This window comes from Phascolarctos cinereus, unplaced genomic scaffold (genome assembly GCF_003287225.1).
Source record: "Phascolarctos cinereus isolate Bilbo 61053 unplaced genomic scaffold, phaCin_HiC Scaffold_4;HRSCAF=312, whole genome shotgun sequence".
NCBI lineage: Eukaryota > Metazoa > Chordata > Mammalia > Diprotodontia > Phascolarctidae > Phascolarctos > Phascolarctos cinereus.
Window position 1 is genome coordinate 182,212 of NW_027555847.1, and position 144,179 is coordinate 326,390.

Sequence of the window (144,179 nt, forward strand, 5' to 3'; positions counted from 1 at the left end):
CATCCTGTTTTTACATTAAGTTCTGTGGAAACAGAAAATTTCACAAACATCTTCTTTTCACATGTGTCACTGAGATTTATGGTCTCCATATGTGTTTAACCATAGCATGAGAAAGAAATTTTCTTAATTGAATAGGCTTTAAATACAATAAGATAGGGGAATGTCAAAATGTCAATTGAAATTATAGCTCCAGGATATCTGTTTCTTTTACCGTTAACATGACATAGCATAGTATATGTCCTTCATTATCTCTACCACGAATTCCATGGTGCCATTGTTGAACCAGGAAGAAGCTTTATTAATGACCTGGGAAGGCTGGGCGTCCCCTATGTGTGAGAGCATGCACGTGAGAGCACATGTGTGGACAGATGGACACCTTTTTATTCCCTATTCCCAGTTCAAATTTCCTTCCCGTTTTCCCATTGGCTGGGTACTATAAATCCAAAGCACCTAATTTTCCCATGTGAGTCCCCACCCCTAATTACATCTCCTACTCCCCACAATTCAGCAACTAGGCTCTTATTTGGGAACACCCCTTTTATGTTAACTTCAGAACTGGTTTTCAGCAGGTTAGGCTATTCACCACCAATAGTGTTTTCTTATTCTAATATAGCTTCCTTTGTTCAACTTCCACCTAGCCTTTTAGATTACATTCCTTAAGTTCCATGTGACTTTTGTGTAAATATAAAAAAATTAGCTATTTCTCACATTCTCTCCCACTTTAAACTGACCTCAATGCTGTCACCTAGGCCTCTAATTCCTGATTGAGTGACATGCAGAAGCAACATTCCCCAACCACATTTGCCACATCCATAAAATACCAAGATCTTAGAAAAGTCCCATTACTCAAGGGAGTGTCCGGATCTAAGGCGCCTTAGTGGTCATAAACAGAAGAACGCTGGTCAGATTCATCTGGTCCTGTAGTTGCTGACACAGGAAGTGGCATTTTGAGTTCATTCAGAGAACAAAGAAAAAATATGTCTATTATGTTGGGGTGCTTCTTCTGGTTGATTAGTTCAGGCTTTGGCCCTTATTGGGGCTCAAATGATCATCAACTGAAATTCTGATGATGTCATATTGCATCACGTAACCATTTATAGCATCTTATTGTAAACAAGTCATTCCATGCACATAATCCTGCAGATGCATGCTGGACTTCTTGACAACGTGCAAAATGCCCACCAACACTTGCCTGTTAAGACCCTTGTGGGTAGACTTGACCAGTCTCTAACCTGAGAATGCTTGGAGCCAGAACAAAGCAGGCCTAGAGAGCCAGTAATCAAGTAGTTTAATTAATCAGTTTCAGAGTGAGGAATGTTCCCTTAGCTGAAGAAAAAGCACAGGTTATATACTTCAATCACAATGGGGGGGAAGGCAGATTATAGTAGTTTAGTGGCTTCCCATGAGAAACCCACAAGCTCCACAATACAATTCTGCAGTCACGTCTTTGGGGGTCGTGACCCCCTCCCCTAGAATGAAGAATCAGAGTTCTGTGATGAACAGGTTCAACAATCTTTGATTCAATTTACTTAAGGTCCAGTGATTGTGAGCTTTGTCAGAGTTTTGATTAATCAGTTTAAACTGCATTGTGAGCTCTGACTCCCAAGCCAGACAGCCAGATCTTGAGAAAATTAAGTTATTAGTATATTCATTGTGCATATCATATCAATTAATATGAAAATTCTAATTCCTTCTCACTGGAAATAGTGAATCCCATAATATGAAATGCTTAGAATAAAATGTAAACTATAATAAATCATGTAAAATACAATACTAATTGAAATTAGAAATTGATGTTCTACATGATATTATTTGGAAAATAGATCCAGGTGCAATAAAATTCTGGTCCTATTTTAAATGTAGGCAAACAGTGTTAAGTCACTTGCCCAGGGTCACACTGCTAGTAAGTGTCTTGAGGCCAGGAAAAAGCTCAGCACTCTATCCACTGTACCACCTAACTGTACCTGTCTTCCATTTACTTAAACACAATAAAACTTTGTGGATGCATTCTTGCAGCAAATATTGGCATTTAATAGGCCCTGTCATTGTAAGGAGGAGAGACAGAAAGGATGTGAGAATGATAAAGGTAATATGCAGTATAGCATGCTGGACCAATCATAGATTGGTCTTCTCCAAGCTAAACATTAGCATTCAACAAAAGTAGTGGCCTAATGAAAGACAAACTACCAGAATACTTAATGTCAACAGATGAGAGCTATTCTCTGAATGGGAACAGTTTTTTGCTAACTTGGAGGGAAAGCCAAGCCAGTACACGGTTGACAACAGTAGAGCAGAAAAGGAGCAGGCAGCTTTCAGGGACTTGTTGGATAGCAATAAATTTGCTCATCTGGGCCTGCATTCTTGAAAACATCAAGATTGGTTTGTCAAAAATGATGGGGAACCAAAGAGATCACACAAATGGGAAAAGGACCCACATGTACAAAAATATTCATGGCAGCTCTTTTTGTGGTGGCAAAGAATTGGAACTTGAGAGGATACCCATCAATGGGGAAATGGCTGAGCAAGCTGTGGTATATGAATTCAATGGAATACTATTGTGCTATAAGAAATGATGAACAGGCTGACTTCAGAAAAACCTGGAAAGATTTGTATGGTCTGATGCTGAGTGAAGTGAGCAGAACCAAGAGGACTTTGTACACAATAACAGCCATGTTATGCAATGACCACGAGTGTTAAACTGAACCCTTCTCAGCATTATGAGGATCTAAGACAGCTCCAGAGGCCTCGGGATGGAAAATGCTGTCCACATCCAAAGAAAGAACTATGGAAGTCAAATCGCTATCACTTATTTTTACCTTCTGTTGAGTTTTGTTTCATCTTTCTGATGGTTCCTCCTATTGGTTTTAATTTTTACTTACAACTTCACTAATGTGAAAATATGTTTCATGGGAATGTAAATGTAAAGCCTTTATCAGATTGTGCGCCGTCTTGGGGAGGGTTGGGGGGAGAAAGGGGGAGAAAAATTTTCAACTCAAAAGCATGTGGAAGTGATTGTTGATAAATCAAAATAAATTAATAAAATTGAAAAAAAAAAAAGAAAAGTGATGGGCAACTTCAGAAGCTGCTAAATGAGAACGCCACAGGGTTTACCAGCAGGATAGCTCATCTGTCTCTAAGAAGGCAATGTTCAACTCCATCAAAAGTAAAGTGCAAGCAAAGCTTAGAGAGATGCAGGATTCTTTTTTTTTTCTTTAACATTTTTATTTAAAGTTTTGAGTTCCAAATTCTATCCCTCCCTCCTTTCCCTCCCCCCTCCCTGAGACAATAAACAATCAGATACAGGTTATACATGTGCAATTCCATAAAACATTTCTATATTAGTCATTTTGTACAAGACTCGAATAAAAGAAAAAAATAAGAGAAAGTGAAAAATAACATGCTTTAGTCTGTATTCAATCAATATCAGTTCTTTCTCTGGAGGTAGATAGTATGCTTCATCATTAGTCCTTTGGAATTGGCTTAGATCACTGTATTGCTGAGACTAGCTAAGTAATTCACGATTCTTCATCAAACAATATTGCTGTTACTGTGTAGAATGTTCTCCTGGTTCTGTTCACTTCATTATGTATCAGTTCATGTAAGTATTTCTAGAATTTTCTGAAATCATCCTGCTTGTCATTTCTTATAGCACAACTATAGCACAACTAGAGAAGGCAGATGAAATTCTGGAACAATCCAAAGCTCTTTTATGATACCTGAAGGCTATTTATGGGCCAAAGACCTATGGTGCATCTCAACTATTCTGTGCTGATGGAATCATATTGAATAGTGACAAGGACATGATCCTGGAGGGATGGGCTGAACACTTCCACAGTGTTCTGAAGAGATCTTCATCAACTGTTCCTGCAAAACATCTTACTTCTGAGTGCCACCTGTTCCTAGGAAAGACTGTCCATTCCTCACCCTGACTCCTCCCCATATCTCCCTTTGTGGTTTTCAAACATAAATTGTCCCTGCCACTCCTAAGCTGTGAGCACCTTTGCACTTTGCACTGAGGTGCTTCAGCACTAGTGTCTGATTTTCCTCCTAATAAAGCTTTTCATCTTTTAACTCAGCTTGGGTTCCTCTGCCTTTTGAGTGAAGGAGGCCTTCACCTGGTTGACAAAGTCAATCCCTCTCTAGCTGAACTTCCAACTGAAGAAGAGATTTTGAATGCCATTATTCTCCTCTCATGTGGCAAAGCACTTGGTGCTGATTCTATTCCAGCTGAGATTTACAAGGAAGGGGGCCCCCTACTCATACAAAAGTTGATGGGCATTTCCCAAGTTATATGGCAAGAGGTTATCCCTCAGGAGTTCAAGGACACCTCTACTATCCATTTCTTTAAAGGTAAAGGTAAATAGATTGTCCTGTGACAATCACCGTGGTGGTGGTAGGGTGAACTTCTCTCTCAGTCATTGCTGGCAAGATTCTTGCCAGAGAGTTCCTTAGTGGGTTGATCCTTCACCTGGAAGATGGTCATCTGCCAAACAGCCAGTGTGGCTTCAGAAAGCATTGAGGAATGGTCAATATGTTTGCTGCCCAACAACCCCAAGAGAAATGCCAGGAGCAGAACAGAGGTCTGTACACATTTGTCAATCTGACCAAGGACTTTGATACTGTCAGTTATGAGAGCTTGTGGATAATTATGCCAAAATCTGGTTGCCTGGTGAAGTTCATCAGCATTGTACTTCAAATGCATGACAGCATGCTTGCCTGGGTTCTGGATAATGGACGATGCTCTCACACCTTCTCAGGCACCAATGGAGTGAAACAAGGCTGTGTGCTTGCTCCCATGCTTTTCTGCATGATGTTTACAAGCACGTTGTCGTTCACCTTCAATGAGGACAAACAGGGCATCCAGGTCAGCTACTGCACTGATGGTAAATTCTTCAACTTGAAAAGGCTACAAGCCAAGGCCAGAGAGGAAGGAGTGTTGGTGCATGATTTTGTTTGCAGATGACTGCACCCTTAATGCAGCCTCTGAAGCCGAGATGCAACAAAGTATGGATGGATTCTCTGCTGCTTGTGCTAATTTTGTCCTAACAATTAACACCAAGGAAACACAGGTGCTCCATCAGCCAGCACCATACTACTCATACATGAAACCACTGGTTACAGCAAATGGACAAGTTTTGAACGTGTGGATAAGTTAGCTTACCTCGGCAGTATACTTTCTAAGATGTACACATTGATACTGAGGTTGACACACACATTGCCAGAGCTAGCTCAGTGTTTGGGAGGCTATGAATGAAAGTGTGGGAGAGAAGAGGTATTAGACTGACTATTAAACTGAGGGCCTGACGAGCTTATTGTTATATACTTGTGGAAGCTGGACAGTGTACTAGCACCATGCCAGGAAACGGAATCACTTCCATTTGAATTCTTAGGAAGATTCTGAAGATCTCCTAGCAGGATAAGATACCAGACACTAAGAATGTTTCTCAAACTAAATGGTTTTCTGTAATTCACTTTCCCCCCCCCTCCCCTCCCACTTGTGATTTATGTATATAATCTGTCTTCATTTTAGCAAGATGGGATTCTAACCAGGAGAATTCTTGATTTGCAAATCTTTTCCTTACATTGAAACTAATTAAATGGCTACCTGATTACTGGAACATTGATTGCTGTCAGAAGTTTTTAAGGGGTGGACACAGAAGTGAAGCTGAACTCTCCAGTACTGGGGGAGAAGGGACAGGCACCACTGGATTTTTTGCAGGGTCCCATCTTGTCTTGACTGGCAGGTTTGACACTCCCACTCTCGCTCCACTAAGGGCTCAGCTTTTGATCAAGATTAGCCCTCATTGTGAAAAATGTTCTTGGGGGGGTGCGGAGCAAAGATGGCAGTGTGAAAGCAGTGGCTTGCTTGAGCTCTCCCCCAAACCCCTCCAAATACCCATAAAAAAATGGCTCTAAACAAGTTCTAAAGCAGAAGAACCCACAAAAAGACAGAGTAAAACAAATTTCCAGCCCAAGACAGCCTGGATGGTTGATTGGAAAGGCATGTCGCACGTGGGGGGTGGGGGGAGCGCAGGTCAAAGTGGGCACGCAGGCCACAGCAAACCTGGCGCAGGCCTCAGAGGATTGAATCATTGGCAGCCGTGGCGGCTTCCAGACTCCTCAATCCACGAACGCCAAAGACAACTTACAAGGTCAGTGAGAAAAGTCTGTTTTTTCAGGGAGAGAAGAGCTAGGTCAGAGCTAGTTCCAGAGCACAGAGTGTGGGCTCCAGGGGTGGTGGCTGTGTCCTGAGCTTCCAGCACACAGACTGAGGGGGAATCAAGTGGCTGATCTGAGGGGGACTGCAGGGATCTCTTTGCCAGTGCTGAGGCAGGAATCTCTTGCTTTGTCCGTGCTTGGATCTGGGTCACAGTCCTGGGTGGCGGTCCTGGGGTGAGGAGCAGTGCTGGAGTGGCTGAGCTTGTAGTGGCAGTGGAGAAGAAACCCTCCTCACAATTCCAAGAGAGAAAAAACTGCTTGTGGCCAGTCACTCAGAGACCACAGCACAGGCCAGGAAAAGAGTAAACACCTCGCCCCTTATCATACCACCTTGGAAGAACTGAAAATGTACAGGTCTCTAGGAGTATCTCCGAAAACAGCTATACAAACCCCTAAAGTTTGGGACAGTACATTCTCCACATTGGAAGCAGACTCTTCCTACCTTAATAAAGAGTTTAAAACTCAAGTAGTTGGCTGGGATCATGAGAAACCTCACAAAAAGAGTCAGACTATATTATCTTACTTCGGTGACAAAGAAGATCAAAACATACAACCAGAAGAAGACAACAAAGTCAAAGCTCCCACATCCAAAGCCTCCAAGAAAAATATGAATCCATCCCAGGCCTTGGAAGAGCTCAAAAGGGATTTTGAGAAGCAAGTAAGAGAAGTAGAGGAAAAACTGGGAAGAGAAATGAAAGTGATGCAAGAAATCATGAAAAACAAGTCAACAGCTTGCTAAAGGAGACCCAAAAAATACTGAAGAAAATAACACCTTAAAAAATAGCCTAACCCAAATGGCAAAAGAGGTCCAAAAAGCCAATGAGGAGAAGAATGGCCTAAAAAGCAAAACTGGCCAAATGGAAAAGGAAGTCCAAAAGCTTACTGAAGAAAATACTTCCTTAAAAATTAGAATAGAGCAATTGGAAGATAGTGACTTTATAAGAAATCATGACACAGTAGAACAAATCCAAAAGAATGAAAAATTAGAAAACAATGTGAAATATCTCATTGGAAAAACAACTGACCTGGAAAATAGATCCAGGAGAGAGAATTTAAAAATTATTGGACTATCTGAAAGCCATGATCAAAAAAAGAGCCTAGACATCATCTTTCAAGAAATTATCAAGGAAAACTGCCCTGATATTTTAGAACCAGAGGGCAAAATAGAAATTGAAAGAATCCACCGATCTCCCCCTGAAAGAGATCCCCAAAGGAAAACTCCTAGGAATATTGTAGCCAAATTCCAGAGTTCCCAGGTCAAGGAGAAAATATTGCAAGCAGCCAGAAAGAAACAATTCAAGTACGGTGGAAACACAATCAAGATAACACAAGATTTAGCAGCTTCTACATTAAGGGACCACAGGGCATGGAATATAATATTCCAGAGGGCAAAGGAGATAGGATTACAACCAAGAATCACCTACCCAGCAAAACTGAGTATAATCCTTCGGGGAAAAAAATGGTCATTCAGTGAAATAGAGGACTTTCAAGCATTCTTGATGAAAAGACCAGAGCTGAATAGAAAATTTGACTTTCAAATACAAGACTCAAGTGGAACATGAAGAGGTAAACAGGAAAGAGATATCATAAGAGACTTATTAAGGATGAACTGTTTACATTCCTGCATGGAAAGATGATATTTATAATTCATGAGACTTTTGTCAGTATTAGGGTAGTGGGAGGGGGAAAATCCTGAGGGGACTGGCTTGATCAGGACCTATGGCTTCAAGCCCTGGAAGCATGGAGAAGTCCAGGCTATTGCCAAGGAGTGTCCCAGTCCCAGGGAGGATCCCAGAGGCTTTGCTGAGCAGTGTTGATTCACCCTGTGTTCATACAGACCCAGGTATCTGGATCTGTATCAACTCATGGTCATCTCAGCCAGGAAAGGGGAGACTAGGAGTAGGTGCCAGAAAGCAACCCTCCCCACAATACCAATCACTCTGGGACTGGCAGGAGGGGGATATACAGGCCATGTCCATTATGCCCATGACTCCTATGGGAGATGCTTCCTTGCTCATACAGGGAGGGGCAAGAGGTGTCTGCTTCAGTTGACACTGGTGCCACCCTCCTGTGCCTGCCCCACTCACCTCCCCCAGAGTCAAGTTGTAGCCCATCTCAGAACCACTCCCCTTTTTATTAGAGGGATCAGTGCTTTTCAACCTTTTGTCCTGGTCCCCGAGGCCCCCGCCACCTACTAGGCCAGGCCACCATTTCATTTGACCCAGGAGGGCTCACTTCCTTGTGTCTTTTATCCCCAACACCCTCCCCTTCTGACCATCTGGCTCTTACCCAAGTTTCCTCCCTCTTGTGGGCTTAAGATGTTACTGATGTTGGGTCAGTTATCAGTGCCCCACCTGCTGTGGTTCAGTTAGCTCTTCCATTTAATTTCTTTGCCTCTGAGAAAGGAGGGAATGTAGTTGGTGTAAGCACATTCAATCCTGCCACCCATCCACCCGAGATGGAGATTGGGGATGAGACTTTCGGCTGCTACGGAAACACTGGGGCTTCCTCACCTCCTCAGAACAGCTCATTAAAAATCAGAAACAGCTTTCCCATCTATTAGACTGTTTACTGGTTCCCCAAGCCGGTGCAGTAATGAAAATTCCAGGGCACAACGAAGAAAACAGCACTCAGGCCTGTGGGTGGTTGACCAAGCAGCGAAAACTCCTTAAGTCCTCAGACTCCTGAGGGAATGGATCCTCTAGTTCACATCCCTGTGGAACTTTCACTTTGCCCCATAAGCATGTCCTTAGTAGATCATCTCACTCTGAAGGCCTGCCTAAGACCCCCAGCCCTACAAGAGAAGAGAGAGCCATGGCCTAGAAAAGAATGCTTATCAAAAAGCAGGGATGAGAACTTGCTAGGACTATGGGTCCTGAGTTTTAACAGGCCACGGCCACTGCTTATGACACTGTGTCCTACCTGCCCTAGGCACAATGCATCCAGCCTCTGAAGGCTGCTCGTGGGCACTTTCCTCTCCCAGATGCACCCTTTGAAATCTGGCACACTGACTTCAATCAATTGCTAACTGCCCTTGGATACAAATGTTTGGGTTACGGTCTGCATGTTCTCCTGGTGGGTGGAAGTGTTCCCCTGTTGCACTGCCATGGCCTCTGGGGTAACAGAAATCCTCAAGAAAAATCATGCCATTTATGGGGGGTTCCCAAGAAAATCCATGGTGCTTAGCCCCCCCCCCCAGTCATCAGGAATGGATGAGAGTTAATGGGATACTTAAAACCTGCCTTGCTAAATTCCCCCAGCCCAAAGCCCTTCCTTTAGCCCTGCTAAGCCTTAGGGTCTAGACCTAGGATGGGGAACCTGTGGCCTTCTAGGTCCTTGGGTGTGGCCTTTTGATGGAATCCAAGTTCTACGCAACAAATCCTTTTATTAAGGGGATTTGTTGTATGAAATTTGGAACCAGTTAAAGGGCCACACTTGAGAACCTAGAGGGCCACAGGTTCCCCATCCTGGTCCAGACCATTTGGTTCCCCATAAGCTCAGCCCCTATAAGATAGTTAACAGGATGCCCAATGCCACTGTATCTGCAGGTGGAAGCACAGCAGCCAGAAGCTCCCTCCTGCAATACCGTATTGGGTGGGGCCAGAAAACATCAGAGATGTACCAACTTGTCTCGGTCCCATTCTTTAGAAATTCCAACTGAGACTCAGCCCCCAATCCAACCCAGTGACTGGGTCTACCGGAAATGTCCTCTCCAAAAACACTCCTTGGAGCCACTGTGGAAAGGTCCCTGTGAAGGCCTGCTCACCACCCCAACTGCAGCCAAATTCTGGGTAGTGGATCCACCCGTTACATCCAAAAGAGCAGCCCTGCCCATCTGGATTGGGGTGATTTGCACCTGAGAATTGAGTGGGGTCAGAAGCATCCGCCTTCTGAGATGGACAGCTCTTCCCAAGTCCCCAGGATGAGAAGATGACATCTGATATAGACTAATGACCCAACAAACCAGACTTGGCCTGCAGTTACTCCCTCTATGAACTAAACCTTTTTGATTGTGCTATTACAGCAGCCTCTGGCCTCTCATTTTCCAAGATGTCTGTCCTATTCCTGATCCCTTCACTTTGGTCAACAGGCTCATATGCCTCACCCCTGCTGAACCACCCACTCAGGAGCCCAACACAATGCTTCTTGACTGTTGGGCATGTCATTCAAGGTCCCATGCCTCGGAAACTCTAGCCCTAGCTGCCTCATGGCTCATGACCCCAGTGATGAGACATGCTCTGGCAAAAAACCAAAAACACATTAACAGAGAATTAATGTATTTAATGGAAGATTTTAGGGCCCTTAGCATACCATACCCTTACCTACAGGGGTCTCTCTGGAGACGTAGGCTCCACTCTGCATCCAGGGCATAAGCGGTAACATGGGCCCTCACCTTTTGATCATTTAAATCCCATGCAATGTAATCTCACCTTCATTCTGAACTCCACATGTGCCGCTTTGCTTTCCTAAACATGTCACTTGATTCCTCTAGCCAGCTCCTGTGACCACAGATTTCCCTGAACAGGAATGGGGCATCTTATAACACTGCAAAAGCCCCCTGTAGCAAGCAGCGTTTCGGGACCCACCTACCAAATCAGGCATCAGACCTCTGACCCTTACCTTCAACAACAAAGGCAGTTCCATAACCATGATCTCTGCCAGGAGGCACCCTCTGATACACATATCTTTGCCACTGAACTGACACCCTCCCTTCTGGGAAGGCCTCTGTGATTTGGTCTACACTATGCCCAGTCTGTCCCAATTCTCAGGGAACCACTCTGCTGAAGCACTCTCCAGTGAAAGCTGTCTCTCCATCAGCAGTGCGGGCTTGCTTTCCTGCCACTGCGGCTGCTGGCATCGGCTGGATCCCTGAGGAACCACAGCCACCTTTGGCACACTGTGCCCATAAGTCAGGCACCTCTTGGCAGAATCAGCCATGGGCCTGGAGCATCACCAGCCTCCAGATACATGCTGACTCCCTTGCCGATGCCCTAACACTCAAGGGGAGGGGCCCTCCCTTCCTTGGGGAAAAATGTTGACCAGCCTTTTAGGCAGAGAAAGACCTTAGCACCCCAAACAAGCGAGCACATTTACAGAACAGGAGCATGAAGAATGTCTCCCCCTCACCTTCCTTTGATCAGCTCCCCTGGTGGCCTGAAAACCTATGCAGCATCCCCGTTCTGCCCTCCCTGGTCTAATTTTATTTTCTTCATTTGCCTTGCTGTCCACCTTGGCATTAGACTTGTAACTCACTTATTCTTACATAAAATTAAAATCGTGATTCAAATGAACGTTCCTTATTGGCCTTCAAGGGTCATTCAGACCTTTACGGCTGGAAGGAGGAAACGTGGAGGGAATTATAATTTTCACATTAATTGATGATATGTGTAACGAATATAGTAACAGATTAGATCTTTCACAACTGCCTCTTTTGCCTTGTGAGTCAGAAGCTTACAAGGCAGCTTGAAATGATGAGTCAAATTTTGACAAGGCTCACAATCACTGCCTGTGTACCTAAGTGAAGCAAATCAAGGACTGTCAAACCTGCTCCTATCCCAGAGCTCTGGTTCTGTGCCGTAGGGGAGGTGGTTCCGATCTTGACTCCAGCATTGTTGTATTGTGGAATTTGTGGGTTTCTCATGGGAAACCACTGAATGACTGTTTGTAATCCACCTTCCCCCCTCCCTTCCCATTGTGATTTATGTGTAAAACCTCTGTCTTTACTTCCCCAAGGTGGAATTCTGACGAGAATTCCTGATTTGCAAATCTGTTCCTCATAATGAAACTACCTGGCACTTTGTCTCTGGCCTGTTGTTTTGTCATTCTCAGGTTAGAGACTGGCTCAGTACAACCTCACTAATACATTTCCCTAAATTGCCCCAGTTTTCATAACTCTTGACCCAACACCTCCGATTTCTCCCCTTCACCAAACGCTGCTCCCCAGGTGAAACAGTACTGACACAAGTGTTTTCCCTTATTCTATTTTGAGAACAATCAGAGGCTCCTTTCACACAATCCTGTGGTTCAGGAACAGTTCTAGTGACTCCTTGTGCTGTTCTGCATGCAGGCTGATGAATTGCCATGAATTACTTGCACTTATTTCACCATTCTGTTACATGCAGAAACAACATGTAACCCTTCCCCGGTGACCTCTACCTTCCAGAGAAAGGCATGGCTCCACTGAACAGCTTCATGAGGCTTCTTTCCAGGATAAATCCTATGATATAAAGTAAAAGATGATCTCTGGCTGAAGGTCTTCCAACATACAGTTTGTACCCAGAAAGAATTTTCTGCTAAGCTCTGTACTCCATTTGAATGCCTTTCCTCATTCATGTTAGTAGTGAGATTTTTACCTAGTATGAATTCTCTGATGGGAAAGGAGGACTGACTTTTGCCTGAAGGCTTTCCCACATTGATTACACTCATAAGGTTTCTCTCCAGTGTGGATTCTCTGATGTCGAACAAGATGGGAGCTCTGTGTAAAAGCCTTTCCACATTGACTACATTCATGAGGTTTCTCTCCGGTATGGATTTTCTGATGTTCATCAAGTTTGTTTTCCTTTAGGAAAGTTTTTCCACACTGAATACATCTATAGGGTTTCTCTACAGTGTGGATTCGTTTATGTATAGTAAGACTGGTCTTCTGGTGGAAAATTTTCCCACATTGATTACATTCATAAGGTTTCTCTCCAGTGTGAATCCTCTGATGCAGAGCAATACTCCTCCTACATCTGAAAGTTTTTCCACATTGACTACATTCATAAGGTTTCTCTACAGTGTGTATTTTCTCATGTCGAATAAGATGGGAGCTCTGTGTGAATGTCCTTCCACACTGAAAACATTCATAGAGTTTCTCTCCAGTATGGATTCTCTGATGTTGAGCAAGATTGGAGTTGAATATGAAAAGCTTTCCACATTGATTACATTCATAAGGTTTCTCTCCAGTGTGGATTCTCTGATGTTCAGCAATACTCTTCCTACATCTGAAAGTCTTTCCACACTGATTACATGCGTAAGGTTTTTCTCCAGTGTGGATTCTCTGATGTTGAGCAAGACTGGAGCTATACCTGAAATCTTTTCCACATTGATTACATTTATAAGATTTCTCTCCAGTATGGATTCTCTGATGTCCAGTAAGCATGGAACTCTCTGTGAATCTCTTTCCACACTGACTACATTTATAAGGTTTCTCTCCAGTGTGGATTCGCTGATGTCTAACAAGATGGTAGCGCTTTGTGAATGTCTTTCTACACTGACTACACTCATAAGGTTTCTCTCCAGTGTGGATTCTCCGATGTTCAGCAAGTCTGTTTTTCTTTAGGAAAGTTTTTCCACATTGAACACATTCATAAGGTTTCTCTACAGTGTGGATTCGCTTATGTACAGTAAGGTTGATCTTCTGTGTAAAAAACTTTCCACACTGACTACATTCATAAGGTTTCTCTCCAGTGTGGATTCTCTGATGTACAGCAATACTCCTCCTACATCTGAAAGTTTTTCCACACTGATTACATTCATAAGGTTTCTCTCCAGTGTGGATTCGCTGATGTTCAGTAAGTTTGTTTTTCTTTAAGAAAGTTTTTAAACACTGATTACATTCATAAGGTTTCTCTCCAGTGTGAATTGTCTGGTGATCAGCAAGACTGGAGCGCAGTGTGAATGCTTTTCCACACTGCTTACACTCATATGGTTTCTCTCCAGTGTGGATCCTCTGATGTACAGTAACACTCTTCCTACATATGAAAGTTTTTCCACACTGATTACATTCATAAAGTTTCTCTCCAGTGTGGATTTTCTGATGTTCAGCAATGCTCTTCCTCCATCTGAAAGTCTTCCCACATTGATTACATTCATAAGGTTTCCCTTCAGTGTGGATTCGCTGATGTTCAGCAAGTTTGTTTCTCTTTAGGAAAGTTTTCCCACATTGATTACATTCATAAGGTTTCTCTCCAGTGTGGATTCTCTGATGTTGAGCAAGACTAGAGCTAGACCTGAAAGCTTTCCCACATTGACTACATTCATAAGGTTTCTCTCCAGTGTGGATCCTCTGATGCAGAGCAAGATTGGAGCTAGACCTGAAAGCCTTTTCACATTGATTACATTGATAAGGTTTCTCTCCAGTGTGGATTCTCTCATGTAAAGCAAGATTGGAACTCTGTGTGAATGTCTTTCCACACTGGTTACATTCATAAGGTTTCTCTCCAGTGTGGATTCTCTGATGTCGAACTAGATGGGAGCTCTTTGTGAATGTCTTTCCACAATGATTACATTCATAAGGTTTCTCTCCGGTGTGAATTCTCTGGTGTTCAGCAAATTTGTTTTTCTTTAGGAAAGTTTTGCCGCATTGATTACATCCATAAGGTTTCTCTCCAGTGTGGATTCTCTGATGTCGAACAAGATGGGAGCTCTTTGTAAATGTTCTTCTGCACTGATTACATTCATAAGACTTCTCCCCAGTGTGGATGCTCTGATGTACAGCTTCTATCCTAGTGAAGTCACAAGGACCATGACTCATGAATCTTTGCTTATGAGTTTCTTCCACAGAAAGGCTTAGTTCTTCAGTAGTCTCTTTCATTTCAAGTCTGATCTCTCCTTCTGAAAGAAGCCAACAATAAAACATGCATATACAGACACATATACACACATACCTAATTATATCCCCTTCCCTCCATGGGTAAATATAAACATTCTATTTCCCCAGGTAAAGAGAAAAGTTCTCAAACATAAATGGGCAGAATCAATCATCTGAAAATGCCATTAGCTCACAATCCAAAGGATAATTTAATTTACAAAGAGCTTCACACACAAGCAGGACCAGCATTCTCATAACATTCACAACTCAGGCCACGGGTTCAGAATGCCTGATGATTTAACCCAAATCCCAGCAGCTAAGACCAGAACTCAAACCCTCGATTGGCCACATTCTGTCCACAGTACTAGACAAATTGTCTCCACTTTTAATCTTTCCTTCTCACTTTTGCTTTCCTTGTCTGTACTTTCAATCCTTTCTTCATATTTATTATGCCATTTGGTGCACATGCACTAAATATTCATATTATTTCATGACCTATCATATCTGTAAGCATAAGGTAATTTCCTAGTTGATCGCTTTCAATCTTATTTTTCCTGTTGCAGTATCTGAGATCATCTGATAAATGCCAGCACTGTTTTTTCCTACTTACCCAAGGCATAAGAGATTTCATTTTGGCCTATTACTTTTCTGGGACAGTCATTACTTATTTCTTTTCAACAATTTATCTTTAAATGGCCCTGCTCTCACCAAAAAAATAAATAAAATCCTTTTGTGGCATTTCCTAGCTCTTTGTAAACAAAGATGTTTTCCATCCAGGACAAGCTTGTGCGTGTTTCACCCATGCAAAGTTTTTTCTGCAGTGATTCTAAATCATCATGATCAAGCATGTAATGCTTTTGGGGATCATGCTGTGATTTCATCAAATTCTGACTGCTTCTGGCTGAGTGCAACATATTCTTTCAGTTTCTCTATTTGACATCAAATTGTTTCCAAACTTCCAGGAAGGTTGGACATTCATGTGCAAATGGTCAGAGCCATGCACAGAGCCTCACTGGCTGGCTGTCACTGTACCACACTAGTCCTCTCATTCCTGGGTTACCTTGTACCTGCATCTCAGCAAAGCTGTAACTGCCAGACCAAGATGTTACATAGGTCTGCAGTTTGGCAGCAGAGGCCAAACCATCAAGGTCCCCCATGACCGTTCTATAAAAACAGATATCAAATTGCTACTCATTGCAGTGCTAAGGCTGTTTTCTGGTTTGAACTTCTCTTTCACTTATGTTACTATTCTCCTAGCTTGTAGCTTTCTGAAGGAATTGGTTGGCAACACAGATTAGTCATTCAGTAGACTTTCAGTGACAGTGTACCCATTTTGCCAATGATTAAGAAAAAGAAAGTTATGTCAAAGAAATTCTATTCTTACAAAGGTGGTTTTATATATAAACATTGTTTAAAAAAATAAACAAAGCAATACATGCAATTGACTGTCAAGTCCATTTATCATTTAATAATTACACTACGTGTCACGAGCTAATAGAAAAATAAATTTTTTTATGTAGTAACTAAAAATTCATTTTATTGACTAGTTAGGGAACTAAAAACAAAAAACAAATTTCCATCCCTCAGCAAGACAGCTTGTCTAATTCTCCTCCCATTTTCCACCTCATATGTATGTGAACATTTTCATGGTATTCTGTTTAAAAATCAGAATACAGCTGTGGTGCAGTAGAGAGAATAATGGTTCTCTAGTCAGAAAGAGCTGTGTTCAAATCCCACCTCAGAAATGTACTGGTTCTATGACCCTGGGCAAGTCACAGGACCTCAGTTAGCCTCACAGGCATAATAACAGCATCTAACTTCTAGGGTTCTTATGAGGATCAAATGAGATCATATTAATCAAGTGTGTGGCACATCTATTATTTCTATCATTATCATTATGATTTCGACTATTTCCTCCCCACTTTTGTTCTCCTTCTTAAACCATTATTATCCTCATTCTTTGCATTCCCTTATTTGCCTGTTCAACTAAATGTACTGCCATTCCAAAACACTCTCTTCCTGGATCTGCTATGGGTGAGGGTCATCCTCTATTCTTCCCATTTTTATATACTAGACTGTGAGGTCCTTGACAGCCAGGACTGTCTTTTGCCATTCTTTGTACCCTCAAGGCTTAGCACAGGGACTAAAACGGTGCTTCATCAGCGTCTGCTGACTGGCTGAGTCCAAGGCTGACACCAGCCCTAGCCTCTACCTCAGTCCCTGCATTCTGGTCTCTCTCCTAGTTGCCAAATACATCTTTGGGCCTCAGTCATGTTTCTGTCTCTTTCTTGCAGCCAATCACCTCTAAAGAGTTACCTTTGTCAGGTTCTAACCCTAATGGAATCTGACCAGAACCAATCCTGCTGCCTCATTTCCCCCAGTCCAGTCAGTCCTTCACCCCATTACCAAGTTCATATTGCTCAAGGTCTTAACCTGACCATGTCACCACCTACTCATCAACCTTCTTTGGCTCCCCAGCAAAAGGATGCAAGAGGAAATCCTCCTTCGGGCTGCTAGCACATTTCATCACCTCCCCCTCTTCTACTCTTCCAGTCTTCTTTCACCCCATCTCCCCCCATATAATCCAGTGCTATGGGCCTCCTTTCTTTTCCGGGAACAGGACACTTCACCTAACAACTCCATGGGTTTTCCTCGCTGTACCTGTTGCCTAGAATGCTCACCCGGGCTTCCCTGAGCCCCAGCTGGAGCCCACCTTCCACAATAAGCCTTTCCCAGGCTTCTTTCACTTTAGGGCCTTCCCTCTCTTGACCAGCTCCAATTTATCCTGCCTACAGTGGTCTCTAGAGAGCTGTTGGAGTGATGTCTGCCCACCAGACTGTGAGCTCCAGGAGAGCCAGGGACATCCTCTGTGTCTCTTTATGACGCCAGTGCTCAGCACACGGCCTGGCATGTGGCAGGTGCTTAAATGTTTGTTGACTTGAAGGTCTAAGGAAGAGGTCAGAGGGTGTAGCCCAACCCCCTCTTGCACTTTCAGGAGAGTTCCATGCCCCCAAATTCCAAACAATGACCTCTTAGAGGAGCATGAATTGATCACTGGAAGGGAGCTAAAAGTCCATGGGGTCCAACTCCCTCATTTTACAGATGGGGAAACTGAGGCTCCACAGTTCAGTGAGTGGCCCAGGAAGCCACTGCTAAAAAACATGTGAAAAAGAATTCCAAGTCAGGTCTTCCTGCCCCCAGATCTAGCATGTGCTTCACCACAACACTCTCATACCCCTGCTTTCACCTCACTCACCCAGACAGCGGCTCCTCAGGCCTTCTTGCTCCAGCATCCATGGTGCTTCCCTTTGCTCAAAATAGGAGATCACGTCTTCTCTGGGAACTGGAAGCCCTGGGCATGGGGAATCAGTTGGGGATGATTGTGGAGAGAAACTTGGAGAGGAGTGTGGACACAGAGCTGCTCCACTTTGAAAATCACTCCAGTGTGGTCACACATTAGTGTTTGTAACGCAAGTGACCCAAAACAGGATGTGCTACACTATCCTACTGTACAACCTATTCTGAGAAACAGCCAGACCCTCCACCCCCTGCTCTCCAATTCTGCCATGTTCCATTCTGGCAGGAACTCCTAACCCCCAAACTGGGTAAAAGGGGTAATGGTGCCAGAGATACAGGGAAATTGATGAATCATCCTTTGCCCTGCCCCCTGCCTGGCTCCTCGCTCCCTGAAACCTACAGAAAGTATTTGCCTCTTCAGGGGAGAGTCTCCTGCTGGTAAACTCAAGAAACCCTAGTTGGTCCAAACTGATTCTCTGCCAGTCTGCTATTCCTGCCAGTGACAGGGGCATGTAAGCAAGAAGACAGGGTGGTTAGCTGGGGAGAAGATCATGGAGCCAGGGTGGAATCAGAATCTGGTCTTGGTGCAGCTTCCTCATTGAAGGATGAACCCACTGCATAGGTTCCATTACCTGGAAAGCAGAGGCAAGCTAATGGTACAGTGGAGAGAGACTTGGGCCTGGAGTCAGGAATGCCTGATGTTAAATCCAGCTTCAGACAGTTACCAGCTATGTGCCCCTGGACAACTCATTTAACCTTTGTCTGCGTCAGTTTCCTCAACTCTCAAATGGGGATAATAATATCTATCATCTAACTTGGAAGGTTATGGTGAAAATAAAGTGCCATAATATTCTACATTTCTTTACCCGGCACATGGCTCAGCCCCTGGCAAACAGCAGGAGAATATAAATGCTTTTTCCCTTCGCTTCCTTTCCCAACATCCATGCTAGAATTTTAGGGCAATATGAAGGAAGACAAGAAGGACAAATCTGCTACACTGGCCACAACCAGGAGCTTTAACCTACAAACTGATGCTTGCGAGAAAGAAGAACACTCTAAATACTAGATCCATCCCTGGGAGAAGGGGGTCGCACGGACAAGCTGCCTTAGCAGTTCTCAGAGATTTGGCAGCAAAATCCACACCCATCTGAGATTAGTGCCACATCTGAGATGCTTCCACACTGACTGGATCTCTGACCTGAAGCTACCTAGAACTGGTAAGAGACAGCTTCGGGAGCAACAAAGGAAACCCTCAGGTTCGTATCACACGATGCAAAGACTTTCTGTAGGACAATCAGGCAGCAGGAGGACCCTGTCTCTTGGACACAGGAGACCAACACTCTTCTCTCTCCAATAACTGATAAGTGCTCCAAACCCCACACACTAAGGAATGAAGATGTTCTCTTTAATTGCAGACTCAGAGTTACCAGAGGAAGTGTCCTTACCCAGGGAGAGCAGGTTCCGGGCATTTTCCAGCATGACCTCCTTGTACAACTCCTTTTGGTTGTGGTCCAAGAGGCCCCACTCCTCCTGTGTGAAGTCCACAGCCACATCCTTGAATGTCACCAACCCCTAAAATCATCAAAAGTCATAGGATGTGGAGCTGAAAGACATGTCAGAATTAAATAGTCTGTCCCTCATCAATTTACAGGAAGAAAATGAAGCGCAAATCAAAACAACTCTGAGGTACCACATCACACCTACCAAATTGGCCAACATGACAAAACAGGAAAATGATAAATGTTAGAGAAGATGTGGGAAAATTGGAACACTAATGCACTGTTGGTGGAGCTGTGAAATGATCCAACCATTTTGGAGAGCAATTTGGAACTACGCTCAAAGGGTTATAAAAATGTGCATACCCTTTGACCCAGCAATAGCACTTCTAGGGCTATTTCCCAGAGAGATCATACAAACGGGAAAAGGACCCACATGTACAAAAATATGTATAGCAGCTCTTTCTGTGGTGGCAAAGAATTGGAAACTGAGGGGATGCCCATCAATTGGGGAATGGCTGAACAAGTTGTGGTATATGAATGTAATGGAATACTATTGTGCTATAAGAAATGATGAGCAGGCAGACTCCAGAAAAACCTGGAAAGACTTGTATGGTCTGATGCTGAGTGAAGCGAGCAGAACAAGGAGAATGTTGTACACAATAATTGCCACCTTGTGCAATGACTAACATTGATAAATTTAGCCCTTTACAGCAACGCAAGGATCTAAGACATCTCCAGAGGCCTCATGATGGAAAATGCTATTCACATCCAGAGAAAGAACTATGGAGTTTAAATGCAGATCAAAGTATACTATTTGCTATTTTTTTCTTCTTCTGTTTTGTTTCCTCTTTCTGATGGTTCCTCCTATTGGTTCTAATTCTTCCTTACAACATCACTAATGTGAAAATATTTAATAGGAATGTATATGTACAGCCTATATCAGATTGTGAGCCGTCTTGGGGGGGGAGGGAGAGGGAGAAAAATTTAAAACTCAAAAGCCTATTTAAGTGATTGCTGATAAATCAAAATAAATTAATAAAAAAAGAGAGAATGAAGGACAAAAAAAAAAAGCAGGAAAGAAAGAAAATGAAGCCCAGAAAAGGGATTTGCCCAAAGGTCAGACCCTTTGAGTGTCAGTCAGCTCTTGAAACCAGTCATTAAGAGTCCAACTGAATTTTGAGAAATGTATTTCATATAATCAGTTGGAATAAAGTTGAGAAACAACTTATTATGGAAGGTGTCTTCCTATGGAATCAGGGAGAAAGTGTGTGCTCTGTCTCCGAGGCAGGTGGATCTGTAGAGAAGAAAGAGTGATATGAAATTTCTTCTTTATCAGAACTGATATAAGTGATATGTTCCAAAGAAAATTCTATGACGAGTTTGTGAGCATTCAGGGTGCAGGGGCAGGGGGAAAGAGTTTTATGATTTTGTGATTTTATGGTTTTATGATCCCTTAAAAGAGAACAAAGTTAAAGAACTAGTTTGCTTCCTGAGAGGCTGAAATAAAGTCTTACCTAGATGAAAACATGAAGAGGGTTCTAAAGAGACATTCATAAGTATCTGAACTGCACTGAGTGCTACGAGATGGTTTTTAGCCAAGTGAAGAAGAGTTATCTGTTGTTACATTGGGGGCTTGAGGTCACTCTGGGAATGATGAGCCGTAAACAAAACAGAGAAAAAGAGGTCAGGTGGACAGGAAGGAGGAAAACCAGGAGAGAGTGGTGTCCTAAAAAGCTAGCGAGTGTCACAGAAAAGAGAGTGATCAACAGTGTCCAAGGCTGGAGATAAGTCAAGGACAATGAGGATGGAGAAGGTGATCTCTATGGTCTCAGAAAGAGAAAGGTATATAGATAGGGGAACAGGTGAGGAGGAAGGGGGGAGATACTGAAAAGGTGGAGAAAGGAAAGAAGAAAACTGTGAAAAACCACTCACACAGGTTAAAATTGCAGCGATTACATTATTTTCCAAATAAACATAAAAATGCAAGTTATATCTGATCAATGGTCAAGTCTCCTGGCAGGTCTTAGCAAGCAAGTGTTGGCAGGTGAGCCTGTAGCACCCTGTCAGGAAGTCCAGCATGCACTGGAAGGAATATGTGCATGTAATGACTTGTTTACAATACGGTACTAGACAGTTATGTGACTCGTCATCAAAATTTCAATGGAGGAAAAAATTCCCAAATTTACAATAAACTATTAAATTTAAGATGTGTCTCTCTCTCTATATATATAAAATATATTTTCTGAAATGATACAAATTAAAAAAAAAGTTAAAGGGTTAAAGAAAGCAGATTTATAAGTATGGGAACCTCTACAAACCCTACAAGGCAGTGGCAAAATGCACCTGGGGGCAGAGCTTTGAATGGATACTTTGGAGGCTTTGACTGTGTGAAGTATATAGAGAAAAGACAGACTAGATGACTTCAAGGGCTACAAATCAGAGAATGAGGGTCTAGGTAAAACAGAAAGAGAAGACAGACAATGAAGAGAGTGAGAGAAATCCTTGCTGGAAAAGGGCAGACAAATGAATGACATTCAAAAACTAATGAACAGGACTGGCTGGAAGAAGGAGAATATATGAGAGTAACTGAGAGGAAAAGGCTCCCCCAGGGAAGGAATGTGGAATGAGATGAAAGCAGAAGAGAGGAGCAAATTTCTAGAGAAACTAGAGTTAAAAAGACTCATGACATCTTCTAAATGGGATGACAAAGGAAAATGCATATTTCTTTGCACCACATGGAACTTCTACAAAAATTAACCACTAGGGCATAGAAATACTGCAAACAAATGTAAAAAGGCAGAAATAATCAATATATCCTTTCATTCCATAAGGAAATATGGTTCAGGGAACACAAACAAAAGACACAAATCTAAATGGAGATTAACAATGACATATTAAATAATGACTGAGTCAAAGAACAAATCACAGAAACGGTAACCCTGGAAAAGAAAATTAAGGATGAGACAACATACCAACATACCAAAATCTCTGGGATTCAGCTAAAGCAGTCCTCAGGGGAAAATATACCCTTACAATCATACATTAAGAAAACAGAAAAAGAGAAGAACTGAATACGCACTTAAAAGAAGCACAAAAGAGCAGATATTAAAAATTAGAAGGGAATAGATAAACTGGCAACAAAAAAATCACAGACACAACAGATAAAACTAAAAGCTGGTTCTTTGAAAGGACTAATAAAATTGATAAAACCCTTAGCTAATCTGAATAAAAGAGAGCAGAAAATTAATAAAATAGTAAATGAGAAAGGCAAAATCACAGCAAAACCACAAGAAATAAAAAAGATAATCAGAACATATTATGCAGCTTTATGCAATGAAACTAAAAACATAAAAGAACTAAAGGAATTCCTCCAAAAACATGAAATACTCAAACTATCAGAAGAGAGGAAAATTCTAAAACTTTGTAAAAAATAGTTAGCAGCCATACTTCACAAATAATACCCCAAAATAAGAAACTATCTTACCAGAATCCTTTGATGAGGTAATGAGATAAATATAGATAGAATACCAAAACCAGGGCAAGTCAAAACACAGAAAGTAAACTATAAGCCGGTATCATTAATGAGACTGCCTCAAAAATTTTAAATGAAATCCTATCAAAACGACTACAATGAATTATCCAAGAAATCATTTAGTATGATCAAGTGGGATTCATACCAGGAATGCTGGCTGGTTAGATGGATGGTTGTTATCCTTCATTTTCAAAGAGGACCCAAATGCCATCACTCTGCGAGAGTCAAGGCACAGTGCGTCTGACTGCGGCTAATCAGACCAATACGAGCTCAGAAGGCTCTACCACAGGTCAGGCACAAGTAGTCCATGCAAACATTTGGGGTGGATTCTCTAAATCTGCCTGTCTTGCATTTCTTTTCAACTATTCCAATTCTGCTTTGCTCACAGAGCACAGCACGTTCTCTGATGAGGGCACGCCATGCTCGTGGTTCTGTGCCAGTGTCTCACAATCAATTCCAGAGTTCTTCAGAGAGACCTTGAGAATGTCCTCGTGTCGCTTCTTCTGACCTTCATGTGAGTGCTTGCCTTGTGTGAGTTCTCCCTAAAATAGTCCTTCAGGAAAGCATACCTTTGGCATTTGAACAACATGGCCAGCCCATCAAGGTCATGCTCTCTGCAGTAGAGTTTGAATGCTTGGCAGTTTAGTTTGAGAAAGGACCTCAGAGTCTGGTACCTTAATCTGCCAGGTGATCTTCAGAGTCTTTCTAAGACAATTCAGATGGAAGCGATTAAGTTTCCTGGCATGGCACTAGTAGACTGCCCAGGGTTCACAGGCATACAACAAGGAGGTCAGCACATGGCTCTGCAGACCTTCAGTCTGGTAGTCAGTCCAATACCTCTTTCCCCCCATACTTCCCTTTGGAGCCTCCCAAACACTGAGCTAGCTCTGGCAATGCATGTGTCAACCTCATTATCAATGTGTTAATTCCTAGAAAATATACTGCCAAGGTAAGTGAACTTATCTACAACATTCAATAATTCTTCATTTGCTGTAACTGATGGTTATGTATGGATGGTGTGGTGCTGGCTGATGGAGCACCTGTGTTTTCTTGGTGTTAAATATTAGGCCAAAATTAGCACAAGCACCAGAGAATTTATCCATATTTTGTTGCATCTCAGCTTCAGAGGCTGCATCGAGTGCACAACCATCTGCAAACAGAAAATCATGCACCAACACTGCCTTCACTTTGGCCTTGGCTTGTAGCCTTTTCAAGTTGAAGAATTTAGCATCATTATAGTAGCTAACCTTGATACTGTGCTCATCTTCATTGAAGGCATCTGACGACATGGCTGAAAACATCACGCTAAAAAGCATGGGAGGAGGACTCTGGCAAGAATCTTGCCAACAATGACTAAGAGAGAGATCTCCCCTGTGATGGTCACGGGACAATCTTTACCTTTACAGAGATGGGCAGTGGAGGCATCTTTGCACTCCTGGGGGATAAACTCCTCTTGCCATATAACTTGGAAAGTGTCCATCAGCTTTTGTATGAGCAGGGGACCCCCTGCCTTGTAAATCTCAGCTGGAATAGAATCAGCATCAGGTGCTTTGCTACACAAAAGGAGCCTAATGGCATTCAAAACCTCATTTTCAGTTGGTACTTCAGCTGTGGAGGGACTGACTTGAACCACAGGTAAACTGTCAATGGCCTCGGCATTGACTGATGATGGTCTATTGAGAACGCCATGGAAGTGTTCAGCCCATCTCTCACTAATCAATGAGTGAGATGCACCATAGGTCTTTGGCCCATAAATAGCCTTCAGGGTATCATAAAAGTGCTTCACATTGTTACTATCAATGTAAAACTGAATTTCAACTGCCTTCTTACTGGGCCAAGAATCCTGCATCTCTCTAAGCTTCACTTGGTACTTTACTGTTGATGGAATTAAACGCTGCCTTCTTAGAGACGGATGAACTCTCCTGCTGGTAAACCCTGTGGAGTTTAGCAGCTTCTGAATTTCCCCCTCATTTTGGTAAAACGGGTCTCAATGTTTGTGAGTGTTCTGACCCAGATGAGCCAATGCAGTGCTGTACCCTAAATCTCTGAAAGCTGCCCTTTCTGCTCCATTGTTGCCAACTGCGTGTTGGCTCAACCTCCCCTCCAAGCTAGCGGCAAACTGTTTCTGCTCAGAGAAGCACTCTAATCTGTTGACATTAATTCTGGCAGTCATTTTCACTGGGGCCACCACTTTTGCTGAATGTTAATATTTAGCTTGGAGAGGATAAGTCTATGGTCAGTCTACGGATGCAAGGATAGCTCAAAATTAGGAAAACAATGAACATAATATTCTAAACCAAATCATCCAAAACCACATAGTCATCTAGACAGATGTAGAACAAGCTTCTGACAAAGTACAGCATTCTATTATGCTAATAATGCAACAACAAGGAGAGGCATAGTGGGGACTTTTTCACTATCATAAAAAACATCCATCTAAACTAAACTAAAAAGTATCACATGAAGTGGGGACACATTAGAACCTTCTCCAAGAAATGAGGCAGGAAAGCAAGAATGGTTACTCTCCCCACTCTTCTGGAAATGCATGCATTAGCCATCTGACAAAAGAAAGGAATTAAAGATAGAAAGCCAGGTAAAGAAGAGCTCAAACTCTCCCCATCTGCTGATGATATCATGCCTTACTTGGAAAATCCCAGAAAATCAGTAAAGATATCAAATGAGACAATTAACGAGTTCTCCAAAGCCAACAGGATTTCTATATAATGGTGGCGATTAAAATGAGACATAGTTCTGGGTAGGAAATTTAATCATTTTATTAATAAGGCCAATATGCTTATTAATAAAAGGATGGTCATTTGGCTGGCTCTCTTAGACCAAAGACAATCCAGGCTTACATGTTCTTCTTGGAGAGGAGTAGCAATCAATTCTGATTGGCTGACAAATAATGAGAGAAAGAAAGAGGGGCTACCTATATCTACCCCCATACTATCCCCAGCTTTGGGCAATCTATTCAAAGATTGTATGCCCCATCCAAGCCAGAGCAGAACAAGACCTGGGCAGGATCCTGAACCAGAAAGTGACTCCAATCTTATTATCAATAAAGTCCTTCAAGAAACTAAACTTTTTAAAATTAGGACTTTAGAGAAAAAAAAGGGGGGGGTGTCTCTGGATCTCCCCAAATCATCAGTTATTCATAATTATTTCTCTCACAATAATAAAATACAAGAAGGAATAATCAAAAGGGAAATCCCATTCCAAACAAGTAAATTATGCATAGAATATTTAGGGATCCACCTCCCAAAGCACCTGAGAAGAGCTGCACAGATTCAATTACAAAGCAATCCTTTTTTTTTTTTAATTTTTAATTTTATTTTTTTCAAAGCAATCCTTAAAGAAATGAAGGACAATCCAAATAGCTGGAAGAATATTCCACGCTCCTGGCTAGGTTGTGTCAATATAGTAACAATACTACCCAAAATAATTTACACTTTTAATGCTATACTAATATCACAAGTAAAATTTTACAAAAGGATAAACTGAGGCAGTTTTTCCAGTAAGATAACATTTATTAACAGGGGCAGGCAGCCTGATAATAAAGGATGGCTCAAATGGCCCTGCCCCTGGCCAAAAGACCCCTAACTGAAGATGCATTTTTACTGAAATGAAGATGAAAAAAATAAAAACAAAGATACCATTTTTTCAAGCATAGAACAAAGAACAGAAACCCTCCCATGTGTGACAGTTAGCATCACAGGGATGAGGGATCATCACTGGTTACATCTAAGAAAGAACAGCTTCCACACCCCATGAGGACCACCCCCTCTGTCACTAAGGAATGCTTTGGTAAATTGATGGGTCCTAGATGCACCCTGAGGTAGCTGATGAGGACCCACGTGTGGAAGACTTTACTGGCTGGGGGAAGAGGGAGGGGTTAAGACAAGACCATCTTAATTGTTAAAGACGGGATAAGGTCATTTCAAGAATCCAGATCCAGCAGGAAATGCTGAGATAATGTGTTATAAGAGTATTGAGTTTTCTTTAACTAACGAGGTTTTTTTTTGCGGGGGGGGGGGAGAGGGGTGAAAGCTTTTCTCCACATGAGCACTGTCTCTCAGAGACAAAGAAGAGGCTTTTTGGTTTATCACACAGAATACAGAACATAGTTCATGAATAAAATCACTGAGTAAAATCTGACATAAAATACTGGAGCAAGAAATAATTCTCTAATCAAATTATGAAGAGGATATTTCACAGGGCTGAATAAAATCATCACAAAATTCATTTGGAAAAACCAAAGAGCTACAACATCAAGGGAAATGATGGAAAGAAGTGAGGCCATAGGGGGAATAGCACCTGCAGACCTTAGTCATCAAAACTAAATGGGATCGGTAAAATGACAGAGAGATAAATCAAAGGGAAGGGAAATAGATAAACTGGAAACAAAAAAATCAGAGAAATGACAAATAAAACTAAAAAGTGGTTCTTTGAAAAGACTAATAAAAATCACAGAAACCTTAGCTAATCTGATTAAAAAGAGAGCAGAAAAACAGCAAACGAGAAATCCAAAATCACAGTAAAACCAGAAGAAATAAAAACACTAATCAGAGCCCATTCTGCAGTTTTATGCCAACAAAACCAAGAACACAAAGGAAAGGAATGGAGGGATTCCTCCAAAACCACCAAATACTCCAACTACCAGAAGACCAGAAAGAGATCTTGAGTGACCTGATCTCTGAAAAGAAAACAGACTTTTTAGATGGAAAAGCACCAAAGGAAAAACCCCTCCTGGTTCTGACAGATTCACAGGAGAATCCTAGCAGATTTGGGAAGAATGGGTAGTGCCCACATTTCACAAACAATTCCCCAGATAAGAAAGTATCCTACCGAGACCAACAGAGACCTAAACCCTAAACCAGGGAAAGGCAGAACACAGAAAGCCAGTACCCTAAGTGAACATGACCTTGCAACTTTTAAACCAAACGCTGTATGAGACATCTGTGGAACCATCCCCTCCTCACGTAGGGGACACACAAAAGGAGCAGTACACTGCCCTGGCTGCATCCTGTGCTGCCTTACTTAGACAGTCACTAGCAAGGACCCTGACAATTCTTGCAACAGCATCAAATGCCTAAGGTGGCACACAGTAGGTGCACATAACCAGCCCCCAAACCTTTTCCAGTCTTGTTACAGGTTACTCTCCTCCTCCTCCTCTTCCTCTCTGGCCCAGGGACACTGGCCTCCTGGCTGATCCTTGACCAGTACCCCCCATCACCTGACTCTGTGCCTTTCCAATGCCCGTCTGCCATGTTTGGAAGGCTCTCCCCCCTCATCTCAGCCTCCAGGCTTCCTTCAAGGCTCCGCTGAAGTTGCACCTTCTGAAAACATTATTTCCCTGGTCCCCAAAACGTTTTGAGCTTCCCTCTCGGAGGATCTCCCTTCTATACCATAGAGAGCTTGGATCCAGTTGCCAATATGTTATGTCCCCCCCATTAGACTTGGGAGGTCCTTGAGGGCAGGCCCTGGTTTTTCCTTCCTCTGTATCCAAGGGAAGCTCTGAACAGTGTCCAACACAGAGTAGGGCCTTTCTAAATGCTTACTGGCTAGACCTAAGAACTGGTAAAGGAGAGGGGTTCAGAGAGGCCAGGGAAGGCTTGTGGGAGCAGCACAGGGGGACAACTTCTGCTCTGATGACTGCACTACAAAGGACAAGAGCTGGGGGGCCTTCAGGGTTCCACTCCAGGCCTGTCCAGACAAGACTCAGGGTGAAGGGTTTTCCTGGACCTTCAGTTGGTACAAGAAGAGCTTGGCCACAAGAAACAGAGAGGAGGGGGTGCTAGGCAGGCTCAAAGACAGAAGAGACGTGATCCCTAGGGAACAGAGCCTATGGAGGGAAGTGGACATCCTGGTCAGTCAGGTTAAGGAGGGGACCTTAAAAACAAACAGGGGAGGGCAGAGATTGGTGGGACGGTGCCAATGAATCAGTCTGAAACACAGAAGCAGAGAGGAGGGCAGGGTGGTTACTTCTGTCTTCATTTCATGCCTATTTTTGTAAAGAAATGATCCACAAGGGAGGCATTGCCAGCTTCACCAACAATCACAAGGAAATGGCCTTGATGGCTGAGGTTGGTCAAGTATGTGGACGGAGAGCACTCACCCGAGGTGGGGGTCTGCAGCTCCCTGGGGCCATTCCCTCCAGCTCAGGCCAGGCCTTGATCCTCTGCAAACTTAGCAGGGGAGGGAGATGTCTTTCCCTTCTCTTCCTAGACAGGAGGCTGGCCTACAGGAATTTCAGAGGGTAAGGCCCTGGCCCTGCCCTCAGGTCAGACTTCACCCTACCGAGGGAGGGAGGCAGCAGGAAAGGTAAGGCTTGGAAACGACGATGGTCTGAATAGGAAGACTACTTCCCTCCCTCTCTAGTGCTCCCTCCCCTCCCCATCTTCTCACAGAGCCCCAAGAGGCAGAAGGGGCCTGGGAGCCTCAATGGCTCCTGGGTCAGAGCTCTCCCTCCACCTCCACCTCTGCCCTCCCTGCAACCCCTCTCTCCGCCTCCCAGACACATGACTTGGACAACAGACTGACTGCTTGATCTAGGAGGGAGGGAAGCCTGAGGGTGCAGAAGAGCCTCCAGGGAACGACCAGGGGAAGCCAGAGACAAAATCCAGCCTGGGATTCCGCCCTGAGGGCTGTGAAAGAAATGGGGGCAGAGGGAGGGTCTGGAAGGCTTGTGGCAGGGAGATCAAGGACCCTGAAGCGACAAAAAAGGCTTCAGGTGGAGGCTGAGCTAGAAAAAGCCAGGACTGTGTCCTGGAGTCTAACTAGGAGCGGGGAGCCCCGCTAGAGCTTGGGCTTGGAATCCCTAAAGGGAAACGACACAGGGAGTCAATGCCTGGGTCCTGATGGGGAAGCAGCCCAAGAGTCGGGGCCCGAATAAGGGGGAACTTTGGCTCCTGCATCCCGGGTGGGGTCCCTGGGGTGGGTTCATGGGAGGGGGAGGGAGAACGGGTCTGCAGGCAAGAGGGGGAGGGGCAGGGAGACAGGACACGCATCCCGGGTGGGGTCCCTAGGGTGGGTCCGGGGGGGGCAGAGACACGTGACACGTGGTCTTGCTGCCAGGCAGAAAGCGGGACTTCTGGGTCCCCGAGGGCAAAGCCAGAAGTTGGGGAGGCGTGGTGCAAAAGTAAACCTGGGGAGGAGGACCCCGGACGTTTGGGAAGTCACTAGAGGGTCCGCAGATGAGCTGGGGCGGGGGAGGGGGGGGAAGCGTGCTCCTGGAGAATCTGCCGGACACTCACCAGGAGGTCAGACGAGGAGGACGAGAGCCAGAGACCCGAGCAGCCAGCAGGGGCTCAGCCGGGGGTGGGGAGGGGAGCTGCCTCCCACCTCCCGGGACCCGCACCCGCGGAGCTGGCTTCTGGGAGGCAGTGACGTCAGCTCCCAGACTTCCTGGGCGGGGCCTCCTAGTTCCAAGACACGCCCCCTTCCCCAGGATGGGCCCTTTCCTCCAATCAGGACCCGGCTGCCCCTCCTCAGGCCCCGCCCTCCATCACGTGGAAAACCTTGGCCACTGGCATGACTCCCTCCTCCGCCCTAGACCCCACCCAGGCCTCCAAGCCCCACCTCCCCGATCTCGGCGGGCTGCCCCTCCCCCACGCCTCCCTCGGAGCAGGCGGCCAGACTGACTGAAAGGGGCGGGAAGATGGCCCATCAATCACTGTCACTGCAGACTGATGGAGGGAGACTCCAGTCTAAATGATAATGTGTTCTCCCATTGGATCACCGAGATCTTTGACCCTTAGGTCAGACCTTCGTGCAAAATAGACCCAAAATTCGGCATGAAGGTGATAGGTTTGGGTGTAAGAATCAGAATGTAACGGAACTGGATCCGAATGGCTCGGTTCTACTCTGGATGCAATCAGTGTCAATGGGCAGGTGGATGAAGTGATTTTTCTGAGACAACTCCAAAATGCATTCAGCTGAAGTGATGGCATTGGACTGGCATGTTTTCATGTTTTAAATCTGTAACACTGTTTCTGTTATGTTTGTGCCGGCAGTACTCAGATGAAGGAATTAAAGCTATCTATAGTTATATGAATGCTCTAAATCACTACTGATTAGAGAAATGCAAGTTAAAATAACTCTGAGGTACCACATCAAACCTCTCAGATTGGCTAACAGGACAAAACAGGAAAACGATAAATGTTGGAGATGTGGGCAAATTGGAACACTAATTGTTGGTGGAGTTGTGAACCGATCCAAACAGGGAAAAGGACTCACAAGTACCAAAATATTTATAGCAGTTCTTTTTGTAGTGGCCAAGAACTGGAAATTGTGCCTTAGAAAATTAGCTTCTCTTTTGATCTGGGTGCTGTAAAATTATGAACTGAGCTGTAAAAGTATGGTTACAATGCTTAAAAACTGTTACATATTTAATTAGGTATATTTTACTTTGAAATGAAAAATAGTAACTTACTCCTTGAGAACAGTGCAAAGGACCCTGTAAATTCTCCTTTTCTATGAAGTTCTTGAAGGACTTGGCAAGTATGAGCCTTGGGACAAGGTCATTAAATATTATGAGCCAAGGGAAGAAGGGGGCTAGTTCTAAAGTGATGAAGGGGTTCAGTAACTGAGACCTCTCACAACTGAAGTGGAGAGTGAGGGCAGAAGCCCCTGGAGCCATGGAGGGGGAAGGGGGCGCCTGGCTCAGCACCAATTTAGGGTTAGGGTTGGACTACAGGGCCACACCCCACCCCAAAGTAGAGCAGAGAGATTCAGCCTACCAGAGGTCTCTTCTCTCCCCGGCAGCCCCCACCCTCCCAAGAGGCTTACCTGAGTGAGAGTCCGGAAGTGGGAAGTTCCTCTAATCCAACTCTGACCAACACTAGTGCTCCCATAACGCCTAGTGCCTGCAAAAGGCTCCCTGCAATCTCCTTGTAACTGGCCTGGTGGCTGGTCTGCACTGGACTCATTCCCACCAGGCACACACCTTTCCTGTTAACCCTCTAAATTGTCTTAGGCTGGACAATTTTTTCACCCCAACCCTGTTGGTTCAGACTACAGAATTTGTTTTAAGGTATTAAACTTGTTTGTATTTGGGAATTTGGGAGAACTCGGGCGAGTCCCTGCCTTTACTCTGCCATCTTGGCTCTGCACCTCAAGAAGTGTATTTCAATCAAAGTGATGAACAGAGACAACTTAACTGGAATCTATGGTGGGCATTTTATTTGAAAATGGAATTCACCATAAAACTTTCCTTGATGCTATGATAAATAGGAAGCATAGAACCATCCTGTTAAGCTCTAATCAGATGCATTAACTCCATCCTGCTAGGTACAAATTTCCACTTCCTTTGCTTTGGCATAGAACAGATTAACTAATTGAAACTTCAGTTGAACATGAAATTAAATATTGGCTTTGCCCACAGCATTCAGCTGACTAGACACCAAAAAAATAACTGGAAGCTGCTTTCTGTTTCTTCATTGCAGTATTTTCTTTTTTAGGCAATTAGGGTTAAGTGACTTGCCCAGGGTCACACAGCTACTAAGTGTCAAGTGTCTGGTCTGAGGCCAAATTTGAACTCAGGTCCTCCTGACTTTAGGGCTGATGCTCTATCTACTGCACCACTCAGCTGCCCCTGCAGTATTTTTAAAGTTCTACATTTCCCTCCTCAAAATCCTACTTAAGTCTGGAATGAATAAACTTCAAATATACACAAGGCCAAAAGAGTAGTTTTCAGACCAATTCTGAGTGAGAAACATCCTAAATTTTACAATTCCAGCTTCACATACCTTGTAACATCTAGATGTCAAAGCAGTTCATAGGTAAGACCATGAGTCTTCTTCCCAGAGTCAAAGTTTCAGATACTAAACTTGGTTACGACCAGCATGTTTCACGCACACTGGGCGTAAGCATGGAGGGAAGAGCTAGTAGCCCTCCTGGTATCTTTGGCAACAAAGAAAAACTAAACTGCTGGTCAGTTTTGGGGATACCCCATCTCATCTGGCCATCAGGCACATAGGGGCTCCTTCATGGGGCCCAGCAGGAAGAATGTTGGGTATGAGCACATGGATTCGAAGCTGGCCTTCTGCTAGATGACTGAGCAAAGTAAAACCTCTCTGAACAGCCGTTTTCTCAACTGTAAAAGAGTGATGATGACAGCACTAACCTCAAGTGACATCATGGATGGAAGAGGGCTGATCCAGAACCTTAAAGCACAATATAAATGCAGTTAGAAAAGCACTGAACTAGGGGCAGCTAGGTGGCGCAGTGGATAGAGCACTGGCCCTGGAGTCAGGATGAGCTGAGCTCAAATCCGGCCGCAGACACATACATGATATTTCCTAGCTGTGTGACTATGGGCAAGTCACTTAGCCCCAATTGCCTCACCAAGAAAAGAAAAAAGAAAAGCATTGAACTGCAAAGCCACTCTCCAAAATTGTTTGAAAAAGCAACTCCTCCCCCAAAGCAAAGAAAAACCCCTCAAAAGCCCCATGCTTTTCTGGATCTCCTCACTTCTGACAAGCCACTAGAGCCCAGACACATGAGTACTGAGGAGAATTACTTTATTGACAAACGATTTCTTTAAAAGGAGTATTTTAGAAGATCCTTAGGTGTCAAAGCATGCTTTAATTTCCATCCAGGGAGCCCCAGGCTACTTATCCTAACACTCAGATGGTCTTCACTGGATTATACTGGGTTATTCACATACTTGTTTAAGTTCTGAGCAAATCAAATGAATCGATTCAGTGTAGTCTAAATGATAAACTCCCTCCTTAGCTCGGCAGCTTTTTCACTAATTCTAGCTTTGCCCTCCTCTGCTGCCTTTTCCATGGCTTCATGGTATTTCTCCACAGCACTTTTCAAGGTGAAGAAGATTTCCTGGAAGGAAAAATGAAAGGCCATGAGTTTTATTTTGAATAAACTACAATTTACCTCATTATTTCATACAATCAATGGTCTCGGTATGTATAGGCTCTGTTGACCCAGATCACAACCTTGTCTCTTGGTGAATTGCTCTGGTCTGGTCTCTGCGGAGCAAGACCCCTCCTCACCTCCATTTATTACTCCCTGGGGTTTAGAAAGGAAAAACCAAATCAGCAATCTTCTATCACTCCAAGGCAAAGAGCCCAAGCTCTAGAGGCACAGCCTTGGGTTCCAATCTGCCACAAGACACTTACAGCCTGGATAACCCTGGGAGGGCACTTCCCATTATTGGGTATCACTCTCCTCATCTGTCAAACAAGGGGCTTGGGCTAGGTGTTTGGTGAGGCCACTTTTACTCTACACGCACGACTTTACAGTCTCTAGTATTGGATTTCAGAGTTGCTAGTGGTGACCTTATCCCACTCCAGTTCACCCAGGCCTTTCTTTTTCCGTCATGTTGCTGTTAAGCTCTTCCCCAATCTCAATCTCTTCTTTTCACAGTCCATGTCCTTGCTTCATGGAAACTTGGATCTCTCTGGAAGTCTGGCCATCACTGGCTGCTCCTCCTCTGAGGCCAGGAGGAAAAGGTCCTTGCATAGACTGTGACATTGCTTCTATGAGAAACAGGACAACCTACTGTCCGCTGGTTGCACCTCAAATCCCTGTGTTTCCCTAACCACCACAGGGGATCTCTCAATCATCTCTACTTCTCTCATCTTCCATCCCTTCTCCCATCCAGATCCAATCAGTTCCCCTGCCCTGCTAAGTCCACTTCCAGAACATCTTTGTTTCCACTCCCACAACCATCTGCCCAGTTCAGATGTTCATCCCTCTCATCTGGACAACTTTAACAGCCTCATGTCTCTGATTTCAGGCTCTACTCTTTCCAATCCATCTTCTACACAGAAAAGGTATTCCTAAAGGAAAGCTCTGCCCATGTCACTCTCCTGCTGAAAAACCTTTAAGCCAATCTCTTTGGCTACAGAATGAAATTCAGACTTCTCAGCCTAGTGTGAAAGGCCTTCCACAATCAAGTTTCTGCCAACCCTATATTCCCCTGAATGAACTTCTATGTTAACCAAGATGATTTCAAACTTGATGACCCCCTCCCTTTCCTTTCCCTAGCAAGCACGGCCCACTTCATCTCTGCTTCTCATCTCTCAAGGCTAAGTTCTCGTGCCTTCCCTTCCAGGAAGCTTTCCCAGATCCTCGCTCTTAAGTACCCACATAGTCGTTAGTGTTCACCGCCTTCTCAATCTACCCCATATCATACTTACTTGTTTAGATGCGTATAACTCAGTAGAGTATAAGCTCAAGGAGGGCAAGGACAATGGCGTATCTCCAGCACACAGCTGAAGCCTCTCCCTGATACAACGTATTTAATGTTCATTTCATTCGCTTGAGAAATCAGGGAATGATAAGAAATTCTTGTAAACTTGTAAAAGAAATACTGACATGCTTTTGTGACCGACTAGGTGTGAAGGCTGAAGGACAGGAATGAATCAAAGATGATTTCCAAGTCTTTTGCATTTGCAAGACAAGGAAAACCCTATCACTGACAGGGCCAGGATAACAAGGTCAATCTTGTAAATGTTGAGCTTCCCATGTTGGCAAGATACCAAAGCTGAAATGTTTGGCAGGGGCTTTGGCAAAAGGATAGAATTAGAGAGGAAAAGTTGGGAAAGATTTTTCGAGAGGTTCCAACTTTAACAAAGGATGCTTCATCAATCAATCCAGCATGATGATGGAGCAGGCTACCCACCTCCTGAGAGGGCAGAAGGAGACACTGACTGGGGGACATGGTCAATGCTCAAACTTATTCAGCTTGACTATGGTGGTTGTCTTCATGCCTGAAGAGGACCAAAATGACACCACTGTGCTAGAGTCACAGTACACTGTATGCGACTGTGGCTGGTCAGACCAAGGCGAGCTCAGAGGCTCTCCCCTGGGTCTGGCACAAACAGTCCACATGAGCATTTGGAGTGGAGATGGCTCTACGTGTGCATATCTCATGTTCCTTTGAACTCACAGAGCACAGAAGCTTTCTTTGATGCGGGCACACCAGGCTGGGTGATCCTGTGCCAGTGTCTCCCATATCTCACAATCGATTCCAAAGTTCTTCAGAGAGAACCAGTTGTATAACCCTGGCAAATCATGGACTTCTGTCTTACCTTACCTGTAGAAGCAGGAATAACACTAAGTGCCTGCTTCAAAGGATTGCTATAAGGATCGACCGAGGTAATTGTTTTAAAGGACTCTGTAAAATTGAGAGTGCTTTATAAATGCACACTATTATGAATAACTTAGGTTAAAAGACATAGGAAGCAAACTTACTAGATTTTCATATGACAGTCAGAAAGGAAAACTGATAGAACTAAGACTAGAAAAACCGACAGGTGGGAATGTTGTGCTAAAAAACAAAGATGAGTGAGAAAAATGTAGAGTTTTGCATTTAGATACAAAACATCAGTTGCCTAAGATTAGAGAGACATGGCCTGATAGGAGTTCACAAGAAAGGTATTCAGGGATTTGGGTCAACCACTAACAGTGGTTGTAGCTGCTAATGAAATTCACAGTGTTAATGTGAGCATGTTTAGGTTATGATCATCCATCCCACAGTATTCTGTATTCATCAGACCACATACTCTGATCAATCTGATTTAACCCCACATGAGCACCTTCCACTCCTGGAGATGGCAACCTATCCACACTAATCCTAACACTTAACCTGTGTCCTCACTTCTTCACCCCCCTGCTCCAGTTTATAAGCTCTGATAAGTCCTCCCTCCACAGAAGAGCTAAAGAAGGCTATCCCCAAAGTTTTGGAGCATTTGAGGGATACCACTACAGAAACTAGCTATCTTTGAAACTTTCCTCAAGGATACTGCTTCTTCCTTCTATGTCACTGACCTCTATACCTAACACAGTATGATTTAGACCTAGAAAAGACATGCAAAGTCACCTCACTCAAACTTTTCATTTTCAAAAGAGGGAATCTAACAGGTAAGGTAAGACTTGGCCCTTGGGCACATGGGAAGCAGGGTCAGAATTTTGCCAGTGGTCTTCTACTCTGAGTCCAGGACTCAACTCCCTCATGTTGATATCCCACCACTGCTAAGAGCCCTTTCTTTGCCTGGTGAGCCAGTGCACCACTTTTCAGAGATCATGATGATATCCCATGATTCATAAGACAACATCCTGGAGTGACGGAAATGAAATTGCAGAGGAAGTGTGGACTGCACTGTTAGAGTTTCCTCATTAGACCAATGACATCACAGGTCTGGCAAAAAGAAAAAACTACAAAACAATTTCTTGGCATCATCAAGCTTTCAGGGGTTTACTTTCTAGATTAAAGAAATGTTACCATGAAAACGTGCTACTTATTAAAATGAAGAATTCCTGTATGCTATACCAAGACAATTTAGAAGGCTTGGTAATCTCATCAATCTAACAAATTCAAACTTTTGCTCCAGCCTAGCTTTCCATCTTTATCACATGTCACCTCTCTTCTTGTCCCCTAAGGTGAACGAATCAATGAAAAGCATTTATTAAACACTTAACAATGCCAAACTTGGTGCTAAGGGTTGAAAATACAAGTATAAAAACAAGTTAGCTCTTGGCCCAAAGGAGTTTACGTTCTGCTGGTGGGGAAGTGATAGCCAGGAAAATGAGTTATGGTCTGGGAAGTCACAAAGACGGCAAGTGGAAGAAGAGGCCCTAGGTGGTGCTCACGGCAGGAAGGTTTGAGTTGAAACTCAGTCTCAGACAAAGTAAGTAAGTTCTGTCTGCCTCAGGCTCTCCCACAGCACAAGAGTGATTACAATAGTACCTACCCCATAGGGTTGTTGTGAGGATCAAATGAGAAAAAAGAGCTTAGCAGGGTGCCTGGCACACAGCAGGGGTTCAATAAGCACTCATGTCCTTTTCACTGCCCACCATTAACACAGCTTTTCCAGGCACATTCATGGTGCTGGTGGATTTCATTATAGCTCCAAGGGCAGGTATTTACATCCACACTGCCTTCTCCAGAGGACTGCCTCGGCTGCCCCAGCATTCCCCCTTTACCTCAAGTCCCAGGATGCCTACGTGCTCCTGCTGCCTTAGCTTCTGTCCATTCCAGATATCTGTGTCTGTGAGCTTGTATGTCATTTCCCTGGAAGAATGTAATCTCCCTGAGGGCAGGCAAGCATTCAAGTCTTGTGGTTTTTGTCATCCTCCCTGGCACCTGGCCCAATTCCTAGCATGCTGCAGACACTTAACCAATGCTTGTGGACTGACTGCCCATCACTACCACACATGGAACACTGACATCATCTAGCACTTCTCAGAACACACACTTACTCAGAGTACTTTTTAAAAGACAGTACCTCAATCAAGCCTTAATTTCTAAGAAACGAATATGGTTTCAATAACAGTTAAAAGCAACTGTGAGAACCAAGCGTTTTGAAGAGAGCCTGTCTGCTGGTCGCGCTTATGATTCAATGAATGGACACTTGCAGAGAACACCGCCAAGAACACACCAAGGTTCCCTGAGCTGTCCTTCCCTTTACTTGGCAATTACAGGGCATCTAAATGTCAGAGCTTTCCTCACCTGGAATTTTAGCTTCTCACTTTCGGTGACATCTTTGAGCTGCTGTATTTCACGTCTGACTTTCTGGGCATCACAATTAATAGCTGTCACTTGTTCACATACAGCTCCTCTCTTCTCTTGAAGTTTATTACATTCCCTACAGGAGAAACCAAGACAGTGGAAATTTGATGGCTATTCTTTGAGCAAATGTCCAAACAGAAAAAGATAAACTTTAAATAGAAATGTAAGATACTCTAAAGTGAGCATTTCTCCTTATCCCTATCAAGTAAAAAACTTTGCTTGACAAAACTTACAGCTGTACTCAAGATATAAAAACAAACGGTTAAAAAGTTCAAAGCAGAGTGTTGGAATCATTTCATATTGAGTTTCAACACTTAAAAAGCAAGTACTTAAAATAGAACTTCCAAGTTACTAAATTTCGAATTCTGTCAGATAAGGCCAAGATTCCTTGGAAAACTCAGGACATACCTCATACAGTCAAACTCCAGTACTATTCAAATCACTATATCCCAAAATATTTCTCAATCTGGTCAATGGACCTTTACAACAGGGCTTTTTTTTTAACCAAAAAAAAAAAAGAGATAAACTAGATAATTCAAGACAGTAAATAGCCTTTTGTTGGCAAAATACTAAGATTTTTAAAATTTCTAAAGCAACTATGTTTGCATAAGTTCAGGTGGAATCTTTTATGTCTTCATTTGTATGTTAGCACGTGAAGGGTGACTTTAGGACATCTTAAAGTTATCTTTTCTTGATACTTACGCTAAAAGTATTTCTTCAAAATATTAGTGGTTCTCAACTATTACAAATCACCTGCTCCTACTTGCCAGTGCCAAATACACATCATTGGAATTAATAGGAAGAGATTTCGTTTGATGAAATGCCAGTTTTAAAATGAAAATAGCAAGTAAATGATCAATTCTTAGCAGAACAAAAGTGTAGCATTTTTCATATTGTAAATACAAATACTATAATATGGCGGAGGAGGCAGAAGCACATACTTTGAGAACCACTAATACAACTGATAGCACAGGGTATTCATTACTATGGCCAAGACAGATAGTCAAGGCACTTCCCCCTATAACATGTCAACACTGACTTAACCTTCTAGAAATTTGAGAATATTAATGTTGCTGCTTAGGAAAAGGTTTCAAAAATAGGATCTAGCTTGTCCAATATAAGAAACAATTTGGACAGCTCATAAAGTTAATTATAATGGGATTGAAATAAACCATAAAAAGAAAGCTGTCTTTTAAAAAATTACATAAAACGAATGGAATTGTCTTTTTTTTTTAAATGGTGGGGGGGTATTATGAACTTTACAGTTACTTCAATTTACGTTTTTGACTAATTATGACAGCAACGATTTTTTTCCCCCAAAAGATCCCAACTTTTAGAACACTGATCAGTTTGCAGATTGCCCCATGCAGTGAAACTAGTTCAAATTCATACTCCAGTACTAAGCGTTTATATTGCTTGACATCCTCATGCTTCTTATTTATCTTCAGCTGGGTTGTGGCAAGCTTCTCTTTCTCGACGATGACTAGTCTTTTCAGTGAAGTTTCCTCGGTCTTCAGTTTCTTTAATTCTGTCTGAGCACTTTCAATCTGGTCCTCCAGGGATTGGTTCTGTATAAGAGAAAGTATTTGGGATCAACCACACCAACGAGAGTTTAGGAAAATGAAGCTTCTTGTTTCTTTGTCTTTCTTGCACCCTGGACCAATTAAATACAACTTAACACAAGATTAAATTAGCTTGAGAGGTGGGAAAAGGGAATCTGGATTTGATAGTTAACAGGGCATCACGACAGTTTTTTCAAAAGGTAAGGAACATGATGAAAGCAACATTCATCCAGGAGAAATGTGGAGTAGACCTGAGCAGGGAGTATGATTGAGCAGGTAAGAGAACCAGCAAGGAGGCTGACTTCATAATAAATGAAATTAACTGGGTTAGGGTTGGAGATTTAAATGGTACCATCAGCCATCACACATCCAGATTTTATTTGATTTGGTCTGAAATCTGTCCTGAAGGAAATCAGAAAGTATCTGAGTGTGTTCTCCTCTACAGGATAATTATGGTGAATCAGAACCTACTATAAAAGACACTTGCTATTTGGCATTAAGAAATGTATGAGCTACCTCATGTCTATTTACCAGTTTACTACTCTGTAAGGGGATAAAGTAGCCCCCACCTCCCAGGTGGTTGTGAGTGCGTAACCCAGAGCCTGGCAGATGGCAAACGCTGTATTGTGAACTCTTTCTGTTCTTCCTTTAATGAGATGTGATTGCTTCACGCTTGATCACTCTATATGGGCTTTTAGACACGATCAGTAGACACGGCCAATGGTGACAAGATGAATGGTTTTCTGTATGAGGTAACATGAAAATGTGTTCAACTGAACTAAGACCACCTGACCGGTAATGAATTTTGTTTCAACTTTCAAATACATAACGTTGCTTATAGTATTGCTATGTTTCTAAATTTTTATAAATTGTGAAATCTGGTAAACTATTGTATTGGATGCTGTTAGAAAGCAATTTCTCCTGTAATATGGATGCTAGATCATGAATTACACTGTTAAAAGAAGAAAAAAAATAAAAATGGGTTTGAAAACTGTTAGGTCATTTTTGTCAGCCTTGCTGACCACATGGTGTCATATTCTGAAGGAAGTACTGTAATTTAAGAAATCATAAACTTTCAGGTTTGCCTATATTTAAAAGAAAGTTTCATCTAAAATTATTTGGCCATCACTTATGAAAATTGTAAGATTATTGGTTAAATTATTAGGAGTTACTGTTATAAAGCTAAAGTAAATGGGTATATTTTTGGTATTGCTTCACTTAGAAAACTGAATCTCTTGCCCACTGCAAATACTTTTTGGTGACGATGGGTAAGGGGTGGGGGTGGCACTTAGAACTTTATTCGTGGTGATTAGGAATTAATTTTATTTATAACAATTTAGGATTTATTTATGATACTTGAAGGCATTTTCCACCAACTTAGTTTTGATAAATTCTAATTTTAAAGATTTACTTTTCTTTAAGGGTTAAATAAGAGATAATTATCAGTTTGGAGGTTTCCAACTAATTTACTTCATGAAAGTCTAGTGATTATCTTTTTACATCAGGATAAATTTTAAACTGTTTCTGAGAAAGAGAAATAATTTTAGAAAGGAATGTTTAAGTAAAAAATTTTGTGCGATTTTTAGAAGGCCTTCTAAATTTTATTTGTCAGCCAATTTATTACAATAATCTGATGGTATTTATAACAATTGTGTTCAGTCCTACTGTGATTAGTGAGACTTCACCATTTGAAGGAAAACGTTTTTGGATCCTAAATATTCTTTTTGAGTTCTGTGTTAATAAAAAAGAATAGCAGAATAACTAATTATCTGAAATAAAAAATGGCTTGTGGTCTACCTTGTAAATGTCTTAAAGAGAAATCCACTTTCACTAGGGATTATTCATTTGAAAATGGCTAGAAATGGAAAATGTTTTATTATAAATAACTTATTTACAATTGTAGTTAACACGGAAACTTTTTGCCCAGGGTCACAAAGCTAGTAAGTGTCAAGTGACTGATCTGAGGCCGGAGTTGAACTCAGGTCCTCCTGACTCCATCCTCCTAATGGGGAAATGAACAATGTCAAGTATAAAAATTGGGTTCTAATTTTTGGATTGTATCTGAGTTTCTTAGATATACCAACAATACATATATGTATAACAATGGGCTAACCTAAAAATGTAAATTCTCTGGTCTATAAGGTTCCCAATTTGATTTTCTAACAGTAAGGTTTGAACTAACACTCACTAATCAACTGGTTATTGGAAAAGCAAATTTAAAACTGTGTTAAGACCAATTTTGTAAAAGATTTTTTTGGCAGAGAAGAGAATCTCTACAAGTGACGTGAACTGGAAAAGCCAGTCATCTGGAAACTGTTCTAACACCACACCCCAGACCAGAGGGCTATATCAGATGGTGTCCAGCCAGTTGTATGAGATGAGACTCCTGAGCTTAAATGGACACTTTTATTTTATTTTTTTACCATTTGCTTTTTCCCTACGTGCATTTTATCTGTAAGGTCTGACCAGAGGAGACTGCCCCCTTTGATTATATCAATGTAATCATCTCTTTCCCTTTTCCCACTCACATTGTTTCCCCTCATAAGCTCCATTGTGAGAAATAATTCGTTTGGACTCTATTCCAGTCAGTTTGACACACTATATAAATTACGTAAGGATAGATAAGTTATTATAGCAGGCCTCAAACTTTAAGGTAATGCTCACTACTCGTTTACCAAGTTATGAAGCTCACTTACACAACCACTAGAATGCTGACAAAGACATCTCCGTCATGTTTTACTCAAATTCCACGTCAAACCCAGCATGGGTGGGAGAATATGCCTTGATGCTTTGGAAAGTCCACCAATTTACTAATGTATCTCTGGACCTCTCTTGCCCAACATGAGCAAGTGACCATCTTAGGACCACTTAGTCAGTGGAGATACTCCATGCTTCACCCAATCTGACCCCCACCCTGCTGATGTCATTTTTAATTCTCAAGAGGAAGGTTTATTAACCAGTAAGGTTCTGTATTTTGCCATGCCTCTTTTGCATATCTGGATAACATACCCTGTAAAAACAAGGTACTGGAAGAAGGGAGCATCTCATATCATAAGGAAGGTGCGGGGTTCACTTCTTTAGAGTTGCCCATGGACCCTTTAATAAGTGCCACTGACTCAGAGCTATGCCTCGGTGTCTCTTCTTATAAGTTGGACAATTTTGATCCCCACACCATAGTTAGAAACCCCTGATGAAGTGTTTGTCATTTCATGAGAGACTGTGTACCTCAATAGAATCAAAAGGGGAAATGAGAGAAATGATTATTTCTCTTGTAACCATTTACTATTAGAGAGATTCAGGATTTTTTCCTTTCCTATTTCCTCATTCTCTACCAGGTCAAAATGGCCCCAGAAGAGTAGGACTGATAAAGACATTGGATTTAATGTTCTCCTCAATCTTGTTCAGACACCACCCAAGTGGCAAAGCCCACTCTGTTCTACTCAGGCTTGAGGGAGAGGGGCATTGGTCTTCGATCTAGATTGCTTTGGGCTAGGCGTGGTCTGGGAGTAAAAGTGACATAAAGAAGTTGCATCCCCCTCATTAGATTCACCCCATTATAATATTTACTCTTCTCATTAATTGTTAACCAATCAGAGTTGATTCCTACCTGTAGCTAACACCCACTCTTCCAAGGGCATATCAGCGTCAATAGGCTGCCATGATCTGTCTTTGGTCCACAAGAGATGACCAGACGATCAATCCTTTTATTATTTGCTAGCTATAATTAATAAAATGATTAATTACCTAGAAATCATGTCTCTCGAACCTTTTATGTCACAAGGAGCCATTTTTAACTAGCTTCCTGGAAATGACTGGGTATCAATGCACCCTATGGCTCTATATCTCTATTTTTTAAAAATGTGAGGCAAGTGGGGTTAAGTGACTTGCCCAGAGTCACACAGCTAGTGAGTGTTATGTGTCTGAGGCTCAATATGGACTCAGGTCCTCCTGACTCCATGGCTGGCGCTCTATCCACTGCGCCACCCAGTTGCCCCTCTATATCTCTCTCTTACAATCTCATGACATGGTTGGCCCAATATCTTTTCCAGTCATTTAATTTGGTGATATTTCACGATTTGTTCAAATACTTACTCTTTACAAATATGCTTGAGGATATTTCTCATACACTACATATCTCTTCATCACTCTTTGCTGTTGTTGTTACAAGAGAATTGAGAAGATAATATCAAATAGTATTATGGATTGAAAATACAAAATAAAATTTTGTTGTTCAATCACTTTAGCCAAGTCCAACTCTCCATGACCCCATTTGGGGCTTTCTTGACAAAGATACTGGAGTGGTTTTGCCATTTCCTTCTCCAGTTCATTTTACAGATGAAGAAACTGAGGCAAACAGGGTAAAGAGCTTTACCCAAGGTCAGTGGTTGTCTGAGTCCAGATCTGAACTCAAGTCTTCCTGACTCCAGGCCCGGCACTCTATTGATTGTGCCACCTAGCATAGGGACCCTAAATGTTGCTTTTTCTAGAACATGTGGTATTCCATATCATAGAGCATAATTTCTCAAGAATTGTTAAAATGATGGAATTTTGTTTCACAGAGATGATGGTGATGGGAGGCTGGGGGGGGGTGGTATTTCACTGATATCACTGTATAGATGCAATCCAGTCTATTTTCTTCTTCCTTTTCAATTTTGATCCTCACAGTAACTCACTAGTACTCGTATAAGAAAGATGCCCTGCAGCACAAACTCTGTGGGTTGTCCTTCCAACTGAATATCATAGTTTAAATAGTAGGTATGCCTTTTTTTCTCCCTCTTGAAAAAAAAGTTCTGAACTTGAAACATAAGAAAGAGGCATTTTCATTTATATAGCAAAATACAAAGAAAAAAAGCTCTTTTAGGAAATCATGGCTCTCCATTTTATACCATTCATTTGCTGCCCCATTTGGACCCTACCACCCCAGGCTCTAATATTTTACAGGAGGTGAAGTATGCACAAAGGAGGCCCATTTTGGAAGTAACACAATTTTGAGAATTTCAAGGGATGACATCTCAGGATATTCAGCATCTGGGGTAGATGCTGCACATATAGGAAAAAACCATGGGCATTCATTCCTATTGCCACCAAGATTATTAAGAAAATCTTAATAACCATAAATCTATATGCCCATCATCTCATCTTTATCCATATGTTTTGAGGGCAGCCTGAGTGAAAAAAGGAGGTGATTTGGAGGACCCTACTTAAAAGCCTGGCAGAAAATGCTAGAGCTTGGATTCAGCTGGCAGAAGTCTTTGAGCGCTGGGGTCTCCCTCCACAACAGGAAGCAGTGAAGGCTTGCTGAAGTGCAGGTGTTGGCATTAGACAGTACAAACCTCTTTCAAGATCCTTGTTACTTTGTCCATGCTCTCTGCAAGTTCTTGCATTTTCTTCTGATATAACTGTAGCTCCATTTGGAATGAAGGCATACCCTCAATTGCATCTCTATAGGCTTCATATTTCTCAGTCACTTCAAGCTAAAAAGAAAAAATACTTGATAGAAATCACAGTTCAATCATCTTCTTTATATAAACTGTAGCAATGTCAGTTTGTTTGCTCTTCAATAATTTCTGTACTTAACAAGAACACAGAACTGTATGTGGAGCAATTCCGTTTCTAGTAAGAGAGGACTATCATAAGCTGCAATGCACACTGTTATCTTTAACTGCAAAAATGTCCTTGGCCCTCTTTAATACAAATGCACTCATGATACTTCCAAATACATTATCCAATACTGGTGATGACACATGTTTTGTTTCTGGCATTAATGCTAAAACTATTCTTGATTAATTGTACAGCAACTGTATTACCCATGTTAAATCTTTCAATTGATTTCCACAACACAGCTCTGTTTCTGGCAATATATTTAATCTTTATCCCAAGAAAATTTAACTAGAAAAGTTAAAATGTAGAACAATCAACCCCTGGTTTCCTTTGCTTCTTCCAATAGAGGCAAACTGGAGAGAAACAGAAATGATTACATGGTGGGCCTAGGTCATGTGTGAATTGGAAAATCACCCCTGAATAAGCCAGGGGATTAGACTAGATGGCTTCCATGATTCTTTCCAGTATTAAATCTATGATTCAGTGAAAGATGCTCATAAACTATTATTGAGACCAACACAGGGGAAAATATTCAAAAAGAAGTAACTCAGACAGACTTCTGGGAGCCAAGATGGAGGAGTAAGCAGCAAATTGCCATAACTCTCCCATTTTCACCTCCAAACAAACATAAAATAGTGCCCTAGAAGAAATCCTAGAATAGCAAAACAAGCAAAAAGACAGGATGAAACAATCTTTGAGCCCAAGAAACTTAGAAGATTGGCAGGAAAGGTCTTTCTCATTCAGGTAAAAGGGGAGCGCAGGATGGGAAGTGTCCTATCAAGCCACCAGCAAGCCTTACCTCAGCAAACCAGCAGCAGATCCTGAGCCCCAGTGTGGTAGAGCAGGCAAATGCCAACACCAGGACCCCCCACATGTGTGCTTCAGGGTAGCCCCAGGAAAACAGGTAGACTCCAGTCCTATCAGTGCTTACGTAAGTAGGCAGCTACCAGTGCCAGGCCCCTGCCATACGCTTCAGCATAGCCTTGGGCAAACAGGCAGCCGCCAGCGGCCAGAGCACCACGTATTTCAGTATTCCTGGGGAAATGCAGAAACACCCCACTGTCCTCAGCATATGCCAGACACCAGCACTAGGACCCTGGCTCAGCATCAGGCAAGCTGCCAGACCCCTATGGCCTCCAGCAGTGCCGTCCACTGCCCTGCCCCACCACCTTAGCACAGCACCAGACACAAGGGTCCGCCATGGGACTCAGGGCAACATCAGTGCAGCACCAGGTAAACAGCTGGGGCCTGTAGCCCCTGGCACAAGAAGCCTGAGACAGTGCCCCTTCCACCCTGGGAGCAGAGCTCAAATTTAAAAGAAAGGAAAAAAGCCAAAAAAGATGAACAAAAAAACAACAAAAAAGAATCTGACCACAGAAAGTTATCATGGTGACAGGGAAGACACAAACTTAGAAGAGGACAACAACGTGAAAATACCCACGGGCAAAACCCTAAAGAAAAACAGGAAGTGGTCTCAAGCCCAGGAAGAACTCACAGAAAAACTCAAAAAGAGGCTTAAAAACCATATAAGAGAGGTACAAAAATCAGAGTGAAATAAGAGAATTGCGAAAAAAGTCAACAGCTTGGAAAAATAAAACAACTGCTTTAAAAGTAGAATTGGCCAAATGGAAAAGCAGATACAAAATTCCCCCAAAGAAAACTCCTTAAAAAGTACAACTGGCCAAATGGAAAAGTACAAAAATTAATTGAGGAAAACTCCTTAAAAGTTAGAACCGGGCAAGTGGAAGCTAATGACTCTATGAGAAATCAAGAACCAGTCAAATAAATTCAAAAGAATGAAAAAAAAAAATCTCATACCATATACCAAAATAAAGTCAAAATGGGTTCCTGATTTAGATACAAAGGCTGATACTGTGAGCACACTGGGAGAGCAAGGAGTAGTTTACCTGTCAGATCTATGGAGAACAGAAGACTTCATGACGAAACAGGAGATAGAGAGCATTACAAAATGCAAAATGGATAATTTTGATTACATTAAATTGAAAAGTTTTTGCACAAAGCCAATGCAACCAAGATTAGAAGGAAAATAGAAAACTGAGAAAGAAGTTTTACAACCAGTGTCTCTGATAAGGGCCTCATTTCTAAAATACATAGAGAATTAAGTCAAATTTATAAGAATACAAGTCATTTCCCAACATCTGATAAATGGTCAAAGGATATGAACAGACAATTCTCAGATGAGGAAATTAAAGCCATCTATAGTCATATGAAAAAATGCTCTAACTCACTACTGATTAGAGAAATGCAAATCAAAACAATTCTGAGGTACCACATCACACCTATCAGATTGGCCAACATGACAAAACAGGAAAATGAGAAATGTTGGAGAAGATGTGGGAAAATTGGAACACTAATGCATTGTTGGTGGAGTTGTGAAATGATACAACCATTTTAGAGAGCAATTTGGAACTATGCCCAAAGGGCTATAAAAATGTGCATACCCTTTGATCCAGCAATAGCACTTCTAGGGCTGTATCCCAAAGAGATCATCAAAATAGAAAAAGGACCCACACGTACAAAAATATTTATAGCAGCTCTTTTTATGGTGGCAAAGAATTGGAAATTGAGGGGAAACCCACCAACTGGGGAGTGGCTAAACAAGTTGTGGCATATGAATGTAATGGAATACTATTGCGCTATAAGAAATGATGAATGAGTGGACTTCAGAAAAACCTGGAAAGATTTGCATGGACTGATGCTGAGTGAAGTGAGCAGAATGAGGAGAATGTCGTACACAGTAACAGCCACATTATACAATGACTAACGTTGATAGACTTAGCCTTTCTCAGCAATGCAAAGATCTAAGACATCTCCAAAGGTCTCATGATGGAAAAAAGCTATCCACATCCAGATAAACAATTATGGAGTTTAAATGCAGATCGAAGCATACTATTTGCTATTTTTTTCTTCTTCTGTTTTGTTGTTTTCTCTTTCTTGTGGTTCCTCCTATTAGTTCTAATTCTTTCTTACAACATCACTAATGTGAAAATATGTTTAATAGGAATGTATATGTATAGCCTATATCAGCTTGTGAGCTGTCTTGGGGAGGGAGGTGGGGAAGGAGAGGGAAAAAATGTAAAACTCAAAAGCTTACAGAAGTGATTGATTGTTGATAAATTAACATAAATTAATAAAAGGAAAAAAAAGGTAGATTGGAGTCGTGCTGAAAAGGGTTTTAAAATAGTGGTGTGACAGTAAAAGCTTAACAATCGGCTCACTGAGGGGGAAAATGTACACATGATCTACTTTTAATTTGCTTTGTTAACATTTGCCTTACTTTTTTGAAAACTGCCTGTTTATATTCTTTGACCACTTTCCTATTTGGGAATAGCCCAAACTTTAAAAAAAACTAGGTTATGTGTCCACTTGGGCTTTCTTGAGGTATAAGGTGTGAGATGCTGTATAACTTTAATTTCTGCCCTACTGCTTTTCATCATTTCCAGCAGATTTTATAAGTATTTTTTCATATGCTTGCCCCAGTAACTAGAATTATCAGATTTTTCAGGTGTTTTTGCTTTTGGATTTTTTATACCTAACCTGTTTCATTGATCATTTATTTTTAAATCTTTTTTTAAACCAGTGCTAAATGGTTTTGATGACTATTGCACATTTAAATAATTTAAGACCTGGTACTGCTGGGCCACTTCTTCCTCACTTTTCTCTTTTCATTTCTACTTGACATTCCTGATCTTTTGTTACCACAAATGAAGTGGGGGTGGTTAGGCTGTTTTTGTTTTTGTTCTACAAAGCAACCTACTGCATCTGGAAATGCCATGTATATTGGCACAGACCACCCCTAAGCAATTAATCTTTCAAATATCTCTTTTGTGTTTTGTTGTTTCGAATAAGGTATGTCTGTGCAATATTGTACTATGATCAGCTGTGAATGGCTTAGCTATTCTCAACAATACAGTGACTGAAGACAATTTCAAAGGACTCATGATGAAAAATACCATCCACCTCCAGAGAAAGAACTGATGGAGTCTGAATGTAGAGCAAAGCATACTGTTTGTGATTTTTTTGTGGGGAGGAGAGGGGGTTGTCTGTGTTTTCTTTCACAGCGTGACTAATGTGAAAATATGTTTCCCATGACTGGATATATACAGCCTATATCAAATTGCTTACGATCTTATGGCCAGGGCAAGGAAGGGAGGGAATTTGGAACTCAAAATTTAAAAACAAATATCAAAAACTGTTTTTATGCATAATTGGGAAAAAAATATTAAAAAAATTTTTTCAAGGAAAACTGCCCTGATATACTGGAACCAGAGGGCAAAGTAGGCATTGAAAGAATCCACCAATCACCTCAGGAAAGCAATCCCAAAATAAAAACTCCAAGGGACATTATAGCCAAAATTCAGAACTATCAGGTCAAAGAAAAAAATACTGCAAGTAGCCAGAAAGAAACAATTCAAATACCAAGGAGTCACAATCAGAATTACACAGTAGCTGCAACATTAACAGATCAGAGGCTGTGGAACATGATATTCCTGAAGGCAAAGGAGCTAGGACTACAAGCAAGAATCACTTACCCAATGAAATTATGCATGATATATCAAGAGAAAAAATGGTCATTCAATGAAATAGAAGGGCTTCAAGCTTTCTTAAGGAGAAGACCAGAATTAAACCAAAAATTTGATCTCCAATATCAAGTCTTAAGAGAAGCATAAACAGATAAAAAAGGAAAAGAAAGTATAAGGGATTCAATACTTGTAATTCTTAAAAATTGTATCACTAATAGTATAGCTAGAAGGAATACACATAGAGGGTACAGGTACAAGGTGAATTTGAGGGAATGACATAAAAAACAATTAAGAGATGAAAAAAGGAGTAACAATGGATGCAGAAGGAAGGTAGAACAGGGTAAATTATTTCACATGAAGAGGCGCAAAAAACCAATTACAGTGGAAGGGAAGATGGAAGTCTGGGTGATGGGCATGGCTTGAACCTTACTCTCACCAGTACTGGCTCAAAAATGGAATAATATACACAATCAGTTGAATATAGAAACTTGTCTTACAAAACAGGAAAGTAGGAGGGGAGGAGATTAAGTAAAGGCAGGGGAACTGACAGAAGGGAAGGCAGATCTGGGGAGGTGGTAGACAGAAGCAAAACATGGGGGAGGGATGAAAGGAGAGTGAGAACAAAAAGGAGGAAAAATAGAATGGAGAAAAATATATAGTTAATAATCATAACTGTGAATTTGAATGGGATGAACTCACCCATAAAATGAATGCAGAACCAGAATCCTACAATATGCTGTTTACAAATTACACACTTGAAGCACAGGGACACACACACACAGAGTAAAGGTAAGGGGTTGGTGCAGAATTTATTATGCTTCAGCTAAAGTAAAAAAAACAGGGGTAGCAATCATGATCTCAGACAAAGTAAAAGCAAAAATAGACCTAATTAAAAGAGTTAAGGAAGGAAACTACATCTTGCTAAAAGGTACCATAGACAATAAAGTAACACCAATATTAAACATATATGCACCAAGAGGTATAAGTAACCAAATTCTGACAGAAGTTAAATGAGTTACAGGAAGAAATAGACAGCAAAACCATACTAGTATGGGACCTCAACTATCCCCTCTCAGAACTGGATAAATCCAACAACAAAAAGAAACAAGAAGCTAAGGAGATAAATGAAGAGGTAAATATGACAGACTTTTGGAGAAAACTGAATGGGAACAAAAAGGAATATACCTTTTTCTCAGCAGCAGCATATGGCACCTACACAAAAACTGACCACGTTTTTGGGAATAATAACCTCAAAATCAAATGCAGAAAGGCAGAAATATTAAAACTATTCTTTTTGGATCATAATGCAATAAAAATTACATTCAACAAAAGGCAGTAGAAAGATAGATTAAAAATTAATTGGAAACTAAATAATCTAATCCTATTGAATATGTGGGTCAAAGAACAAATCACAGAAACAATCAATAATTTCATTAAAAAGAATTACAACAATGAGACAACATACCAGAATTTATGGGATGCAGCCAAAGCAGTACATAGAGGAAAATTTATTTCTCTAAATGCTTACATCAATAAAACAGAGAAAGAGCAGATCAATGAATTAGTCATGCAACTAAAAAAAATAGAAAAAGAACAAATTAAAAAGCTCCAATTGAGCACCAAATTTGAAATTCTGAAAATCAAAGGTGAGATTAATAAGATTGAAAGTAAAAATAACTATTTAGCTAATAAATAAATCTAGAAGCTGTTTTATGGTGGGGAAATAAGGTAGACAAGCCATTGGTTAATTTTGTTTTTTAAAAAAAGAAAACAAATATCCACTATCAAAAATGAAAAGGGTGAAATCACAACCAATGAAGAATTTAACACAATCATTAAGGAATATTTTGCCTAATTATATGCTAATAAATTTGACAATCTGAGCGAAATCAATGAATATTTACAAAAATATAAATTATCCAGATTAACATATCAGGAAATAGAATAGCCTAAATAACCACATGTTAGAAAAAGAAATTGGAACAAGTCATTAATGTACTCCCTAAGAAAAAATCCCCAGGGCCAGATGGGTTCACAAGTGAATTAATTCTACCAAACATTCAAAGAACAGTTAATTCCAATACCATATTAACTATCTGGAAAAATAGGGGGAAAAGAAGTCCTTCCAAACCCCTGTTATGAAAGAAATATGGTGTTAATACCTAAATCAGGAAGAGATAAAACAAAGAAAGAAAATTATAGATCAATTTTCCTAATGAGTATCGATGCAAAAATTTAGAACAAAATACTAGCAAGGTGATTACAGCAGTGTATCACAAGGATTATATACTATGACCAGGAGGAATTTATACCAGGAATGCAGGTTTGGTTCAATTTTAGGAAAACCACCAACGTAATTGACCCTATCAATAACAAGAGCAATAGAAATCATAAGATTATCTCGACAGATGCTGAAAAAAATTTTAACAAAATGTAGCAACTATTCCTATTAAAAACACTAGAGAGCATAGAAATAAAGGGAGCATTCCTTAAAATGATAAGCAGTATCTATCTCAAACTATCAGCAAGCATTATCTGTAATGGGGATCAGCTAAAAACCTTTCTAATAAGATCAAGGTGAAGCAAGGATGCCCATTATCACCATTATTATTCAATATAGTACAAGAAATATTAGCTATAACAAGAAAAGAAAAAGAAATTGAAGGAATTATAATAGGCAATGAGGAAACAAAATTATCACTCTTTGCAAATGATATGATGACATAGAGAACCCTAGAACAGGCCTGCACAACATAAGGCCCACTCACTGCTTGAGGTCTGCCAAAGGATTCTGAGCAGCCCACAAAAAATGTAGAGGATCTAAAACAGACCTGCGCAACATACTGTCCGCAGGCCATATGTTCTGCAGGCCTACTCTAGACAATCAACTAAAAAACTACTTGAAATAATTAATAACTTTAGCAAAGTTGCAGGACATAAGATGACCAACAAAGCATAGCAGCAAGAGGTAGAAAAGAGAAATTCCATTTAAATTAACTGTATAAAATATAAAATATTAAGGAATCTACCTGCCAAGACAAACCCAAGAACTATATGAACACAATTACAAAACACTTTTCAGACAAATACAGTCAGATCTAAACAACTGGAAAAGTATCAATTGCTCATGGGTAGGCCTAGCCAATATAATAAAAATGACAATTCTGCCTAAACTAATTCACTTATTCAGTGCCATCCCAATCAAACTACCAAAAAAAATTATTTGATAACAGCAAGAAAAAATAACAAAATTCATCTGGAAGAATAAAAGGTCAAGAATATCAAGGTATCTTATTTTGTATTTAAGTTTATAATGTCTCTTTTCCTTTTCTTATTGTATATTTAAATATTAAAGTTTAAAATAAATTAATTTTTAAAAAAGAAAATAACAATTTGAAAAAAGTATTGACAAAAAAAGACACTGTAAATAGTATAAAAATTAATGCTAAAAATTATCTTGACATGTAATTGGGAAAAAAATAGTATAAAAAAATAATAAAGTTACTTTCTCTAAACCATTAAAAAAAAGTTCAGAATTACTCACCTTTGAATTTCTGAGTTTCTGCACTGTCTCTTTCATTTTCTCTTTATCATTCTTTAACTTCTCTGGAGAGTCCACAATTTTTGCTTTCAAACTCTCCTGCTCTTCTTTCAAAGTAACTAGTGACAATTTTAATTCATTCTGTTGAGAAAGAATATTGAAGCTTTAGATTAGATGATCTCTTTGGGAGAACAGGGTTCTTTCCCCACAATAATGAAGTTTAAGATGGATAAATCAAATCAATGGATGGTCAATGTGGTAACACAAAACCCAAACTGCTTTTAGCCATGAAGCATAAAGACCACTGGACTGGGTCTGAGGCTGCAAATCTGAATCTGGCCACAATCTGCCACTCACTCAATGTGTGACCTTGGGCACTTCCCTTAAAATAAGTCATATTGTATAAAGCGGTATTTATCAAAACAATCTGTACTGGCTAAGAAACAGAGTGATGGATCAATGACTAGATTAGGTACACATTACATTAAATGACCATAGTAATCTGGCATATGATAAACCCAAAGATCCAAGCTTTTGGAACAGAAGCTCATTATTTCACAAAAACTACTGTACAGACAACAGTATGGCAGAAACTCGGTATAGACCAATATCTCACACTGTATACTGTAATAAGGTCAAAACGGATACATGATTTACACATAAAGGGTGATGCCATAAGCAAATCGGGAGACCACAGAATATTTTACCTGTCAGATTTACTGATAAGGAAAAAATTTAGGACCAAAGGAAATACAGAGAACATTACAAAATGTAAAGTAAGATAATTTTTATTATACAAAATTAAGAAGTTTTTGCACAAAACCAAAGCAACCAAAATTAAAAGGAAAGCAGAAAACTGGGAGGGGGGGGAATTTACAGTATCTTTGAAAAAGGCCCAACTTCTCAAATATATAGAGAATTGAGACTAATTTATAAAAATAAAAATGATTCCCCAATTGATAAATGGTCAAAGGATACAAACAGGTAGTTTTTAGACAAAAAAAAAATCAACACGATGTATAGTCATATAAAAATGTTCTAAATCATTATTGATTAGAGAACTGTGAATTAAAACTACGGAGGTGCCACCTCACACCTATCAGATTGATTAATATGCCAAAAAAGGAAAATGATAAATGTTGGAGGAGATATGAGACAACTGGGACACTAATGCCCTGTTGGTGGAGTTGTGAACTGACCAACCACTGGAGAGCAATTTGCAACTATGCCCAAAGGGCCATAAAGCTGTGCATGCCCTTTGATGCAGTAATACCACTGCCAGGTCTGTATCCCAAAGAAATTTTTAAGGCGGGGGGGGAGGAAGAAGAAAGGGCTTATTTGTAGAAAAATACTTACAGCAGTTCTTTTTGTGGTGGCTAAGAAATGGAAATTGAGGAGATGCCCATCAATTAAAGAATGGCTGAACAAGTTATGGTATATGATTGTGATGGAATACTACTGAGCTGAAAGAAAGGATGAGCTGGATGACTTTAGAAAAACATGGAAAGACTTATGTGAAATAATGAAAAGAGAAGTGAGCAGAACCAAGAGAATGTTGTATATGGTAACAGCAACATTGTATGGTGAAGAACTGTGAAGAACTTGGCTATTCTCAGCAATACAATGATCCAAGACAATCCCAAAGGACTCCTGATAAAGCGTGCTATCTGCCTCTGGAGAAAGAACTGTATGATCTGAATACAGACTGAAGCAGGCTATTTTTCACTTTCTTCATTCTTTTTTTAAATTCGAGTCTTCTAAAAATGACTAATATGGAAGTGTTACACAATTGCACACGCATAATCTGTGTCAGACTGTTTACCGTCTCAGGGACAGGGGAGGGGAGAGATGAAGAGACTGAATTTGGAACTTGAAACTTTTTTTAAAAAAATGTTTAAAAATTGTTTTAATATGTAAACTACGAGAAGAAATGAAATATTAAATTTTTTAAAAATAGGTGGGGAAGGGGTGGGAGGAAAAGAATTTGGAACTCAAATTTTTTTTTAAATGAATGTTAAAAATAAATTTTAAACAACACGCATAACGACCACAACAATGTAAATAGAAAGAGTAACTACCACAAAACAAAAGGAGAATGTTGCAGAATTACAATAAACAAGTATGGCCCCAAAGAGAAAATATGACAAGATGATGTCTTCCTAATTCCTTTGGAGAGGTAGGAGGTCCACTGTATATATTTTCAGAGTTTTTTGATGTAGTGATTGGTTTTCCTGATTTTGTTTTCTTTTTCTTCCTCTTTTTATTTTTTTTTTCTTGAAAAATTATGTTATGTGGAATGGCACTCTGGGAAACAGAAGGGAGTGGAATACTAAGAGAATTTTAGGTGATATAAAAGCAAAAAGTTATCAATAAAAATTTAGTTTATATTTTTTCCCTCCTTATCCTAGGTGCACCAATTTCATTTGTGCAAAAGCTTTTCGATTTTATGTAACTGAAATTTTCTTTTGTGATCTCCTCTATCCCTCATTTGCCAACTCCCTCCATTTCCCACCAGGCTATACCTGTCTGGACTTCACTGTCATGCCCCAGAGCCTCCTCCTCTGATCACAGGACTCAGCTCAGAACTTTCATTTCAGGAAGGCATCCAGGTCAGGTGGCTCTTTCCATTACGTCTTAGTCATTCCCTCTCCCCTCCTCAGAACATCCTTTCCTGTATTGTAACCTCAAGGACAGGGACTATTCATCTTTTTGTTTATATTTGTGTTCCCAGTGCTTAGCACAGTGCCTAGCACACAGTAAGAGCTTAATAAATGCTTGCAGAGTGACTTTCATCTTATAGATGAATAGGCTGAGGCCCAGAGACAAATGACTTCCCCAAGGTCACAGAGCAACATGAAGACTAGAACTCAGAGCTCCTTAGCTATAGTCCAACATTCTTTTCACAAGACCATGACTGCTGTCCCTTTATGGACAAGAGATTTTGTTTTAATGTTTCCACTAGGACAAGAAAACCTTGTGGACATGACTGTGTTCCTCAGATAAGGAAATGTTTGCTGTCCAATGAAAGCTTCATTGCACTGTCTAAGTGACTGTCTAAGCCATCCACACAGCTCCAACATTCCTCATCTGACTTCCCAAGCTCACAGTTGCAAGTCTAGTTAAATGGAAATTAATGAAGATGTTTACCAAACGTTTAGTGGTCTTAGAAAGGTCTAACTTCTTCTGGGAAATTCCTTCTTGTATTGTTACCTAGGTCAGGAAACAGTAATTAAGAATTATTTAATAACCCTGAAAATACTTTTAAACAAAATCTACCATTGGTTTAAACAGAACTTAAGTGTTTTTTTTCCTTACACCCCCACTTATAACCAGCACAAATATCCAATCTTATAAAGACAGGACACAGCTTTAACAACACTCAAACAGCACCAGCACATGAATAGTAGGAGCATTATAAACACAGTGATTGCATCCACCAGCTGACCCAAGAATGATAAGGCTGTGGGATACAGGTTCACATTAACTAAATTCCTATGTCGTACCAATATATCAGAACCCTAATTCCTGAATTTAGGGTGGGAGGTAGACCTGGCATTAGAACCTTTATTGGTCATGTGAACAGGGCATTCATTATCTCCTACCAGGTTAAGTCATTTCAGGAAATTCGATGATACAAAAACTGAACAGTTGCTTGGTGAGCACAGTATCAGAACAAAGAAAGGTACATACCTGTAAAATCTTCCACAAAGTCACAACAGAATATCATAATAAAAATATATTTTTGTAATTTGTTTTTATATGCAAAAATAAAACATTAGATATAATAAAATGCCCTCTTCTACTTCATGGAGATTTTTGTCTAAAGAATCACTAGCAGCTTCTAGAACCAGAACACCCTCACCCTTGAGAGGTCTGAAGAAATACTAGCAAATTCTTCCTCTCTGGCTCCTGGTCTAAACTCCATCTGTGAAGGTTACTACTGCTGTTAGGACAGCAGGACAGCCATAGAATGTTGAACCTGAAAGAGACCTTACAGATTATCCCAGGGTTCTTAACCTGGAATCCAGGAACTTGTTTTTCAAAAATATTTTGCCTTAATTCAATTTAATTGGTTCCCTCTATAATTCTATAGATTTTATTTTAGACATTAAAATTCTTCTGACAAGTTTTTAGGCTTCCACAGAATGCCAAAGGAGTCCACAACACAAAAAAAGATTAAGAATTTTAACCCATTCACTGCACAGGAATTACATTTTATGCCCATTTTACATCATGAGGAAAAACTGAGGTCCAGAATGGGGAAGTCACGTGTCCCAAATCACTAATCCAAGCCAAGACACCATTCTATAACATCATGCTTGATAATATCATCTGCCTAAACTCCTGATGATTTGGGAGGTGCCCTGACCTCTTGGATTGGATTCTGGACACACTCTTCCTCTTCCAGATCTCCAGGGAAGATCACTTCTACATCTGGCTAATCTCCTCTTATGAAATGATCTATATTAGCTTTAGGTTCAGGAGGGAACACTTGAGACCTAGAGGTGGAGCCCCAAATCGCATGTTCCAGGGCCATGATGTCTAAACTTTATTTGAGCAGGGGAAAACAAACCCAACACATCCCATGAGCTCTATCAGCCCAAAGTCAGAAACTCCCAAAGAGTCTGAAGAAAAACAGGGTCATACTGTCTTCTGACGAAACCCGTTCAGTGTCTGCTGCAGCTCATGGATGTCCTCTAAGAGTTGCTTGAACTCGGCTTGCTCTTCAACTGGGACAGAGCTAGGAACAAGGAAAGAGAAATCAGACCATGAGAGCACCCACTTTTGCCTGTCAGTGTCTAAGGAATGACCATCCTTCCACATAATGATCATTTTAAGTCTATAGAATGAAAAGAAAATTAGAAGAAAAGTTACTTTGCTTGAACTAGATTTGTGACTTCACCAGGGAGGCGGAGCAGGCTGTATGAGGAGCTTCCTCTAGCAAGGCAGATCAGCCCTCTGCAAACAATGGTTTGGAGATACATGCGATCTGGGCACCGGACCAGGGTCCCCCAAGCATCAGAGAGGAGACCCAGGAAGCTAGGGCTCATCAACAGATGAAGCCATGGGGCATGTCACTGTTTCTTATGGGGCATGTCACTGTTTCTTATGGAATAATCATATTTCCTGATATCCAATGTCAACAATTTCTTTAGCCAATCCTTTATCAATAGGTATCTTACATTGCTTCTTTGTCTTCACTAAAGGTTTGCTTTAAATATTTTCATTCCTATGGGACTCTACTCTGTGTCTTCGACCTCTCTGGGATATGAGTTTGCAGTGGGATTTCTAGGCCAGAGTAAGGACTCCCTATGTCAACCTCCAGAATCAAATACAAAATCCTCTATTTGGCATCCGGAGCCCTTTATTATCTGGTATGCTCCTCGCTTTCCAGGCCTCTCACCCCTTCTTGACCACCTTACATCCTCTGTGACCCAGGGACACAGGCCTCCTGGTTGTCATCTCCCAACTGCGTATTTCCCTAGCTCTCCCCCAGGTCTGGAATCCTCTCCTGCCTCCTCTCTGAGGAGTCTTTCCTTATCCTCCTTAACAGTCAGGACTCCTCTCTGTTAACTACCTCCATTTTATCCTTTACCTGTCTTATTTGCACATGGTTCTTTCCATGTTGTCTCCTGCATTAGACTGTAAGCTCCTTAAAAGCAGGAACCATTTTATTTTTTATTTTTTGGCCTTTCTCTGTATTCCTAATGCTTAGCAATGCTTAACACATATCAAGGACTTAATAAATGCTTACTGACTCACAGCAGTCCTGCAACTTTTAAAATTTCATTTGTTAAAATCTGAATTTAAGTTAAATGACTTTTGAGGCATTGTTCCAAATGGCTTCCCAGAACAGCACAACCAATGCATAGTCCCATCAACAATTAATGTTCCTATTTCCCAATAGGTTTCCCAACATTTGTCATTTCCCTCTTTCTGCTGTTCTTGTAGCCCTTGCCAATCTGATGGTTGTGAGATAAAGCCCTCACAATTTACTTCATTTTCATTTCCCTATCTAATTATTAGTGATTTGGAGCATTCTCCCCCTATGTGGTGGTTGATAGCTTGGATTCTTCCTTTGAAAACTGCCTGTTCATGTCCCTTGACTATTTATCAAAAGGAGAAGTGATATTATTCTTATAAATTTGATTAAGTTCCTTAGGGATCTTGGAAATGAGTCTTTTATCAGTGAAACTTGCTGCAAAGATTTTGTTTCTCATTTAAGCATTTTTAATAGCACTTGCTTACACAGATCTTTTCACATTTTTTTAATCAAAGTTGCTCATTTTAGCTTCTCTGAACCTTTTCCTATCAATTACCATATTTGTTTTCATGTTCCAAACATCTGAAACCTTTTTTTTACCTGTAACATATTTCCTAAACACCAATTCATTTGGAGCTTTACCTTTCCCAGTTCTCTTATAATTTATTATAAGTTTGTGTCACTGTTAATATTTAGAACAAGAAAGTCAACAGCTTCATAAAAAAGGCACAAAAATCCACTGAAGAAAAGAATGCTTTAAAAAGTAAAACTGGCCAAATGGAAAAGGAGATACAAAAGCTCCAAGAAAAACATTCCTTAAAAATTAGAATTGGGCAAGTGGAAGCTAATGACTCTACGAGACATCAAGAATCAATCAAACAAAATGAAAAGAATGGAAAAATAGAAGAAAATGTTAGAGAATTTATTGGAAAAACAACTGACCAGGAAAACAGATCAAGGAGAGACAATTTAAGAATTATTGGACTACCTGAAACTACGATCAAAAAAAGAGGTCAGACAGCATATTACAAGAAATTATTAAGGAAAACTACCCTGATATATGAGAACCAGAGGGTAAACTGGTAATTGAAAGAATCACCTCCAGAAGGAAATCCTAAAATGAAAACTCTCAAGAATATTATAGCCAAGTTCCAGAGCTACCAGGTCAAAGAGAACATACTGCAAGCAGCCAGAAAGAAACAATTCAAATATCAAGACATAGAGTCAGGACTACACAGGACTTAGTAGCTTCTACATTAACTGGACTGGAGGCCTTGGAATATGATATTCTATAAGGCAAAGGAACTTGGATTACAACCAAGAATAAACTACCCAGCAAAACTGAGCATAATCCTTCAGCAGCATAAATGGACATTTAGTGAAACAGAAGTCTTTCCATATCACTGTTAGGGCAGTGAGAAGGAATATTAACACAGACAGAGGGTGCAGGTATAAGTTGACCTTGATAGGATGGTATAAAAAAAAAGAAGGGGTGAGAAAGAGGATCACAGTGGGAGAAGAAGGAAGGAAGAGGGAGAATAAGGTAAATTATCTCATATGAAGAGGCACAAACAACCTATTACAATGAAAGGACAGAGGGGAGGGGGCTGAGCATTGCTTGAACCTTACTTTCATCAGATTTAGCTCAAAGAGGGAATAATATACACTCTCAGTTGGGTACAGAAATCTATCTTAGCTTATATTATATCTTAGCTCATATTTACAGTAGGAGGGAAGGCAGACAAAAAAGGGGAGGGGGACTGACAGAAGGGAGGGCAGGTTGAGGGAGGCAGTGGTTAAAAACAAAACACTGATGAGGCAGGACAGAGTGAAAGAAGAGAGAAAGAGAGGGAGAAGTACAAAAGGGAAAAAATAAGGTAGAGGGAAATACACAGTTAATAATCATAACTGTGAATGTGAATGGGATGAACTCACCCATAAAACAGATAGTAGAGTGGATTAAAAATGAGAATCCTACAATATGTTGTTTACAAGAAACACATATGAAGCAGAGAGACATATGTAGAGTGAAGGTAAAAAGCTGGAGAGCAGGATCTATTATGCTTCAACTGAAGTAAAAACAAACAAACACAAAAACAGAAGCAGCAAACATGATCTCAGATAAAGCAAAAGCAAAAATAGGTCTAATTAAAAGAGATAAGAAGGAAACTATATCTTGCTAAAAGGTACCACAGAAAATGAAGTCATGACAATACTAAATATATAAGCACAAATGGTATCGCACGTGAACTTTTAAAGAAGTTAAATGAGTTACAAAAGGAAATAGACAATAAAACTGTACTAGTGGGGGGACCTCAACTTTCCCCTCTCAAAATTAAATAAATCTAACCAAAAAATAAACTTGAAAGAAGTTAAGGAGGTGAGTAGAATTCTAGAGACGTTAGATATGATAGATCTCTGAAGAAAATTGAAAGGGAATAGAAAGGAATATACCTTTCTCTCAGTGACACGTGGCACCTACACAAAAAGTGACCAAGTATTAGGGCATAAAAACCTCACAACCAAACGCAGAAAAGCAGAAATATTAAATGCATTCTTTTTAGATCATAATACAATAAAATTTACATTCACTAAAGGGTAGTAGAAAAATAAATTGAAAATTAATTTGAAACTAAATAAACTATCCCTAAAAAATAATTGAGTCAAAAAACAAATCATATAAAAATCAATAATTTCATTAAAGAAAATGACAACAAACCAAAATTTATGGGATGTAGTCAATAAGCAAACCGAGAAGGGTAAAAAAAAAAAATCAAAGCAGCTACATGCAAAGCCTCAAAGAAAAATGTGAATTGGTCACAGGCCCAAAAAATTTCTAGAAGAGCTCAAAAAGTATTTTTAAAATAAAATAAGAAAAAAGATGAAAAATTCTGAGGGGGGCAATGAGTGATACAAGAAAAAATACAGGAAAAAAAAAGTCAACAGCTTAATAAAAGAAGCACACAAAAATCCTGAAGAAAATAACTCCTTCAAAAACAGAATTGGTCAAATTATAAGAGGCACAAAAATTCACTGAAGAGAAGAACTCCTTAAAAAGCAAAATTGCCCAAATGTAAAATAAAGTACAAAAAAAAACACTGAAGAAAACAATAACTTAAAAATTAGAATTGGGCAAGGGGAAGCTAATTACTCTACGAGACCATCAAGAATCAATCAAACAAAATCAAAAGAATGAAAAAATAGAAGAAAATACGAAATATCTCATTTGAAAAACAACTGACCTAGAAAATAGATCAATGAGAAAATTTAAGAATTCTTGGACTACCTGAAAGCCATGATTACAATGAAAAAGAAAAAAAAAGCCTACACAGCATATTACAAGAAATTCTCAAATACAACTGTCCTCATATGCTAGAACCAGAGGATAAAATGTAAATGGAAAGAATACACTGATCACCTCCTTAAAGAGATCCCCAAATGAAAACTCCCAGGAATTTAGCCAAATTCCAGAGCTCCTAGGTCCAAAAGAAAATGTTGCAAACAATCATAAACAGTTCAAGTATCATGGAGCCAGAGTCAGGATAATACAACATTTAGAACTTCCAGATTAAGGGATCAAAGAACTTGGAATGTGTACTTCTGGAGGGCAAAGGAACTAGGATTACATCCAAGAATAACCTACCCAGAAAAACTGAGGATAATCCTTCAGTGGAAAAAAATGAATTTAGTGTAAGAGAGATTTTCAAGCATTCCTGATGAAAGACCAGAGTGAAACAGAAAACCTAACTTTCAAATACAAGACTCAAGAGAAGCATAAAAAGGTTAACATGAAAGAGAAATTACAAGGGATTCCAAAAGGTTAAATGGTTGGGTAGTTGGAAGTCTTAAAAACGTTATCATTTTTAGGGCAGTTAGAAGGTACGTACAAAGAGGTCCTGAATGCAAGTTGACTGTGATGGGATGATTTAAAAACAATAAAATAAAATTAAGAGTGAGAAAGAGGGGTGCCCTGGAACAAGAAAGAAGGGAAAGGTGGAATGCAGTATAAAACAGGCGTGAAAGGAAGAGCTTTTATTGTTCGAGGAGAAGCTGGGAGGTGGGTGGCAGGCAATGCTTTAACCTTACTCTCTTCGGAATTGGCTCAGAGGACATAACATACACTCTGTTATAGAAATCTAAACTACCCTACAGGGAATTAGGAGGGGAGGGGAACAAATTAAAGTGGGGTGGGGGAGGAGAGGAGGAGCTGATAGAAAGGAGGGTGGGTTGGGAGAAGCAGTAACACAGAAGCAAAACAACTGTGAGGAGGAAAAGGATGAAAGGAGAGGACAACCAAAACTAAAATAGGTTGGAGAGAAATATACAATAATCATAACCATGATGTGAAAAAATGGGATAAACTCACACATAAAATGGATAGTAGAGTGGATTAAAAACCAGAATTCAACAATATGTTTAGAAGAAACACACCTGAAGCTGAGAGACACAGAGTAAAGGTAAGAGGGTGGAGCAGAATCTATTATGCTTCAGCTTCAGTAAAAAATAAGCAGGGGTAGTGATTATGATCTCAGACAAAGCAAAAGCAAAAATAAATCTAAATAGGGAAACTATATTTTGCTAAAAGTTATCATAAAAAATGAAATAATATCAATACTAAACATATACGTACCAAATGGTATAGCATCCAAATTCTTAAAGAGAAAGTTAAATTAGTTACAGGAGGAAATAGTAAAACTATACTAATGGGGGACCTCAACCTTCCCCTCTCAGAACTGGATAAATCCAAAAAATGAGATTCAAATCAAAAAATAAGATAAAGATATGAATAGCATTTTAGAAAAGTTAGATATGACAGACTTTTGGAGAAAACTGAATTGAAATACAATGGATTATACTTTTTTCTCAGCTGTACATGGTAACTTCACAAAAACTGACCATGTTATTAGGGCAGAAAAACCTCACAACCAAATGCAGAAATATTAAGTACATCATTTTCATCACCTAAATGAAATAAAAATTACCTTTAATCATTCAAAAAAGGGCCATGGAAACAGGTTAAAAATGAATTGGCAAGTAATCTAATCTTAAAGAATGAGTGGGTCAAAGAACAAATCATTTTTTATTATTTTCTTTTTTCATTTACATTTTCATTCACTCAATTTCTTGAAGAGATTGACAAGACAACATACCCTAATTTATGGGATGCAGACAAAGCTGTACTTAGGGGGAAATTCATATCTCTAAATGCTTACATCAGTAAATAGAGAAAGAACAGACCAATGAAGTCAGAGGGTTAGGGCTACAGGTTAGGGTTACCCTCCGACTCTAACCCTTAATACGGCTTAAAAAGCTAGAAAAAGAACAAATTAAAAATCCCCAATTAAACATTAAATTGGAAATACTGGAAATCAAAGGAGAGATTAATAAAATTAAAAGAAACCCATTTAACTAATAGTGCTGGTTTGATGGAAAAAAACCACAGTAAAATAGGCGAACCATTGGTTAATTTGATTTTTACAAAGTTCAGAAGAAAACCAAATTACTAGTATCAAATTGAAAGGGGTGAATTCACCACCAATGAAGAGGAAACAAAAACAATTATCAGGAGCTATTTTGACAAATTACATGTCAATAAATTTGACAATCTAAATGAAATGGATGAATATCTACAAAAACATAAATTACCCAGATTAACAGAAGAAGAAACAGAATACTTAACCCAATCTTAGAAAAAGAAATGGAACAAATCATCAATGAACTACCTAAGAAAAAATCCCCAGGGCCAGATGGCTTCACAAGTGAAGTTGATCAAACATTTAAACGTTAACTAATTCCAATACTATGCAAACTACTTGGAAAAATAGGCAAAGGAATCCTTCCAAATTCTCTTTATGACATAAATATGGTGCTGATATCTAAACCAGAAAGAGCTAAGACAGAGGAAGAAAACTAAAATTTAAAAAAAAAAAAAACAAAACAACAAAAAACCAAAAGTGAATATCGATGCAAAAACTTTTAATAAAATATTAGCAAAGAGATTACAGCAATTTATCATGAGGATAATATACTATGACCAGGTGGGATTTATACCAGGAATACAGGGCTAGTTCAATATGAGGAAAGCTACCTGCATAATTGACCATATCAATAACAAAACCAACAGAAATCATGTTTGTCTCATTAGATGAAGAAAAAGCCTTTGACAAACACAGCACCCATTCCTATGAAAAATACTAGAGAGCATAGGAGTAAATGGAGCTTCCCTTAAAATGGTAAGTAGTATCTGTCTAAAACCAGCAATCAAGACTAGAAGGAAAGCAGAAAGCTGGGAAACGATCTTTACAACAAGTATCTCTGACAAAGGCCTCATTTCTCAAACATACAGAGAACTAAGTCAAATTTATAAGAATACAAACCATTCCTCAATTGATAAATGGTCAAAGGATATGAACAGGAAGTTTTCAGATGAAGAAATCAAAGCTATCTTTAGTCATATGAAAAAATACTCTAAATCACTATCAATTAGAGAAAAGAAAATTAAAACAACTATACGTCACACCTATCAGATTGGTTAATATTCCAAAAAAAGAAAATGATAAATGTTGGAAAGGATGTGGGAAAATTGGGACACTAGTGCACTGTTGGTAGAGTTGTGAACTGATCCAACCATTCTGGAGAGCAATTTGGAACTATGTCCAAACTATGCCATAAAACTGTGCATACCCTTTGATCCAGCAACACCATTAACTAGGTCTGTATACCTAAGATATAGTAAAAAAAAAAAAAAGGAAAGGGAAAGGACCTATTTGTACAAAAGTATTCATAGCAGCTTTTTTTTTTTTGGAGTGGCAAAGAACTGGAAATCGAGGAAATACCCAACAATTGGGGAATAGCTGAAAAAGTTGTGGCATATGACTGTAACAGAATACTATTATGCTATAAGAAATTATGAGCAGGCAGATTTCAGAAAAACCTAGACTTATATGAAATGATGCCAAGTGAAGTGAACTAGGAGAACATTTTAACACAGTAACAGTAACATTGTATGATGATCAAATGTGAATGACCTAGCTATTCTCAGCAATACAAAGGTCCAAGATAGTACTGAAGGACTTACATTGACAAATGCAATCCACCTCCAGAGAAAGAACTGATGGACTGTGAATGCACATCAAAGCACACTTTTTTTTCCGTTTACTATTTTTGGGGGGGTTTTTTGCTCTGTTTTCTTTTGCAATGTGGCTAATATGGAAATGTTCAACTCTCTCTCAACTCCTCCATCTCATTGTTGAAGGGGTTGTGGGAAAACAGGCAAACTGTTAGTGGAGCTACAAATTCATCTGGCCATTCTGGAAAGCAGTTTGAAATGCCCCAAAAGCCAATAAACTACTAGGCCTATGGCCCAAAGAGATCAAAGAAAAGGGAAAAGGACTTGTGTCCAAAAATACTGACAGGAGTAGCAACAAACTGGAAATAGGGGGATGCCCACTAATTGGGAAATAACAAATTATGGCATATGACTATAACAAGATATTAGTATGCTGCAAGAAAAGATGAAAGGAACAGTTTTAGAAAAACCTAGAAAGGCCTTTTTATTTAACTGATGAAGACGGAAGAGAGCAGACCCAGGAAAACAATTTACATAGTAACAACCACCTTGAAAGACTTAAAAACTTTAATGTGACGACTAACAATGATTCCAAAGGACCTACCTACCTACCTCCTCCTAACAAATGATGAACTCAAGGCACAGAATGTGACGTGTTCTGAGACACGGAAAATGTATGGATTTGTTTTAACTGACTCCCTTTATTTCTCACAAAGTTTGTGTCTGTGTTGGGTACAGGACATTTAAGGGGGAAAGGTGAGTTGGTCACACTTTTGCCAAAGAAAGGATTACTGGAGACAGCTAGGTGGTGCAGTGGATAGAGCTCCGGCCTTGGAGTCAGGAGGACTTGACACTTACTAGCTGTGTGATCCTGTTTAAATACTTAACCCTGATTGCCTCACCAAAAAGCAAAAAAAAAAAAAGGAAAAAAAAATCGAATGGATTACTGAAGCACTTTTGAAGGAAACATACAAGCAGGAAAGAGTGGGGAACCTGAGGCCTTGAAGCTCCACGGCCCTCTAGGTCCTCAAGTGCGGCTCTTTGAGTTCAAGTTTTACAGAACAAAACTTTTTATTAAGAGGATTTGTTCTGTAAAACTTGGACTCGGTCAAAGGGCCACATTTGAGGTCCTAGAGGGCCACATGTGGCTTCAAGGCCGCAGGTTCCAGACCCCTGCCCTGGTCTATGATTGCTGCTTTAGCTTCCACTTTCAATTTCACCAAACAATACCATCATTAAAGGAGTCACAAGATGGCAAAGCATGGCACTCCCTTTATTTCCTGTGAGATGGCCCATTCCAGCCCTACATTGAAACTCTTTCTTACTTTCTTTTTTTTAATTTTTTTTTTCTTTCTTACTTTCAAATCTAAGAAGCTAGATGGAATTCAGAGAAAAAATTAAGGAGGAATCCAGGCAGAAAAGACTTAGACTTTTATATTTCACCACCTCATCAAAAGTAAGAGCTGATTAGAGGTCATGGTCCTCTGCAGACTACTGCAGCCCAATCTGACCCTATCCTAGCTACCTCTGGAGGTGAAGAGACAATTCAGGGTCAGGTTTTCTTTATCATTCTTGCTGTCCTATTGACCCCTACAGACCTCCAAAGGTCTTTCCTTTAAAATAAATGAGCACTAAGACACCAAGAAACAAAGAAAAATGCTACTCTTCTGGTTTAGAAACTCACACTGAAGATTTACACATCGCAACTCCAGAGTGGTCTTCTTTCTCCTATATGACTTATGAACCAGCGTTAAAGAGATAAATAAGAAAAAATATATAACTGGGATCAACTGGTCAGAAGAAGAATCCAGAGTTAAGAGAAATACTTCCAGAAATAATTTGGAGGAGCAAGGTGACAGCTCTTGGACTAAGGAATGTGAGACACAGTAACACTTAGAAAAGTGGTCAAAAAAGAGATTATTTAGTAAAAGGCAAAAGAAAAGAAGCTTTTCCTTTAAAAATAAAAAAGGCTGAATTGCTCTACCCAACATTAAGAAGCAGTCTCAGAGCTCAACACTGGACGCCAATCCTCTACGATTCAGAATCTTAATAGCCACTTACAATGGGAGTCTTCAACTTACTCAAGTTTCTCCAGTTTCATCAGCGCTTCCTGCTGCGCTGTGTGCAGCTGCTGCATCTTGTCCACGGAGGATTTCTGCAAAAGCAATTCAATGAGTTTCTACTAACCCATTTCAAGAGAACCTGGCACATAAAAATTTCAAAATGTGGTCCTCTGGCACAGCACCCCCAGTCAGAAATTATATTTGAAACATGACTAGCAGGTAGTAACCAGAGACTCTTGATCACATGCAGATAATCTCAGGAGAAAAACAAATATTGGGGAAGTGAAAGCAGTTACTTGCTTGAGCTCTCCCCAAACCCCTCCAAACACCCATAAAAAAATGGCTCTAAACAAATTCTAAAGAAGCAGAACCCACAAAAAGACAGAGTAAAACAAATTTCCAGCCCAAAACAGCCTGGATGATTGATTGGAAAGGCATATAGGGAAGGGAGAGGAGCACAGTGGTGTGGGCGCGCAGGCCGCAGCGAACCTAGAGCAGGCCTCAGAGGAATGAATCACAGGCAGCTGTGGTGGTTTCCAGACTCATCAATCCACGAACACCAAAGACAACTCAGAAGGTCAGTGGGAAAAGTCTGTTTTTTCAGTGAGAGAAGAGCTAGGTCAGAGCCAGTTCCAGAGCACAGAGCACGGGCACTGGGGTGGTGGCTGCATTCCGAGCTTCTGGCCCACAGACTGAGGAGGAATCAAGTGGCTGATCAGAGAGGGACTGCAGGGATCTCTTTGCTGGTGCTGAGGCAGGAATCTCTTGCCTCCCCGGTGCTTGGATCTGGGTCACAGTCCTGGGTGGCGGTCCTGGGGTGACAAGCAGCGCTGGAGCGGTTGAGCTTGTAGTGGCAGTGGAGAAGAAACCCTCCTCACAGTTCCAAGAGAAAAAAGACTGCTTGTGCACTCAAAGACCAGAGCACAGGCCAGGAAAAGAGTAAACACCTCAACCCCTATCCTACCACCTTGGAAGAACTGAAAATTTACAGGTCCCTAGAAGTATCTCTGAAAACAACTATACAAACCCTCGAAGTTTGGGACAGTACATTCTCCATATTGGAAGCAGACTTTACCTTAACAAAGAGTTTAAAACTCAAGTATTGGCTGGGATCATGAGCAAACCACAAAAAGAGTCAGACTATATTATCTTACTTGGTGACAAAGAAGATCAAAACATACAACCAGAAGAAGACAACAAAGTCAAAGCTCCACATCCAAAGCCTCCAAGAAAAATATGAATCAGTCAGGCCTTTGAAGAAGCCCAAAAGGGATTTTGAGAAGCAAGTAAGAGAAGTAGAGGAAAAACTGGGAAGAGAAATGAAGTGATGCAAGAAAATCATGAAAAACAAGTCAACAGCTTGCTAAAGGAGACCCAAAAAAATACTGAAGAAAATAACACCTTAAAAAATAGCCTAACCCAAATGGCAAAAGAGGTCCAAAAAGCCAATGAGGAAAGAATGCCCTAAAAAGCAAAATTGGCCAAATGGAAAAGGAAGTCCAAAAGCTTACTGAAGAAAATACTTCCTTAAAAATTAGAATAGAGCAATTGGAAGATAGTGACTTTATGAGAAATCAAGACACTGTAAAACAAATCCAAAAGAATGAAAAATTAGAAAATAACGTGAAATATCTCATTGGAAAAACAACTGACCTGGAAAATAGATCCAGGAGAGAGAATTTAAAAATTATTGGACTATCTGAAAGCCATGATCAAAAAAAGAGCCTAGACATCATCTTTCAAGAAATTATCAAGGAAAACTGCCCTGATATTTTAGAACCAGAGGGCAAAATAGAAATTGAAAGAATCCACAATCCCCCTGAAAGAGATCCCCAAAGGAAAACTCCTAGGAATATTGTAGCCAAATTCCAGAGTTCCCAGGTCAAGGAGAAAATATTACAAGCAGCCAGAAAGAAACAATTCAAGTATTGTGGAAACACAATCAGGATAACACAAGATTTAGCAGCTTCTACATTAAGGACCACAGGGCATGGAATATAATATTCTGGAGGGCAAAGGAGATAGGATTACAACCAAGAATCACCTACCCAGCAAAACTGAGTATAATCCTTCAGGGGAAAAAATGGTCATTCAGTGAAATAGAGGACTTTCAAGCATTCTTGATGAAAAGACCAGAGCTGAATAGAAAATTTGACTTTCAAATACAAGACTCAAGTGGAACATGAAGAGGTAAACAGGAAAGAGAAATCATAAGAGACTTATTAAGGATGAACTGTTTACATTCCTGCATGGAAAGATGATATTTATAACTCATGAGACCTTTGTCAGTATTAGGGTAGTGGGAAGGGAAAAAATTATATGTATGTATAGATAGATAGATAGATAGATAGAGGGCACAGGGTGAGTTGAAGATGAAGGGGTGATATCTAGAGAATAAAATTAAAGGGTGAAAGAGGATTATACTAGGAGAAGGAGAAAGGAGAGGTAGAATGGGGTCATTATCTCACAAAACAGACAAGAAAAGGTTCTTACAGTGGAGGGGAAACAGGGGAAGGTGAGAGGAAATGAGGGAATCTTATTCTCATAGGATTTGGCTTAAGGAGGGAATAACATACACACTCAATTGGGTATGGAAATCTGTCTTACCCTACAGGAAAATAGGGGAGGAAGGGGACAAGAGAGCAGGGGGATGATAGAGAGAAGGGCACATTGGGAAAGGGGTAATCAGAAGGAAGGTACTTCTGAGGAGGGACAGGGTCAAAAGAAATAGAAGAAATGGGGGGGCAGGATAGGATTAAGGGACATAGAGTTAGTTTTTCACAACATGCCTACTACGGAAGTGTTTTGCATAACTGCACATGTGTGGCCTGCATTGACTTGCTTGCCTTTTCAATGAGGGTGGGTGGGGTGGGAGGAAGGGAGAAAATTTGGAACCCAAAGTTTTAAAAACACATGTTTTAAAAAAAACGTTTCCATATGCAACTGGGAAATAAGAAATACAGGAAATGAGGTACAGAAATCTATCCTGACCTACAGGAAAATAGAAGGGGAAGAGGATAAGAGAAGGAGGGGAGAGATAGAAGGGAGGGCAGACTAGGGGAAGGGGTATTCAGAATGCATGCCATCTTGGAAGGGGCAAGATGGAGTGAAAATTTGGAATTCAAAATCTCGTGGAAGTAAATGTTGAAAACTAAAAATAAATAAATTTATATTAAAAAAAAATATTGGATTGAAGACTCTAAAGGAAAGATACCGCCAATGAGATCTGAACATACATTTAGAAAAGCTATTGGAGGATGCAAAGGATTTGTCCTTGCCTCTTCAGACTGCTTTGAATATTATACTGTAGAGCAGAAGCAGAACAAAATCGAATCCTTCATTCACTTTGGTATTAATTTATTCAAGGGATATTCAATAAGCATTAAGAACTACCAAGTCCAATGCACTATATTATACACAGGGAAAACAAAAAGACAGAGTTCCTGATTTCTCTGCTTATAAACCAGTAAGTGTATATTTCTATCTGTTTAAACGATAGGAATATGGTTTCTAGAGCTTATTCCTGGCTCCTTTGTGACAAAAGACCACCTCTGGTGAAGCTTCTGGACTCCCCTACTATTTCCTGGGGTTAGAGAATACCATTGCTCCAGTTTTGTAGACCTGAGAGATGAAAAGTGGCTGCCTAGGACCAATTTGCATATGCAATACCAAATATGAAGTAACATAAGCAAACCAACAACTATAATCAGCTATTCTAATTAGAAGTCTAACCTAATCAAATCAAATCTAAAATAACCTACTCTGATTAGAAGTCTAAGCTTCTATTACATACCAGTTAAACAACTTAATTTATAGAACTGTGGACTTATCCTACGATACTAGTATCAGTTCAGAAGCACCCAGGACATTTTTATAAACCTAAGAGTAGATTAGTTAATGCCCTTATTATTAAAATCAGAGAATCTTAAAAGCCAGATGGGGCCTTAGGTTACCTGGGCTAACTAACACCTTAAGTATCAATTTCCTTCATGATGTTTTAAGGAGTGGGTAGGCAAGCTGTATGTTGAAACAGGACTGTGGTATAAAAACACAAAGCATAATAAAACTTTTTTCTTAATTCGGAGAATATTAAACTAAAGACTTAAACTCACAAATGCTTTGCTTTGCCCAATAACCACAGTACTGAGGTTTGGCTCGTTTCTGCATCATCTAGATGTCCCTCTGCACCTCCTCACTCTGCCTCTAAAACTATACATTATAACAAAATTTTTTTTAAAAATTCAGGAAAACTAATCAGTGTACGGAAGAAGTCTATCATCCTACCCAACAGTCTCTACCTGTGGACCCTGACTTCTGCCAAGGAAACGCGAAACTGTAATTTCACAAGTTCCATCTTTAACACCAAAGTGAACAAAGAATTCCGTTTTCTTCTCCAAAGTGTGTGTGAGGGGCAGCTAGGTGGCGCAGTGGATAGAGCACTGGCCCTGAAGTCAGGAGACCCTGAGTTCAAATCAGGCCTCAGACCCAACACTTGACACTTACTAGCTATGTGACCTTGGGCAAGTCACTTAACCCCAATTGCCTAAAAGCCAAAAAAGAGAAAAGAAAATATGGAGTTAAAGAAAATACTAAATTAACAAATGAAATCTCTTGCTGCTCTTTGTTTAAAAGGGCATCTACAATTCAGGAAATGTTTGTGGAAGACTGTGCCCAAAGTAAGCCAAAAAATGACATTTCATCTTACATATTCCAATAAGTGTTTCATGTACGTTTCTCGACGTGATTCTCTGAAGTGAATGAAGTTGATGATGGCACTTAGAAACCGACATGTACGTTTTCCTTCTGAAATAGAAAGCAAAACAATGCCAGCATAAATGTGGTTCTTAAAGACATCAAGACAGCCTAAAACTAGGAATTAATTTCCCACCTGTTAGCAAAACATCCATTCAGCTTTTAAAATAAAGAATAATGCCACTTTCATGCAGTTGATAACTAATTTAATTACCATAAATAGCTTAGATTCAACAACTGCTTTCATTTTTCCCATTAAAACTGTACAGCCAACTTGCTTGTGTAGACCTAGATGTACACAGTTAGAGGGGTGATGGTCGGGTAAGAAGAGAGGAGTGGTATTTTTTAAAAAAATGAATAAATCAGCCTACAGTAGTTTAAGTGGAATGGAAGCATGAAGCAAACCTTAACATCATATTATTTTTTAAATTATAATTTTCTAATAAATTAATAACTTTAAAAGTATTATAAGATACAGATAGCATTACTAGAAATTCAGAAGTGAGGGAAATGTCTTTTGTCTAAAGCTGTGTGTCCATTCACTGGCCAATACTGTCTTTTAAGACAGTGGCTGGTTAGGTGCTCCATTCCTTCAAATCAATGCTTAATTAATTAATGCAAATTAATGCACTTTCCAGGGGGCAGGGCCCTCCTCTTCCTGCCACTACCTTCCTTCAATGTCCTCCACATGCCTCTTAGCCCACACCCCATAGCAGAGACCATGCTCTGGAAGACCTTCCACCCAACAGCACACCCTTCTCATTGGTAACCACCTCTCCAATAGTACTTTCAGGAAAGCTGGCCTTCACTTCACTCCCCCCTTTCCTTCACAGGCTCTTCACCATCTGCCCCGTCTTCCTTCTAGAATCACTTCTGCCCATTTCTCCAAGGGGGAGGGGGTGAGTGTTCCATCTACCCCACCCCCACCCCATTCACACCTGCCATTTTCCCAAACAAAGGGCCCCTCCCTAGACAGTGCTCCTCTATGAGTGAGGTTTTGCCAATCAGAATATAAGTCTGTTGAGGGCAAGGACAGTCTTTGCCACTATAATTTAGACTCACAGAGCTTAGCACATAGCAAGCCCCTCACATGGCAAGCTCTCATTCATTGTGTTTTGCTTTTATCTTCCTAACATGAATCAGACTTTTTCTTTATTAAACTAAGGAAGTATTGGTCTTGGGAGCACACTGTAGCAGGACTTTTCTTCTGCAGAAGACATCAGTTAGGGTTCTACAAAACAATAATTGGCATAATTTTTTATTCTCTACAAGTGTGAATTTCTTGATAAGTTTCCTGTGGTACTTCTGTATATGAAAGTAAACAATGTGTTACAGACAGATGTGTCTATGAACAAACATTTCCACTTACTTGGGTACAGAATATCAGCAAACTCAAAATCATTCACCCGACAAATGCGAAGAAAAGCCTCCCTGAGGTGTGGACAAAACAAATGCATGTGTTTACTCAATTTTATCCCGAGAAACAAAGGCAGACAATCACTAATACAACTTATCAACGACCTGCACTTTGCCTTCCTCTACCCAGCCCTTGGGATGGCACCAGTGAGCCTAGATACCGAAGACAGTTGGGCTGAGCACGTATGTGCAGGGCTCTTGGCTCTCCTTTTCCTGGTCGGCATTATTCCTACAGCTCTGTATTTCTACAGTCTTTGTATTTTCACTGAGGATGTGGAATCAAGAATGTCTTGGGCTTGAATGTATTCTGACAACGTCAGGCTAAAATCACAGGTGTACAGCATCTTTTCTAAGCCACAGTTTCTTATTTGTGAAACAGAGAGGAAGCCAGGTGGCTCAGCGGACAGAGCAGCGTACCCAAGGACGAGAAGATCCGAGTTCAAATTTAACCTCAGACACTCACTAGCTGGGTGCCTCTGGCTGTGTAACAAGGGGATAATCATCACACCTACCTCCCAGGGTTGCTGTCATCATAAAATGATCTAATGTTTTAGAAGCACTTTTATAAATGTGCGCTACGATTATTAAAGAGGAATAATAACTTTAGTTTCACAGGTTTGCAGTAAGAACAAAATGACATAATATATGTAAAAGCCCTCGGTCTGAATCCCCTGTTCTTTCCCTACAGACCTGTGTAACTTGAGGTAAAGTACTCCATAAACCTTACATCATCTCTTATTTTAATCTGCCATTCTGAGTCATGTTAAAGCCATGTGCCCAATGGCGGGCATTTGTTGACATTCTTGCCTCCAGACAACCAGCTTTCAGGAGGATGACCGCCGCCAAAAGTGCTGCCCTCATAATTTCACCTTCTGGTTATATTTACTACACAAGTATTTAAGAACAGCCAAGCTATTGGTTAGGTTTCCAAAATGGTAGGCAATGTGGGAAGCAAGGATGCCATTAGGGTCACCAGCCCACACAAAGGGATCCATGCCAAAACCTGACAACTCAAGTTGAAAGTATTCTGAAAACTTAAAATAACTGTCTCCCTCTCACAATGGAAGCTATTTAACCGGAGTACTTTTTACTTCAACGTGTCCTAAGTCCATGAATCTAAAAATCCAAGTGGAAAAAGAAAAACAAAACTTTTCTTGTGGGTTTTAATTTTTAAAGGTTAAATTAAAGTAACAGGTAATAGAAAGTTAAAAAAAAACCACAATTTTACTTACATATAAATAAACAAGTTACATAATGGTAAGAAGCCTTCCATTATCTGTGGGTACATGACTTCAATGTTCACTGGCATCTAAACACAGAAACGTAGGAAAGGTCAGGCGGGCTGCAATGGTAGACACATTCACAACTTACCTTTAACTCCTAAGTGCCTAGATCACCCATCCCACAACCTCATCGTGAATGACTTTCCATTAATACCAGCCCCAAATAAAAACTGAGGTTGGTAGGCAACGGCCAAGTCTATATACTTCACAGGGGAGGAAGCAGGTCTAAGGGGATCCAGGAAGTCCCCTTCTTAGCCCTCCAGGGCACTAGAGAATAAAGATTTCTTTTTCTCATGCAAACTTTAGCTTTACGTTGGTGACATGGGATTTGGCAGTTGAACGTGTCCCTCTGGACACATAAAATCCTGCAAGCCTTTATCAGCCATAAGCCACTATTGCAAGCATATTCTCCCAGAGGAAAGAGCCATAAGCTTAAATGAATCAGAATCAATCAGCCAATAAAACATTTACTAAGCTCCTACTGTTTGCTAGGCACTGAGCTAAGCAGCCTGTCCTTGAGGACTCCCAAACAAGAGAGGGAAGGCACTAACATTAAGGAGGCTCGGTAGAGGCTTCTACTAGAGACTGGGAGTTGAGGGAAGCCAGGAGACAGAGATGAAGATGGGGAGAATTCCAGGCACGAGGGAAAAGCAGTGAAAATGTCACAGTCAGGAGATTAAGAGACAGCTAGGTGGCATGGTGATGGGAGCTCCAGACCTGAAGTCAGGAGGACCCAAGTTCAAATCCTGTCTTATTAACTGTGTGACCCTGGGCAAGTTACTTGACCCTGTCTACCTCAGTTTCCTCATCTGTAAAATGAACTGGAGAAGGAAATGGCAAACCACTTCAGTTATCTTTGCCAAGAAAACTCCAACTGGGGTCATGAAGAGTAGTCTTGTTTGAAGAATGGCAAGGAGGCCAGCATCACTGGACTGCAGAGAGGACAATAAGGTAAAGACAGAAAAGGCCAGAGTGGCTTTGAGGGGCAAATACAAGATTTCATATTCAATTCTGAAGGTGCCAAAGAATACCTGGAGTTGATTTTGAGGAGAGGGGAACCTGTCCTGCAAGAAGATCACTTTGGCAGCTGAGGACGGGCTACAAGGGGGAGAGACTTTCTGTCACCAACTGGACTGGGCTTCAACTCCATGAAACAAGCTATCTCCTCTCTTGCCCACTCCCCAGTTCCTGGCACATAGTGGGTATTTAATAAATGTTCACTGAATTAAATATATTGAATGGAAATCACCTCATAGACTACCTTGGTAGTCCAGGCACAAAGTGATGGAGTGGTAATAGTGTTGGAAGGGAGAAGGTGGTATCTAAGGGTCTATGCACGCTTTGGCAACAGACTGGGTATGAGGGAGGGGACTGAGACCAGAACAGCCAACTTGCCTCCCTGCTTTGTATCCGAAGATAAAATAAGTCTCTTCCTTTCTAACCCTAACCCTAGCTTAAGCCGGGTCACTTCTAGCAGAGCTACCCGAGTTGCCCAGGATAAAACACACTGAGTTCTACTGATTGAGAAAGCAAGGAATCAACATTTATTAAGCACCTACTATGCACCAGGCACAGAGTTAGGCACTGGAAATACAAAAAGAAGCAAAAGAGTCCTTGCCTTCAAGGAGCTTACAGTCTAATGGGGAAGACTGAGAGCAGAAAGTGCTTCAATTTGGCATTTTTAGACCTGGTACCCAGCATGGTGCCCAGGCACACAGCTGATTTCATCTATAAACTAAAGAAAATTTAAACACTGAATCATCATTAACCAAAGAATCCTAAAAAAATCTATGTATATACATATATATGTATCCATCCATCTATCTGTCTATAATATATTCATTTCATACACACACATACCAACACAAAAAATAAGATCATTTGACAGAGGAGAAAGCCCAGTAACCAGAGGGGTGGCGTAATGCCAGGTTCAATCCCACTCTCTGCATGGCGCAACTTGAAGGCAGAGACAATTTTGTTTTTGGTCTGTCTCTTTCTTGAGGCGGGGACAACTATAGAAAAGCCCAGTGAATTGAACCAAATTCGGGTTTTCTATGTAGCACTAATCACAGGAAAATAGCTCTATCTGGAAATACCACCCTCCTGTTTTCTGGTTGTTTTCAATTATACTGGCACCTTTGTCTGACTGTTCTCCTATTCAGGCCGACTTCTTGTGAATAAGGCAATGACAGAGATGTTCACACTGACTTACTGTTATCTCTAAAGACAGTTCTAAAAATCGTTTCATAGTTTTAATAATATCTGAATACATATGATCTCCATGGTTGGGTTAATCCTCCCTTAAAAAATGTACTGATATCCATCTTAGTGAACCCCATGTTTGGTCACTTGAATACAACGGAAAAGGATGAACTTCAATTGAATTGAAATAGGATGTCCACACAAAGAATCCACTGTGCCCGATGGGAAGGAGAAAAGCAGCAAGAAGGTTTTTATGTTTCATCTTAATAACAGTCCCATTTCTGCAGTACTTCACACACACAGTATTTGCCATGTTATCTCACCGGAACTTCCAAGCTAACCCACCATGTAAAAGGGGTCCAGTGGAATCCCATATACGATTTGTAGAGTTCGCAAGAAAATTTTACGCAAGACTTCAGGCTGCAAGAGAAAAATATCTACCTTAAAAATCCATCTTTTTAATATAAAAGAAACCCCATCATTCTTATCACTGAAATAAATACTGCAGTATTTGATGGTGATTGGCATATTCATTGAAAAGGATAAGAACAATTAAATTACCCAATTCTATTCTCCCTCAAATTTATTTTCACTTTTTCTAATTGTAATACATTATAGTATGGTGAACTCTCTGTATAAACAAGGAGCACTCAAGACTTTGAATTATATTGGTTGCTTAAACTCCCACAAAGCAGCATCATGAAAGTCAATGTATCTAAACTCCTTTAAAAACGTCATATACAGATACCTACAATTTTCCCCACTAAGAGAAATAGTAAATAAGGTTGGTCTAGCTGGGAGCCATGCAAATTTAGAAAATGCAACACTTTCAACAGGGAGGTCAAACATATTTTATGGAGGCAGAACATAAGAAGCAGCTCAAGGACATTAATACAACCAGTGTTATTTGGTGCCCTGATTTACAAGTGAACATCTTCCAGTGGGTTTAGCATCAAGCAGGCCACTGAAAGCCCTACCTTCTACCCCAAGAGTAATTCCACCTATTTTCCTGGCATGCTGAAAACTTTCCAGATCTTCTCTGAACTAGATCAATCCAGAGAACTGTCACATTAGAGAAGAAGGGGGTAAACTGGAGACTGGTCAAAAGCTTATATCCAGAATAAGCATCTCAGTGCACATCCAGTATGGACACTCAGGTCCAGACTCTGACACAGACTAGCTGTGTGATCCTGGACAAGATACTTAAGGTCTTGGGGCTCTGACCCAGAGGCATCAAACTCAAAAGAGCCTGAGCCAGAAGAAAATATCATTGGGAAATGTTTAACAAAATAATATTAATTTGTGGTTTTCTAAGTCACCATGTGGCTAGCAGGGATCCATTTCTACTTGAATTTGACACCACTATCTCACTGGGAAAGACTGAATTGTAGAGAAGCTACACACCCACATCTTGAGGCAAACAACTTAGTTTCCCAAATCTAATCACCAATAGGAATGGGAGAAAGTAGCCCCATATATCATTTCAATGTCATTTCTAAATAAACCATGTGGTAGAAAACATAGACTCTCTGTATGAAAAAGGCTGTTGCGCACTGAACAAGCAAGAAGAGGGCATTTTCTCTGGCTGATCTTAGAGCAGTTTACATTATGCCCACTTAGTTCCCCAAACATCATCACATTGCATGAGCACACGGTGACATATTTAGTACCTTTGGATTTGGAAAAATATCATTCTTGGAAAGGGTTTTGCCATCAGCTCCTGTCAGGATTGAATTTTGGACATGAGTCACGATCTCAGCTGGAGTCAGTCTAGGAAAAGACAAGGTTTCCATGCTGGGGTCCTCCTGTCAGTGTGATGGGGAAAAAACAGAACATAGATTAAAAAGTAACTGGTAATTCACAGCATGCCTCGATGGCTTTAGACACGATCTGGAAGCTAAGACAGGCGTGATCAGCGCACACCTGCAAGCACGATAAAGGATCTGCAACAGACTGGGTACCAGGCACCTAGGAAACTGATCACATTCATGCACACGCCCATTTCTGCCCCAGCTCACGTCTGGGGGCGGGTGGCTCTTGGAGAATGGCCGGGTCTAGAATTGATATCCTTCTACTCAATAAAGAAAAGGCTCCGACTGCACTTGGTGCGTGGGTCTGCACAGCAAAAGAAGACAGGGGGAGGGGCGCCACGCTACGGAAAGTCATCAGCAGAACCCGGACAGGAAAAGCATCGAGTGACTTAAATTGGGCCCCCTCCACTCGCTGACATGAGGCAGAACAACCAACAGGGAAAGGGGCGACGGAGTGGGGGGCAGTACGGACACGCCAGCAGGGTCTGCCTAAGAACCCTCAGTGTCGAGGAGACCGGGAAAAGCCTCCGGGCCATCACGTTAGGACACGGGTGGAGAAGCTGCCATCAGACTAGTCCAAGGCCCCGCCCCCACGCACGACCAGGCTCCTCCGGGAGACAGCCCCGCGGCCCGGGACCCCCACAGCGGGGAGGAGAGGAGGGGTCAAGCGGAGAGGCCGCGAAGCCCGCGCCTGCGCCCGCCTTCCTGCCTCGGGCCCCTGGGCTGTGAAATGGAAAGACGACGGCCCCGCCCCGCCCCCAGGCCCGTCGGGAGGACCACCCAGGGAAAGCGCTTCCAGAGCCTTTCGGTGCACGGACAGAAAGCGCTTCGTGGGGCGGAAGGCCGCGCTCCCTCCCTGCCCAGGGGGGTGAGGCCCCCGCGTCCCGCCTCGGACGCGCCCCACCTTCGACCCCTGGGTCCTGGGCGCCCAGTCACTTCCTAAAGTCTTCGGCCCCGGGCCACGACAACGCGAGGACGAGGACGGTGATTCTCGCGCCCCTCGCCCACCTCCACCCTCCAGAAGCCGTTCGCAGCACTTTTCAAATCTGCCGCCGCCCAGAGAGCCGGAAGCCCCACCCCTTTCCGCCGGCCTTACTTCCGCCTCGCGTCATTTCCTGACGCGCTCCGGAAGTTCTTCTGGGTAGGGGCGGGCCGGAGCCACATTCTCGGCAGGCTGTGAAGGGGCGGGGCGCGGGGGTGCTCGGGTCTTGAGTCACTATTTTGAAGGGCCTGCTGTGTGCCAGGCGTCGGGGAGAGGACGCACAGGCCCTAGGCGGGCTCGGGAGGAGAGGAGCAGCCGAGGGCAGGCCCTGGAATTTCGGGGGGGAGGGCACTGCAGGGCTGGGGCACAGCCAGGGCCAGTGCCTGGGGTTTGGAGGTGTGAGGAAGAACCCGGAGGCGGGTTTCGCGGGATCTCTGTGGGGGCGGGGATGGAGGGGGTGCAGGAAGGACCTCCCCCCTCCCCCCCGCGCATTTGGAAGACCCCTTTGGCAGCCGCACAGAGCGCAGGAGGGACCAGGAGGGCCTTGGGGTGACGTGTTTCAATGCATGCCTCGTACTGTTTTTGCAGCATGGGTTCGGTAACGGGCTCCCCTCCGGCCTCCTCTGTGGCTCTGTTTTACTGTTCTTCCAGGCACCCACGCTTGAGCTCAAGCATCGGAGCGCCACTATGTCCGGCATATTTTACTAAATATCACACACTGGCCCCCAGTGATGCACTAGGATAGCAAGGGTTCTCGATCACAGTTGAAAGCAGAAGACACTCAGCAGAGGTGAGTTAAGGGAATCACAGGTGAGAAACGTCAGGGAAAGAACAGTCCAAGAATGGTTGCCGAAGCCACGCTGTCCAGAACGGCACAGGGACAGAACGTATGTAGCTGAGAAATAAAAGATTGAGAGTTAGCGTTGAAACAAATGTTGACCAGGTAGCCAAGTGAGGGTCGAGGATGGATTTTGTAGATGTAGCAGCGTTGAAGAAATGCCTTCAGCATTCACAGAATGCTGTGAGGAGCAGAACTTCAGAATTTGTTCTGCTTACAAAGAACTAATCTCTCTTGCACTGACATTAGATACTGTAAAACCTCTAAAACTTGTTTCTTTTTTAGCTGCATACCCAATTCCTTACAAAGTCCTACCAGGTCTTTGGGGTTTACTCTTTTACTCTCACATCTTCTGCAGTCACAACTTAATTCTGTACCTATTCTGTTTCGGTAGCCATGTGGTTATGAAGCAGCAGAGTTGGAATTCAGTTCCAAGGCCCAGCCCTTACTGTCTAGTTCAGTGGGGGATTTGCACTTCTGGGCACTGAACCACATAGGCTGCAAATTAAGGCTTCTCCAAAAGACAAGGAAGAGGACATGTGGAAAATTTGAAGCCGCCACAATCCATTACTGATGGGGAAGGATAAAGGAAAGGAAAAGTTAGTAGAAGAGGCGAATATGCCTTAGGGAGGGAATGGGGATACACTCTGATATCTAGAGAGGCAACCCATGGGTCAAGAAAGGGACAGGAAGGACTCAACGTGGTGAATAATGGACGAATGTCACAGGCAGAGTAGCATCCCCATTTTTATGGCGTTTTTTCTCCCCTAATGAGATAACATCCATCCCAAAGCAAACAAACACCACTTCCCATGTGTTTGAAAAATAGGAAAGGGATTGGGTAAGGAGTACATCCGACATTAGAGGTCTCTTTGAGCTTTGAGGAAAGCATTCCTGGAAGTCTCCTACCTAGAACATCACTCTAGTTCCTTCCATTCCCCTTCCCTTTTTAGGGGTATGGGGAAGGAAAGTAGATGGCTAACTCAATGTTAGGTACAACTGGGACATCCCCAAGCCTGTACATATCAGCAGTAGGAGTGTTACAGCCTGTTGTGGTAGGTCTTCACATTCAAAATTTTGAGGTGGCTGTGGAGGGAGACAATGCTTACAAATCACAGTTGGATCCCAAGAGCTTCTGATTCAAGCTTCCATAAGGGATCTAAGGGGGTCACCATTCTTCACGGCCTCCATGAGCTTCCCTTTTGCTATTGCATCATCAGTATTAGAACCAGTCAGTCCCAGATGAGACCATTATTGCCAATCTGGGGTGTCCATAACCATGGCGTGGGAGTAAGGGTAGCCTCAGCAAGGATTCCTTCAACATTGAATTATAGCAGAATTACACTGCAGAAAAGAAGTGTTGGGCATCACCCGCTTTTCCTGGCAGATCTTTCTGCAGAAGTAGAATTCTGCCAGTTGGCACTGTTGGCTCCCAGGTATTCCCTAAGGCAGATCTCAGCTGGGAGTCTTCCAAAAGTAGGTTGAACTATATTTGCTCTACAGAAAAGACTTCCTCTTGTAGATGTCATTTCCCTGATAACTGGACACCCATCAAGTGTGAGAATCAGTAATTAAGTCTACTGTTGGCACAAAGACTTTGTGCCTAGTGGTTGGCCAGAGAAGAATCTAATTCTAGTTTTGGTAACCCTAACCAAGGTACCATAGCAGGGGCCTTGAATTTACCTCAGAATTCACCCTTTTGAGCTCAGGACCACTATCTTTGTGACCATAGACTCTCATGAGAACCTTCCTGTCACCATGTCTCAAGCTGTAACAAGGGGTTTCTATAAAAGTACACGGCTTCCCACACACACAATACTCTGAGTAAGGGCTCAGCCAGCTGTCAGATTTTGGAAAGTGTCAAAAAAACAAGAAGTTATACCTTTAGAATGCTGAGGCCCCGGATAATTCATCTCCAAATGTCCTATATCTGTCCTTTAGGAGAGGGATTAGGGTTAGGCTTCCTTTCTTGCCCCAGACAACAGAATGAGGAGCAGTGGGTGAAAGAAACAGATTAGGTTCTCTGTGAGAAAAGGCTGCCTAGCACTTGGAGTCATCCACGGGGACAGCTATGAAAAAGGCTACCCTAAGGAAGAGGAGGCTCCTACAGAGCAGAGGATACACAGGGAAGGGTCTCCAACTGATGGCCCCAGGCTGTCTCACTCCTGCCATGAGTATAAATTAAGTGGTCGGACCCTTCCAAGAGCCAGGTCTGTCATGGCCTTAGACCAAAAGAAAGTGGTCTGGGATTCCTAGGAACCAGCACGTATCTGGGGTTATCCTCCTGACAGAGACAGAGACCTGAAAATTCTTCCATTTTCCCAAATCTCTCCTTGTCTTAGGATCCACTCTTGGGTTTCTTGTGAACTGTGTGTCCATGTTTCTCTCTGCAAAAGGAGAAGTGGGCCTCTTCCCTGGCAATCCTTTTAGGAGTACAAGGGGCTCAATGCCCACAAGTGGCTGAAATACCACCTAAAAAACTCAGGACTAATGATGAAGCACACTATCTACCTCTAGTGGAAGAACTGATATTGTTTGAATATGTACTGAAGCCGGCTAGTTTTCACTTTCATTTTTAATTTTTTTCAGTCTTCTTGTACACAATGACTAATATGAAAATATTTTATATAATTGCACATATATAACCTTTATCTGATTGCTTACTGTCTCAGGGAGGGGAGGCAGCAGTAGAATTTGAAACTCAAAACTTTAAACAAACATGTTTTAAAAATGGAAAAACAAAACAAAACCTTGGGCTCAGGATCTATTTTCTTGGTGTTTCAGTTCAGTTTTTTCCAGGATGCTCTTGGGAAAGACTTCCTATGCTTGTGCCATTGTGGTGGGCCTGCCTGAACATTTCTCTACGGTGGCAAGTCCTTGACATTTCTTTCCTCAGCCCTCTTAGAGATGGATGTAACTCTAAAGCCAGTTTGGGAAGGGCTTCCAAATCTCCACCCTGGGTGTGTAGGGGATTAGGAAGCATGACCATTGTTAGCTCCGTGGCACAGAGATAGTCAGCAGCGGGGATATTAGTGAGAGAGAAGTTTCAGCAAACTCATGAACTTTGTAATGCTAGGTTGACTGGTAAATCCATCCACAGCCCTGATGTTTGAGGTATTTTCTGTGGGAACCCAATCTGCAGGTGAGCTTTTCAAGCAGGGCCTGGTGACCTCTTGAGGAAGTGAAAGAAGGGATTCTTACTAAGGTTCTGGTTGACTGGTGATGTCTTGTGAACTCCCTTTCCCTGATGAAGATTGTGGGCTGCTTCACTGCTTTAACTGTATGCCAGCACAAATCAAGCACATCTGGCCCCTTCCATCAGCAGCTTGGCAACTAAAGTACAGCTTCCTGATCATGTCTGCCTGTTTTTTTGACTGACCTTGAATACAATCGAAATTTCTCCATGTCACACAAACACAGACACACACACACAATCTCTTTAACACCAAAACATTTGTGAATTCATTAGGAGCATGAATCATGGATCTCCATTAATGCTCAAAGTATGGTAACATCCAAGAATCACAGGACTCCCACCCTCCAAAGAATCCCTATTCTTACATACCCAAGCACTGGTCATCTGACTTTAGCCAGAAACACTCCCCCATTGGGGGGGCCACCTGTGGCCTTTTAGGCCCTCGGGTGTGGCCTTGTGATCAAGCTCAAGTTTTACAGAACAGGTTCAGTCAAAGGGCCACACCTGAGGACCTAGAGGACCACAGATGGCCTCCAGGCCTCAGGTTCCCCTTCTGGGCTTGGCAAGCTCACTGAACAGAAATGAAATGCGGCTGCTCCAAGTATGACTCTTGGCTGCCACCAAGTGGTGTGTGCGGAGAGCTGCTGCAGAGCTGGAACCTGTGTAGGAGAAATTTGAAAGGTTACACATGAGGTCAGTTAGGATGATTATCTAAAAGAAAAAATAGAATTCCCTCTCAATGTAGCCCAAGACTGGGTCAAGTTAATGCTGTTATGGCAGGCAAAAAAAGCCTTTTTCTTCCACTTCCTTAGATTCACCTGTTGTTACTTGGGTTTCAAAGTGACAAGATGAGTAGCTTAAGGATCTTGTATGCAAGCAGACAGTGGGCTAGTCTGCTGGTATAGGTGAGGGTTCCCCAGGGATCCCCAGGAGCTTGGAGTGAAATGTTCTGTAAGGTTGGGGGAGCTAATGGGGCTCATGTTGGCAGCAAAATGAGGTTAAACATGAATGGAGACTGTTTTGAGAGCGCCCTTTCCTGACAATTCACAGTAGTCAGAAAAAATTGATCAGCAAATGCTCAAAGGGTATATAAGCTAGAGGGTGCCTACCATAGGCTTTGGTACAGAAGACATGTTGGTTATAAGGCTGGCAAGGAGGTGTGTACACAGGTTGCTATGTTGATATCTGGGCAATCCAAACTCTCCTAGTGGAATCCACAAATCCTTGAGTCCCAAAGCAACTCCCCTTATGAGCAGATAGACATCCCTGTGATAAAAGCCCTGGGGGAGAAGGAGTTTACTCTTCACAATCACCCAGGACCCAGCAGCCTCTTTTGTCTTGTATTACTGTTTCAAGTGATTGTAGAACAAACTGGTGTTAACTCCAGAAGGCAGGAGATTAAAAACAAGTGCAGAGCAGCAAGCTTGGCTGCGACAGCCGCACAACCTTTCCCTCTTGACACAGGATCAGTCTCTCCCACGTGGGAAGGGCAGTTAACAGGCCAGGGTAGCAGGACGTTTCAAAGCAGGTGAGATGTTTGTTGAATTCTGCATTCATGATGACCTTACCAATGAGTGTCAAGATCTCCTCTGTAGCCAGAGAATCCCCACAGTGTGACAGACACCAGATGTATAATATAGACTGTGGCCTTTTTTCCCTTGGCCAGATGACACTCCTGGGTAAGCTGCCTGGGCATTGAGATTAGAGAGCAGAGAAACTGCCCAGATGGCATCATACTCAGAAACTACAGCAGTGCCAGCGTGGCAGGTTCCCTCTCTCAAAAGAGGCCGTGTTAGCATAGAAAACTCCAAAGGGGCATCAGAAGGATCATGGCAGGCCTTTTCAGCCATGTCAACAACAGAGGCACAGTGATATAATGGCTTTCCAGGTTAATCAGGGAGCCACATGGCAGGATTGAGGACTTCACCATGCTTGAGGGCAACTTTCATTGCCCAGCAAAGTCACTTGTGGAGACTAGTGATGGAGTAAGAGGGCCTCAACTTCATGGAGACACTGCACCATCAAAGGGGATCCAGAAACCAAGTCAGAAAAGGGCAATGGCAGCTGTGGCCTGAAGGCATGGTGGTGTCCTAGTAGCCACAGCATCTAGCTGAGCAGAATAGGATAAGCTACTGGGTGCAGGGTGGTCCTACAGGTTTAGTCAGGACACCAGAAGCCACCCCTCTCTGCACATGTACAGAAGAGAGAAGGGCTTACCATAACCTGGGAGTCCCAGTGCAAATGCAGATAGCACGGCCTTTTTGAGGTCCTCCATAGCTGTGAAATGTTGAGCAGCCAACTGCAAAGGTGTCAGAGAAACAAGCAGCTTGGCCAGGGTGGGGAACCTGCGGCCTGAGGCCACGTGTGGCCTTCTAGGTCCTCAGGTGCAGCCTTGTGACCAAGTCCAAGTTTTACAGAACAGGTTCAGTCAAAGGGCCACACTCGAGGACCTAGAGGGCCACAGGTGACCTCCAGGCTGCCAAGCTCACTGGACAGAAATGAAATGCAGCTGCTCCAAGGCTGGCTCTCGGCTGCCACCAAGTGGTGCATGCAGAGAGCTGCTGCAGAGCTGCAACCTGTGTAGGAGAAACTTGAAAGGTTACATTTGAGGTCAGTTAGGATGATTATCTAAAAAAAAATAGAATTAGGGGCTGAGAAAGAGGAATGCACTGGGAGAAGGGGAAAGGAGAAGTGGAACAGGGCAAATTCTCTGACGTAAAAGAGGTTCAAAAGACCTTTACACTGGAGAGAAAGACTGGGGAGGAGGAAGCAAATGAACCTTACTCTCATCAGAATTGGCTCAAAGAGGGAATAATAACACATACACTTGGTTGGGTGTAGAAATCTATCTTACCACACAGGAAAGTAGGTGAGGAAGTGGGTAAAAAGTGGGTAGTGTGGGGCTGAAGGAGAAGTGGGTGGATTGGGGTAGGTAAAAGTCAGAAGCAAAACACTTTTGAGGACAGACAGGGTGAAAGGAGAGAGAATAGGATAAATGAGAGGGGGGAGTAGGATGGAAGGAAATACACTAATCGTAACTGAAAAAAAATTTTACAGCAAATTTCTCTGATAAAGACCTCCTTTCTCAAATATATTGAGAAGTGAGTCAAATTTGTAAAAGTAAGAGCCATTCTTCAATTGATCAATGGTCAAAGGACATGAACGGGCAGTTTTCAGATAAAATAGTCAAAGCTATCTATAGTAATATAAAAATGCCGAATCACTATTGATTAGAGAAATGCAAATTAAAACAACTCTGAGGTACCATCCTATACCTGTTAGATTGACTAATATGACAGAAAAGAAAAGCAACAAATGCTGGAAAGGATGAGTGAAAATTGAGACACTGCCGTACCATTGGTGAAGTTGTATATATAAATTCAACCATTCTGTAAAGCACTTGGGAACTGTGCCCAAAGGGCTATAAGACCATGCATATCTTTTGACCCAGCAATCCCACTACTAGGTCTGTCCCAAAGAGATAAAAACAAACAAAAAAAAAAGAACTTATACATACCAGACTATTTATAGTAGCCCTTTTAGTGGTGGCAAAGAATTGGAAACTGAGGAGATGTCCATCAATTGGGGAAAAATTATGGTATACGATCATGATGAAATATTATTGTACTATAAGAAATGATAAGAAGGATGATTTCAGAAAAACCTGGAAAGACTTGCATGAATTGATGCAAAGTGAAATAAGCAGAACCAGAATATTGTAGACAGTAACAGTAATATTGTATGATGATAAACTGTGAATGACATATCTATTCTCAGCGATACAGTGATCCAAAAGGACCAAAATGACATCACTATGTTGGGGTCAAAGTGCAGTGTGTCCATGGCTGATCAGACCAATAGCAGCTCAGAAGGCTCTACCACAGGTCAGGCACAAGTAGTCCACGTGAACATTTGGGGTGGAGATGTTTCTAAATTTGCACATCTCACATTTCTTTTGAGCTACTGCAATTCTGCTTTGCTCATAGAGCACAGCACCATCTTTAAGATGAGCACACCGTGCTGGGTAGTCCTTTGCCAGTGTCTCCCATGTCATGCAATTGATTCCAGAGTTCTTCAGAGAGACCTTGAGAATGTCTTTATATCATTTCTTCTGATCACCATGTTAATGCCTACCTTATGTGAGATCTTCTTAAAATAATAGTCTTTTAGGCAAATGTACCTTTGGCATCTGAACAACATGGCCAAACCATTGGAGTGGTACTCTCTGCAACAGAGTTTAAATACTTGGCAGTTCAGCTAGAGAAAGGACCTCAGTGTCTGGTGCTTTATCTTGCCAGGTGATCTTTGGAATCTTCCTAAGACAATTCAAATGGAAGCAATTCTGTTTTCTGGCATGGCACTGGTGGACTGTCCAGGTTTCACAGACATAGAACAGTGAAGTCACCTGAATGACCCTGTAGACCTTCAGCTGAGTAGACAGTATAATACCTCTTCTCTCCCACGCTTTCCTTCAGAGCCTCCAAAACCCCGGGCAAGCACTGGCAATGCATGTGTCAACCTCATCATCTATGTGGACATCCCTGAAAGGTATACTGCTAAGGTAAGTGAACTTAACCACAGTATTCCAAACTTCTCCATTTGCTGTAACTGATGGTTCCATATATGGATGGTGTGCTTCTGGCCTAGTGGAGAATCTCTGTTTTCTTAGTGTTGATTGTTAGACCGAAATTATCACAAGCAGCAGAGAATCAATCCATGCTCTGTTGTATCTCGGCTTCAGAGGCTTCGTTGAGTGCACATGTGTGAACAAAAAAATTGTGTACCAAAAGTGTCCCTCCACTGTGATCTTGACTTGAAGCCTTTTCAAGTTAAATAATTTACCATTGGCTCTTGGGTAGACTACTATCTTCCAGGTAAAGGATCAGCCTATTAAGGAGGACTCTGGCAAGAATCTTGCCAGCAGTGAATAAGAAAGTTACTCCCACCCCCATGACTGTCCCAGGACAATTTATTTCCTTTACCTTTATAGAAATGGACAATGGAGGTGTCCTTAAACTCCTGGGAGATAATCTTCTCTTGCCACATAACCTGGGAAATTTCAGTCAGCTTTTGTATGAGCAGTGGACTCACTGCCTTGTAAATCTCAGATGGAACAGAATCAGCATCAGGAGCTTTTCTCCACAAGAGGAGCCTAATGGCATTCAAAACCTCTTCTTCAGTTGGAAGTTCCTCTAGAGAGGGATTGAATTCAACCTGAAGTATGTAATCAATGCCTTCAGCAACAAACTGTTCCGGTAGTTGTCTTGTCTTAGGGCCACCAGTTTTGTTGAATGCAAATATTTAGCATGGAGAGGATATGATCAGTCTAGCACTGTGCCCCACATCACCTTCAACCCTCTCATATCCTGTCTGTCTCGTTTCCTTAAAATGACATCGTCTATTAAATACCAACGTTTGCTGCAAGGGATGCATCCATGAAGTTGTATTGCATTTAGGTAAATGAAAGACAGTGTTAGTAGTGAAAGGGTCCTAAGATGCCCAAGCTTCAGTAGTAAGTGACCATTACTGTTGCTGACTCCATTCCTCCCCTCACAAAGAACTCTGCCACTTCAGGTGGTCTGAGCCTCCTCTGCTAGTAAGGCCTTAGAATTAGAAGCTTCTCCTCTTTTGGCACATTGATGACGAGGGTCTCCAGGTCTTCACTAAATTTTTCTTTGACCTCAAAGGTGACCTTTGATGGTCACAGTGGGAGCATACACACTGATGATGGTGGCACGGCAAGTAGCAATCGTATTGTCATGAGCCTGTCATTCACTCCTTTTGGAAGGCATGCAAGCTTGTTGACTAGAATTGTTTTGATTGCAAAATCTAAGCCAGCCTCATGGCACTCCCCTTCACTGTGGCCACTGCAAAAAAATGTGTATGTGCTCCAACTTTGGTAAGCTGACCTTCCTTTGCCAGCCTGGTTTCACCCAGGGCTGCTATTTGGATATGATACCTGCCGAGTTCTCTCACAGGTTGTTTGTCTCTCAGGTCTGCTGGATTTTGCATTGTTCATAAGCATGGACAAATTCCATGTACCAATGGTGAGTGGAATCATCTTTGCAAAAGTTTTTGTACATTTTGTGTGTGCATGTGTGTGTGTTTTGACTGCAAGGTAGGATTCCCACCAGCCACAGTAAGCAGGCCAGGGTTAGGTGAAGCAGATAATTTTTAGGGCACCTTTTCTAGCCCCTTCCTTATGCCAGGAAGTGAGCAGTACAGTCCTAAAAAAGGCCGCTCAGACACCCAAGGGGCTGCTGAATCCCACTGCTGCTTCAGTCCAGTGAGAAGATAACCCCATGTCCTGGGCCGGCTTGTGCAGGGTTGTGACTACAGCTCCCACCCAGTACATCCACACCTGCTGCTTCATCACTTGCCTGTTGCCACAGGACTTTGAGGTAGGTATAAATGGTAAAAAATGGTGTGAGTGATGTCTCTTGACTCACACCCAGATTGGGTTTAAGTGAGACAGAGTTGCATGAAGTCATCATCCTTACTCTTCCAGAGTCATCAGAGTCCAGTGGCAAGACAAAGTCAGGATGACCCTAACTCTAAATGCGCTCAGGGTACAGTAGGCAGCCTTGGAGTCTTTGTTGTCCAACCGAACTTTAAGCTCCACAGCTCCTGTTTCAGCCAACTTCATGGCTGTTGGAACAAATTGTTCTCATCTGCCCATTCCTGTGGCGGAAGTCTTCCCATGCTCACTCACCTAGGGGTTACCCTCAACCTAGTTCAGCCTGTCTGCTGAAGTGTGGCTGCTCTGCGTGCGTGCTACAACTTCTTGGAGCTGCAGGCAAGAGTTGAATGAATCAGGTGGACCCTGAAGGTGGAAAGCAGCCCTGAAAAGGGTTCAGTGGCCTCGTAACAAAGATACTAGTTCTCCCTGAACACACCCTGCACCCCACTCAAAGCCCTACACCCTAGACCTCATTAAAAGCCTCGGAGAATTTTTTCTTTTTCTCCAAGGACAGCCACTGGATTATTTCAGGGGAAGGTTTTCTTTATGGAGAGCCTTACCCTCACTCTCCCCACCCCCTTGTGTCAGGGACTGGGAAAAGGGTAATAGTTTCTTAGGACCCTGGTGTCTTTGTTTCTGTGTATGTCTGTGTGTCTGTTGCATGGTATTGAGAGACATCTGGTAAACCAAACTGAAAATAGAACTCTATTTGTTATCAGCCCTATGTTTGTCCTTATGGGCTTCTGTGCAATTTCAAAAACATGCTTCAGCAAAGAACCTAGTAAAACAGAGTTGTAAAACAGCACGGAGGGCTAGCAGAGACTTAACCCTCCTAAATCTCTAGGGAAGGATAAGGAAGAAGACAAAAAAAAAGTTCCCTTTTTGTCTTTTAACTGTGGCCAAGTGTGGGAGGGCAGAATCTTTTCCCTAATTTTCAGAAATTTATTACATAGTAAAATAATTAGAAACTAAATTTATTAAAATGTAAGTTCTCTACTGTGACTCTCTGATTGTGGTGTTGAATGTCTTTATAAATGTTGAAATATTCTAGCAAGTTTGCTCTAAGTTAACATTCTTTAGAATTTGTTTACAGGAACTAAGAGCATTTTCAAACTCCCAGAATGACAGATTTATTGTTTCATAGCCAAGAAAGGATTATAGAGAAGCTTGTCAATTGAAGAATAATAATAAATCGAATCTCACATTTTAAATGTTAATGCTTTCCTGGTTAGTGGAAGAGAAAAATTTGTGTATGTCAGATGAATAAGTTTTATTAGAAAATCTAGTTGGGGTAGAAAGAAATTTCATTTAAAACTGTAGATAACATAAAATAGTTGGGAGTCTATCTGCTGAGACAAACCCAGGAACTATATGGACACAACTATAAAACACTTTTTACACAAATAAAAGCAGACCTAAACAATTGGGGAAAATATTAATTGCTCATGGGTAGTCTGAGCCAATATAATCAAAATGACAACTCTGTCTAAATTTATCTATTTATTCAGTGCCATACCAATAAAACTACCAAAAATTATTTTATAGAGTTAGAAAAAATCCTAACAAAATTCATCTAGATGAACAAAAACTCAAGAATATCAAGAGAATCAATGAAAACAAATGGCAAAATAAAATGAAAATAAAAAGGTGGTCTAGCCATACCAGATCTCAAGCTGTATTGTAAAGCAGTAGTTATCAAAGCAATTTGGTACTGGCCAAGAAATAGAATGGTAGATAAATGAAATAGGTTAGGGACATAATGCATTATAGTAAAGGACCACAGTAATCTAGTATTTTATAAACTTCAAAATCCAAGCTTTGGGGACAAGAACTCATCATTTGATAAAATCTACTGGGAAAACTAGAAAATATTATGGCAGAAACTAGATATAGATCAGCATCTTACACTGTATACCAAGATAAGATCAAAATAGGTACATGATTTTGAAATAAAGGGTGATACTATGGGCAAGTTAAGAGAGTGTGGAAGAATTTATCTGCTAGATCTATGAATAAGGGAAAAAATTAGGACCAAACAAGTATAGAGAGCATTATAAAATATGAAATACATAATTTTGATTATATAAAATTAAAAACAACTTGCACAAACAAAACCAATGCAACCAAAATTAGAAAGAAAGTAGAAAACTTGGTGGGGGAGGAATTGCAGCAAGTGCTTCTCATTTCTCAAATATGTAGAGAATCGAGTCAGATTTATAAAAAAGAATGCAAGTCATTCTCCAATTGATAGATGGTCAAAGGAAATAAACAGGCAGTTTTCAGATGAAGAAATCAAAGCTATCTATAGCCATAAAAATGTTTTTAAAATTATTTTAACATATAATTAAGGAAAAAATAAAACATTATTAAAAAAGGAAATCTAAATTGAATACATGGGATTATTACAAATTAAAGTGATGTAGAAATCACTTTAAAAGTAACTTTTGAATTGGTGTATTTTGAACTAAGAAAAATTTTTTCTAATAGTATTTTATTTTTCCCAATTACTTGTAAAGATAATTTTTAACATTCAATTAAAAAAATTTGAGTTCCAGATTTTTCCTTCCATCCCTCACCTCCCTCCTCAATAAGACAGTAAGCAATTTGATATAGGTTATATATGTGCTATCATGTAAAACATATTTCCATATTGGTCATGTTGTGGAAGAACACACAGACCCAAAAGGGGAAGAAACATGAAAAAATAGAAAAAGAGGAAAATAGTATGCTTTGGTCTGCATTCAGCTAGATGGAGAGAAAGAATTCTGGATATGGATAACATTTCTCATCCTGAGTCCTTTGGAATTGTTTTGGATCATTGTGTTGCTGAGAATAGCTAACTCGTTCATCGTTGATCATCATACAGTATTACTGTTACTGTGTACGATGTTCTACTGGTTCTACTGACTTCACTTTGCATCAGTTCATGTAAGTCTTTTCAGATTTTTCTGAAATCCACCTGCTCATCCTTTCTCATAGCACCGTAATATTTTATTACATTCATATACCACAACTTGTTTAGCCCTTAGTCAATTGATGGACATCCTCTCAATTTCCAATTCTTTGCTACCACTAAAGGAACTGCTATAAATATTTTTGTACAAGTAGGTCCTTTCCCAAGACTTTTTTTTTAATAGCTCTTTGAGATACAGACTTAGTACTTGGTATTGCGGGGTCAAAGGATGTCCACGATTTTATAGATCTTTGGGCATACTTCCAAATTGCTCTCCAGAAGGGTTGAATCAGTTCATAATTCCACCATTAGGGCATTAGTATCCCAATTTTCCCACAAAGAACAGGAAGCTTAAGGGAAGGATGAGAAGGTAATAAGAAAGGTGTGCGTTTTCAGACATAGGAGAGATGTATGAACAAGGCAAAGGTTTGAGTGTGGTGAAAGAAAGGTTTGAGGGAAGTTTGGGCATTGTTTAAGTGGGAGGTTGTGTGAAACCTCACGTGTTTATTTTATTAGGAAAAATAACAATAACCGTTGCACCTTTTTTGAATATATAGGGAAACATTATAGAGAGGTAGAAGTAAATTGAAAGCCATGGGGTCTTTCTGAGATTTTTAATACTGCCATTAGTAATTGTAAAACCCAGATCTAAACTAAATTAAAATGTGCTTTTAAGTGAGATTATTGGAGTAGATTAAAACCTGTTATCAGTTTGCCACTTTTAAAATCTTTTGTAATAGATTGGCTTGGAAATGAACAGCCCCTGTAAAAAAAAGAAAATTAATAAAATAATAATGCTAATAGTAGCACTTGCCTCCCATGGTCATTGTGAGGATCAGAATGGATATAAGGATTGTGGAATGCTTAACATAAAATCTGGCATATGGTAAGCAATGCATACTTGACTTGTCCCCTGTTGTTATCTCTGAGAAAGGTATGAGGACCATGGGTCCAAAGTCTCATTCCCATTTCTGGGGATTTGGCAGCAACCATCTGTTGCATGAATTCGGAAACACCTTCCCCTCCACACCTCCTGGCAGGTTCTGGGAGTCTGGAACCACAGGGGCAGTTCAGAAAGGCCGGCCATGGCAGTGCACCCAACCCCAGAAGAGGAGCCCCAGTGGGCATGAGGAAACACAGACTGAGAGGAGTTAATGCCACCAATCTCTGCCTTTGGCAGGATGTGAGCAGAGGGGTGAGGAAGAAGAGGGAGGAAGACAAGGAGGGAGAAGGAAAGAAATAAAGAGGAAGTGGGAGAGGGGGAAGAGACTGAGGTTGGAAATGACTACTTTGGATAGGGGAGGGAGGTACCTCTCCCAGTGGAGCAGCCCCCAAATTCTTGCTTCAGACTCATAGTAATGCCTGGGTGGGTCTACCATCCCCCCTGCTCCTCCTTCAGGCTTGCTCTTCCTCTGGCTGATTCTTACCAACCTTCCTTCCCAAGGGCTTCCCACTGTTGCCTGAATTTTCTTTAGAGCTGGCCATCTCTCAACTATCTGGGGACACCACCAACAGCATGAGACAGAGACAAAATCACTGAAATTTGTTCACTCAAAGTGAGACACACTCCACAAGCAAGACCATAGTCAAACATTGAGTAAGCACCTACTATGTGCTAATTGCTGTATACACAGCAGTTGGGATACAAATGAGAAAAAAAGAGTTTCTGCCCTCAGGGAGCTTGCAGTCTAATGGGGGAAGAACACTGAAAGGAAGCTGAAGAGCAAGGATGAAGGAGGGGCACCAGAGGGTGCCCAGTCACGGAGTCAAGATGGAGGTGGAGAGAAACACAGGCCGAGCAGCCAGTGAGAAAGGAAGAATTCTGAACCTTCTATAGTGGAAGTCTTTTCGAGGTCTTTGGCTCTGCCCATCAACCCTCCAGTCAGAGAGGAGGGGCAGCCGAGGCCCCTGAAGAAGTGGTGAGCACCAGCTGAGGCGATCATCATGATGATGAGATTTCTGGCAATGAGCTTGTCCTGGGGGAAGGCAGGACATTCACCGAGGCAAACGGTGTCCCTTAAAATTCCATTAGTGATATGGATAATTACATGAGACAGAGAAGTAAATGGCTTCTCATTACAGCACAGCTGGTTATTCAAAGGAAAAAAAAAACTTATCCACAGCATTCAGAACTTCTCCATTTGCTGTCACTGATGATTCTGTGTATGGATGGTGAGGTGATGGCTGCTGGAGCACCTGTGTTTTCTTGGCATGGTTAGACCAAAATTAGCACAAGCAGTGGAAAATCAATCCATACTTTGTTACATCTCGGCTTCAGAGGCTGCCTTGAGTGCGCAATCATCTGCAAACAAGAAGTCATGCATCACCGCTCCCTCCACTTTAGTCTTGGCTTGTAGCCTTTTGAAGCTGAGGAATTTACCATCAGTGCTGTAGCTCAGGGCTTCTTAAACGTTTTTCGCTTTCAACCCCCTCAAGTGCTTCTTAAATTGTGAGTCCACAGTTCAAGAAATGCTGCCCTAGCTGACCTTGATACTGTGCTCATCCTCATCGAAGGCATCTGGCAACGTGGCTGAACATCATGCTAAAAAGCGTGGGAGCAAGCCCACAGCCTTGTTTCACTCCATTGGTGACTGGGAAAATGTGAGAGCGTCGTCCATTATCCAGAACTCAGGCAGGCTATGGTGTCATGAAATTGACGTACAATGCTGATGAGCTTCTCTGGACAACCACATTTTGACATAATGTTCTGACTGACAGTATCAGAGGCCTCGGTCAGACCCACAAACCTGCACAGGCCTCTGTTCTGCTCCTGGCATTTCTCCTGGCGTTGTTGGTCGGCAAACGTCGCATCAACTGTTCCTCCTTCTGAAGCCACACTGGCTCTTAGGTAGACGACCATCTTCCGGGTGAAGGATCAGCCTATTGAGGAGGACTCTGGCAAGAGTCTTGCCAGCTATGACTAAGAGAGAGACCCCCCCCGCCCCCCTGTGATGGTCACAGGACAACCTGTTTCCTTTTCCTTTATAAGCATTTATATAACACTATGTGCCAAGCAGCACTGTGCTAAGCACTCTACAAATGCTATTTCATCAGGAAGTTGGGTGGAGCATTGGATAGAGCCCTGGGCCTGGAATCAGGAAGATGAGTTCGAATCTAGCTTCAGACACTTACTAGTTGAATGAGCCTGGACAGTTCTCTTAATCTTTGCCTCAGTTTCCTCATCTGTAAATGGGATTCATAATAGCATCTATCTTCCAGGGTTGTTGTGATGATCAAATGAGATCTTTGTGAAGTGCTTAGCACAGTCCCTGGAATGCAACAAACACTAAATAAATGTTAGCTATTATCCGTATTTGACCCTCACAACAATACTGTGAGATAGATGCTGTTATTACCCCCTTCTTACATTGTGGAAACTGAGGCAGATAGAGGCTAAGGGGGCAAGAGAGAGGTTCGAAGGTTCAGTTTTTCTTCTCTTCCCCACCCCCCCCATCCCCTTCAGTTTTGTGGCTGCTCCATTGTTACCTCCCTGATGATTCTAACTTTAATTCTGAGGTCTGTACTTTTTTTACCTGCTTCTGCCACCAAACCCACCCCTCACTCACTCCCATCCTTAAGCCTCACCCCTTGACACATTCTTCCAGTCTGAAACCTTCACTGGAAACCAGAATTGCAGTTTCCATCCTGTGCGAGACATCTGTGCAGTGAAGATCCCCCATAGCCCCAGGCTCCATGAGGAAAGGGTCAGATTTTGTATTTTTAAAAAATCTCTCAATGAAGCCCAGCTTTGACTTGTGTGCACTTCTCCCCAGGTAGCCAGCTTGGGTTGTGCACTGCACAAAGTGTTGGAATGGGAAACAAAACAACCCGAATCCAGATTCTGCTCACTTATATGACCCTACTCATTTGCCAAATGGGGCTAGTGATGACATCTGCTTCCTAGTGTTGTGAGGACCACATGAGGCCATATATGCAAAGTGCTTTGCAAACCTACGTAATGCTAGCTATCAGCATCATCAATCCTCATCTTCAATAGCAGCAGCAGCAGTGGTGGTGGTGGTGGGAGAAGGGGGAGGAGGAGGTGGTGATAGTAGTAATAGTAATAGTAGTGGTGGTGGTGGTGGTAGTAGTAGTAGTAGTGGTGATGGCAGGAGGAGGAGGAGGTGGTGATAGTAGTAATAGTAGTAGTGGTGGTGGTAGTGATAGTAGTAGTAGTGATGGTGGTGGTAGTAGTAATAGTAATAGTAGTGGTAGTGGTGGCAGCAAGAGGAGGAGGAGGTGGTGATAGTAATAGTAATAGTAGTGGTGGTGGTGGTGGTAGTAGTAGTAGTAGTGGTGATGGCAGGAGGAGGAGGAGGTGGTGATAGTAGTAGTAGTAGTAGTGATGGTGGTGGTAGTAGTAATAATAGTAGTGGTAGTGGTGGCAGCAAGAGGAGGAGGAGGTGGTGATAGTAGTAATAGTAATGGTGGTGGTGGTGGTGGTGGTAGTAGTAGTGATGGTGGTGGTGGCAGGAGGAGGAGGTGGTGATAGTAGTAGTAGTGGTGGTGGTAGTAAATGAGAATAAAGGGGGTCTCCAGCCCTGTAAACACACTCAAGGTAACACTGGGGTTTAAGGACAGGCTTATCATAAAGGTACCTGATCCCGGGGAGTATAGATGTTAACTATTGCCTCTAGATTGGGAAACAATTAGAGTGAAGCCACCATGTTGGTCTGTGAGAATGGTAAGCCACCTTCCTCAAGCACAGCTCTACTGCTCTCCTCTCTCAGTCCTCAGTCCCATAAGCTCCACTGGCTCCCTATTGCCTCCAGGACCTAATATAAATGCTCACTGGCTGGGTAATGCTGAATGAATCTCTCCCCCTCCAAGTGCTCTAGGCAGAAGAGGTACTGACCTATATGTGGTCTGGGAGATGCCTGTAGATTTAATAATCACAGGTCCAGTCCCTAACCCTAAACTAGACTGTTTGGAGAAACATTTACTTCATAGGACCCTTCAAGCCACCTAATCCATAGGCTTCAACACACATCAAAGTTGCAGTCTATGCTTTTTTTTTTTTGAGGCAGTCAGTTAGGTAACTTGCCTAGGGTCACGTAACTAGTAAGTATCATGTATTTGAGGCTGGATTTGAACTCAGGTCCTCTTGAGTCCAGGGCTGGTTCTCTATCTACTACACCACCTAATTGCCCCTAGTCTATGCTTTTTTTTTTTATTAACAGCAAACAAGAAACTAAAGTTGTATTTGCACTAAATCAACTGTAAGATTATGGAAGATGAGGTACCACAGCAGCAGAAAAGGGTCAATGGAATGGAACCAACCAATAGAGAATCCTTGAGGTCAGTATGTTGGGCTGCAGCCACAGGATTAGCCTCAAAGGGACTTTAGAACAATTAGAGCCACTTAAAAGTACAACCAACTGACAGGGCCAGGGTCCCTCTAGCTCCTTAAGAGGTTTGCAAAGTAGGGATGGTTTTTAGTTACACAGCACCTCCTATGACAAGTTGGATTCCCTTGGATATCCTAGCATACAAGAGACTTGGCTCCCACCCTTTGGGCGAGGCATTCCTGGCCATTCTCTCCTCTCATAGCCCCTGAAACACTTAAGCAGGAGAATAGTCCAGCACCACACTCCAATAACCTTTCTTCTTTTCAGATTCAGTGCATCCGAATCAACAAGTCCATCAAAATTCTGGAGGGCATCCTCTATGGACCCCCAGGTCAGCCTATCCCTTCTTTTTCTAGAAGTCCAGGACCTGTTTCACAAACTTCCTTTCCCCAACCCAAGCCATAGCATTATATACAGAGATTTCAATTATCTATTGAGGTTCCCCAAAACACCCCAAACTCCTAATTCCTCCATTCTCAGCTCCCATGACCTGTGCCTCCACTCTGCCTCAGACATACACAGGGATAGTCACACCCTCTATCTCACTATCATCTACCAGTGTTCCACTTTGGAATCAAGAATTCCAAAATCCTTTTGTAACACCAGCTTCTGTTTATGGTATCTTTAAGAGGAGATGGAATGTTGGGCAGCCCTGATGAGATTGAACACTTAACAGTTGTCCTAGACTGCCTTTACCTGCGATGAATGAGGAGGGGAGAGAAGAAAAGGACTGTGAAAATACAGTTCCTGAGAAAATGGGGTTTCATGCTTGTCTGGTGAAGAAATAGGAAGAGAATTTGGGAGAACATACTTTGGTGGCGTCCTGAGAGAACTGATTGATCCCTTGACCCCTGGTCTCTTCTGAGCACCTCCTATGAGCCTCCCGGCTTTAAGTCTCTCCCTTCTAATCCTAACCTTCCACTCAGCTGAGTGTTTGAAATAAAACAGGTCTGATCTGGTCTTTCTCTGCTCAAACAATTCTAATGGCTCCCTATTACCTGCAAGGTGGTAACCATGCCTTTGTTTGGCAGGTAAGCTCTTCCCCACCTTTCCCATATTCTAGATTCTGTGGACGCAGGGATTCAGCTCTCCTGGTTCACCCACAGCCCTCCCTCTCCCATGTCTGTGCCTTTGCAATGACAACTCCACATTTTTCACCATGTCATTTCTCCCAAATTCTGCCTTGCAGAATTCCTGGCTTCCTTGAATTCTCAGCTCATGTTACCTCCTCCAGAATCTCTTTTCAAGTCCCTACCTGAAAACGTCAAGTAGGTGAAACTGGACATCTGAAAAAAGTAGCGTTGTGACTACCTAGAAGTGCATGCCTCAGAACTTTTAGCCAGGGAAGCAAACAGGGTTCTTTGGTCTGTTAGTGGTGAGAGGGCCAATGGCCGAGACTGGGATCTTCATTGACTTCCCCCACATGGTCTGAAAATTCAGACTCTTCTCCATGGCATGAAAGGCCCTCTCTGTTTTTCTGCCCTATCCCTTCCTTTTTTAGCATTATCTCCTATTAGTCACACTCATGTTCTTTGGGGTCTCGCCAAAATTGTCTCTCTGCTTTCTGAATGAGCTCTTGTGTTCTCCCACTTCTTTGCCTTTGCTCAGGCTGTACCTTCTGCCTGAAATGCCCTTCCCCCTGCTTTTTCCCTGCTGAATTGCCATCCCTCCTTGAAAGACAATCATCTCCCTCATTCCTTCTACCAGTAATGACTTCTCATGGAATGTGTTTGTATTTTATCCATTATCCAAGGAGCTCCAAGAAGACATGAACAGGCCAGATCTGATGCTGTCTTCCCTCCTCATGTTGGCTGACTGCTTCCTAATAGGTCTTCAGTTTTGTTTTAGCCTAGACCTGGGCTAGCCTATGCTTCGGAGACTCCACCTCCAAATGTGGACATCGACTACCTGCATGTTATAACCTTATAGCGGCATCCTCAAAAAAGGTCTCTTGGTCTCAGGCCCCCTTCATCCCCCAAGAGTGTTTGTGTCTGTAGAGTTCACCTCTCAATAGTTACCGCATTCAGAGTTAAAACATCTCTTCTCTCTTGATGTCACCATTACGACTCTACATGTATTCTTGTATGCTATTATTGTGGAAATAGTTTGACCTCACAGACCCCCTGAAAAGTGTCCCCAAAATCCATCACCTTCCAGTTTCCTGGGCCAATCTAGGATTAGAGTTCATGCTGGAAGTTAGGGTTAGGGTTAGGTACCTTTTCCAAGGCAGAATGTGTCAATGGCAAAACTGGAACCCAGGCCTTCCTAACTCCAAAGCCACCCCACCCCCACCATCGCATTACCTTTGCTACTGGTATGCAAGTTCCAGGAAGGCTTTGATTTTCATCCAGTACTGATCCTCCCAGGGTGACTTTCTCTGTCTTTCTAGGGAATAAAAACCCTCAGGAATTCTGAGAAGTTACTATACTGGCCCAAGGGGGCAGAAGGGAAAGAGGCACAAGGCTGCCTGACCCAGTCACTAGAAATCTGGCCTTGGGTTCAGAAAGTCCTGCCACTAATACGTATCAAGTATATGACTCCGTGGCCCCAGAAGCCTCTGATTAGTCCTCAACTTACAGAATGGGGTGAGTCTGCCTTGGTGAAGGGCTCTTCCTTATGGGATGCTCCCTACACCCATTAAGTCTCAGGTGTGGAAGAGGAAAGGGCAGAAAGCCCAGAAACTAGTTCTGTTCACCAGACCCGAGGTGACTGCGCGAGGCCCACGATTCCTGGGTTCTTCCATTACATCTGTGGAGGGGCAGTGGCAGAGGGTCTGGTAGGTCCTCTCCATCCACCTGTGTACCCCATCCACTGTCCCACTTCAGAGAAACAGCATCTCTGAGGGGGCAGGAATCTTAGTGACTGTCCAGCCCAATGCTTCCCATGCCCCCCCCTCCGGCAAGGCTAACCAGGGGTCATCCAGCTCAGAACAGGTCTCACTGAGAGGAAGGGTTTGCTTACCTCACGCCCAAACTCATCTCTCTTCAGCCTCTACCATGGACAGAGCTAGAAGACTCCAGCCCACCCGCTGTGTCACCAGCTAGCTCTTCTCCAGACTAAACTGACCTCATTCATTTAACTGACCATGGATGCCCCAAATCCCAGACCAAGCATATTGGCGTTCCTTCCAGAGTCTCTGAGTGGGACCCCTTCAGCCTATCCCTGAATCAGCATGACTCCTCTCACCAATCTGGCTTTCCTCTACACTCCAGCTTATCGAACCCTATCCATTTCCTTTCTTAACAACCATAATGGCCAGAAATGGAGACAAGATTCCAGATCTGAACACTGAGGAGGGCAGAGGGACTTCAGGCAGCTAAGTGATACAACAGTGGAAAGAGCACTGGGCCTGTAGTCAGGAAGAGCCAAGTTCAAATGCAGTCTTAGACACTTACTAGTTCTGTGACCCTAGGCAAGTCACTTAACCTGTTTGCCTCAATTTTCTCAACTGTAAAATGGGGATAATAAAAGCACTGTAATTCCTTCCTTCAGATGTATCTTTGCCTTATTACTGACACAAGGATAGGCTTCTCAATTCAGCCCAGGATCCCACTGGGGGAGGGGGAAGGAAATAAGCCTTCATACAGCACCTACTATGAGCCAGGCTCTGTTCTAAGCACTTTACAAATATGTCGTGCAATCCTCACAACAACTCTGCAAGGTAGATTCTGTTATTATTACTACTTTACAAATGGCGAAAGTGAGGCAGTCAGGTTAAATGACTCGTCCAGGGTTACACAGCTAGTGAGTAGCAGGCTCAACTTTAAACTCAGTTCTTTGTTGCTCCAGGCTTGGTGTCCTGTGTACTCTGGCGCCACCTAGCTGCCACAGGCCTGTTTCACCAACACATCACCCCTGCCACACAGTTCCATGATGGTTTTTCTCTTGAATTCCTCTCTTGTCATCTGTTCCCCTGCCCCCACGCAGTCACGCAGTTCTACCTGGATCCCCTTACCTTTCTTAGCCTCACCCCATCATGGGACACGGAGGTCTCCCCTGGGGCTTCTCTCCCTATCCCTGCCCAGGAAGATCCTAGCCTAGGGCAAGGATGCCTGCTCAGAGCCCAATCCAGTCCTGGAATGAGGGTTCTTCACGTGGGTGAATCTGCCTCCTCTATGCTTTCCTGAGGTTTGTCCTCTCTGCATGTGTCTGTCTGTCTGTCCTCCCTCAGCTCCCAGCTGCTGGGTCACTCTCTGAGCTGGGCAAGAAGGGGAAGATAACAAAGAACAGAACCCCTACCCAGACCCCTTTTCATTCTGCGATTGATTCCACTCCAGGGGAACATTTAGGGTTTATTGAGCTATACACAAATACTGACAAGGGCTTTTCCAAACTTACTGATTAAACGACCTAGCAGGTGGGCAAGGTGGAGAGGTGGGGAGGGGGACTTGAAAGCAACTCAGTCTATGTGAAGGGGAGTGGGGAATATTCCTCCAGCTGAGTGAGGGGCTGAGAACCCTATAGGAAGGTGGGGGGGGGACCCTTCTGGAAATGGAGGAAGACCCTCCGAGGTGGAGCCTTTCAGGAAGGAACAGTGTGTTCCTTCCATGGTGCAGCATGGATTCTCTAGATTGGGCTAAATTAACTCAGGTGGGGGGTGAATCCCTCCAGAAGCAGAGGAACCCCACGAGATTTTCAGGATCCCCCTAAAAGGAGAGAGGCATAGCCCTTTGGAGATGGATTCTTCCAGGTCTGGTGGCAGATCCCTCCAGGGCCAGAAAGCAGATTCCACCAGGAATAGTGAGGGGTGCACCCCTGGAATGGAAAGGAATACTGCTGGGGGTTGGAAGTGGATTCCTCCAGGGTGGGGAAGATGCCTCCTAGAGAAGGAAGTCACTTCAGGATCTGGATGCTCATTCTGTGTTCGACGTGAATCCTGTCTAAGGACTGATGGGGAGAAGCAGAGCCCTCAGCCCCCAGGGTGCTGTATCCCCATATCTCTGAACCTTTCCTCCCTCCCTGCCCCCAGCCCCACCACTAATCCAGGGTTCTATCTCTGCCCCTAGTATTTCCCCCATCCTACTGCCATCTCTGAGTATCCAAGCCTTCAGTCTCCCATGATGCTGGTCACCGCTAACCTTGGTAAACTCCTCAAAGGACATAGCTCCGTCCCCATCCTCATCAGCTTCTTGCACTGTCTGGGCTGCAATGACCTCCAACTGCTCATCTGTCACCTCGAACCCAGCTATCAACCTCAAGACCTGGCAGTGCCCCTAGAGAGGAAAGTGGAAATAAATCAGGCCATGTTACTTCCAGATTTTCCAAAAATACATACCTGCCCCATCCCTGTGTATAACCATATAACCCAAACCACTCATCCCCAATGATCCATTGCCATCATCAGCTACCCCCACCCCAGCCCCTGAACCCAGCCATCCCTGCCCGCCCCATCCCCTACCAATGGTTATACCAGATGCCACAACACAGGGAGGAACATGGGGGGTGAAGGTGGAAAGGAGGCGTCCGTATGCACCTCTGGGTCCACATTAGACATACAAACCCCAATGCAGAGACAGCATACATATGAACACACACACACACACACACACACACACAACCCTCACAACCCCTTCTCCAACCTATAACATCTCTTTCTTTGAGATCTTTCCATCACAGTCTAGGTCATAGAGCTGAAAAACGACTAGGTGGGAAAAAGAAAGTGAGGTCAGGACAGGGATGGGGCCTTCTTCAGTCCTGTCCTGTCCTCTGCTAGAGGCCCTGCTTCCCCAGATCCAGACCATGCTACAGTTACACAGTGGCTGGAACCAAAGGTCTGGCATTTGTTGCAGATTCTGACATCCCAGGCTGAGGCTCCTCCTCCCCTTTGGTAGTGTGACTCCTTCTTAGCCACACCTAGCCTACCAAATGCCTCCGGTCCAGATTGCCACCCAACAGGATCTCTTCCCCAGGTCCTGCTTTCCTAGCCGATTAAGTTAGACAAACAGATGTTTGGAAATGTGAGGGATCATTGGGGCTCAATTGGGGAGATCACAGTGGTATCAGCCACCACAGTGCCCTAAGGAGGCTTAGTCCCCTCCTACCCCAGTCACTTACCTCTGTCCTTCCTCGCATCACTGCCCAAGAGTCTAGGACACTACCATTGTTCCTAGCCCGAGAGTCACCCTGCCCTCACTCCCCCTCCCCCCAAATGTCCAACCAGTCACCAACTGGTGGATTCCACCTGCACAACACCCTTTCTATCCATCCCCTTTCTCCAAGCACTCATGGGCACCTCCCTACTGAAGCCCTCCCTCATCCCCTCTCTCGTGGACTCCTGCTTTCACCTCCTAATTGAGCTCCCGTTCCCATCTCTCCTCTCTCCAATTCAGCCTCCTCACAGCTTCCAAGCTTCTTGGCTTAAGTCATGGGTTTGAGTGGGCATGTAGAAGGCTTCAGAGTCGGTCTCAGTTAGCCTTTCCAGGTAGACGAGTCCTTCAATTGCTTTTCTCCATACACTTTCTGGTCCAGTCAAGCTGGGGCTGATGGAGCCTCAGCTTAGAGTGCCTTCCCTCCTCCCCTCTGTCCCACCTTGCCCTGGCTTCCTTCAAAGCTCGCCACCAGAACTGTGTCCTTCCTGCCTGAAGGCTGTCGGCACCTTCCTGCCCCTGTGCCACCTGCTGTAGCTTCTGTTAACTTTCCACTAAAAGAATGTCAACCCCTTGAGGGCAAGGATTCGTTAATGTTGGTCTTTGTTTCCCACTGCCTAGCATGGTACCTGGCATATGCTTTGAGTGAATGAATGCCACTCAAAAATGGCTGGGTTGTGTGTGATCTTGGGCAGGCAGTCAACCTACACCCATTTCTTTCTTCTTCTTTTTTTTTTTTGAACCAGGGATTAATTTATTGGCATGTCAATTTACACAGTCAGGTGTTTTCCTCTCAATAGCAAAACATGAAGTGAGACAATTTCCAATCTGCCATAACATATAATTGAAAAGCTTCAGTTTGAAAATGTAGCATTAGTCAGGTTACATCACTCCTATTTTTACACTGCTGCCAGAAGCTTTTTCAGCATTTGCTTTGAATTCAGTCTTCAGTGCATTTCTTACTACTTTTGCACAGATCTGGGAATGTCAAATATAGCTGAGTCCAGCCTGTCTCCAATAGGCCACCATGGCTTCAGGGAAGGCGGGTGACCAATGCAATGAGGGAGAAGTCAACTGGCTCTGCACCCATTTCTAAGGCACCTTGTATGTGCCAAGTGCTGCGACTTCTCCTGTACTCTCAAAGATGGTTACCAAGCCCTGTTCTTGGCCTCAATGAGATTGCATTGACACTACATTGACATAAACAGGTGCATACAAAATAGAAGCAAGGTGATTTGTCTGCCTGGGCCTTAGCGCTCTCATCTGGAGAATAAGGGGACTGGATTGTCTGATCTCTGAGGCTCTAGGATCAGGCAATCCCAGATCTGTCCCTCTCATGTTCCAAGGCTCACATCTTGGTCCCCTCCCACAGGCTGATGGTGGCCCCTTGTCTCCACTGACAGAGAGGGCAATGGGGGATGAGTGACTTTCCTATTTCTCTTCCCAATTCCTCATACACACTCACTCAGTCACTTGGTCACTACCCCTCCTCTTTCTTTAAAAAGTTCCCTTCAACCAAGCAATAGATAGAGAACATTATGAAATGTAAAATGGATGACTTTGATTACATTAAATTGAAAAGTTTTTTCACAAACAAAGCCAGTGCAACCAAGATTAGAAGAGAAGCAGAAAGCTGGGAAATAATTTTTATAACCAGTGTCTCTGATAAAGGCCTCATTTCTAAAATATATAGAAAACTGAGTCAAATACAAGTCATTCCCCAATTGATAAATGGTCAAAGGATACAAACAAGCAGTTTTCAGAGAAAGAAATTAAAGCTATCTATAGTCATATGAAAAAATGCTCTAAATCACCACTGATTGCAAGTGATTTTGATTTGATTTGAAATGCAAATCAAAATGACTGTGAGGTACATGACACCTTTCAGATTGGCTAACATGACAAAACAGGAAAATGACAAATGTTGGAGAAGATGTGGAAAAATCGGATCACTAATGCATTGTTGATCGAGTTGTGAACTGATCCAGCCATTCTGGAGAGCACTTTGGAACTATGTCCAAAGGGCTGTAAAATTGTGCATACCCTTTGACCCAGCAATGCCATGTCTAGGTCTGTATCCCAAAGAGATCATAAAAATAGGAAAAGGACCCACATCTACAAAAATATTTATAGCAGCTCTTTTTGTGGTGGCAAAGAATTGGAAATTGAGGGGATGCCCATCAGTTGAGGAATGGCTACACAAGTTGTATATGGTAATAATGGAATACTACTGTGCTTTAAGAAATGATGAGCAGGCAGACTTCAGAAAAACCTGGAAAGACTTTCATGGACTGATGCTGAGTGAAGTGAGCAGAACCAGGAAAATGTTGTACACAGTAACAGCCATGTTGTACAATGACTAACATTGACAGACAGCCCTTCTCAGCAATGCAAGGATCTAAGACAACTCCAGAAGACTCACAATGGAAAACGCTATCCACAAAGAAGAAAGAACTGTGGAGTTTGAATGCAGATCAAAGCATACTATCTACTCTTTTTTTTCTTTTCTTTTCCTTTGTTTCTTCTTTCTTGTTGTCCCTCTTATTGGCTCTAATTCTTCTTTACAACATGACTAATATGAAAATATGCTTAATATGAATGTATAAGTAAAGCATATGTCAGATTGCATGCTTTTTTGGGGAAGGGGAGAGCCGGGGATGGGGAAAAATTTAAAACTCAGTATCTTTTGGAAGTGAATGTTGAAAACTAAAAATAAATAAATAGTTCTAAATAAATAAATAAAGTGTTGGGCCTAGAGTCAGGAAAATTCATCTTCCTGAGTTCAAATTTGTCCCCAAACACTCAAAAAAATTTTTTAAAAAGTTCACTTCAGCCTGCCCAGGTCCTTGTGGCTGACACCTGTGGCCTCCCAGGTCACTTTTCCTCCTCCCAGGAAGTTCAGGAACTGGCCTAGCCATCTCCAGCTCCCAGACCCAGCCTTGTCCCATGCCCTGGACACTCGCCTCCTCATCCTCCTCTACTCCCAAGACCTTTGTCTCCAGTCGACTTCAGACTTGCATAGGAATAATCCTGACCCGGACTCATATGCCTCCTCATCCTTGCTCAACGGCAATTGCCCCTGTTCAACATTTCCTAGTCATGGCATGGGAAGGAAGCAACCTTAGTGTCCAAGGCCATTGTTCAAATGGGGAAATTGAGGCTCAGACTGGAGAAGGGACTTGCTAGTACGTCAAATGAATCAGGGTCACAGAGGTGAGGGAAGAAGGGAGGTTAAAGGTCAAAAGGAGGATGGCGTCTCAGCGGCAATGATTTTCAGCGATTCCCCCCCTCCCCCCATTCCACTCACAACGCAGTTCGTTGTTCCGGCTGTTTGGAGGCTCAGGCTTCTGGGGATCCCCAGTGGTTGAGTCCTTATTTTCCAATGGTCAAAAATGGGCCAGGACCCAGACAAAGCCTCGGAAATCCACACACTGACCCCTGAATAAAAAAATCATGTTATCCCTCCCAAACCTCTATCCTCAAAAGAGGTGCAGGCTTCAAGTCCTGGGACCCAGATCTTAGATCTGAACAAAAAAGAGTGAATTCTAATATAAGCCTTCATTTTGATATCTGCAGGGTCTGACCCTTGGCTGAGTTCTCGTCCTCTCAGTCACTTCTGTTTCCTGAGGCTCCCCCTCTTCCCCAAGGCTCCATCCACTCCCCCTCTCACCTAAAGCTCTGTCCTCTCTGTGTACTCACCCATCCGGGAAAAAGCTGTTGATGACCCGATTTGCCAGTGGGTTCATTTCAAGTTCTTTTACAGTGTGTAGATGCATCCCACGGTTGGGGAAGTTTCAGGGTCAAAAATCTAGCATCTGACTGGACTGGGAGGGAGAGTTTGGGAGGAGGGAGGCAGAATAAAGGAAAAGGAACCTTATTATACAAGGGGGAAACCTTCCATCAAGCTTTCACATTGAGCTGAAGTGTCACAGGCATCATTGGGTGGGGAGTAAGGGACCATGGCAACAGTCAGTCAATGCAGGGCTGGGGAAAAGGCTTGAAAGCTCAGAGGCCCAGTCCTCAATGTTCCAGAGCCGTAAGGGTGGGGTAGACTCTGCTCACCTCGAGAAGCCCTTTTTATTCTTGTCCAAGCACTGGAATCGCTGATGGAGGTGACTGAGGTTGGCCCGAAAGACTGGAGAGTGAGAAGACAGAGAATCAAAGCTGGGTGCTGGGGGTCGGAAGAGGATCGGAGTGACCAAAAGAAACTCAAGGCTCAGAATTCTCGACTCAAGAAACCAGAGCCTCAGGGATCAGAGGGTTCAAGCCCGATGTCTGGGACTGAAGACTCAGAGACTAGGGGTCCCAGGGTCAGGGTCTGAGGGGGCAGAAACTGCCCCAGGCTCAGAGCTCAGGGTTTAGGAGACCAGCAACGACTCAGGATGCAGGAGCAGAAACCAGGGACAGAGAAGCTGGGCCAGGGACGGCTGAGGGGGGGGACAGAGCAAAAATCAGACCGCTTCCCCCACTCCTCGGCCCGCTCCCCACTCTCACCAAAGCTCAGAGAGACCAAGGGACCATCCTGCCCCCCGCCCGCGCCAGTCCCAGTCAGCCGCTGGGGTCTTCGGCCGCAGGGACCTGGGAAGTCTGCGTTTGGGATCCAGTCCTGGCTCCTGCTTGGGAATCGGCTGAGCTGTGTCCCAGCCCTTTCACCCCAGCCGCCGCCCCGACGCAGTCCTTCCGGGCGCCAGGAGCCTCGGACACTTGGGTCCGCAGCAGTCCCACTCACAGCCGGTCTCCTCTAAGATCAAGTCCAGTTTGGTCTCTCTTTCGTAGTGGGAGCCGTGAGATCCCATGGCTGTGATGGTCCCTAGGTCAGGGCAGGTCCCGAGTCCAGGATCCCGGGGCCTGGGGCCCCGGCCAGGATGGGCCCAGGGCGGAATCCCGCCAGGAAGCTCTGCCTCCTACACTCGGCCCGGGGACTCAGGCGTCCCCACAGCCCCTCCCTTCAGCAGTCCCCCTCTCTCCGATTGGAGACGCCGAACCCTGGAGAACGAGGCCTCCCTCGCCAAAGTGTCCAACCGCCGCGGTCAGGCCATCCCGGGCTCGAAAACTCTGGCGTCGGGCCTCCCACACTCCTCAGTCTAAGCCTGCCGGGGCTACGCCGACAGAGGTCTCGCCTTGGTGCAGCCCCAGTGAGAGAAAGTGAAGGGGCGGAGGGGAGAGCTAGAGCAATATTGAGGACTGACATTGAGAAGGCACCCAGACTTGAAGAGCTTAGAAGAGAAAGAGGCTTAGAGACAGCGGTTAGGGTCAACCCAGCACTTTACTTTACAGAGAAGAAACGGACTAACTCCAGAGGAGAAGGGCTTGAGGGGGAGAAAAGGCGCGTTTTGTCCCAAAGAAATTAAGCCTGGAAGCGGAGTGGTCAGAGGGAGCCTGAGATAAAGACACGCATGGCCTGCAAATGCTAGAGGAGCAAAAACACAAAGAGAAAGACCAAAAAGAAGCAGGGACAGGGAAAAGGAGGAACACTGGGGATAGAAATGCACTGAAGGGAAACACACAGACACAAACCAGGAGAGAAGAAAGCTGATCTCATGCCCTGTAACCAATTCATTCTCTTTAAGCCCAGGGGCCATTCTCTCTCCCCATTGCTCCCTCTCCCTATGGTTTGCTCTTAGTCAAAGCTTAAGAGACAAACCGAGAGGTTTTGACCCCACCCTTGCAAGGGAATAATAGATTTACAGAAAGATAGAAGCATTCTGTCCAACTAGCCTGAGACATGGAGATAAAACAGAAAGGCAAAGATCTGAAATCCAAAGGTCAGAAGAAGAAGAAAGGGAAGAAGAGAGAAGAGGGGAGAGCAGAGTGGGCAAGGAGAGGGAGGAGAAGGGATTGAGACTGGGGAGAGGGAGGAGAAAGACACAGACAGATAGAGATAGAAACAGACAGGCAGAGTCCTAAAGAAGGGGGGTGGGACACACACAGAAGAAAAGACATAAAGAAGACATGAAAAGAATCTGGCAAAAACAGAGAATAAAGGCAGAGCCACAGGGGGGGAAAGAAACCAAGTGATACACAGAGATTTGATAAGAAGCACAAACTCTGAGAGAGAAGTGCAGGAAAAGAAGCCCTAGGAGATGCTGAGATGTCAGTAACAGCCACCAACCCTCAGAGTGAGAAAGGAGCTCTAGATTTAGAGTACTGAAAGAACCTCCTTTCTTCTTCTTCTCCTCCTCCTCCTCCTCCTTCTGCCCTACTGAGCTGGCCCATCCCACTTAGGGCTCACTCTAATGCATCTCCCCTATCCCACACTACAGAAGAGCTGTGATTGCTCTCCACTCTCTGGAGTTGGACAAGCTGATGGGTGAGGAGTTGGAGGCTTCCTGAGGTTGTATGGATGCTGCCAACATCAGAGCTACCCCTCTGAGCACAATTAAATGTGGGAGTTGTCATAATATATGTATTTTAAATAGTATTACAAATAAATATAATAGTTGATGAGTGCCTGAACTAAGGCTGTGGCAGTGAGCAGAGAGGAGGGGTTTGAGGGTTAGTAAATAGAAGATTAGATACACAGAGTGAACGAGTGAGAAGGCAGTGAGAAGACCATCTAGGAATCCTGGAAGAATGGGGCTGCCTTTGAATTACTTCAGGGAAATTTGGAAAAAGAATCAGTTGGGTCGGGGTTAGGGGAGGAGAGAATGTATTTCACTTTGGGACATTAATTTCCTTGGGATATGAACCCATAATTAAATGGTTAGATCAAAGGATGTGGAGAGTTGATTAACATTCCTTGCAGAATTCCTAACTGTTTTTCCCAGTTCACAGCTCCCACAGCAATGAATTAGTGTGCATAATTAGCATGTCTTCCCACCACCTTCCAGAGTTGATTTCTCCAACTTTTCCCACCTTTGCTAATTTGGTGGATGTAACGGTGTATCTCAGAGGAGCCTAAGTAATCTCTTCTTGTCCCTCTCAGTCCTCAGTCTTCTTGGCCTGGATACAAGATTTGGCATTGTTGACTACTCTAATTCCTCTGCTCTTTCTTCTCTGGGTTTGGGACACTGCTCTCTCTGGGTTCTTCTTCTGATCTGCCCTCTCTTCAGTTTCTTTTGATGCCTTATCATCCTATCACACCCTTTAACCAAGGCTCTATCTCTTCCCTTTTCACTATGTCCCTCAGTGATTCAGTTTTCATCTCTTTGTAGATGACCCCCAGATCTCTAGTTTGTCCTGTGAGCTCCAGTCCTATAACACTAATTGGCCTGGATGCCTTATAGATTGACATCTCAAACATGTTCAAAATAATATTTTCCTCAAAACCCAATCCTCTTCCCACTTTATTGAAAAAGGAATATTTTTCCTTAATATATTTTCTTTTTAATTTCTTTCCAATTTTTTAACATTTTATTTTTAGTTATTTTTTTTATTTAGGCAATTGGGATTAAGTGACTTGCCCAGGGTCACACAGCTAGTAAGTGTCAAGTGTTTAGTGTGAGGCCGGATTTGAACTCGGTTACTCCTGACTTCAGGGCCAGTGCTCTATCCACTGTGCCACCTAGCTGCCCCCTAATTTTTTTTAACATTTTTTTAAAAAGTTTTGAGTTCCAAATTCTATCTCTCCTTCCCTTACCCCCTTCCTGAGATGGTAAGCAAGCAGATACAGGTTATACATGTGCAATTGTATAAAACATTTCCATATTAGTCATTTTGTACAAGAAGACTCAAATAAAAGAAAAAATGAAAGAAAGTGAAAACTAGCCTGCTTCAGTCTGTATTCAGACAGTATCAGTTCTTTCTCTGGAAGCAGATATTTTGCTTCATCTTTAGTCCTTTGTGATTGTCTTGGATCATTGTATTGCTGAGAAGAGCTAAATCATTCATGGATCTTCACTGAACAATATTACTGTTGCTGTGTACAACATTCTTCTGGTTCTGTTCACTTCACTCTGCATCAGTTCTTGTAAATCTTTCCAGGTTTTTCTGAAGTCATCCTGCTTGTCATTTCTTATAGCACAATAATATCCCATTACATTCATATACCACAACTTGTTCAGCCATTCCCTGATTGATGGGTATCCCTTTGATTTCCAATTCTTAGCCACCACAAAAAGAGCTGCTATACATATACATATACATATATAAAAAAGCACTTCTTAAATACTGTGTGCCAAGTCCTGAGACTACTAATACAAAAGTGGGACAGTTCCTGGCCTCCAGAAGCCTACATTCTAACATGGGGAAGACTATCTAAGTGGAAGTCAAAGGAACAGAGAGAAAATAAGGACTCTGGCACCCTTATAATTAGGACAACTAATCTGTGAGCTGCTGGTTAGAATGCACTGAAAGACAGAGAGCCTGGAAACATAGCAACCTGTTAGAAGGCCATAGTCATCATCTAAATGTGTCAAAAAGAAGAGTTTCAAGAAAATGTTGAGAAAGAAAAGACCTGAGAAAAGAGCCACGGACTTGACTATTAGCAGGTCCATGGTGATCTGCTGGAGAGCAGCTCCAGTAGAACTGATCCCAATTATCCTTGCAGTTCTTAGAATATGAAAAGAAGACACAGAGAGAATGGAAATGTCAGAGCTGCTCTCTAGCCTCACACATTAGAGATGGCAGATGCACACTCTGCCAGAGCACAATACCACCAGGACCGTGTCTTACATCCTGGAGATTCTCCATGGCCCTGCCAAAGAAGCAGACAGGGAAAGGAGTCTTCTGATTGTCTGGCCACAGGAGAACCCAAGTATCATCAAGAAGAATGTAGAAGAGGTCCCTAAGTGTTGCAAACTCTCCTGGAACAGTAGAGAAGTGCAGGATTTTCCATTGAGGCTCTTAATTCCCTTGTGTTTATTGGGATCTCCCTTTTCCATTTGGAAATTTTCTGGTTTATGCCTTCTAAACCCCTTTTTATATTAAACTGCTAATGGCTTGTCAATTTTATTATTCTAAGAAAAAAAAACCTGGAAGAAGGGAGTACACACAAATTAGGATCCTATTAAAATGAATGAGGGTGAAGGGACAGAGAATTCTGAGGGAGAGTCAGAAGAAAGGTCTCCAGGGCATTGGGTGTTGAAACTGATTAATTTGAATGTAAATATTTACTAAGACATTTGGGTAATTTGGGTTGATATTCAAAGTTACATTTCTAATGAAACACTTAAAAAATGAAGAGTTTACTGACATAGAACACGGCTAAAGCATCCCAGAATCCCAGCATCTCAGAGTAGCCAGGGACGTCAGAGGCCAAGAATTCCTCTACAACATTCCTGACAAGTGGTCACTCAGTCTTCTCTGAAAGACCTCTAAGAACTCCTCACGAAGCCCATGGAACAGCTCCACTGATTGTGATTGTTCTCAAGTTCCAATCCATGTCCCTACAATTGCCACCCCAAAGCTCCCAAGTGGCCAAAAAGAACAAGCTTAATGAGCCCCCTTTGTCCTTGCATCAGTTCTTTAAATACTTGGAGACAGCCAGCATGTCTCCACAAAGTCTTCTCTCTTCTCATAACTAAACCTCCATGTTTCTTCCACACATGTTGATACTGCTTGGACTTGGTTCCTTTTTTCTTTTTTTTGGTTAGGCAATTGGGGCTAAGTGATTTGCCCAAGGTCACACAGCTAGTAAGTGTCAAGTGTCTGAGGCCGGATTTGAACTCAGGTCCTCCTGACTCCAGGGCCAGTGCTCTATCCACTGTGCCACCTCACTGCCCTATTGGTTCCTTTTTTCTAGACACCTTCCAGATGGTCACAATCTTTCCTAATGACAGAGGATCACTACAGGCCCAATTAATGTCATTACTAAGATGCTTTATGTCCCATCACCTTTATCAGGTGAAAATGTCTCTTTGAATTCACTTACACAACCAGTCAAATATGTATATTACAATTCCTAGATATCTAAATTCCCAGACACCCTTATTGAACCAATCAATCAAAAATATAAGCTAGGTTTGAGGAGTGAAGTGTTCTTAGCCATAGCATGAAGTCAGCTAGGGGGCATTCCAATGAAGAGTTCTAGACTTGGAGTCAGGAAGACGTGAGTTCAAATTCAATCTCCAACACTAACTATATGGCCCTGGGCAAGTCACTTAACCTCTATTTGCCTCAGTTTCTTCCTCTGTAAAATGCAGATAATAGCAGCACTTACTTCCAAGGGTTGTTGTGAGGATCAAATGAGATGATATTTTAAAGAACTTAACACAGTGCCTGGCACACAGTAGGCACTTTGTAAATGCTTCCTCTCCCTCATCAGAAGACAAAATATAATGCGATTGGTTGAAAGAATCAGAAACACCTCTGGGCTTAGGTATATCAGAGACGGGATTTTGCCAGGAAAGCAAATGAGCTGTGGGAGCACTCTGGGGAGCCAGACCCTCATTCCTGTAACCAGAGCACAGCATGCTGAAAGGGAGGGTAATACCTCTATTTCCCCTCCCCTCCTCTCAATCCAATTGGCCCTGTCAATCCAGAGTCTAGACTAACTGGGAGTTGAGAGAGGACAAACAAAGCATGATGAGGAAAGGAACCTTTATATTTCTGCAAGAGCCATGCCCATCAGGGCCCAGCAAGAATCATAAATGGGACTTCAGGAAGGGAGAGTTACCCTTTGCCATATATAGTCCCTAGGCTTTAGCCCACTTTCCCCTGTCTGTACATGTACTGGTAGGAATGTGTCCCTGTCTCTTTGCAGCTCTAAGAGAAAGAATTAGGTCAAGGACTGGAAGACTCAGGGAGGCAGAGTCCAGCTCAGTATGAAAAGGAACCTCCTAATATTAGATCAGTGTAGAAACAGGAAGTGCTACCTTGTGAAGCAATGAGGTCATCATCACTGTAAGTATTCAAGAAGTTAGGTGTCTCTATGTCAAGAGTAGTGTAAAGCAGATCACTGATTCAGGTGGGAGGCCAGTTTTCCTGATGTTTCCTGCAGTAGTATTATATACCATGCAGTTAAAGAGAGACTCTTTATGCAGTTATGTTACCAGGTAATGCAATTTAATTGAAATGCCCTTTCTAAGTACTCATTGTGGTCAAGGCACTGAGAATCCAAAGCTGGAAACCTCACCCTCAGGAAACTGGCATTCCACTGGGGGAATATAACATATGTGAAGAGTCAATAAGAGGTAATTAAGAAAGGTGAGAGCTCAGAAACTGTGGGGATAAGGGATAGCTTCCTGGAGAAAGTGATTATCTGAACTCTGTGAATTCTCTAAGGAGAGAAATGGAATGTGCAGATCAGGGACCAGTTAACAGGCTGCTTTGTCTGGAATATTTGCGAAGAGGAGCCATGAGTGAGATATTTACAAGAGAAGGACAGAGGCCAGAGGGAATCACTGGGGAGACCCGAGCTTGGGGAAAATGACTGGGCAGCCATGAGGAGGTTGGATGAGAGATGGGAGAGGTTCAAAGCATGGAGGTGGCTCCCCACAGTCATGTCTTTGGTTGGATCTCAGAGAATCACAGGAAGCATATTTAGTATTTCCCAGAATCTCTGAGGTGCCAATCTGGCTGCATCTATGGCATTTCTGTGAAATGCCAAATATGTACCATGATGGGGAATGCCACCTCCTGCTCTCTTAGTATGGGTCCATCCCCTATCCTTCTCTTCCCTTGCAGTGTACTCCATCCCTCCCTCCAAACTTCCCTCCCTGGCTTCTTCTGTACTTTTCCAACCTTCTTACTTTGATGGCTGACCTTTTCCCTAAAATGCTTTTCTGAAGAGTGACCCTGATTGTGATGTGAGGAGGAAGAGACAGGAACAGAGGCACCCCACAAAATCCCCCCAGAGTGGTGAAGGAATTTCCTTGGATGATGAATGGATCAATTTAGGGTGAATGGAAAACATGCCATGCTGAGATGAAAATAATGAGATCAGATTACTGGCAATTGAATTACCAATTGTCCACAAAAGTGACTGACCTGTCAAAATTTCTTTCCCTTTCTCTAAAATCCTTACATTAGGGAGAGAACATTTGATGTTTGGTGGGATGTATGCAGACAAATTCATTGGAAGACATTAAAGGACAAAAAAGGCGAGAGAGATTAATTTTGGGAAATCTGGCAGATGAATAAAACTTGTATGCTAAGGGGGGTTACAATGTGTGCATAGAAAAGGAGATGGAAGACATTTTGAAGAGCAAGCATACTAGCACTGACCAGCAGAGGGACCAGGAAATTTGGCATCGGTGCCTCAGCAGAGCTTTGACATTCTAACTAGGAGAGAAGTGGGCGGGGGTGGGGGGAGCAATGCAGGCATGGGGTCCAGCTGTGCAAAGACTGGAGGAGGCTGGAGCAGGCATGCAAAGGATGCAGAGCAGTAGGCATGAAGGAAGGTGATGTATGACAAGGCAGGAAAGATTGGCTTGTCCTAGATGAGGAAGGGCTGAATGCAGCCCATGCCATGAATTTGTGTGAAAAGAACAAAAGAAGCCGGAGAGGCTCAGGGAGGTCTTGGATCTGGCCAGCAAGCAGGGATGCTGTCTGCTCAGCAGCCTCCAGAGAGGAAGGAAGAGCGCTCTGCTTTAAATGACTCCTGCCTGACAGGAGACAAATTACATGAGCAATATGCACCAATACACCCTGACTCAGGGACATCCTGTCCTGACTATACTCCCACTTCTCTCAAGGGAATCCAGGCACAAATGTGGATGGCTGAGCTGCTTCCACAGGGTTAAAATTCAAGCAAAAGAAGCCTTTCTTCCAGAGTCAGACATTTCATGGGCCAAATCTAATTGTCAGCAGCCTAATGCCTATCCCAGAGTCTCACAGATTAATCAGGAAGGAATTTGGCCATGCAGGCTCATCTCAGCCCTGCATCCCTGCCCTCTGCACAAAGTGCATTCTTGGGTTCGTGTCCTGGTAGCTCCTTGGGGAGGGACACTCTTGGTCAGCCCAAGATGGGACACCTTTCATCTGAAGATTCCTGGGTTCTGGAAGCAATGACTCAGATGTACTCCTCTCTGCAGAGCACAGGAAGCCATGACCCATTTAACCTTCCCTGCAGACATGTACAAGTCTGGATTCTTGAGAGGGAAGTCAACAGGTGCATCTGGAGATGAAGCAGGATGCTCTGTAGGCCTAGAAAGCCATCACTGACTTGAGGGCCAGCTTCACTATCCAGGGAAAGCATGTGTTTTCATTGGTTTGCAGAATATTGGCTCTCTTCTTCCATGAATGAATGAATGAATGAATGAGCATCTATTAGGTGCTCACCATCTGCTAGGCCCTGTGCTAAGTGCTGACAAAAACCCTTGCATCTAGTCACCTTTTCTCCAAACCACCCCCCACCCAGCTGCCAAACTGATCTTCTTAAAACACAGGTCACTGCCCTGTTCAAGAAGCCTCATTGGCTCCCTGTGGCCTCTAAGATAAACCAGAAGTGGCTCTGTCTGGCTTTTTCAGCAGTTCAGTCTCTGTCTCCCACCTGCCTTTCCAGGATTCCATCTGTGGTCCCCCTGCCATCTCCTCCCCTTGGAATTCTTGACTTCTTTCAAGGCTCAAGTCCTCACTCCCTGAAGCCTCATCCTCTCCTCCTGTGTTCTTTCCCTCCTCAAATGACCTGACTCCTCCATGCTTTCTCCCAGAAGACTGGAAGCTCCTTGAAAGAAAATTCACTTTTTACCCTCTCCCCCCTTTTTTACCCCACCTCCTGGCAAAATGCCTGGCATCCAGGAAATGCTTGATTGGGGTGGGTCAGATAAACGCAGGCTTGCTAGTTGGCTTTTTCAAGCGGTCTCAGGACCATGGAGAGCTCTGTGGACTTTGCAAAGAGTGTGGGAACCTTCATCTTGCTTTCTGCTTTTTCATACACAATCATATTGGTAACCAATACCACTGATCATCAACAGCAGCTGTTTCTAAAGGCCTGAAGGTCTGCAAGAGCCTTATTAGGTAGTGCTGGGAAAAAAAAAAAAAGACACTGCGGCAATGGAGAAAAACAAGGCTGCTTTCAGTGTTGCTATGGGAATAAAGGGGTAGTCAGGCACAGTGCTGAGAGAAAGCAAGGTTTAAAATAAATAGGGAAGAAAACTGCAATGTTTTTAATAAAAATACAAAAAAATGAGCTTCTCTAAAAGAGTGTGAGGGAAAGGGGATCAGAATTGAGGGTTTTTTTTGGGGGGGTTGACATCAGGGCCCCAGAGCCAGCCTCCTCTCCTCAGGAAAACAGCCCCTGTCCTGAGGGGGACCCTTCCCCATGGCCCAAGGATAAGAGTGATGCCCAGACCCAGTAGATATTGCACCTTCATTGATTTTTGTCTCCCATCTTGCAGAAGTTCATTCTTGCCAGAAGGATGAGACTGGGATTGACTGTGTTTGTTCTCTGTTCAAGGGCCAAAGACTTTCTCAGAATAGGCAGCTCTCTGCTGGTGAAGATCACAGCCCATCATCTCTGTTTCCCCATCTGAGACAATTAAGTACATTCCTTCCTGTGCCCTCTGAAAAGAGGATCCACATAGGGAATGCCCCAAACACCTTGCCTCACCCTCAGTGTGTGGTTGGGGGATGGAGCCTGAAGAGAATTGGTGAACTTTCAAAGTAGAGGCCTTCAAATGGCAGTGTCTTCAGAGGAGTCATTCCCATCAGGAGCAATGGGTTCTCAAGCACCTACAGCCACATGGCTGCTGTGGCCTCATCTAATCTGTCTCACAGTCCTTCCAAGCTACTTTTTAGAAAAGACAGGAAGCTGCCCCTGAATTGTTAGTGTGGCAGGTCTCATCAAGACTAGGTCAAAAGCACAGCCCAAACATAGCCCTCTGCTTCTGGACTCCCAAACTCCTCTTTCCCAGCCTCCTGATTCTGCAGTGGAACCGCATGAGGAGAAGAGCATCCCTTAGTCTTTGCAGGAGCATCAATTGGTCAGGAGAGGGAGCCACAAACACATTGCTGAGCCATCATCTCCTTAGGGATGGCAGCTGCTGCAGAAGGATTTTAGCCAGCCTAGCCCTGCTTGGGCACCAACTGCTTTAATCCTGGGAAAGGAAAAAAGCAAAAAGCAAAAATGTTATGGGAGATGCCTGAAAGGGGTCTCTCTATCCCATTTGTCTTTGGTACATGGTCCTCCATGTTCATCCTGGAATATGGAGCTGACTTTGTTTCTCACCCTTTCTTTTACCTGGTTTGTCTCAATGCCAAATTCCTTCTCTCTGCTACAGAAGGCAGAGCTACTCAAAACCGTAATTCTGGCACCCTTCTACCTAAGATAGGACAAATTCTAAACCAGCACTGTCTTTGATGGCTGTCCCTGCAGACTGGGGGAGATGAAATCAATTAGGAGGCTATTCTGATATTCCAGGTGGCTACAGATGAGCATCAAAACTAGGGTAATGTCTGGAGAGGTGGTAAAAGGAGGTTGAATGCAAGAAATTCTGTGGAGGTGAGAATCTATAAGACGACAACTCAATAATTGTGGGCAGGGGAGGGAGGGAGGCACAGCAGAGTTAAGGAAGACCCCAAATGGAAAACACATGTGACTGGAAGGCGCATGTGCCCTCAATGAAAACAGGCAAGGTTGGATGAGGGAAAGATTGGAGGAGGGATGGAAGGAGTTCTGATTTGGCCATGTTGAGTTTGAGAGGTCTAAGGGATGATGATTTGGGCATCCACAGTCAGAAGTTAGGTGCAGGAGTAGGGGGTGAGCAGAGGGATTCAGGAGTCATGGAGGGACAATGCCACAGCAGACCCTGAGGCCAACTCCCTCCATTTTACAGATGAGGAAGCTAATATGTTAATACCACATGACATCCACAGTTACACAAGTAGCAGGTGGAAGAAGCAAGACTCAACCTGAGTCTTTGAGCTCCAAAATAGCATTTTTCCTTCTGAACGGGAGCCTTGCAGAATAGATGTGTTTCCTGAGCACGAGGAAGAGGAGGAAGAGGAGGAGGATGACAACAATGACAATGATGGTGACAATAATGAAAAAAAAGAGATGGAGAAAAAAGTGATCAGATGGGTAGGAGAAGAACCCAGAGAGAAAGATGGCGTAGAATTAATGGAAAGAACAAATACTTACTTAAGCGCATTAAGGTTGGCACATTAAGGATTATCTCATGCTATTATCATCTGCATTTTAGAGATGAGGAGGTGGCAGCTAACAGGTTTGGGGCTGACCAGGATCACATGGCTAATACGTACCAATAGATGAGGCAGAATTCAAGCCCAAGCCACAGTGTCATCCAGCTGTCTCTCAAGGAAAATCAGGGGTCAAGGAGATGGGAGCAGCAGACAGTATCAGTATTGGTTGTGTCCTATTTTACATTAAGTTCATTATGATGTTTTGTTAAAATAGATAGATAAAAACTAAGTAGGAAAATGAATGAATGAACAAGCACATGTAAGTTCATAGAAATTGAATCATAGAACTAGTCTGGAATTGCCCATTTAACCACCAGGTGGTGCTATTAGCTACTAATCTGATTCAGGTGACTCACGAGAATGGGATGAGATCATCTCCCAGTCCCCAAACCGCCATAGATGGGCGAGGCTGGTTCCCGTTGGTCAGACCCATTTCCTATGGAGATGAAGATGAGGGAAGAGGCTCATCTGGACAGTCACATACTGCAGGATCCTCACTGTCAATAAGGACAAATGTCTGTATCTATCACCAATGCCCCATATCAATGATACTAATGACTAGCATTCCACTATCAAATTCTCGGGATTTTACAATGGGTCATTTATCTCGGTGGTAGTGAAGTGGTCAGCACAGAGGCTTCACCCCCACTGAGTTCACAGCCACATACAGCGTAGCTGGGGACAGATGGCTCCCTGCCTCCCTTGCTGTGGAGCACTGTGTCTCAGCTACAGGGCCTAAAGACTGTCAGACTGGGTCAATCAGGTCCCTCCTCAGGACTGTGGTAGCCCCACACCCAGCTCAGCTTCCATGGCCCAGCAGCCTCTGCCCTTGACTCTCATCACCAGACCTCTGTTTGTCCAGCCTATCAAAGTCTCCCAAAGCCCTGAACCAAAGGAAAGGAGACAGTACCAGGAGGAGAGCCTGTTCCAGACACAGGCATGCCCAGAAGGCTGTACAACCGGGGGGTGGCCTGGAGTGGGGGGGAAGGGGGAAGAGGGTACCCCTCCACTCTGTCCTTCCAGGGCATTTCCCTGGACCCAACAGGAAGAGGTAGGCTGGAGGAAGGGATGATTGTGCACCCACATCAAATCTCTCTTTCTCCACATGAGAAGAAAAACTGACTTCCTCACTGGACATGATCACCCCAGCAGTTCCTTCTGAGCTAACCCAGGCTCTGCTCTGAGGACTGGGCCTCAGGTTGTGGTACATGGGTATGAGGAGAGACCTTAGACTGGCCACCCTTCCTCTTGTGGGCTGGCAGTCACTAGGACAGGGCTCACTGAGTTGGCTTGGAGAGGAAGAATCCCCTGGTTCTGGTTCACATTAAAGTCATGGAGTGCAGGCACTCAATTCAGAAGCTGTGACCACTCTCCTTTCTCTCTCTTCTTCTTCTTCTTCTTCTTCTTCTCCTCTCTCTCTCTCTCTCTCTCTCTCTCTCTCTCTCTCTCTCTCTCTCTCTCTCTCTTTCTCTCCCTCTGGAGTCAGACATTGTGATGGGTGAGGAGTTGGAGGCTTCTGGAGATTGTATGGACGCTGCCAACCAAGAGCTGCCCTTCTGGGCATGGTTAATGACCACTTGAGAAGAGAGACTTGGAGCCAACACTGAACAAGAGAAAGCAGGAAACGCTGCTCTTCTGAACACTTCTGTGTTCGTGTCTGAACCCATTCCCGTCCCATGAACGTGGGAGGGAAATAGTGCACCAAGAAACTCTGTGGCCCATGTGATCTATGACCCAACCCTGAAGTGTTAACCAGTCACTTCAGCTTCAGCTGTAGCTGCCAACTAAGCTTCTCTAACGACCCCTCTTTCATCTACATAATGGATAGGGGCTTAGCAATCAAGGATGCAAATTGCTTTGCTCCCCGACGGGACCCCCCTCCATCCATCCTTAATGACGGGCAAGAAGACTCTTGGCCAATGCACTTGGGAGGGAAGCTGGCTAGACAGAGTGTCTGCAGTAATGAGCGTGGAGGTCTTTGGTCACCAAGGGCCACTCTAGGTTGTTGACAAGGCTCCCCACTTCAACACGTTTTAACAAGAAAGCAAATGCCTGACATCAAAAGGAAGACCTGTCAGAGAAGAGTGATGTGTTTGTGTTTTTATTTACTTGCCATCTCCAGTGTCACACAGATCACTCCAATTTTAGGTGAGTTTGTTTCTTATTCCCCCAATAGTTACCCCTTTATGCTAGTGTGTGACTGAGCATCCTCCCGACTGATTGATTCCATTTGCACTTCCCAGCTCTGATGGAATTATGCATTGTCAGGATGCTCATGGGGCCCTTCTCTACTTCCCCTTCATTGTGTGAATCCAGTGCATTAATTTATCTGCAATTCTCTGGCCTCTGGAGGTTTACCGTGATTATGTAAATACTGCAGGGCCAATTTGCTATTTCAGACTAGTCAAGGACACTGGCTCCCCTCCTTCCTTCAGCACTTCTAATCAGGTCTTCAGATACAGGGAACTGACTGTGTCAGCATGGTCCCTGCAGCCTGGGATATCACAGATGCATCTCACCCCCACTGTAACAGGAAATGAGGCAACCACTGATCAGCCTGGACCAGGCATTGTCTCCTTAGCCTCTAATATGCCTCATTTCCAAGATGGGCCAGTCCAAGGCTCTCTGACCACAGGCTGGACAGAATCGCTTTGTACATGGTGCCAACAATACTGAGCAAGGTGAGATGCAGCAAAACGTTGGCACCTGGGTCACCAGTCAGGCGAAGTCAGGCGAAGTCAGGAGAAGTCAGGCAAAGCTGGCTTAGGCACCCATTGGCTGAGAAAACACCAGGCCTACAGATATTTTCAGAGCATGGTGAACACATACCCTGCATTCCATACTTAAGGATTATGAGGCTTCCCTGGACCTCCAGGAGTCTCTAGATCAGGTAGAAGGCTAAGTCCCCATGGCAGTCCACGTAACACCACTGTATGATTTCTGGGGGAGGGACCCAAACGAGCCGTGTGGCGCTTCTGTCTTCAACGTGGTAACTGAGAGTGTAGTGAGCAAGTCAAGAAGGTGGCCTGGGCCTGCCCATCACTGCCCTCCCCCAAGTGGCTGGGAGCTGAACCCCAGAAAAAGCATGTACTAAAGCCGAAGAGCCAAGGTCTGTGGCATCAATCCCCTCTCCAAGGGTCCGAGGAGGAAGAACTCCAGATGTCTCTGGAATGCAGACCCCCAATCAGCCCATCCATCTTGGGGGCAACTCTCATTGTTAAGAAGTGGGTGCTGCTTCTAGGGCTATATCCCAAAGAGATCATACAAATGGGAAAAGGACCCACATGTACAAAAATATTCAGAGCAGCTCTTTTTGTGGTGGCAAAGAATTGGCAATTGAGAGGACACCCATCAGTTGGGGAATGGCTGAGCAAGCTGTGGTGTATGAATGTAATGGGATACTATTGTGTTATAAGAAATGATGAACAGGCTGACTTCAGAAAAACCTGGAAAGACTTATATGCTGAGTGAAATGAGCAGAACCAGGAGATCATTGTACACAGTAACAGCCACATTGTGTGATGACTAATATTGATAGACTTAACCCTTTCCAGTAATACAAGGATCTAAGACATCTCCAAAGGCCTCATGATAGAAAATGCTATCCACATCCAAAAAAAGAACTATGGAATTTGAATGCAGACTTAAGCATACTCTTTGCTATTTTTTTCTCTTCTGTTGAGTTTTGTTTCCTCTTTCTGGTGGTTCTTCCTCTTGGTTCTAATTTTTACTTACAACATCACAAATTTGAAAATATGTTTAATAAGAATGTGTATATATAGCCTATGTCAGATTGAGCACCACCTTGGGGAGGGTGGTGGGGAGGAAAGGGGAGAAAAATCTTAAACTCAAAAGCATATGGAAGTGATTGTTGATAAATCAAAATAAATTAGTTAATAAAAAATAAAGACAATTCAGTTATGACAAAAAAAAAAAGAAGTGGGTGCTGCTGCCTGGCCTTGAGCTGCTTTTCTGCTCAGTCCATCCTTCGCTCTGAGCTCTGGGGGCCACCCTCCGGGATCAAGTGTGACAAGCCCTTCCATTCTGGCTGACAGAAAGAAACAATTCCTTTACCTGACCAGACACAAGAACAAGGCCCTTCCTCATCCTGGATCCTCATTGCCCTCCCTGGAAACTCCCCCAAAACACAGCAGCCAAGACTGTGGGGCAGTCCACTCCTAACAAGACCTGCCCAGAGCAGAGGACCTCCCATCTCCCTAGTCAGTTCAATTCAACTAACAAATACTTCTCAAGTCTACCATAGGCTATGTTAGGTACTGGGGTTACAGAGATAGGAAACATCACGGTCCTGCCCTTCAAAAGGGAACATTCCAGAGGCAGGAAACAGGAGCACAGATAATTCAATACCAAACATACCCAATAAACACAGGGGGGGCCACGTGGGCTGAGCCATGGTACCACAAAGCGGGCATGAGGAAGAAGAGACTGCCAGGCATGAGAGCCAGCCTGGGCAAAGCCAGCCTGGGCAGAGGAGATGGAAAACTGTGGACAGAGAGCAGGCCTTCTGGCTGGGACGTGGAGGACATCTCCTGATAACACAGACCATTTGTAGGAGTCAAACAGGGCCAGGCACTGTACTACATGCTGAGAATACAAAAAGAGGGAGTGCGAAAGCATCATCGTCTCTACTCTCTCTCTCGGTTAAAGGTCCCCAAGAGCATATATTAATGATTAAAGGTCCCCAGTGGAGTGCCCCAGGGCTCTGAGCTTGGTCCTCTGCGCTAAAATTTTTATCAGTGTGTGGGAGAAAAGTGTTACATTTGTCAATGGTAGAAAGGCAAGAGGGATGGCTGACCTACTGAACCCAAAGTCAGGATCCAAAAAGATTTAGTAAGGCTAGAGCCTGGGGCTGAATCTAAGAAGATAAAATTCAGTAAGGATTTGAGCAGGTTGACTCAAAAGTATTTTATACATTCTATAGTTATTTGAAATGGACTTTTTCTTTCTCTCCCTTCCTGCTTGTTGGTGATATATGGAAATGCTGATGATTTGTGTGGGTTTATTTTATATTCTAGAACTTTGCTGAAGCTGTTATACAATCTTACACTTTATTTCAAACGTCATCCTTAAAAGTCTGGTGAACCGTAGGCTCCTTTGAGTCAAGAAGGTGGTGATGAGGCTCCCTTTGCTAACTGAGGCCATCCTGGGCTCCATTAAGTGGGGAAGAGCTTCCAGGAAGAAGGGGATGAGGGTTCTCCTGGACTCTGACTTCATCAGATCGCAGAGTGTCTTGTGCTCAGTTCTGGGCACCAGGGTTTCAAGCTGACCTTGAGTAGCCGGCAAATGCCTAGAGGAGAGCTGCCAGCATGGGGAAGGGTCTGGAGCCCTTGCCTTGTGAGAATCTGCTAAAGGAACTAGGAGAAGAGGGGATTCCAGTCAACATGAAAGCCTCTCTAAGGATTTGCACAGCTGCGCAGGAAGAAGTCTGACTTACTCAACTCGGACCCAGTGGTCAAGAGGAAGAGGTAGACTGAGTCTGGGTCCCCTTCCCACCCATCGGAGCTTTCCCCAGAAGGCCAGGCACCAGGATTTGGGGAGGGCCTCCAAGTACATAGACACTTGTCAGGATGTTTCACTGGGGTCTTTGGACCAGGTCAATGCTGAGGTCCCCTCAGCCCTAATAGCTCTGCTCTGTTTATTCCTGTGGGAAGTACAGTGGGTGTTATAGCTGGTCCAAAGCCTTTTCTGTGTCTATTGACATAATCATACAATTTTGTTACCAGCGTGATCAATTATATTTGTAGCTTTTCTAATGCTGAGTCAGCCCTACCTTCTAGGTATAAATTCATCCTGTTCCTAATGTATGACCTTGTGATGCATTGCCATAATTTCCTTGCTGATGTTTCATTTCAAATCCAGGAGTTTTTCATTTGTTGGGGTTTTTTAGTTGCGTGCTCAATTTGTTGATCTGCTTTTTCTCTCTTTTATTGGTGAAAGTGTTTATTTTTTATTTATTTTATCTCTTAATTTTTAGGCAGTTGGGGTGAAGTGACTTGCCCAGGTTCACACAGCTAGTAAGTGTCAAGTTTTTGATCTGAGGCTGGATTTGAACTCAGGTCCTCTGGACTCCAGGGTCTGTGCTCTATCCACTGAGTCACCTAGCTGCCCCAGTGAAAGTGTTTAGAGTTGTGAATTTCCTCCTAAGCACTGTTTTGGCTGCATGCCAAAATTTTTGGTCTGTCAGCTCATTGTTCTCATTCCCTTTAATGAAATTATTGGTTATTTAGATGATTTCTTCTTTGACTCACCCATTCTTTAAGATTCATTTTAAATCTTTGCTTCAAAGACTCTTCACTGGATAGAATTTCTGTTGTTATGTCTGGTAAAGGATGCTCTTAATATTTCTGATTTTCTGAATTGTTAGAGTCGGTAGATGTGGCCAGCGGAGGCCAGGCCAGGGACATCTCCCTGGGGTTGGCATTCAGTGTCATCTCTTTGGCTTTTCACTCCCATTGGAGTTGCCTTTCATCATATCAGATTCACAGTGTTGTTTTGTTTCTAAGGTTTTTCTGCTCAATTTTTTTCTTCTTGAAGGTACACTGATGAGAAATAGGTTTGTCCCTTTCTATCCCTATTCAGTACTCTCCAGAGGGCCACACTATCTAACTTCTCTCAAATTCTGCTCAGTTCTTTTCTGTTTATTTTGTTAGGTTTAGCTAGGTCTGAGAAGGATAAATTGAGGTCCCCCATTATTAGAGCTTTATTTCCCCCTTTAGCTCATTTAATTTTCCCTTTAAGAATTTCTATGCTATGCCATTTGGCTCATATGTGTTTAATATTAGTAATAATTCATTGTCTATGGCACCTTTCAGTGAAATGTAGCGTCCTTCTTGATCCCTTTTAATTTAATTTTTGTTGTTGCTTTGTCTGAGACCATGATTTCTCCCTCTGCCTTTTTTACTTCAGCAGAAGCAGAAGAAATTCTGCTCTAGCTCCTTATACTAACCTTCCGTTCATCATTCTGTTTTCAAATGTGTTTCTTATAAAGAATGTATTTTTGGATTCTGGTTTCTAACCCTTTTGACTTGTGGGGCTAGTGACCCATTTACCTCCCTGTCCACAGGTAGTCACAGCTCCTCCAAAACCCTGCCCTGAAGTTGCCAGTTGGTGTAGGCTCCCATCAGCAGGGGCATCTTTGTTTTGGGTGTCTGAAAGCCCAGAGCCATCCTGATGAGTGGCCTCATTTTCACTTGTATTAAGCAAATTCAAAAATATTATTAAATGACATTAAAAACAGCTTCTTCCGCCTACCCATTTCCCCTGCCATTGTCTCTGCTTATAGAACATATATGTCACAGCATGCCCAGAGAAAATTGAAACTGTGAATTCAATCATTATGCCAAATGGAAATCAGTCCCCATGCCCCAGGGACCAGAGAGCTGGGCTTGCGAGAGGCGTGGCAGGCTGGCAATGCAGCCACCAGATTAGAGTCAGCAGATGTGGCCTGCGAGGCAAGGCCGGGGGTGTCTCCCTGGGGTTGGCCTTCAGGGTTGCCTCTTCGGATTCTCACTCCCATTGGAGCCGCCTTTCATCATATCAGATTCTCAGGGTTTCTCATACTTTTACGTCTGAGCAGCTCTTGGATGACCAACCCCAAGACTGAGAAATTGTAAGAGGATCAGTTCAGAAGTTGCATCTTGTATGTATGTGGAAGTATGACCCTTGGAAAGACAAATGAAGGAGTGGTCAAAGTTTGTTTTACTGTGTGTCCAAAGCCAACAAGAAATGCCATTTATCAGGACATTTGGCCATTTCATACTCTTGTGTTCTTGGGAGGAAACTCAAATCCTCCCGTGGCTCTGTGATCTCCTCGATGATGAGTTCTGTCCACTGATACAGATCACCATTCATCCCTCCAAGACCATCCTGTGTGACTCCCATCCATGCCCTTCCTCAAGTCCACCCAAAGTGCTGGAGGCTTTCCTCATTGCCTCTTGACATTTTGAGGGACTTCCTTTACTCCTGTTCTTCTTTGGAGTTGCTGTTGGTTACATGTCACAGCTGCTTCCATGCACCACATGCCTCACCATGACTCTCTGGGTAATATCCATCTTTTGGTCTTCGGAAGCCCTGGTGTCCCATTGTGTGGTTGTCCAGCAACACCAGTAAAATATTTGTCTTGAAAGGATGGGCCTTTGCTATGCTGGCCCATAAAAGAGCTCTGCAGTTTCCCAAAGCACAACACAATTCTCTCTTCTTTTCCTGTTGTACTGGAGACCCATCTGTCCTGTCTGTTGGAAAAACTCCCCAGGGCACACGTCCAAATGCGTGCTGAAATCCGGGGTACAGATATTCCTCATGCCTTTGTTCCTTCCTCATGGGTGTACAAGTCAGATTCCCTGGAGTGATTACAGATCTCCTCCTGGAGGAGGAGGAGAGACTCTGCAGTGGCATGGGACTTGGTGAACCCACCCAAGATCTCCAGAAAGAGAAGCATCTGAAGGGATGTTTCCTAACACCATCTTCAAGAATTCCTTCTTGACATGAACTCGACAAGTCTTTTCTTTTTTTGCTTTTTGGTTCTTTTTTTAGGCAGTTGGGGTTAAGTGACTTGCCCAGGGTCACACAGCTAGTAAGTGTCGACAAGTCTTTCCTTACACCTTAACCTCTCTCCCCAGTTCTCTTCAGTCTAGTGACTCCAGCCTCCTGGCTCTTGAACAAACAGGAAACTCCATCTCCAGGCTCTGGGCATTCTCCCTCGCTGTCCTCCATTCCTGGAACACCCCCCCTCCTCATCTCCTCCTCCTGGCTTCCTCTACATCCCAGCTAAACTCCCTTCTTGTACAAGACTTTCCCAACCCCTTTTAGTTCTGGTGCTTTCTCCTTGTAAATGGTTCAGCTTGTTTGTACATATCTGCTTGCTTGTCTTCCCCTAGTGGACTGTGAGCTCCTGGAGGCTGGAGACCACCTTTTGCTTCTCTTTACATCCGCAGCATTTAGCACAGTGCTTAGCACATCGAAGTTGTTTAATAAATGCTTATTGATCCGCTGACTCCATTCCAACGGTGAATGCCTCTAGTGATCATCCATTTCTCTGTTTTGTGTCTGACTTGAGGCTGCTCAGCAGAGAAGGTCAATGAACAGGATTCTTTCTGTCATAACATCTTCCAAGTTGTCCTAAAGGTCTTGCTGATGGGAGACCCCTTGATGTCTACAAAGCAGCATTTTGTCCTGCCAAAGGGGATGCTTCTGCCTCCACAAAGTCCTCTTCTGATGCCTCTTCATAACGTGGAGGGACCTTGAGCTCTCCAAGACTACTCTAGCAGAGCACAAGCCCTAGCAGGTTCTATCACATTGTAAGGGCACTGAGTGTGGACCCAGGAAACGAGCCTCGCTAACTTCAGGGGGTCTTGGCAATCCGTGATGCTATCTGCAAAATGTTGTGCCCCCATTACATCTCAAGCACAAAGCTCAAAAGTTCTAGAAGACCCTCCACATTAAATATAAAATCATTCTTCATGACTGCTGTGCAAAGGTGCATGTAGGTGAGGATGGTGAAAAGCATTCTGCAAAGGGTGGCTCAGAGAGGAAAGAAATAAATGTTTGTGAAATGCTACCACATGCCAGGCACTGTGCTAAGCACTCTATCCCATTTGGTCCTCACAAAAATGCTATTATTGTCTCCATTTTATGGATGAGTAAACTGAGGCAGACAGGGGTTAAGTGAATTGCCCAGGGTCACACAACTAGTTAATGTCTGAGGCCAGATTTGGACTTAGGTCATCCTGACTCCAGGTCCAGGGCTTTGTCTTCTGCTAAGTAATTCCATCATAGTTTCCTACATTCTGGGGAATTAAGGAATGAAAGAGGCCAAGGGTTGGTAGACTTCACAGAAGCCTCACATCTATAGATTAGGACTTTTCCCGGGGGGAGGGGCGGGGGACACTGGACATACATAGCAGGCACTGAGTCATGCCACCCCACCCAAAAAAACCATGAAGTTTATTATATTTTAATTGACAGAAAATCGCTGATATCTGTGGACAGCCAGACCGTCCATCGTGATAGTGAAGAGAACAAGAAAACAATGACAGTTCGAGTCATGTACATGCGCACCTGAAGCCTCTCGTCCTGATCTATTTACACTGGTTGTCCATAAGGAATGGTGAGCAGAATCTTTCACTTTTGTCTCTGTCTCCCCGGTGCCTCGAATGGTGTCAGACACACAGCAGGTGCTTTATAAATGCTTATTAAGTTGAACTGAGGTGAACTGAAAAAATAACAGACTCCTATAATTTCATTCAAAAATCCAACCAGTTGCCATAATGAGGGGAGCAAAAAACCCTCCAAAATCTCCTGAGTCAGTAAGCATTGGACTTTCCTGCCAGGCGAAGAAAGGTGGCAGCCAAGGTCAAGAACGCATCTCCTCAATCTTGTGGAGAAAGATAATGAGCACAGAGAGAAGCAGTGGGAGGTAAAACATGCTTGATAGTGAAAGGGAAGGAGAATGACAAGCAGGCAAAAGGAAGCGACATGCACCTGGGTGATGGGAGCGGAGCAGGCAGGGCACCTTAAGAAGCAGAAATTGGAGGGGAGAAGATGCAATTTGAATTTCAGTGTCCAATGGACAAAAGAGTATCTGGTCTATCTTTTGGAGTTTTCTGTCACAGTCATTACAACTTCATCCTAGCTGTTCTGATCTTCACATTCATTTTTTAAATTTTTTTTAGGCAATTGGGATTAAGTGACTTGCCCAGGGTCACACAGCTAGTAAGTGTCAAGTGTTTGGTCTGAGGCCCGATTTGAACTCAGGTCCTCTTGAATCCAGGGCTGGTACTCTGTCCACCACATTAACTTTTTGTAAGCCCTTTTTCCTGGGAGGGGGAAAAGGCCATCTGATTCTGAGATTCCACAGGTCTGAGGCCCTCTCATTGTAGTAATGAAGCTGTCCCACCACTGGTATAGATTTTGTGTCTTTTCTAATATCTGGAAGATTTCTACCTATGTCACCTGGTCTGGGCACTCAATGCTCCCCCTTTCATAAGGATGTTTTGTTTAAATTTTTTTTTAGGCAATTAGGGTTAAGTGACTTGCCCAGGGTCACACAGCTAGTAAGTGTCAAATGTTTGGTCTAAGGCTGGATTTGAACTCAGGTCCTCCTGACTTCAGGGCCAGTGCTCTATCCACTGTGCCATCTAGCTGCCTCTAAATTTTTTTTTAACATTTTTGTTTTTGTTTTTTGTTTTTTAGGCAATTGGGGTTAAGTGACTTGCCCAGGGTCACACAACTAGTAAGTGTCAAGTGTTTGGTCTGAGGCTGGATTTGAACTCAGGTCCTCCTGACTTCAGGGCCAGTGCTCTATCCACTGCACCACCTAGCTGCCCCTCAAAGGCCTCTTTCAGTGCTCCTTGACCTCCCTACAGCCTTTGACACTGCCCAGTACTGCCTCTCCCTGGATACTCTCTAGGGCACCCCCCTTTCCTGGTTCTCTTCCTGCCTCTCTGACTGCTCCTTTCCAACAGCCTGGAAAGGCAGATCGGGCCAGACAGCAGAGAGCCTTCAGTGCCGGCCTGAGCCAATAGGGAGCCATAGCAAGAGTTGATGGAAAGTGGTGAGGTCAGCCCTGCCCCAGCACCCACCTCTGCTGTGGGCTCCCTGTCCTCTCTTTCCCATCTTGGGTGCTGGAGACAGAAGTCGGAGAATGCACTGCCCACTCCTCACTTGGCCTGTTGCTGTCACTGCTGCCTGGAAGAGCCTGGCTGGAAGGTTATGCACTCCTTGTCCCCCCCAGCCTGTCCCAGCCCGCGTGCTCAAGTTTTTGAACAGCCTGGTCCCTGGTGCTCTGGGCCATGGAGGTCTCCTGAGAGAGCTTCTGTCTTCTTCAAGAGCAGCTGAGATGTTCTGACAGCACATGAGAAGGTGGGGGGCGGTGGAGAGGCCGGAGGAAATTAGGGCCATTAGTGCTTCGGGAAAATCAAAGGCTCCCAGCAGGTTCCAGGCAGCCTCATCTTCCCCATCCCAGCAGGTGCAGAGGAAAGGGAAGGTGAGCTAGGTACAAGCTATCTGCTGGATTCAAGCTGTCTCCAAAAACATCAAATCACACACACACACACACACACACACACACACACACACACACACACACACACACACACATACTCGCACACACTCACATACACACTCTCTCACACACACACTCGGTAAGGAGACCCTGCAATGGTCATTGGAGTCCCCTCCCACCCCAGTGGCCAGAGGAAGACGACTGAGGAGGGACCCAACTGCCCACTCCCAAGTGGCAGCTGGTGGCTTTGTGGATGGAGCCTGGAGTTCAAATCCGGCCTCAGACACTTCTAGCTTTGTGACCCTGGCTGAGTCACTTAACTTCTTCCTGCTTTAGTTTCCTCATCTATAAAATAGGGCTAATAATAATCCTCACTGACCAGGGCTGCTGTGAGGATCACAGTGCCTGGCACATAGTAGGGGCTTTATAGATACCTGTTCCCCTTCCCGCCATGTGGGGGCCCATGCAGGCTCAGGCACCATCCATCCAAGACCTGGATCAGAGGAAAGGGCAAGCCTTGGGAAGGTCCAGGTTGTTTCCCGACTCCTTCAGGGTTTGGCCATGCTCCCCTTTGCACCTTCACCAACATCTCCTCAGTGAATCTTGAAGTGAAAGAACTGGGCCCATGGGAAAGGGACCCGTGTAAAATTGCAGACTTTTAGAAAGCTCTGGAGACCATGCGCCTCCCCCCCACCCCCTAACACACACACACACACACACACACACACACACACACACACACACACACACGAGAGAGGAAAAAGGAGGATCTAAGGTGCACAACCCTCCCCCTCAGCCACACACTGGCCAAGGCACGGGAGCAGCGAGGAATGTTGACCCCCTGCTCTGTGGGCAGTGCCCGTAACCCAGGAAAAGCCCCTCCTGGACGTGGAGAGCACCACCTAGGGTCTGAAACAGAACTGCATACCTTGAAAAAAGGAAGGAAATTCTGGAAACAGAACTGTTTGGGCAGGGCTAGAGCTGGACTCCAAAGTGAAAATAGATTATTTTTAGCCCACAAGATTCCAAAACTTTCACACATACGACAAAGTCGTTGCATCAAGAGTGTAAAGAAAAGATTTGGCATTGGCTGAAACTCTGTCAGTCTAGGAAAGCCCACTGTCAGACTTCCACAGGTCAGAGTCCTCAGAAGAGGAAACAAAGTCAGAAGAAGTCCAAGAACCTGAGTGCGAGACCTCCTCTCTCAGGTCACCTGGGCAAACACAGGCACCTCACCAACTTCTGCTGTAAGGCATTAACTGCCAGGGAGAGAGAGGGGGGAGTGGGAGGGGGAGAGAGAGTGGAGGAGAGGGAGGGGGAGGGAGACAAGGGAGGCATAGAACCCTCTCCACCTCCCTTTGCTGCACTCCCCAGGGAAGAGCAAGGGGAACCCTAAAGAGGGGGGCTAGCTGTGAAGGGCTGAGAGAGTCTGACCCAATCTTCGTAACAATTGGCCTGTTTCCCCAAACTGTCCTCTGTAGATGCTCCTTCCTTCATTAGCAGAGGTGCTGAAAACATCACCCTCACCCGGGAAGGTTCTGGTCCTTAGCCAAGACTTGGTTGCCCCCACAGAGGTTTCCCAGGTTCCTTCCGGGGCTGCCTTTCTCCCCACATCAGCAACCAGAAGTATGACCCTTTGTCTAAGTCCTTAAGGTCACTGACCCTCGGGAGACACGTCCTGGATGCCCTCACTGAGAAGACATTTCTCTGCTCGAAGGAGAGATGACTGTTGCTGAGCTGCAATGAAAATTCCCTCCCTCAGAAAGTCAGGAACCAAAGGGGAGCCGGCACTGGCCCCAGACCTGTTTCTGACCAACAAGGCCCCCACTGTGGCATCAGCAACTTGGACAGGGTGGGGACCTGCAGGCGCTGCTTGTTCCAAAGAGGCAAGGGAATGGAGGTCTCTGCAGCCCCAGGCCTCATCCTAAAAGCAGGGCAGGAAGAGGGAGGGGGCCGCTGGTCCCAAAAGAGCCCACATGGCTTTAGCAAGACCGACTTGGGCCAGATTCGCCTTGTTTGGTTTCTTGAAGCAGGGTCACTTGGCTGGTTGCCAGGTTTAGTGGCAATGCTGCCTTGTAGAAAAAGGGCTGGGGCTTGGGGTCTTTCCAGAACCTTCCAGAGCCCCCACCCCCATGGCACAGCCTTTGGTGGCCACTGGTGAGAGATGAGGTGGCAGCAGGATGAAAATCTGGAGGCCGAACATAAACATGAGCAACATGGTACTTTGAAATACTGGCGTTCTGCTGGGGGATTGGAAACTGAAAGATTTATAAGGAAAAGCAGGGCCCAGGGCTTGTGACTCTGGCAGGGAAGAATAAGGAAAACATTCAGGAAAGAGTTTATAATTTATATGAAAAAGAGACCCAGGAGGGTCGTTCAGTCCATGCCCAGGAGTGGCAAGTTTGTAGAAATTAAGTTGGTTTCTATTTTATCCCTTGAATAAGAAAGGCCCAGCCAAGGTGCTTAGGCTGTCTGGTTTACACACATCTTATTGTCTTTTCTGACTGGCCTCGACCCACGTCTGGACTGGCCTACTACTTAATAGATGATCCCCCCTTACCCCCCCCAACAGGACCCAGGCCTCTCCCTCCCCCACTCAGACCACTGACTTTTCCGGATTCTGGTCTCCTGTAGGAGGTTTCCCCAACCCCTCTTCATTCCTGTTAATTCCTTCCCACTCATCCTATGATAGCTTGCTTTGTATATACTAGTTTGCCTGTTGTCTTCCTCATTAGACAGTAACTTCCTTGAGGGCAGGGCCTCTTACCTCTTTGTATTCCCAGCACTTAGCACAGGCCCTAGCACACAGTAAATGCTTCGTTAAATTTATTTACTAATTGGTTGGTTGGTTGAAAATTTGGTAGGAATTAATTGTGAGATATTAGAGCTGGAAGGCCCCTGGCAATCATCCTGCCTCCCATCAGAGGTGGGTAAACTGAGGCCCAGAGGGTGAGTCAGCAGAAGCAGGGTCACCCATGAGGTGGCTATTGGAGAAAGGAATAGAGCTCAGGTCTCCTGATGCACAGATCTGAACGTTTGTTGTGGTTTTGGGTTGTGTGCACTCTAGCACAGAATTGGAGAATTAGAAGGAAACAGACAGCTGCCCTGTTCCCTCTCCTTTTGTCTTCTGGTGACTGGACCTCAAAAATGCCTCAGGACGTGGGATGCTGAGAGGATGGAGCAGAGACCTGGCATTCAGGATTCCTGAAGCCTATGACCCGGCACATGATTGGATTCTGGTCCTGAGGTCCCTGGTCTGGAGGGTTGGGGAGTAGAACAGAGAGCCTGGCTTTAATATTCTGAGTTTCTTGGCATCCTGGAGGACAAGAGGCTGAGAACCAGTCCCAGGGCCATATGTGAGCACCTCGCCCCCTTCTGGGGCTGCCATGTTTGTGGCTTCTCTGGGGACCTCCTGGGGTACTGCCAGAGTACCTTTGTTTCATTTTGTCCCTTAACACTCTTCTGATCTCCAAAATGCCAGGAAATTGGTGCTCAGAATTCCAGAGTCTTTGCTGATGACAGATAAGTCGGCCTTGTGCTGAGTTTAAAGAATGACCTTGTTGTGAACGTGCTGATTGATTGATTGATTCAAGAAGATTTTTCTCTTAGAAGTCTCTTCAACTAAATGGATTTCAATAGGCTAAGACTAGGTGTTTTTCCAGCAAAAAGTAAAAGTGGAAGGGATGGCCACTTCATGATACACTAAGCAAAGACTGGGGAATATGTTGCTGGCTTTTTATAGATAAAATTCACCCAACAACTAAGGGAAACAAAGAGGGCTCAGTGTCCTGGGAGTCATCGGAGGGGCAGAACCTCTTGATCTCCTTTAATATGTGGTCACACATTCTCTGCGTAACACCAGGGGCTTGGGGCGTCTCTGTAGAGGGTGCAGGTGGTCCCAGAAGCTGTCCAGCTGGGACCAGGGGTGCACTGGAGCCTCTCGAAAGGACTTGGGACATTTTCATCGGGAGAAATGGGCCCTGCTACAAATAGGGACTTGACAGTGTTTTAATGATTTATAGACTTAAGAAAGCATAGATAATGAAGTTGAAACTGAAAAGTCTGCCCACACACTTGTCTTTCCAGAGAGCTTAGCACTAGAAACATTGCCTGAGCTTACCAGGGATGTAGCAGACATCTCACAAAATGAAGCCATCACTACTCCCTGGAGTCAGGCACAGTCATTATTATTAATTACTACTAATAATGATGTTTTCAAGGTGCCTTAATCCATTATCTCATTTGAGCCTCACATCACCCCTGTAAGAGACCCTGGGCAAGTCAGCGAACCTCTCTGTACCTCAGTTTCCTCATTTGTAAAATGGGATAATAATAGAACCTACCTCATGAGGTTGTTGGGGATCCTGTGAGATGACGTGAAAGCAGACTTTTGCAGCCTTAAAGCACTATACAAACGGAAGCCATCATGAGGAGGAGGAGGAGGAGGAAGCAACAATCAGGGCACAAGAACGTTGAGGCAGAGGAAGGCTGCAGGGCGTGTTGCACTGTCTGTTACTGGACAGACGTGGGGAAGGGCACGTGGGTAATGAGCAGACTCCCTTCAGTCCTTGAAGAGGTGGGCTCAGCCTTGTGGCATCAGCCCAAGTCTCCCCCTGTGAAGTTCCTGCCGAAAGAGGCTGATGGGTCTCATCTTGAGCTTTCATCTTCACCTGCTTCCCGGGGCCCTCCTGTATTTCTATTTCAGCTGCTCTTCTGCCGCTGCTGTGGCTGCGCTGTCGCTCTGCTCAGTTCCTGAGGTCCTTCCTCCTTCCTCCCAGTCTGTCTCCCATGCTGTATGTGTGCCCCCTTTAAGAGTTCAAGGGCATGACTTCTGTCATATCTAAGATCGACAGTCTTGAGTCACTCTCGGGACTGAGCAGAGAATGCTTGTCTCTCTGAATGGAAACCTCAGACTGCTGGGCAGTTCTCAAACCCCCGTTCCCCCACTTGTTTAGGGGTTCCAGGAAAAGTAAGGATGGGTTTCAGCCTCAGATCATCTCCCAAGAGAAACATCATGGCCGCCCACCAAAGCCAAGGGCAGGAGGGTCCTCAGGTTTATCTCTGGATCACTTCCAACATCACTACTCAAGCATCTAATGGTTTCCTGCTCTTTTTGGCTGTGACAGAGGCAGCCACGCCCCAAGTCCATTTCATATCCATCCTCCCTGACAAATCCTCTAAACCACAATATACTCAGGCAGCTACTCAGAGTATAACACGTGCTGAATTTGATGGACAAGGTGGACCCTGGCTTAAGAGCAAGAAGGTGTAATTTGTTATAACCCACCAGCCCGTCCAGTTCATAGGGAAAGCTTTGACCCTAGAAGAGGAAGAAACTCACTCAAAACCACTCAGCTAGTAAGTATCAGAGGGGATTTCAGTCAAGTAGTCGATAAATATTTATTAACCACCTACTATGTGCCAGGCACTGTGCTAACATACAAATGCAAAATACAAAAAAAAGAGAGAGAGAGAGAGAGAGAGAGAGAGAGAGAGAGAGAGAGAGAGAGAGAGAGAGAGTTCCTGCTCTCAAGGAGCTTACAATCTAATGGGGGAAGACAAGACAGGAAAGATTGAAAAGTTGGGGGTGGGGAGGTAGCTGATGCAGGGATATCCCAGGGGAGGGCAGCCAGGAGAGAAATCACTGGAACTGAGGCCCTTGGACTCCAGAGCCAGGGATCTAATTCCACTGCACCACGTTGCCATTCTGAGTGTGGGAACTCCATCTTGGGAGTTTCACAAAGAAGCTTCGGGAAACTCTTGAACGTATAGGTATAAACAGAAGGAAAGGTGGAGGGCACAGCTAGAAGGGCTCTCTTCTGGGCACTTGGCTCCCTTTGTACCTCAATCCAGCTAGTTGTGAGGGGGACTCTTAGAGAGGGACCCATTAGACTAGGTGGCCACTGATAGCTGCCCCAACTTTTACTTTGTGTGACTTGTGAATTGAATTTTGGCAGTTCCACGATTCATGGCTGCTACAGAGAGCAGCCTAGCTAACTCTGAGGAGGGTAGTCCCTGCCCTCAGGGGACTCATGTTCCACTTGGGAATGGAGTATGTGAGATGGTTAGAACTCTGGGTACACATAGTGGTGCATGGTGTTACATGCTATCTGAGGGGAAGCAACCTTGGTGCTAGACTGAGTGGGCTGAGCAGGGATGCCAGGTACAGAGACCAAGAAGGGGGTGGGTATGAAAAAATCAACTTCTTAAATGCAACAAAGTATTGGTTAAAAAGAAGTTGTTCTGAGGAAGATCTGAGGGTCTGAGGAAACTGCAAGCCTGAGTATGAGTCAGTTCATTGATAAGGCAGCTCAAAAACTGAATGTGATCTTGGGCTGTGTGTGCCCATGTAAGAAATCTATGTCCACATGGGGTTCAATGTGGCTTAGAAGAGGCATTAATCAATATCTCTTCAAGGGTGACTATGGAAGCCCAGATTGCGCAGGAATAGCAGGGGCTCTGCCACTGTACTCTGCCCCCATCGGACTCATGTGGAGAATTTGCCAAGTTTAGAGCAGCACAGCATCAGAGGTGGGCAGCCAGGATAGGGAGCAGCCTTGGGTCCACATCAGATAAGGCCTTCCTGAAAGACATGGAGAAGAGGTAACTGGGGGAGGGGAAGTGGCACAAGAGCCATCTTCAAGGATATGGGGGGTTGTGTGGAGGAAAGACAAGGCTTACTCTGTGTGGCTCCAAAAAGAACAAGGAGCCATGGGGGAGAGTTGTAGGGAGGCCCATTTGGGGCTGAGGTTGTGAAAACCTTCCCTACAATGGGTGCTGTCCAGAGGGGTGGAGCAGCTCCCAGGACTCAGGGGAGCCCGTGGTAAATGTTCAGTGTGCACATTGACATGTTGAAAATTGGCAAACACTACAAATTGGGGTTTGACTTACTGTTTCGTTGATTGTCCAAACTTAGCTGGCCCAGAAGTTAATGCAGTGCCTGGCTCAGGTGCAGACTGATGGGGAAAATGCTAATAATGAAAACTAAGCATGCAAGTGTGTCAAGTGGCCTTTCGTTGTAGGAGAGCTGGTTGTTGAACATTTACCAGCACACCACTGACTGTCCACAGTGAAACAGGCTGTCTTGAGAAGCTGTGGGCTCTCCTTCCTTGGAGGTCTCCAAGCAGATGCTGGGGAGCCACTTGGCTGGTCTGTGACAGTGGAGAGTCCTTTGGGGTATAGATTAAATGAGCAATTTCTAGGGTTTCTTCCAATTCAGAGATTAGGGGATCTGCTAAGCTATCAACATCAAGTCTGACCTTGGTGACGTTATTTGCACATTGGCTATACCTTGTGATGTGTAAAGCAGCAAGGTGTCTGTCATTATGCTAGTTAGATGACATCTCAAGGAAGCAAAGGACTTCTGGTCTGATCCACACAAGGTCCCTGCCAAGTGTTCATCCAGCCTGTATTGAAGCCCTCCAGGGAGGCTCCACAGCCTTCCAGCATGGAGCCCCATGTGCCTTTGTCAGCTGCCACCTGCTGCTTCTGGTTGCCCTCTCTGTGGAGGATCAGTGTCATCCCTCTTGGAGCTCATAGCTCCTCAGACAGGTGATGGCAGCTCTCGTGTTTTCAGCAGCATTTTCCTCTGTGTCCCTTCTCTCCTTGCTTACTTAATAAAAATAGCCACCCCAGTGAAATCTGGACCATCTACCAGCACCACGCCAGGAAACTGAATCGCTTCCATTTCAATTGTGTTGGGAAGATTTTGAAGATAACTTTGCAAGATAAGGTGCCAGACACTGAGGTCCTTTCTTGAGCTAAATGGCCAAACATTCAAAGTCTACTGAAGAGAGTGCAACTCCAATGGGCTGGCCACATTGTTCAAATGACAAATGTATGTTTGCCTAAAGGACTATGGTATGGAGAACTCATGCAAGGAAGACGCTCACATGGTGGTCAGAAGAAGTGATACAAGGCTCCTCTCAAGGTCTCCCTGAAGAACTTTGGAATCGATTGCATGACATGGGAGATGCTGACACAAGACCTCTCAGCACCGTGTGCTCACATTAAAGGTGGCACTATATGAGAATAGCAGAATTGGAGTAGCTCAAAAGAAATGTGAGATGAGCAAATTTAGAGACAACTCCACCCCAAATGTTCATGTGGACTATTTGTGGCCAACTCATGGTAGAGCCTTCCAAGCTCATATTGGTCTGGTCAGCCATAGTTGGACTGTACCTTGACCCCAACATAGTGGTGTCATTTTGTCCCTCTTTGAGCATGAAGGACAACAAACATTAAAAATAGCCACAACATGGTGAGTTAGCAGTTCTGAAAAGGCTGCATTGTTGCTATGGCTTTGACTCCCTTACCCATGTCCTTTGGCCATTCACACCAAGCTGGAACCTCCAGAATCCTCCTTCTCTGTAGAAAAGCTTTTAAGCAAAAATGGTGGGAGGCATCCAATGGTGTTGATGCAGCCACTAATGTTGGCGACATTTCAGAGGCTCCAGTCCCTGATTCCCTTCCCCTGACATCAGCCATCTCCCATTTCTGAGTCTGGGAAAAAACAAAGGATTTCTTTTATTGATTTAATTCAAAGATAAACACCCTAGAGATGATAATAATGATAAAAATAATATCAATTGCTACTATTTGTATAATACTTTAAGGTCTGCAAAGTGCAGACCTGTTTGTTACAAATAGTGACTTATTTGATCCTCACAGCACTCCTGGGAGGAAGGTGCTGTTGTTATTATCCCCATTTTATGGATGAGGAAACTAAGGCAGACAGAAGCTGGGGGATTTGACCAGGGTCATGAAGTTAAGAAGTGTCTTCCCACTAAGTTGTGCATCGAAGTATCATACAAGTGGAGTTGGAAAGCTCTCCAGGGAATCCTAAGAGAAGCTTCCCAAGAGCCTTCCAGCACCCAGAAGCTGTCACCCTTTTGCCCCAATTCCTCACATGTTCTTGGGCAGAGTGTGTCAGAGATGAGCTGTGTTTCTTCAGGGAGGGGAAGGGGAGGAGGTATTTTTCTACTAATTTTTCTTAGTGTTCAGTAAGTATGATAATTGAGAGGGGCTGAGTAATGATATCAGACAGTCATAGTGGGATGTACAGAGGCAGGTGCCCATTGGTGGATTGATGCATTAGAGAGAGTCCCAAGATCAGCAGTGCCATTTCTGGAACTCTGAAGAGACATACGCTCTAGGGACCTGACCGGTCACTTTGAGCAGGAATGGGCCCGGTGCACATTCTCTCCCAGAGAGCAATGAATGGAATGGAATGAGTCCAAGAGACTCTGGTGGGGAGAACCAGCAGCCTCAGCACTGGAAAGCCAAGTTCTCTCATCTATTAGAAATGATTTGCTAAGCAATCATGATGTGAGTGTTTCTGGAAAGTATCCTCAGCCTGGGGCCATTTCCTAGATTCCTGCCTAAATGGTCCATTGAAGGAAGGGCATTATAATTGAGGGGGGGGGTGTCAATAGAGTCAGGAGTAAGAAAAGTCACTACTGGGGTGGAGCCAAGATGGCTGCATGAAAGCAGTGACTTGATTGAGCTCTCCCCAAAACCCCTCCTATGAATAATGGCTCTGAACAAATTCTAAAGCAGCAGAACCCACAAAAAGACAGAGTGAAATAAATTTCCAGCCCAAGACAACCTGGACGGTTGATCAGAAAGGTGTATCACGTTGGACTGGGAAAGGAGCACAGTTTGGCGTGGGTGCGCAGGCCACAGCGAGCCTGGAGCAGGCCTCAGAGGACTGAATCACAGGCAGCTATGGCAGTTTCCATATCTTTCAACCCATGAACACCAAAGACAACTTAGAAGGTCAGTGGAAAAAGTCTGTTTCTTCGATAAGAGAGGAGCAGGGATCTCAGCCCCAGTGGGTGGAGGCTGCCTCCTGAGCTTCCCGGCCACAGACTGAGGGGCAATCCAGTGGCTGATCAGAGGGTGATTGCAGGGATCTCTTTGCCAGTGCTGAGGCAGGAATCTCTAGCTTTGCCCATGCTTGGATCTGGGTCACAGTTCTGGGTGGCAGTCCTGGGGCAAGGAGGAGCGCTGG

General features: G+C 43.3%; 2 protein-coding genes across 2 annotated transcripts; both read right to left on the reverse strand.

Moving 5' to 3' along the window:
- Positions 1–10,479: 10,479 nt before the first annotated feature.
- LOC110202410 (uncharacterized) lies at positions 10,480–30,506 on the reverse strand. Its single transcript, XM_020978529.2, has 5 exons — positions 30,373–30,506; positions 29,235–29,357; positions 19,534–19,660; positions 18,048–18,143; positions 10,480–14,814 (listed from the first exon to the last, which is right to left on the reverse strand). The coding sequence occupies exons 2-5, from the start codon at positions 29,265–29,267 to the stop codon at positions 12,569–12,571; spliced, it is 2,502 nt and encodes an 833-aa protein (XP_020834188.1). The 5' UTR covers positions 29,268–29,357; positions 30,373–30,506; the 3' UTR covers positions 10,480–12,568.
- A 3,116-nt stretch (positions 30,507–33,622) lies between these two features.
- NUF2 (NUF2 component of NDC80 kinetochore complex) lies at positions 33,623–81,334 on the reverse strand. Its single transcript, XM_020978578.2, has 14 exons — positions 81,164–81,334; positions 80,119–80,253; positions 78,794–78,868; positions 76,196–76,272; positions 74,917–74,978; positions 73,501–73,598; positions 68,814–68,887; positions 58,547–58,640; positions 57,047–57,109; positions 53,903–54,040; positions 45,547–45,687; positions 40,044–40,219; positions 38,592–38,727; positions 33,623–33,955 (listed from the first exon to the last, which is right to left on the reverse strand). The coding sequence occupies exons 2-14, from the start codon at positions 80,239–80,241 to the stop codon at positions 33,830–33,832; spliced, it is 1,383 nt and encodes a 460-aa protein (XP_020834237.1). The 5' UTR covers positions 80,242–80,253; positions 81,164–81,334; the 3' UTR covers positions 33,623–33,829.
- Positions 81,335–144,179: the final 62,845 nt, after the last annotated feature.

What these genes read in the sequence shown, in the direction of transcription:
- LOC110202410 (XM_020978529.2), bottom strand. Translation starts at nt 29,267, where the DNA reads ATGGCCCCAGGGAGCTGCAGACCCCCACCTCGG. An exon ending in GCTGCAGACCCCCACCTCGG is followed by an intron (nt 19,661 to 29,234) that starts GTGAGTGCTCTC and finishes TGATGATTTTAG; the next exon opens with GGGTTGGTGACATTCAAGGA. An exon ending in CCGGAACCTGCTCTCCCTGG is followed by an intron (nt 18,144 to 19,533) that starts GTAAGGACACTT and finishes CCCCATGCCCAG; the next exon opens with GGCTTCCAGTTCCCAGAGAA.
- NUF2 (XM_020978578.2), bottom strand. Translation starts at nt 80,241, where the DNA reads ATGGAAACCTTGTCTTTTCCTAGACTGACTCCAGCTGAGATCGTGACT. An exon ending in ATGAAACTGGAGAAACTTGA is followed by an intron (nt 58,641 to 68,813) that starts GTAAGTTGAAGA and finishes CCTTGTTCCTAG; the next exon opens with CTCTGTCCCAGTTGAAGAGC. An exon ending in TATAAACGCTTAGTACTGGA is followed by an intron (nt 38,728 to 40,043) that starts GTATGAATTTGA and finishes TTTCTCCTGTAG; the next exon opens with GGAATGTAATAAACTTCAAG.